Genomic DNA, 115,626 nt, shown 5'->3' with positions numbered 1-115,626 from the left:
TTAGAGCCCTGCTCTTCCTTGGGAGCCATTCCCTTTTGTCTGGATGCTGTTTTTCCGTGGAGAGGGAGGATCCAGAGCTGGCTGCTGGTCTTACATCCCGAGATTCCCGCTGGGCGCTCCGTGCCGGGAGTGGAACAAATGTTTTTAGGAAGAGCTGCTGCTTCTCCAGCCTCTGGCAGCGTCTCCAGAAGGAACTGTCAGGAAAGCAGCACACCAAGGGCTGAGGGGGATTAAACTGGAGCTCAGGCCAAGGGCTGAGTCTAGTTAATCTCCTGATTAAAACAGGGAACGTGCCTGAGGGGGGCTTAATGGAATTTGTCGCCATGGAAGAGGGCCCAGAAAGCCAGATTTAGGAGGAGTGGAAATTCATGGATTTGCAGGAGTTGTTGGAGTTAAGGCTTGTCAGCAGAAAATCTGGTGGTTATTAATTATCCCATTCCTAATTAAAATCCTTGGATTTTCACTGATGCTGCAGGAGCTCAGCATTCCTGGGAACAGGGGTGTCTTTCTTCCCTGGTTCCACAGCTCGTGGGGAGAACATGGAGGATCCTGACTCTGCCTGGAGCCTCAGGACAGGGAAAACAAAACAAAATAAAAAGGACAATTATTCCACTGAAAAATTATATTTTCCTGCTGGGAAGAACCAACTGTGGGGGGAATGGATGGGCTGAGGTGGAAGAGCTGTCCTGGAGCTGGGATATCAATCCATGGATGTTGGAGCCCTGGTTACTGAGAATTTCAGATTTCTGTGCTGCCAGGCACTGACCCCCAAGAGAACACTGCACTGACCTGAGGCCCTGGAGAAGCTTCCAAAATGGAATGACAGAACTGGGATTGTGGGGGTGGAGTTTGGATAGAAGTGTGTGATATCACAGGGTGGGAAACTCAGAGTTTAGGGGTTTAGAATACAGGAATGGATATAAAGCAAGATGGAGGTTTTGGGGTGGGGGCTGCTCCTTCTTCTCCTTCTCCTTCTCCTTCTCCTTCTCCTTCTCCTTCTCCTTCTCCTTCTCCTTCTCCTTCTCCTTCTCCTTCTCCTTCTCCTTCTCCTTCTCCTTCTCCTTCTCCTTCTCCTTCTCCTTCTCCTTCTCCTTCTCCTTCTCCTTCTCCTTCTCCTCCATGGGTTTGGGTGGTTTTGTGTAATTGGATAAAAAGTCCCCTTTGTGGCCATGGGTGGTTGATTATTGGGTTAAATGTAAAAGTAATTTCGGTGTCACTTCTTAATTGGACAGTTGATCCTTCAAAGGCCTTGCAGAGACAGAGATGGGCTCCATTTTTAGTTTGTTGGAGTGAAGCGCTGCAGAACTCAGGGTTTGTGAGAGTGTGACAGAGATAAGAACTGATAAACATCTGAGTCCCAACAAGAAATTCCATCTCACACATTTAATCCTAACCCTGGCAAAAAAGAAGAAAAAAAATCGACACATGGATATCAACCCATGGATATCAATCTACGGATATCAACCCATAGATATCAATCCATGGATATCAATGCAGGGATATTGATTCAGGGATATCAACCCACAGATATCAATCCATGGATATCAATGCAGGGATATTGATCCAGAGAATCAATCCATAGATATCAACCCATGGATATCAACCCAGGGATATCAATCCATGGATATTAATCCAGGGATACGGGTATGACACGCTCAGGGAGAGCATGGAGAGGGATGGAGATCCCAGATATACCTGGGACCCTCTGGCTCTAGGGAAGGTAGAACTTCCTCCTTCCTGGATCTGTCTGAAGGGAAAATTCAAACACAGGACGAATCCCAGGATTCATCCCAGTGGGATACAGACCACCCTGGAGAAACATCCCCTTTTTCCTCTGTTTCCCAATGAAGGAATGGTGTCAGGCAAGGTGAAGTCAGGGACACGTCCCTGGGGTCTCTCCTCCTGCAGAGTAATGAAAAATTCAGGAGCTTCGGACAAAGGAAAGGGAATCTCTTCACATCCCCACTCCCTGGCTTCTCCTGGAATATTATCCCTGGAGCTCAGCAGGGTTTGCTTAGCGATACAAGCAAATTACCATTAATTGGCTTTTAATTGGCTTGGAATATTTTTCTTTTTCATTTTTTTGACAGCTCCCCAGCTGTGCAGAGCCCTGGAATTCCTTCTCTTTGTTTTGGCCAGGAAATATTTTAGAATGGAATGGGAACTAGAATTTTCCCTCTTTTGGGACAAATCAGAGTGTTATTCCTGGCTGGGATCAGCTGGGATGTTGATGAGCTTCCTGCAGGAGTGCTGAACCTGCTCTGCTCTTCCAGAGCTTTTCCATGGGCTGGTTGTGGAGAGTTTTGCTGAGAAAATCAGAAACTTTGGATTAAAAGAGTAGTCATGCTCTGAATATTGCAACATCCAGAATATGAAGGGAATATCTCAACATCCCAGAGTAATTTGGGTTGGAAAGGTTCATAAGGATCATTCCATGAGCAGGGACACCACCCACTGTCCCAAGGTGATCCAACCTGGCCTTGGGCACTGCCAGGGATCCAGGGGCAGCCACAGCTGCTCTGGGAACTCCATCCCAGCCAGGAATTCCCAATTCCCAATCTCCCATCCATGCCTGCCCTCTGGCACTGGGAGCCATTCCCTGGCTCCTGTCCCTCCATCCCTTGTCCCCAGTCCCTCTCCAGCTCTCCTGGAGCCCCTCCAGGCCCTGCCAGGGGCTCTGAGCTCTCCCTGGAGCCTCCTCCTCTCCAGGGGAACATTCCCAGCTTTCCCAGCCTGGCTCCAGAGCAGCTCCCACCCTTGGAGCAGCTCTGTGCCCTCCTCTGGTCCTGCTCCAACAGATCCATGTCTTTCCCATTCTGGAGATGTGGTGATTCCCATCCTTCTGCTGTGGCCAGGTTCACTCCTGGTCTCTCAGCTGGAGTTCTTCCTTTGGTGGTGGCACCTGGAATTTCCCAGATTTTCAGGGAACAAAGGATTTTTAACCTCTAATTCCCGCTAATTCAAGGGAATTTTCCATGTTTCCAGAATTTTCAAGGGATTCCTGACTGGGAAGAGAGAACAAAATAAGCATGGATTGGGTTAAATTCATCTGTTAAAGGTATCCAGGTGGATATTCCCATAAGAGCAGTTGGTGCTCCCATAAATACCCTGGGAAGTTGGTGTGATGAGGAGAAAGGGAATTTGGAAAATGCCATCAGTGACGTTTTCCAGGGAAAATTCAGGAGTCCAAAGCATCAATTTCTATAGGACTTTATATGGATTTAGGCCTTTAATCTCTTCTGGGCTCTTGGGAATCTCCCCTGTGGATTTGGCTGGATAAAGACATGGCAAGGACAGGGGAAAGCACAAAGGGAAATGTTTGGAGCTGGCTGGAATTTTTTGGGTGTCCAAAGCCCTGAGAATGAGGACAAAACCTCCTCATTCTGGTGCAGAGAGAGATTTCATGGAATCTCCTGATTCTGGGGGATGGAAAAGCTTCTCCTGCCCCGTACTGGGCCAATGAAGCTGGAGATGTATTAAATATATGGAATTTACTAGGGAAAAGGACTTTATTGAGGAAATGAATAATTTCAGACAGCATAAACTAATCAGAGATGTTTGGAAACGGGAGCTGCCCATGGAATTGGATTTGATCCAGGAGATAATCCAATCAAAGGATAAAAATAAGGTTGTTTATTACCTGTTGTAAAAGAGTTGTCTGGGCAGAGAATAAAAACCAGTTTTGTCTCTGTGATAAAATTCTCCGAACAGCCTCTTGTGGATTTGTGGGATTTAAAAGAAATGGGATAATTTAATTCCCAAATTTCACCTCAGTGACATCACTGTCCCTTCAGTGTCCCCCCCATGCCTTGGGTTCGGGGACAATAAGAGAATCCAGTCTGGTTAAAATTTGGGAGTCAGTTCCAGAGCTGACATTCCCAGAATTTCAGTCATTTAGAGGCATGGAGACCTTGATGTCAAACTTAAAGGAATAACAACAACAACAACAACAACAACAACAACAACAACAATAGTAATGATAATGATAATGATAATGATAATGATAATAATAATAATAATAATAATAATAATAATATCCTGATTTTTATAGCGTTCCCTGAAATTATTGGAAACAAACCTTTATTAGGAATCATCCTGGATTTTCAGCACGTTCCAGTTTTGACTGCAAAAATCCCAAGTCCTTTTCTTGAACCAATCATTTTTTGCAATTTTTCCATCTCATAAAACCCCCTCGTGTTTCGGGACCCTCCCCGGGGCTCCCATTTCTCAAGATCTTGGAAGCACATGGAGATTTATGGTAGTTTCTTTACCCCAGTCCCACACCAAGATCAGGAAAGGACAAGGCAGGGAAGAGACAAATCCAAGAGAAGTCAAAACCTCCAAACATCACTGGGATTAACAGTGGGACTGGGGGAAAGAGGGATTTTCAGCATTCCCTTGGCAGCATTCCTAGCTCTTTAACATTGGAATATTTTTGCCTGAAACTCAAGACTCCGTTTCCCACATCCCCCAGCTGTTTTTGTCAAGGAAAATTATTCAGAATGCACCAAAGTTGTTTTTCCTTTGGATCCTGCTGGCAGATCGGAGCTGACAAAGGGAATGTGCACAATAACAAACAACAAGAATTGTTTTGGATTGGATGGATCCCTCGGGATTGGTCTCGTGTCTTCTTTCCCTTCGGCTTTTCCTCGCCAGTCACTCCCTCAAGTAACTCTTGCTGCCCTTCAGGCCCTGCTGGTTCCTCTGAACTTACTGCAGCTTTTCCATGAGAATTTTGGAAAATTCAGGACTCTGCTTTTGGAGTCCTGTGGTTGCTCCCAAAGAGGGTGGATTTCCTTCAAAATCCAATTTCCAGCCCTCAAGGGGCAGCTGCAGCTTCTCTGGGAACCTGTGCCTGTAGGGCTTCCCCACGTTCCCAGGGAAGGATTCCTTCCCAAGATCCCATCTAAAGCTACTCCCTTTCAGTCCGAAGCCATTCCCTGTGTCCTGTCCTTCCATCCCTTGGAAATTGTCTCTCTCCATCTTTCTGGCAGCTCCTTCAGGTCCTGGAAGGGCACAATGAGGTCACCCCAAAGCTTTTCCTCTCCAGGCTGAACATTCCCAACTCTCCCAGCCTTTCCTCATAGAAAAGGTTCTCTAAACCTCTGATATCCTTCCCAAACTCTCAGGAACTGCATCCACTGGGAATGAGCAGCCTTTCAAAAGAGAGCTCCAGGTCAAACAGAGCCTCTCAAAGTCAGAATTCCAGGTTCCTCCTTTACCATGGTGATTTTGCTGCTTTGCCATCTCCCATACAGGATCAAATACATCCACGGAATATTGCATGAGCTGTTTGGGTGCTGGAACTCAGGGACAGACCCCGGATGGACTCATGGAATGGCCTGGTCGGCTGCATCCACGGCCTCGATTTACCCCTGGCTGAAGCCCCTCACCCCTGCCACCCAAACCAGCTCAGAACATGCCTTGTGATCCACCTGCTGCTCCAGGGAAAGCATTCCCCATCCCTGCATCCCGCAGGATTCCTGCAGAAAGCCCGAGCAGTGCTGCGTGTGGAACCCAGCTGTTTGTCAGCGCTTTGGCACACCTCGACCCTTCCCCTCTCCAAGGGCTCTTGATTCCAAACAGGCTTTGTTTGGATTGAATTTCGTTTTCTTGCTCCAAGTTTGGCTGCTTGGATGTTCCCTCTTTTCCAGGGCCTGCCTGGATGTTCCCTCTTTTCCAGGAGCAGATGAAGGCCCTTCAGCAGAGCTGATATTACTTGTTAATCCTTGTGGCATTCCCTGGAGCCAAGAGAGATGGAAAATGTTTTCCAAAGGTTTTGTTCTTCGAGAGAGAGCTGCAGAGATTTGGAGCTGATGAAAATCTGTTTGAAACCCTTGTTTCAAACTGAAATTCCTGTTTCTCAGGGGGAAAATTATCCATGGTTTATGTCCAGCCTGGCCTTGGACACTACCTGGGATCCAAGGGCAGCCACAGCTTCTCTGGGAATTCCATCCCAGCCCTTCCCCACCTTCACCTTAAAATTATCTTCCTTTTATCCAGTCTGAATCTTCCCTTATTTAGTTAAAAACCCTTTTATCCAGTCTGAATCTTCCCTTATTTAGTTAAAAACCCTTCTCCCAGCCCTGGCTGTATCGGATCACAGCGGGATCACTCCAGAGCCACTTCCATGAACCAACCCTGGGGAAAACAATTTCTTGGAAGGCTCAGTTCAGTAAATCTGAGCCTTTCCTTCACCTCACGTTAAGACTGAGCCTTTCCCACATAATTTTCCTTAAGTTTCCTTGGATAAAAGTCTGCACAGCATCTGCCTGAGCATGGCCCTAAATCCCAGCTGGAGAATCCAGGAGAAATGGAGGAATAAAACAGAAAACAGTGGGAAAAGCTGAACTGGCCAAATGTCCCACAGCACAGAGCCCTGCATTTTGAAGGAAGCTCCCAGATATCCTCTGGGATTGGGGGCACCTCGTGGATCCCCTGGAGCTGTGCCCTGCATGGGGAGGAGGCTGGAACAGGGCACGAGCAGAGGCTGCTCCTCTGTACATGTGAAATACAATCCCAGGGAAACTGAGGCAGTGCTTCATGGAATGTCGTTCCCACTGCTTTGGCTGCTCAGGACCATCAAGCCCTCCCTGGAATTCACTGCTCCTGCAGCCCTTCCCTCCTGGATTTGTCATCCCAAGACAAAGTGGCTCCAGAATCCACAACTTCGCCGGGCCTGGTTTGGTGGTGAATTTTATTTCAGTGAGATTGGGGCCCTTCTATATCCAGGCTGGACAGGGCTGGGAGCAGCCTGGGGTAGAGGGAGGTGTCCCTGTCCATGGCAGGGGTGGCACTGGATCATCCCTTCCAACCCAAACCATTCTGGGATTCTCTGATGGAAGGAACCAAACCAGGCATAAGGATAAGGATGTCAGCAGTGGAATTACATCTCCAGAACCCCTGGAAAAACAGATGGGAGCTGACCAGGGTTGTTCCCAGTGCCCCTGAAAATCACAAGCCCGAGGAGGTTTTGAAGCCACCCAGAGTGAGATTTTTCTGAAGGATTCCCAGAGAAACCGGTTCCAATCTTTCTGTGTCCTTAAGGAACTGGAGGATCCCATGGAGCTCCTTCCTCAGAGGAGTAATTAACCCACGCCCATCCAAGTGTTCCCGACAGGATTTTTGAGGTTCTGAGTCCAAGAGACAGGAAAAGACACGGCAGAAAGATTCCATGAGAATCAATAAAGGTTTCTTTTTTTATTGGAATTCCCTTTTACATACACCTGTGGTTTGCCTTTTCCCGCTCGTTACTTTGGTCCATGCAGAAAGCAGAAGTGGAGGAATGTGAACCAAATTCCTGCCTGGAGACACACACACGGCAAAGCCCCTGGAATCACACTTTTATCCTGTAGTTTTCTGGGGTCTGTCCCTCTTCTGGAGGGGAACAAGGTCCTGAAACCCACTGCAGTGTTGCAGAGGGACAAACACCCCCCTGCTCCTCTCCCTCCTGCTCCGAGTGGAAAAAGGAGCCACTATCCTGGAAAAACCCCATTTCCCAAAGCCCAGGCCCTGTGATTTGTGGTGACCACCAGGGCTGGGTCACCCTGAAGCTGCAAAGGCGTTCAGCAGCAGGTTTGTCTCCTCATGGATCCCAACGGGAAGAGCTTGGCCAAGGATTTGGAATGGATTTGGGATGGGTTTGGTGCTCAGCTGTGCCTGTCCTTCCTCTCCTCCCACCACTTCTGTCCCACCAGCTCCATCTCACCCAACCTGGCCTGCCAAAGATCCCACCTTTAACAACAAATGGCTTCTTGTCCTAGGCCTTGTGGGGCAGGGCTTGGAGAACCTGGGACAGTTCCATAGAACTGGAATTGGGTGGTTTTAAAGCTCCTTTCCAACCTAAACCCATCCTGGGACTCTCTGATTGCTCCTCTCCTGCGGCTCTCAAGGAAGAAGGATTTGTTTAGATAGAGGATGAGGTAAAAGTTTGGCCTGGCAAGAAAAGCTCAGCTCTGTCTTTAGGCTGGCTCAAGTCTCATAAAGCTCTGTTTTAAATCGATGCTGCTTCTCATGGTTTTGTCTCCTCTTCAGGCACCTGAGCCTGCCTGCTTGGGCCACTCTTCAGTTAAGCTGGGCTTAAGCTGCCTTTCCAGTGGATTTTGTATCCCTATTTCAGAGGATGCAACCCTGGGCATTTTGGAAACCAGGCACACATTGATCCCTCCATCCCAAACATTTTAATTCCAAGTATTTCCAGCCAAGTGTCTCCCACATCCTGAATCTCCACATGGGGAAGCTGATACCAAGAGAAAATGAAGAATTTTAGGAGAGGAAGTTTCCCCTCAGACCTTCTCCTACCTCTGGATGTCAGGGATCCTGCTGGATTGTGAATCTAAAGGATAAAGACACCCTGAAATCCCAGTGCCAATCAAGGTTTTGGGAACAGGGAATTTATTTGATTGAATAATTTCCTTTTCCTCTTCAGAATTTATGGGTGAAGGCCACTCCATGGAAATCAACAGACACCTCGGTGCTGATTTTCCTGGGATCAGGATTTCATCCCAAACTGTGCCAGCACCTCTGGTTTTGCTCACCCCATCAATTAATCCCCAGAATCATTAACCCCCAGTCAGAGGAAATAATTAAATTCCATCGAATTCCTTTGTTAATGTGCCAGGAAAACCATTGCTACAGTCAAAGAGAAAAGTTTCTCTGTGGGACCCAGGAGAAATGGGTCAAAATTCCGTGTTCTCAAGCTGAGTTTGTTCTAATTTATCTATTTTTTCCAGTGAAAAAATAGAAGGAAAAGTGGCAGTGAGGATAAAGAGGAAGAGGAAGTTGTACTGGACTTTGTCACACCCCACCTTCCCCCTTTTGCTTTCTTATTATTCCTCCAATCAGGAGAAATCCTAATTAGGCACTAATTTACCCCTGTCAGATCTGTCTGAATGGAAAGAAGTCAGATTTATTGAAGTAGCTCCTGATTAACTGGGTGAATTTTCCAGAACGTTTCCATTCATTCCTGGCCTTGCCAATCCCTCAGCTGATTTCCAGCCCTGGAAATGCCTCTCTGGGGGCAGATTTTGGGATGTGAGAAGATGAGAAGGTGAAACTCAAATTAAATATGAATATTTAATATTGGATCAGCTCTCATCCCAAACCCCTGGGCATGCTGGAAAGATTCTTGGGAACTCTGGAACACTGAGATCCTTGAGGAAAACAGGAGTTCACTTGGAGGGGGAAGTGCTGGGCTGGAAACCCTTCCCTGCTCTGTGGGAAAGATTCCAGAGGAACCTGAGTTAATGTTTCTTTTAATGCTCCCCCAGGATCATCTTTCCTCCACTTGACTCTCAAATCCTGGCAAAATGTTGATATTATTGGGAACTTCGAGTGCTCTGGGGCTACTGAGAACCTGGAAAACTTGGAGGATCTGAGTCGACATGAAAAGGTGGGAAGGAGAAGAGGAAGGAAAGGAAAGGAAAAGGAAAAGGAAAGGAAAGGAAAGGAAAGAAAGGAAAGGAAAGGAAAGGAAAGGAAAGGAAAGGAAAGGAAAGGAAAGGAAAGGAAAGGAAAGGAAAGGAAAGGAAAGGAAAGGAAAGGAAAGGAAAGGAGAGGAGAGGAGAGGAGATGAGAGGAGAGGGAGAGGAGAGGAGAGGAGAGGAGAGGGAGAGAGGAGGAAAGGAAAGGAAAGGAAAGGAAAGGAAAGAAAGGAAAGTGAAAGGAAAGGAAAGGAAAGGAAAGGAAAGGAAAGGAAAGGAAAGAAAGGAAAGGAAAGGAAAGGAAAGGAAAGGAAGGAAAGGAAAGGAAAGGAACAGATCAAATGGGATTCGTTTTATGTCCAGCTGATCACTGGGTGTCCTTGGATTTAATCCCAACTCCGAGCCTGGTCTGTAATTCTCAGCAGAGCATTTCTGGAGCTGCAGTTGGAAACCGGCTTTGAAATCCATTCTGCAAACTGGACACGAGTCCTGAGCTGTTCTGTCTTTTCCCTGCTCTGAGTTATCCCAATTCCCTTCAGCAGCTCCTGCCTCATGCCAAGGAATCTCAAATCCACCTTGGAGCTGCTTCCAGCTGTCCTGCCCTGGAGTCCAGCTCAGAACATCTCTGCCCACTCATGGGGAGGTTTCATCCAGCACAGAGAACTGGGAGAAGCCAGAATTCCAGACACTGTCCAGAGCCCCGCAGAGCTCTCAGCAGGACCCCAGAAAATAAACAAAAATAGCTTAAGATTTCTATTTTGTTGTTTGAAATCCTCCTGGAGTGGGGCACAAACACAATGGATGTTTTCCCTGCTCTCTGTGCCCTGTTCCATAAATCCACCAAGATTTGGGACTATTTGGGAGTCATCTCCCACCTGGGGATACCTGAACTCTGCCCCAGGTGTGATGAGTACAGTGAGTGATCCAAGGTGATCCAAGGAAATCCCATTCCCATCCCAAAGCCCTGGACTGGTTTGGGAACTGCCAGCTGAGATTGGCTTTGAACCAAAAACCCTTTCCTCCAGCCAAATCTGCACCCAGTTAAAAGAGGACATTAAATGCTGAATTAAGTTATTTAAATAAGGTTTTGGGGTTGTTTTGGAGGGACAGTTTAGAAAAAAAGAATTGAAGTGTGGGAAATGACTCCCAGAAGAAAATCCCGGCTCCAAACCTCCTACAGAGCAAAAAGCAGCCAGTGAGGATTCTGTCAGCACCGAGGGAAGGAAAACCAGGATTAGGAGATTCATCAAGGGCCATTAAAAGCCTTGACTGCAAATTTGTTTGGAGTTAATCACTAAATGAAGCTCAACTGAAAGATTTGTGTCTCAGCAAAGCTTGTTTGGTGTCTCTGAGCTTTAAATGGCCAAGGAGGAACTGGGAACACCAAGGAAGACCTTGAAACACCAAGGAGGACATGAAAATACCAAGGAGGACATGAAAATACCAAGGAGGACCTGGAATAACCGAGGAGGACATGAAAATACCAAGGAGGACCTGGAATCACCAAGGAAGAACTGGGAACACTGAGGAGGACCTGGGAACACCAAGGAGGACATGGAAACATCAAGGAGGACACAAAAACCTCAAGGAGGACATGGAATCACCAAGAAGGACATGGAATCACCAAGGAGGACATGTGAGAAAAAGAACCCAACCTATAAATGAGGTTTCTTCAATTTTTGAAACATCTGAATGTGAAATTAAAAACCCTTTTGGCCACCGAGTTTGTCAAGACAACCAAGAGGAATAAAAACTTTGGAGATCTTCCCTCTCTGTGGATTTTCATGGTTTATAAAGTGGAAAATTCTTCCCAGCACTGTGGATGTTCCCTGACCTCCAGTTGATTGCCCATAAACAGATAAACAAAGCCAATCCCTGGCTGAAAAAATTCGATTTTGGGAGATCTTTGTGAACTTTTTTGGCTCCAGAACAAGACAAGGAGCAGAGCTGAGGAATGATGAGGGGTAGGACAAGACATGATCTCATCTGAACCCAGACCAAGGGGAATGGAGGAGGCAGAAAAACAATTGTCTGCCCTTATCCAGGAGAAGCAGGAATGGTGAAACCGCTGCCAAAAGTCATCCCAAAGAAATAAAAGGGAGATTAAACAGCTGTCAAATCCCGGGAAAGAGCGGGATCAAGGAGCAAGGAATCCCGAGGAGAACTCTGCTGCTGTGGATGGGAATAGAAGAGGAACGATAGAGGAACCTGCCAGGGGTGAGGTTCCCTGTCCAAGCCCAACGTGTGGCTCTGGGGAAGAGGATGATGATCCAAGAGATTCCAGGGAGATTCCATGTGAGCCAGTCAGCCAGGATACTGCAATGCACAGCTTGGCTTGGGCAAGTGAGAGGCTCCATGGAAATACTCCATGGAGTATTGCCAGATGTTTTCTAGGATGAGAGGAAAACGGGCACAGATCTGACACAAAGGAGGAGGGAAAACCAGGGAAAACCAGGGAAAACCAGGGAAAACCAGGGAACAGCTCTTTTGGATCTTTTCCTCCTCCTTGAAGTGAACTTGGGAAAGTTTCTTCCCCTGTTTTCCGGGTTGGACAGGGCTTGGAGCAACCTGGGATAGTGGAAGGTGTCCCTGCCCATGGAATGAGATGGGCTTTGAGGTCCTTTCCAACCCAGCTCATTCTGGGATGATTCCATGACAAAGATTCCACGACAATGATTCCATGCCGCGTTTGCTACACCCTGTCACATTCATATTTTCTGGAAAAATCCCTTTGCCCAGGATTCTTCTCCTGGGAAGCTGAGAAGCCTCAGGAAAAAAAAAAAAAAAAAAAAAAAAAAAGAAAACAATAATTACCTGATTTGCTTCTCCAGTGTTTTGCTGCTTTGGAATGCATTGGGGCATTGTTTACCCACAGGTGCTTGTTTGATTGGTTTCATGTGAATTGTTTTGACTCATTGGCCAATCAGGGCCAAGGCGTGTTGGACTCAGGAAAGAATCACGAGTTTCATTATTATCTTTTAGCCTTCTGTCTGTATCCTTTCTGTATTCTTTAGTATAGTTTAGTTCAGTATTCTTTAATGCAATATAGATAATAAAATAATAAATTAGCCTTCTGAGAGCGTGGAGTCAGATCCATCATTCCTCCCTGCCACGGGGCACCCCACAAATGCAATAACACCCCAGCTCCACTCTGCTCCCTCTGCTCCACTCTCCCCTGTTGGATCTCAACTGGGATGGGCACAAGCCCTGTCGTTCCTGCAGGATTTGAACCTGCAGGATTTGAATCCCGAACCAATGAATCCTCCCCTCCAAGGTTTCTGTTTCCCGTGGCCTTTGGGGCTGTGTTTCCGCAGAAAAATCCCACAGGGGAGGAACTGTCATCCCAGGGGGACGCAGACCTTTGGATGAGGACAAACTCCTTGGGAAATGTCCTCAGCTCCTGGAGATGGAGGAAGGGAAGAGGAACCTCCTCTGGATCCAAAGGCTCCGGCTAAGCTCCAACAGGATCATTCCATTTGTCCTTCCAGGGCAAATCCCAACCCAAAACTGGGGCTCCTTCTCTCTTTCCAGGCATCCCAGCTCTGGTTCTTCCTCACTAAAATCCAGGAGGGATGATCCTGGATCTCCAGATAACCCTGCTCCATACACTCAATCAAGAGTTTGGGATCAGCCCAGGAATGATGGGAACACACTGTGACAAACAGATCCTGCTGGGCCTCAGGGGCAGTTTTCCCTCTGTTTTGGTCTCAGCATTATCCCCGTTTTTACATGGATGCTGCTCACGCACAGAAACATCCAGGAAAGAAAAATCTATCTATGATTTGCAATTCAAAGGATTTTTAAAAATATTTCTTCCCCCTGCACAACCCTAGTGCCTGTAATTTTCATCTACATTTAAAAAGAGGTTTGATTTATGTTAATCCTAAATAATCCAGTGTTGAATTCATTTCCGTGAGAGTTGCATTTTAGGAGGGGGGGTTATGTTTGTTTATAAATAAATTTATGGCTTTTGCTGATTCCTTGAATTTCTGAGGGATTGTCAAATGTTCTCAATCTTGAGTAATAAACACAAGCAAAGAGTGAGTCACTGCTTGGGGTTTTTTGGTGTTTTTGTTTTGTTCCAGCAGTGAAATTATAACTTAGAAATATCTTTGAGCCAGAAAATCAGGAGGGGTAGAAGAAGTGAGCAGGAAAATGATTTGATTTTTGAAAAGTTGTTATTTTGATAACTCTTATTTGGTGGGAAATGGTTATGATGAGGTCTGACTTCTTTTGATGAGGTGAAACAAGAAAAGAACATCACAAATAAATATTGGCTGTCAAGGATTTCTGTTCAGGACAAGAGGGAACAGCCTCAGGCTGGGCCAGGGCAGGCTCAGGGTGGACACCAGCAGGAATTTCCCCATGGAAAGGGCGGTCAGGCCTCAGAAGGAGCTGCCCAGGGAGGTTTGGAGCCCCCACCCCTGGAAGTGTCCAAGGAATTCCTGGATGTGGCACTCAGAGCTGTGGTGGGGATTGGGCACAACTTGGACTTGATGACCTTGGAGGGCTTTTCCAGCCTCAGGGATTCTGGGATTCTGTGAAGATGGAGAGGAGCTCCAGCTCCTGTCAGAACCTCACAGCCACCACATCCTCCCCCAGGTCTGAATCCAAACCTTGGGCATGTCAGAGGGAGGAGACTTTTCCCTGTATTCCACCGGGTTTTGGTCAGGCCCTACTCTGAGAGGTTGATAAAAGTTTGGGACACCAATTCAGGATCCCACCTGCCCTTCCTGACTCCCTTCAGATTCTGGGAAATGAATCCTTAATTAGCCCTCAGAAGAACCGCTGGTGGAGTCTTTTTCCTCATTAGGGTTTGGATTAATTGTCCAGAGAAACTGTGGATTCTCCATTCCTGGAAGAGTCCAAGGCCAGACTGGGAAGGAATTGGAGCAACCTGGGATAGTGGGAGGTGTCCCTGCCATGGCAGGGCGTGGAACAAGGTGACCTTTAAGGTCCCATCCAACCCAAACCATTCCAGAATTCCACGACCCTGTGGAACAGGACATTCAGAGGGCAGAGCGAGGAACATTCCCGAGTTTTAAGAGAGGATGGAAGCTGCTTTCCAGGAGCATCCGCAAAAAGGCAGGGCCGAGATATCCACCCTGGGAGCTGATTTTAGCCACAATCACCCCTCTGGGACGTGCAAATTCCGTGCCCTTGGCGGTTCCCTCTCCACCTGCCCCTCTGGAAGAGCAGGAATGCCGCACCTGCCGATAACCACATCCAACCCTAAAACTGTACCCGCTCCTGCCTTGCCCCCAGAACCCGGGGAAAGGAGAGGACAATCCCCGCCTGCCTCCATGAGCTGTTAACCCTCCCCACCCCAGAGGAGCATTTTGCCAGGGAGTGAGAATTCCCAAGGGAAGAAGAACAGGGGGCTGGTTATACCCAACACAACCTTTGACCGACGGGTGGCGGGGCCTTTCCCACCGCTGTGTGTGTCGCCAGGCAGATCCACAGGCAGAGAACAAGCCAAGCCCACGCCAGTGCCCCCCAGGGTGGCTTGTCCCCTCCCAGGACGATGGCCCTGCACCCTCCCTGCGCGCCTCCTGCTTTCCTGGGGGACGCTCCCGTCCTCCTCGGCCGCCCACGCTCCCCGAGGGGTCCAAGGACCACGCAGGGCTTTGCAGCCCTCCCTGGCGAGCTCCCGGGATCTCCGGTGTCCAGCAGGTCTGGAGGGCTCTGTTATCACCAGGAGAGCGTGGATCACGGAATTCATGGATGGCATCACCCACTGGCCACGCTGGTGGCTCACTTTTTGGTGTGGTTTTTTTTTTTTTTTTTTGTTTCCCCAAATAACTTAATCTCTCATTCCACAGAACAGAGGAGCTGCATGGAAACCCTCGGAATCCGCTGCATGGCCTGATGGTCTTTTCCCACTAAATGCTCTCCAGGAACCTTTTTTTTTTTCATCCTTTGGCTGAATTTTTCCTTTCCTCCTCCTGTCTTTACATCACTGTCTCTCTCTCCTCTTCCACCAGGACCGTGGGTCTGTCTCCATCGTAGAGCCCGGAGCCGTTCAGGTATTCCTCATCTTTGTTGTACTGCTCCGGGCCGGAGGAAGGCATGGAATTCTCTGAAATGGAGCCATTTTTCACATAACCTGGCAAATTCCTGTGGCCATTGAGGGTCCCTGGAATAAGTCTCGTGTTGAGGTGGAGGGCAAGTGCCCCTCTCGTGGCTACATTTGTGATGCTGGTGTGGGAAACCATTGGTCCATAACTGTAGGTTGTGCTCCCACTCCGGGCTTTCCTTTTAAAGTCAAGTGCTAAAGTCCACCTGCTCCATGACTTCTTTATTTCTGCTTGGACCTGAGGGGTAAAAAAGGAGGAAAAAACCCAACATGACTGGGAGAAGAAAAATGCCAGAAAAATGCCAGAAAAATGTGGTGTCCACGGATGGAATGGGTGGGAAACTCTGTGGGGACTTGGAATTTCATGGTCCTTATGGGTCCCTTCCAACTCAGGAGATTCTGTGATTCCATGAAATTGGAATAAATGCACATTAAATAAATAATAAATTCACATTAAATAAATAATAAATTCACATTTAAAAAAAAAGGAGGGGAAAAAAAAACCCCACGAGTGGAAGAAGAAAAATGCCAGAAAAATGTGGCGTCCATAGATGGAATGGGTGGGAAACTCTGTGGGGACTTGGAATTCCATTGTCTTTATGGGTCCCTTCCAGATCAGGAGATTCTGTGATTCCATGAAATTGGAATAAATGCACATTAAATAAATAATAAATTTGCATTAAATAAATAAACTCACATTTCCAAATGAAATATTGGACACTGGGAATCTGGAATGGCCGAAAACATCTGGCCAGAAAGGCAGAATAGCTCTGCCCAAGGGTTGAGGGATGGAGAGCAGCACATCCAGGAGGGAATTGTCTCAATGTCCCATAAAAATCAAGTGTCAGTGGGAAAAACACCTTGAGAGGCACCTGAATACTGAGAAATTTCCCTGGAATGGGAATTTTAGACTGGGTCTAAAGTAGGTTGCTAAATTTAGGATGAGATCAATTCCCCTTACATTTTATCCTCATTTTATCTGCAGAACACAAACAATGATTTTTTAAGTTTTATTTCCCCTTAAAATACATGAATTTAAGTTATACATTCCCCTTAAAATACATAAATTTAGGTCATAAATTCCATTTAAAATCCATCAATTTCATTTTATCCCAGTCCGTGGAAGTTCTTCCCTGGGGTGCAGTCGCTGACCGTCCACTTTCTTAATTAGCAGCAATAGAGGGAATTAATGGAAATGAGGAAAATAAAGTATATCATTCTGGAAACAGATAAAAAAGTAAAAAGAGCCTGGAAAAATACAGATTTTTTTTTTAAATCAGTGACTCTATCAATCTGTTTTTCTTCCTAATTTGAAATAAAGCTGCACTAAGCAGCACTTGTGCTAGGAAATTAAAAATTCCACATTTTTTCTCCATTAGCTGCTTCCAGTAGCTCATTTATTGGTGCCATGCTGACCTGGGGGTTTTCCACCAGGAAAAAAAAAGGACATTTGAATTTTTTATGGGGACTGAGAGACCTTGGACTGCAAAATAAAGTTGTTTGTTGCAGAAAAATGAGGATGTGCTGATGTGCATCCACCTGGGTGAGGAATTAACCCAAGAAGGGAGGGAATGAAGATGCTCATGACTCACCTCTCCATTGCAAAAACAGTATATGATGGCAACAAAAAATCCCTGGAGGGATGAAGAAACAACAAATTAATGGGAATTTAGGGAAATTTGGGTCTCTTTTCTGCCCAGCACCCCCAGGCTTTTCTGGGATTGGGGACATTCAAAACCTGCGGTGTGTGAGAAATGTGGGATTGTTCAGTGGGGCAGGAGAGGGAAACAGAGGAAATTCCCTGTGGATGGAGCTCCTGATGGACCAGGAGCCAGCAGGGTGTCCTGGGGGACAAGAGGCCAACGGGATCCTGGGGTGCATTGGCAAGAATTGGGAACAACATTTTTTGCTGGACAAATTTCCCATTTTCTTGTTGCATTTTGCAAGAAGAAAACAGATTTGAGGCTCAAATATTTTTCAAATCCCCTCATGAATTAATTCTAGCGTACTGTAAACCCAGCCCTGCTTCTAAAGGCAGCCTTGCACCCACATTTCCCTCCTCTCCCCGCTGAAATTCCCGTTTTTCCCAGAGTTCCAGTACCTGGAAAGAGTTGAACAGCATTTCATAGTGCATTTGAACTTGCCAAAGAATCCCTGACACGTCTGTGTATGGCATAGCCATGAAAACAATATAGTGAACGCCAAACAGAGGCATAAGGACGAGGGTAGATTTCAGCAGCTTCCTGCAGGGAAAAAAAAAGGGGGGGAAAGGAGGAAAGAAAAGGGGGAAGGAAAAGGGGGGGAAGGAAAAGGGGGGGAAGGAAAAAAGGGAAAAAGGGGGGAAAAAGGGGGGGAAATAAAAGGGGAAAAAAGGAATTAGTGCATGGATAAGCCTCCCCAGCATCACCAGCCCAGCCAGGCTTGTCACTGGGCATGAGCTGCTCGTGGTTTTCTCCTTGTCGCCTTGGATACGGGATGTCTACACAGGTGCTGTGGAATTCCACCTGGAATTCCAAGCTCTTGGTTCAACCTCCAGCGTGGGCCAGTCCAACCCTGGATATGGCCCTGAGTGATGCTGGAGGTGACAACACTGAGGGGACTTTTCCAGCCTCAGACCAACTCCAGGCTTGGGTCAGGATCATGGGGAGAAGGTGGAAAGGAAGGAAAGGAATTTGTGCTGCAACTCCAGCCCTCAGGCTCCAACTAAAATCCACCAAATCCCCTTATCCCGAATGGTTCTCCATCTTCCTGTGGTCCTACATGACCTGCAGTGGCTGCCACTGCTTGGGCAGGAGGTGGAGAATTCACTTCCAGAGCTCTTTTCCAACCTTAAACACTCCATTGAGGCCAGACAGGAAAATCCACCCTGGCTCAGTGGCTCCAGTGCAGAGCAGATCTCTGTCACTGACATATTTTATGAAAAATCCTTTTGTTAGGATCTTTTCTCCTGAGAAGTTTCAGCTTCTCCACGTTTTGCTGCTTTGGAATGTGATTTGGAGAATTGTTTGCCCAGCATGTGAAATTGTTTTTACTTGATGACCAATGACAGCTGCCTGTGCTGAGGCTGTGAGCAGTCACAAGATTTCCTTTCCTTTCCTTTCCTTTCCTTTCCTTTCCTTTCCTTTCCTTTCCTTTCCTTTCCTTTCCTTTCCTTTCCTTTCCTTTCCTTTCCTTTCCTTTCCTTTCCTTTCCTTTCCTTTCCTTTCCTTTCCTTTCCTTTCCTTTCCTTTCCTTTCCTTTCCTTTCCTTTCCTTTCCTTTCCTTTCCTTTCCTTTCCTTATCCTTTCCTTTCCTTATCCTTTCCTAATCCTTTCCTTTCCTTATCCTTTCCTTTCCTTATCCTTTCCTTATCCTTTCCTTTCCTAATCCTTTCCTTTCCTTATCCTTTCCTAATCCTTTCCTTATCCTTTCTTCTATTCTTTTAGTATTTTCTTTTAATATAATATATATCACAAAATAATAAATTAGCCTTCTGAAACATGGAGTCAGGATTCTCATCTCTTCCCTTGTCGGGGTTGCCTGCAAATTCAACATTTCTGGAGCAGAGGGAGGTGAGTTAGGAGTGGAATTACTCCAGACATCCAGGGGAGGAGGACAGAGCGGGGTGAACACTCCTAGGAGGTGCCCTGGGCTTCAGCATCACTTGGAAAAGCTCCTTTTTCCAGGGAGCAGCTCCACCTCAGCACAGGATCAGTGCTGGGGACTCCACGGAGGCACCACAACTCCACAGCCCTGAGAATTTGGCTGGGCTGGCTCCGGAGGGAATCAGCTTTGCCTGGAAGTGCCATTAATTGAGGGATTAGACCTCGTGCCAAGAGTTCCAGCAAGTGCCCGAGTGCAGCAGGGATGGGGAAGGGCAGGAATGGCTCCCAGAAAGGGCCGGCACCGCCTCTGTCCTGCAAACCACCCGGGGAATTTAACACTTTAAAAGGAGCAGGCCCCATCCAAACCATAATTAATGGCAAAGCTTCGGCCAGGGAGAAGTAAATAAATGGATAAATCAGAGCCCTGACAGGGCAGCGAGGAGAACTGGGAGGTGTTTTCCTGCCAAATCCCCCTCCTGCCTCAAATGTGTGTTTGGAGAGGGGGGTGGGAGCGATGAGCTCATGGTTTACATCCCAAACCGTTCCGCTCTCCCCCCTTCCCAAGCGTCCTCTTGGGCAGCCCAGGAGATCCCGAGGAGCCCTGGGAGCTCTCAAGCAGCCGTGGTGTCCCAGCAATCTGATTTTCCCGTCCAGTTTTTGACCATGCTACAAATAACCCGAATTATCAAGGGAGACGAGCTTGGCAGGACAAAGGAAAACCAAACAAAAAACGAAACGAAATTGGAATCTTTTTTTCAGTTCAGCCAAGGCACTGAAAACACCCTCTCAAGGGCAGGTTTAACCAATAGGCCAAGCTTAACAAAGCACAGGACGGAAATAAAAATAAACAAATAAACTGATACAAGTTTTACGGCCTTCAACAGCACAAACAACGTTTTATTTTTGCACTTTGGGTTCAGAAACTGGTTGAGGAGCTGGAATTCCTCCCTAACCTCCCGCAGCAGGCTGCATTTGAAAGGTTTAGGAGAGTTTTAAATTGCTCTGGTTCATTCTGCATTACCACACTTGGAAGACAGCAAACTTTTTGAGTTATTTTAGGCGGCACCAGTGTCACCCTGGGCTTTCTCCACCAGCCAGGGGGGTGAAGCAAGGACTCTGTCCCACCCCAGAAAGGGGACAGGGCAGGTGACACTCACCTGTACTGTTGTCTCGAGTCACACCTCCCTGCATTCGTCTCTCGGAGCTTGGTTGCGAGGACTCTGATAATATTGATAAAGAGAATAAAATTTACCTGCAGGGGAAAGAAAACAAACAACAAAGAAACGAGAGCTGTTAAAAAAAAAATCAATGAAAACGGTGGAGTTGTTTGGTTGGTGTTTCCCCCAGGTGAGGCAGGGGCTGGGATTGGGGAGGAAGCTCCTCCTGTGGAAGGGATGAGTGTTCCAGGAATGATCCCAAGGTTTTTAACCTTCAGGGAGAATATGGAATGGCCCAGCAGGCACCTGGAGGAGGAGGCCAAAATGAGGATTTATTTGTCTTTACAGCCCAGCTGGGATTAAGATCCCCTCGGATACCAGGGGCACTTGTAGGATGTCTTCCCACATCTCCATGTGCAAAAGGAAAGAGGAACAAGCCCAAGGCACCACGGTGAGGACAGAGTGAAGCTAACTGGGGATGGCAGCTCAAGAATGAAGAAAGGCAATGAAACTGTTGGATTTCTCCCATATTTCTACTGCCGAGATTCCTCTGGGAAGCGTTTAGGATGGAGCAGGCGAGGAGAGTCAGGGAATATTACCTACTGCCTTTCAGGGAGACACATCTGTGAACCCAACTCGTGGCCAGCTGCTCAAGATAATTCCAGTGGTGCCTTGGAACAGGCTGCCCCAGGAAGTGGTGGAATCCCCATGCCAGGAAATGGTGGAATCCCCATCCCGGGAAGTGGTGGAATCCCCATCCCGGGAAGTGGTGGAATCCTATGTGGATGTGGCACTTGGGGACAAGGGTTGGTGGTGACCATGGTGGTGCTGGGAGAACGGTTGGACTTGACCTGGGAGAACATTTCCAACCCTCATAACTCCGTAATTCCGATTCTGTCCTACAGGAACACTCTGGGGAGAATTTAATGGCCACACCTGACGGAGAGGAAAGATGGGGTGGCACTGGGGAGATTCCCATCTCTGTAGAGCCCTTCAGAGCTTGCTTTCCCTGGATTCCACCAGCTGCTGGCCCAGCCGAACCCTTCCATGGGATTATGGAGAGGGTAGAGGCAGGACCATCCCATAACCTCGATGAGCAGATCCATGCTGTTGGATAATGCCTCCGGATTGCCCTGGAGCCTCCAGCATTTTGAGACACAGAATTACCACACCACACACCGGCTCAGAGTTTCAGGGAGGGAACCATTGTGAACCTCAGACTGGATTATCCAGGACACCTCCTTGGATTCATTTTGGCTGGAGCCAGGGCAGATCCATGTTCTAGCATTTCCATGACAGAGATCCCACCACAACCACTGGAGAGTTGCTCCCATGGTCAGTTATCCCCCCTGGTAAAACCAGGAATTCCCTGAGCTGCTGAGCCAGCAGGGGCTGATCTGCCATGGCTTTGTCTCCTGTGGTTGGATTCCGCCTCCTTTGAGGAGGTGCAAGCTCGTTTGGAACTGCTCTCCATAGAAAAAGCAGGGAAGGTTGTGCCATGCCCTTTCCCTCACTGGGATATGAGTGAAAATTCTCTCCCACGTCCATTTCCCTGATTTCATGAGGTTTGTGGAAATTTTACATCCCTGCAACCCCATTCCCTGAGCTCCATTTGGCTGAAATTTCCTGACTGGCACAGGAATTATAAGGGAAGAACGGACAGACCAACAGGCAGGGAAGGACAGAGCCTGGGGGCATTTAATTCCTTGGAAACCATCAGAAAGGGAAAAACTAAGCAGGTTTATGTCTCTAGAGGAGCTTTTCCAGCTCTAAAGACTCCAAAGTGGGATTTTGTACTGCATTTGTCGGCAAAATTAAAGATGCCCAACATTATCACACCCAGGAGGGAAACTCCTCTGATTTCCCCAAATGTGCTGCATTTGAAAAGAAATCCAGACAAAAGAATTACGTCCAAATTAGCAGAAAGTGGAGAGATTTTAAACCCCTCAGCCTCCAAAATCTCATCCAGAAAATGCAGGACTTAGTCCAGCAACGTGGGAATGGCAGAAGCAGCCAAGAGAACAATACGAACCCACAGAAATTAAACTGACACAACCCATGGAATATTTTTGCATAGTAAACAGCTGGATTCCCAAATTGCCAGGGCACAGGAAGAGGCTCCTGGAGAAAACTTATTTTTCCAAGGATGAGCCTCGATTGGGCTCTTTCTCCTCTGCTAATTGGCCTTCAAATGAAATGCGATGGGGTCGCTGGAGTTAATTTAATTGAACCATCTGAACTTCCTTCTCCAGCCTCTGCTGCTCCATTTCCAAAGGTGTGGTCCCGGTGATGCGTTTCTTCTGAGGAATTGCGGGAGCCAGGTGGAGAATTTCCACCAAAAGGATGAAATCCAGCCCCACGCCAAACCCCAAAAATCTCACCTAACGGCACAGATCAGCACATCCACCTCAGAAAATTTCTGGCTCTTTGTGCGTCTGGTGCTCTTCTCACCCACACTGAGCATCTTCCACGGCCTCCTGATTTGGGAGGCAGGGGGAAGAGCCTGGAAGATTCCAAACCCTCTGGACCGTGGAGAGATTCCTATTGGCTCCACTCGTGCGTGAGTGGAAGGGGAGACGGGATCTGGGGGAGTGCATGAGCTCTTTGGCAGGATTCCACCAGGAGAATGAGCAATGGAGAACCCCAAATAAAGGGGGGGGGGTGAGGGGGGAAGAGGGTAATTAATGGGTTCTTTAATTAGGACATAATTGAATTCACCTGGTGCAGACAATTAACTCTTATGGTGCCCTCTCCAGCTCTGGAGAGCTCCTCCTGTGTTGGGATAATGTCACTTGGATCCTTCCTTTCCCCTCTGGCTCCTGGGTGGGGGTTGGAGTAATCCACCCTCAGTGATTAAAGATCCAATCAAAGCTGGGATGGTTTCATTTCCCTTCCCACCTCGGGCTTCCCAAGCTTTTACCAGCTCAGAAATGATGGGATGACCCTGAAACATTCCTGGGAAAAGCTTTGGTCCGGCTACAGGTCCCAGATTCCATCTCTTGCCACTGGAGATGCCTGGTAAAGACGTGTTAGGACCCCTGAGAGCTTCCAGCATCGTTTGGGTTGGAAATATTGCCTTGAATGTTGGTTTCCTTGATGATTTTAGGGTCTTAGCCCTGAAAATGTGGGGTTTTTCTCTCCTTGGAGTCACTCACAAACCCTTCTGCCATATTCAGCTGCCAAAATTCCAGGCAGGACAAACATGAACCCCTCAAAGTGGACACATAGGGACTATTGTAGGGCAGAAATTTTGGTAACAGAGTGATTAGAGTAGGAAATCCTGGATCAGCTCTTCCCAAGGACCCAAAGGCCTCCCAGCCCCTCACCCATCCCATACTCACCACGATAGCTGCCAGGATGGGCACCTGAATAATCCACTTTAAATTGCCAGCACTCAGGTCCCAACACCTGAGGAGAGATGGACATCCTGTCAGGAAAGCACTGGAAGAGCAACCGACTCCAGAAAAATCTGTTGGAAAAAAATCCCCCTGGAAGGATGAGCTCCTCCAAAGCCTGTGGAGGGACCTTGCTCTAACCCTGCCTGCGCTCAGTGAGACTTGGGAATAACCCTTTTTCCCTTTTCCTGCTGTAATGCTACTAAAAAATGAGAATATTCCCCATGGTTGGGATGGTTCTGCTCTCCAGAGGGTGAAGCTCTTTCCAGTTCTTTCCACATCCATCCCGATTTGTCCCTTCCAGTCAGGAACAGATCCTTTTCCACTTCTTCACTTCCTCACCAGAAAAAAAAAAAATCCCTCCATTAAAAGTAATCCAGGTTTCATGAAGGCAGGAGAGGCTGAACTGATGTGGGATCACAGAATCCTGGAATGGGTTGGGTTGGAAGGGACCTTGAAGATGATTTAATTCCAGATCCCTGCCATGGGAGAGAGGTTGCTCCAAGCCCTGTCCAACCTGGCCTTGGGCATTTCCAAGGACGAGGCAGCCACAGCTCCTCTGGGTGACCTGTGCCAGGGCTTCCCCACCCTCACAGGGAAGAATTTTTCCCAATATCCCATTTACCCTTGACCTTGGCAGTGGGAAGCCATTCCCTGTGTCCTGTCCCTCCCGTTCCTGGTGAACAATCCCTTCAGCTTCCCTGTAGGCCTCTTCAGTCCTGGCTATGTCCCTGCTCATGGCAGGGGGTTGGATTAGGTGACCTTTAAAGGGGTTTTCCAACCCAACCATTCCATGATTCCCCCTCGGAATAAACCTGCACAATGGGGACAGGCGGTGATGGGGACAATGTTGGGGTTCCACACTCTCTTCCTGGCAGTTTCCTTCAACCAAAATCCCCCAAAATCTTTTATCTCCATCCACCTTCAGTCCTTATCCCAGTGAGGACTGGGAGGGCCAGTTGGTGACACGGATGTTGGGATGTTGGGATGTTGGGATGTTGGGATGCAATCCTCCATCTGCCAAGAAGGGATGGGCTCTGTTTGCTCCCAGGAGTTTCCAGCAGCCCCTGGAAAAGCTGACTCAGTGTTAATTATTCTGCTGGAATTCTCTCCAGCTCTGGAGGCAGGAATGCCACAGCTTTTCCTTATCTGATCCAGGTCACCCCCACATGGCTTTGGCAGTTTTCCCAGGCCAGCTCCTCAGGGAAGGTGAGGCTGGAAAGCCACCAGTGCTCCCTGGAACCTCTGTGAGGATGAGCCGGTGTCACGGATGTGCCACCCTCCAGCAGCCCACCCAAGCCTGGAGCTGAAATCCCCTTTGGAAAGCAGTGTCTTCCCAGGCAGAGCCATTTGGGAATGCCCAGGGACCCTCAGATGGAGGATCCTGGGGACATGGAAGCGCCTGTGTGGTCAAGCCTGTGAGTTTTGGGGGAAAGGCCAGGTTGGACAGGGCTTGGAGCAACCTGGGATAGTGGAAGGAGTGGAATGGGATGAGCTTTCAAGTCCCTTCCAACCCAAACCATCCTGGGATTTTAAAATCCGTGGAGGAGTTACAGTTCTAGCACCCCACCACCAAATTCTCTGACTGTACTGCAGCTGCTGTGTCCCAAATTCATTCCTGCTCATTCAGGATTTTAAGGATCCCTGTCTCGTCCCTGCCCAGCCGTGACACAGTCCCTTTATCCCCAGGGATAACAATTGCAGGCATTCCCATTATTGGATCCTGCAGAAAAAAAAAGGAAAAATTATCCTTCCCTTCCATCCACCATCCTCCTCCAAAAATTAATGATGCCAGAGAAGAATTCCAGCTCTGCTTGGTTATTTTTCCTTTTGCATTCACCCATAAATCCCCCAAAACTCTGCACATAAGAGGGAGAGAAGGAAACCCAGTGGGACTTACTCCGTGTCGGCCAGAGTGGCTCTGACGCTGGCCCACACTGTGACAAACACAGCAGGGAGTCCTGCAAAAGAACACAGGGGACACGAGGTCAGTGGGGACCGAGTGCTCCGGCACCAAAATTCCAGGCGGAGTGGGTCAGGGGAAGGTGGAAGGAGCAGCTTTCAATTATTCAGGCGTAATTGAGGCTGAGCTTTCACATCTGAGAGCTGAACTGGTTCAGTTTGGGGGGCTCACAGCAAAGACATTCAGGGGCTGGAGGGTGTCCAGGGAAGGAAAAGGGGTTGGGAAGGAGCTGGGAAGGGGCTCAGCCTGGAGCAAAGGGGGCTCAGGGGGGCCCTTGTGGCTCTGCACAGCTCCTGACAGGAGGGGACAGTCAGGGGGAACAGGGACAGGAGGAGAGGGAACGGCCTCAGGCTGGGCCAGGGCAGGTTTGGGTTGGAAACTGGGAAAATTCCTCTCCCAAAAGGGGCTGTTACACATTGGGAGTGCCCAGGGAAGGGGGGAGTCCCCATCCCTGGAGGGATTTAAATCCCTGTGGATGTGGCACTTGGGGACATGGTCAGGGTGGCCTTGGCAGTGCTGGGGATGGTTGGACTCGGTGATCTCTGAGGTCTGAGAGTGCTGGGACCTGAGAGGCTGAAACTGTCTCTGGCCAACTCATCCCATGGGTGATCCCATGGCTCTGCTCTGGAGCTGGGAGAGCTGGGAATGTTCCCCTGGAGAGGAGAAGGCTCCAGGGAGAGCTCAGAGCCCCTGGCAGGGCCTGGAGGGGCTCCAGGAGAGCTGCAGAGGGACTGGGGACAAGGCATGGAGGGACAGGAGCCAGGGAATGGCTCCCAGTGCCAGAGGGCAGGGATGGATGGGAGATTGGGAATTGGGAATTCCTGGCTGGGATGGAATTGCCAGAGCAGCTGGGGCTGCCCCTGGATCCCTGGCAGTGCCCCAGGCCAGGCTGGAGCAGCCTGGGACAGTGGGAGGTGTCCCTGCCATGGCAGAAGGTGGAATGGGATGATCCTCATGACCCCATCCAACCCAAACTATTCCATGATTCCATGATTCCAATGGTTTTATGCAGCACACCTTCTCCAAGATATTTCCTCCCTTCCTTCACATCAAGGGAAGGTAGAGCAGGAGTCAGGCTCCGACAGTTTCTCCCAGAAAATCCCTGGGTGGATTGGAAGCTCTGTTAAATACGAGAGAGCTGCTGCACAAAGCAGAGAAATGCTAAAATTTAGGATTATGCTTCCAAAATATCCAGCCAAAGGTTCATTCCCAAAGGAACCATCCTGATTTCAGCACAGCTACCCCAGGCCATCATCTTTTCCCTATGAAACGTGGAAAAAAAAAAAATTCCCCAATATCCAAATGCAACCTTGTATTTATTTTTCTTTAGGGTCCAGTTATTTGTACAACCGAGTCCCCTACTGGCTTCCCTTAAAAAGCAGGATCCAATCCACAGTAGCTTCCAGAAATTTGGGAAGAATGACCCCTTTCAGGTGGAAAAAAAAATTATTAAAAAATAAATAAAGGCGACATTTATCAGCGGGGACTGTGAAGAGGCTGTTCCCAGTCTAAGCTCACTGGGGCTCGGGGATAAGCCCAGGCTTAACTTTCAGCATGCACTTAAGTCTCATTAGGGTGCTTAAAGGTTTTCCTGACCACGGGGTGTGGAGCAGGGACGGCTGTGTCCCAAACCCAGGGACAACGGGGCCCTTATCCAGGCTGGGGAGCTGGGAATGCCGAGGTAATATAAGAAAGCATAAATAATTAAACACAGAGCCTCACTCAGGCCCAGCGCTCCTACAAAGCCACATTTATAAGGAATTCATCCCGCTCCACAATTCCCTGTGCTGCTGGCACTGGGAGGAAAATCCTTGACCCGTCGCACTGGGAACTTGGAGAGAGGGAAGTGAGGGCTCAGGGAAGGTGACAGGCACCAGCTCTTTCCTCCTCCCTGCCATCCACCCATTCCAGTCTCTGGAAAATCATCCGAAGTTTAAATGGATTGAATTTTTTTGTGCTCCTTCAGTTTATATCCACTGAGGAGCTGCCATGTCGAAAGGCCGTCCATGGAATATTGGATATTCCCACTACAGCGAAGTTCTAAGTGCAAAGGATGGATTTTTTGGGAGATTTGGATATACTTGACGGGAATCTGTTCCTCTCTTGCCTGTCCTGAGCTTCAGAAGAGACACAATTCCCATTCTTAATAATCCTGTGCTGACTTCCAGCTCCCAAGCAATGATAAAATACCCGTGGGAAAAGAGTTATCCCTAAAAATCCCAACATGTGCATGGAGGGATGGATGGACGGATGGATGATGGATGGATGATGGATGGATGGATGATGGATGATGGATGGGTGGATTGATGATGGATGGATGATGGATGGATGGATGGATGGATGGATGGGGGATGGATGGATGGATGGATGGATGGATGATGGATGGATGGATGGATGGATGGATGGATGGATGATGGATGGATGATGGATGGATGGATGGATGGATGGATGATGGATGGATGGATGGATGGATGGATGGATGGATGATGGATGGATGGATGGATGGATGGATGGATGGATGGATGGATGGGTGATGGATGGATGATGGATGGATGGATGATGGATGATGGATGGATGATGGATGGGTGGATGGATGGATGGATGGATGGATGATGGATGGATGGATGGATGGATGATGGATGGATGGATGGATGATGGATGGATGATGGATGGATGGATGGATGGATTGATGATGGATGGATGGATGATGGATGGATGGATGGATGGATGCACAGATACATGGATGGATGGATGGATGGGTGGATGCATGCATGGATACATGGATACACGGATGGATGTGCTCCCTGACTCCAGCCCAGCCCCGCCGTGCCGTGAGTGACTTGTACAGAATCCACATTGTATGCGCTGTGCATTTCCAGCCACACACACAGTGTGTACAATGCAGGTGCTATAAAGTCAGGAATCTCCCCAGCAGCCGGAAAATGGGAAAGATGTGCTGGCCACCCCAGCCCCTCGAGGACTTTTCCTGTGTCTGTGTCTCCCAGCAGCTGGAAAAATGCGTTTCATGCGCGTGGAGTGAGGGAGCGACTGCTGGAAGGGACTTTAGGAATAAAGACCTTGTGTAGGTCTGGGAATTCTGCTCTCAATTCCCTGGGACTTAAAAGCTTCTCTGAGGAACAATGCCTGTGTTTTATGAGTCCCTCTGTGTCCCTTTTTCCTGATGTTTAATGGGAATAACAATAATACTTTTAAGTCCTCTGGTCCTGCTTGGTACATATTTCTCAGGGCAGGATTATTCCTGCTTGGATAAACATGCAGGCCTCATCATCGTCATCACGGATTTTCAGAGCACCTCCCACCATCCTTTTATCTTTCCCAGGTGTCCCTGCAATCCCCACTTTGCTGAAATCCAGGGCGGCCCAGCCATGTGTGTGGGAATTAACGTGGTGTGAAGGGAAAACGCCAATGGAATCAGCTCGGGTTTCCTGGCTATTGGTCATGGCTCCTAAACTTCCTTCAAAAAACAGCTGCAGGGAGCTGGGAGTCTCCCAAGGGATTTATTGTTGCCCATAATGCCATTATTTATTTATTTTGGGTGGGTGCTGGCATGGAATGAGTTCCTTTCCATCAGTAGGGTCTCCCTTGGAAGAAGGGAGTTGAGGACTTTGATGGAGCTTGTGCCAGTGAGGATGTGGATTGAAAATACTGGACAGAAATCCACGGAGATGACATCAAAGAATTGCTCTTTGTCCTGCTTTTCCCAGGAATAAGATGTTTCGGGGTGATTTTTGCTCCCTGTTTCCACCTTGGAGATTTCCAGGCAGGACAAATTCAATGCTGATTATTGCCAGAATATTTCAGTTTTGGGGGCAAATCTGTCTTTTCTGTGGAATAACTATTTATCCCTGATTCCCTGTCACTCATTGCTGCGGTGTGGGCAGGATCTGGTGCCCGCTGCAGGGAACTGGAATTTTTCCACTGTCTCCAGTGGCTCCTGGATTGGTCTGCCCTTTCCAGTGCCCAAAAATTATCCAAACAATCCGCCTGAGCGGGTGCCTGTGTGGACATTATCATCCCAATCCAAACAAAGCAATCCCAACTGCCCCCGGAGGGATCGTGTGTTCTCATTCCAGAGGAATTTCCACAGGGCAGCCTCAGGCTCCTGGAAGCCCAGGGATGCTGGCTGTTGTGACAGGTGTGACTCCAGCCCTGTGGTCGCTCCGATAAAATGATTATTCCCTGGCAGAGCTTGGGAGAGCTGACGAGAGCAATCCCTGCCTGTCCCAACTTTTTCCCCTTTGGTTTTGCTTGTTAAACACATGGCATTATTTTCCAGCTGCTTCCCTCTCCTCCCGAATTCCCTCTGGGGAATTGCTTCTTTAAGTCTGCTCTTTGCAGTTTAATGTTGTTTTTTGAGGGGGAATTTTTACAGGGCCTGAAGGTTTGGAGGAAGATGAGTTTATTTCTCTTTTCTAATTTAATTTAGTTGGGGTTTTGTTCATTTGCTTTAGCAAGGAGGTGCCATCCAAAGCCCTCTCCGGCCCTCAGCAGCTGAGATAAGAAATGCCAAATGCCCAAAATAGAATCCCAGAATGATCTGGGTGCCGAGGGACCCTAAATCCCATCTCACTCCATCCCCTGCCAAGGGCAGGGAAAACTTCCATTGTCCCAGGTTGCTCCAAACCCCATCAAATATCTCCTAATTTGTTGGTTTTCCCAAAATTTTTCCAGCTGTCCAGGACCAGGCTTTTCCTGAGAGATGGATTCCCACTTTGGAATATTTCTCTACTTACAGTTCCCCTCGTTATCATCTGTCAGCACCAGCAGTTTCTGACCTATGGGGCAGCTGAACGGGAGGTTTGGAAGCAGCTTCTTCCCCATTTGGGGAAGGAGAAAGGCTGGAGAGAGCCCTGCCCTGGAGCATTGAATCCTGAAAATCTGCAATCCTTCATGGACTCAGTTCTGGGTTCCCTGCCTTGCTCTGAGTTCCACCATTGGAGACAGCCACCAACTTTTTTTCCATAAAAATCTTGTTCTGAAATGGGGGTGGGGTGGTGCACACCTCAACCTTGTCCTAAAAATGCAGTCAGGATGTGGCCAGGTGGATTTGGGATCTGAGATTTGGGAAGTGAGGCTGTGCCAGGTAACCACAGCCCCCCCGGACCTCTGAACAGGTTTTCCTGCTAATTCCTGTTTAAACCCACACCCCATTATCCTTCCTTACATCCTCAAGGATCATCGGAAACACTCCCTGCTCTCCTCCCAACCTCCAGACTCCGAGACAACTGTGGGCAGTTGTTTTATTGTCCCAGCACCTCGTAACTCCTGGGAAGCCAAAATTAAAGCCAGGAGTGAACAGAAATCCCATTCTCCTCTGAAATGTGTGTGCCCAAAACGTCTTCTCCTAATGAGCCCCTTCCCTGCACCCACATCCCGCCCCTTTCTCGTTACTCAGGGAAAAGATGCCCAAGTTGAAAGAAAAGGAAAATAAAAAACTCTTCCCCACAAATTGCAGGTTTCCAGTGGTCTTCCAAGGCCCAGGAGACCTCAAGGATTTGAACCAGCTGAGGTTTGAGGGAGGAAATCAGAGCTTGGGGCTCTCATTGGGAGCAGATGCTCAAAACCTCCCACAGATTCCTGCCCCTCCAGCTCAGCACTGGTTTCTCAGCAGGAGATCCTGGGAAGAGGTGGGGATAAACCCCTGAAGTTGGCTGTCTCATCCCAAATTTAGCCCTCACATTCCCTGCCCAGGAAGGGTGGCAAAATGTTGGGGGTGGTGAGGCACCACCAGAGATTTGTGGTTGTCCCAGGATCCCTGGACGTGTCCCAGGCCAGGTTGGATGGGGCTTGGAGCACCTTGGGACAGTGGGAGGTGTCCCTGCCCATGGCAGGGGTGGCACTGGATGGGATTTGAGGTCCCTCCCAACCCCAACCCATCCTGGGATTCCCTGTGTCTTTGTGCTGCCTCTCCAAGCCTGGGCTGATCCTTCTGGAGAGCCTGGGAGGAGCCACAGTGAGAACACCCCAGTTTCAGAATGGTAACACCCCAATTCCAGAATGGTAACACCACAATTCCAGAATGGTAACACCCCAACACCCCAATTCCAGAATGGTAACACCACAATTCCAGAATGGTAACACCACAGTTCCGGAATGGTAACACCACAGTTCCAGAATGGCAACACCCCAATTCCAGAATGATAACACCAGAATTCCAGAATGATAACACCTCAATTCCAGAACGGTAACACCACAATTCCAGAATGATAACACCCCAATTCCAGAATGGTAACACCACAGTTCCAGAATGGTAACACCACAGTTCCAGAATGACAAAGGCTTCCCAGTGTTGGAATTTAAAATATAAGGAATTCTTAGAATTTTGAATTTGTAAGTCAAAGTTTGACATGGGATTTGATTTAAGACTTTAGAAAAGCTTTTAAATTTAGGTATTAAAAATAAAAATGTAGATTTATAGTTTAAAGTAAAGATATGTAAAACTAAGTAAAATGAAGTTTAGAATTTTAGAGTTTAAGATATAGAAAAAATTAAAGTAGTTATAGAAGTAAACAAAAATATCAGAATATAGTATTATAAGTTTGTGTATTATAATATAATTAACTAAGAAAGTTTATACTGTAATGTAAGTAACAATATTTAAAGATTAGGTTAAAAATGGAAATGTTTATATTAATAGTGTTTTATTAATCAATAACTCCTTAAAAAGTCTTATAATTAAAGACCTTATGATTTTTTAAAAAGTAAAGTCCTATTTTTTAAAACTCAAAAGTCCCATCTCTAACTTATTCAAAACTCCCCACAAAAAAAATAGATCAATCCCAGGATGGAAAGCCTGTCCTTGCAAGAACTGCTCATCCTGCCTTTATCCCCTCTCCCATGTTTCTGTGCATCCACAGTTTCCTTCAGGAACCACCCCCAAGAGGCTCTTCCAGGAGCAGCCAAATAATGTGACTTACCCCAGCCAAATAATGTGAATCCCCAGAGATATTTCTTCTCTGAGAAAAATGCCATGAAGATGAGGCTGTGGAGATAGAGCCCTTCCACCAGGATCCAGTAGTAATTGGTAGCCAGGAAGTAGAGGAAGAAGGTGACAGCTACTTTACAGCCCACCTGCAGCGACCACAGGACAGAGAAGGAACACAGGGTGAAATTCTTGTGCTGCGCAAACACATTGAGGTGGGGTGGGGAACAAGGTGGAGAAAGGAAATGAAATCAGAAAATTCTGTCTCGGGGGTTTTTGTGAGGGGGGAAAACCTGTGGAAGAGCAGGAAAGATGAACTGTTGGGAAAAAAATCCTGAGCCAAAGACGGTTTTTCCTACAGCAGGTGAGTAGAGTAAAAGAGATGATGGCCTGGCCCTGCTCTCTCCCAACCTGGTGGTGAGGGGCTCACACACTTCCTAGAGCAGTTGGGGCTCATCTTTCCCTGTGTTTCATCTTTTCCCCGTGTTTCATCTTTTCCCTGTGCTCCTTTGCCCATGTTGGAGGCCAAGGGGCCTTGACCAAGTTGTCCTGGTCTGAGTGTCCTGCTGAAGTCACAGCACTTGGAATTACAGCTCCTTCCTCAGCTCATGGAGAGACCAAGGTGGGATGGAGTCACCCATCCTGTCATGGATGTCCGTGCCAGGGTCCTCCAGGGCTGTTTGTCTGTCCCCAACAATTGGGAACTCTTGGGAAGGCTCCTGCTGCTTTTGGAGCAAGAGGTGTTCCAAGAGGGGACCTGGAGGATTTTCCCTGGATATCCCAAGGTGTCCCACCTGAACTGCAAGATGGGAGATCTGGGAGAGACTTCCAGGACATCGTGGAGTTAAGGCTGAGCTCTCACTCCATGCTGAGCTGAAATACTTTAATTTTTTGGGAGCAAAACCCCGACTGTGACCCAACACTCCCTTGGGACAGAGTGGGATGAAGCCACCTTTCTTCCCAATTTCTCGGCCCCGGTAGAGACAGGCTGCAGAATATTGGTGCCACTTTGGAATGAATCAGTACAAAGCCAGCTCTTGTCAAGGTGGATATCCTTGGAGTCTGGGAAGTTGGATTTCCCAGGAATTCTGTGGCTGCTACATCCCTTTGTCCATCTTTGTGCTGTCCCTTCCTTTAAGAGGAATGCAAAGGACTGACAGAAAATGCCAATAATAATATCTTGGAAATAAAAAGAGAATTTTTTTAAATCCTGGCACAGTTCTTATGCTAATTTTTGTCCATCAATATATACATCTATACATATATTTGCATATTGATAAGATATGCTCGCATTACATTCATTGCTTTCATAGACAGAGGGAGTTAAAATAGATTAATTAAACCCCCCTCCAAATTAATTAATATTTTTTATATTTATAAAAAATCCCCATCTAGTTTTGATGATATTTTCGATGTTTATTTTTTATATTTATTGCCTCATGCAGGGAATGTGAGGCACTAATTGCAAAGTTCCCACTTCGTTTGGAAACAAAAGAAATCCATTAATTGTCGCCTTCATTGCTTGTTTGCCATGCAATTCCAAAGAGCGAGAAATGCCATTAAATGCTAATATCCAAAGAATGCCATATATTATCCTAATTATTCCTCATAATGAGCCCAGCAAGAAGAGAAACACCAAACAATGCAGTGAAACATTTTGTGTTCTTTCCAAAAAAATGAGAGTTTTGGAGCGTGTTGAGTGAGAATCGGTAAATTAATGACATGGATGTCCGGGGTGGGAAAGGAGCACAATGACAAAGTTCCATTGGGACACTTGGATGCACACTGGGACATTCCCAAACCCTCTGATTTTTCACAGGGTGTTTGTTGCTGGTCCCTGGTTGTAGCACAAGCTGGGAAAGACTTGAGAAGCCAAGGAAATCCACAGTTGATCCCAGAATCAACTTCCTGAGGTTGGAAAAGGCCTCCATGACCATCGAGTCCAATCTGTGCCTGATCCCCACCAGAGCGCCAAGTGCCACATCCAGGAATTCCTTGGACAGCTCCAGGGGTGGGGACTCCAAACCTCCCTGGGCAGTTCCAAGGCCTGAGCTCCCTTTCCATGGGGAAATTTCTGCTGTGCCCACCCTGAGCCCGCCCTGGCCCAGCCTGAGGCCGTTCCCTCTGCTCCTGTCCCTGTGCCCTGGAGCAGAGCCCGAACCCCCTGGCTGTGCCCTCCTGTCAGGAGCTGTGGGAAGTGAGAAGGTGAGAAGGATCTGGGCAGCACACAGAGTCCAGATCCTTTGGGAATCCCATCTTTTTGGCAGCTTGGGAAGCGAGGTTTGTGTTCCCTCAGGTGGGAAGGTGGGATTTTCCCAAGGGATTCATGATGGAGTGGGGTCGATCCCATGCCTGGGAGTTTCACGACATTTTCATCCCAAGGGAACCTGAAGCGCTTTACAAACTCCTGGCCCAGTTCAGGGATCACTTGGGAATTTTCACCAGGACAGAATGCCTGCTGAGCTGGAAATTTGGCAAGGGATTAACTATGGAGTGGGGTTAATCCCATGCCTGGGAATTTCACAGTGTTTTCATCCCAAAGGATATCCTTGGAGTCCCTTTACAAACTCCTGGGTTTCCATGGGAAATCTGGTAGGGAACCCATGACAAGGAGAGCCAAGACCTTCAGGATGTGGGAAATTGAGGATGGGCTTCATCCCCCCGTGCACATGGGCAATGCAGATGTTGCCATCAGAGATTTCTATACGGTGAAATCCCCATGGAATTTCGGAGAAGAGTCCAACTGATGTCTCTTCCATTTTTATTGTGGGATGTTGACTCGTCTGCAGTCTGGGTTGACTGCATTGACTCAAGCCACCATGAGTGGAGCCTGAGGTTCAGGTTGGACACCAGCAGGAATTTCCCCATGGAAAGGGTGCTCAGGCCTTGGAAGAGGCTGCCAGGGAGGTTTGGAGTTGCCATCACTGGAAGTGTCCAAGGAATTCCTGGAGGTGGAACTCTGGACTGGGGACAAGGCTGAGATTGGGGACCCACCAGCAATTCCAAGGTTGGATGACCTTGGAATTCTTTTCCAACTCAATGATTCTGTCTGAGGTCCCTCTCATAGACACCACCTCCTCTTTGTAGATGAGCCCCACCCTTTCCTGTGACCATCCTCCCCCATTTTCCCTTCCAAAATGTCTTTTTTTCCATATGGGAGGGAGAAAAGTCGTGCATTCCCCATCTGTGGAAGTGCTGTGAGCCAGGCTGGATGTGCCTTGTGCTGGGATGGTCAGGAATACTTCCACAGCCATAAATTCCAGGGGGTATCAGGGGAATGTAGATGGGAATCAAACCATCAACCTTGACTGCCATGGGAGCAGCTTTTCCTTAGCTCAGGAATTGGGAATCCCTCTGAACCAATGGACTGAGAATGGGAAAGGACAGGAAGAGGCTGTGAAAGATGAGTAGGGTGGGAAAACTCCCCAAAAGAGGGTAAGTGTTGAACAGAGAGGACAAAGACACGAATCCTGGAAAACCACTGCTCTGGGAATACTCACAAACTGCGATTTATCCGCTGGAGGTGCTTCCGTGATGGATTTCAAGTCCTCCTCGGAGATGCGCTCCATCTCCTCCAGGGCTGACCCGGAGTACAGGACCGCGTCCTTCACGAAGATGCTGACGGCCCTCAGCATGAAGGACACAAACAGGTGCATGTGGATGTAGTTCCTAGTGCAGTGCAAACGTCTGGAAGAGGAGAAGAAGGATTGGCAAGTTCAGTCCAGCTGTTGGATGGAGCCGGGGCCACCTCTGGCCCTGCAGAGCCCCAGCTCCTCCCACCGGCACCGTGTCCCCATGGGGAGGGAGCAGAGTGAGGGTCACGGCTCCCTGCTCTCCCATGGGGCTGGGAAGTGGATAAGCACCTTCTCCAGGGGCTTCAGGGAATCATGGAATGGTTTGGGATGGATGGGACTTCAAGCCCATCCAATCCCACCCCCTGCCATGGCAGGGACACCTCCCACTGTCCCAGGGTGCTCCAAGCCCTGTCCAGCCTGGCCTGGGGCACTGCCAGGGATCCAGGGGCAGCCACAGCTGCTCTGGGCACCTGTGCCAGGGCCTCCCAACCCAACCTCCCAGCCAGGAATTCCTTCCTAAAATCTGCTCTAACCCTGCCCTGTGGGAGTGGAAAGCCATTCCTGCTCTCCTATCCACTCCTGCCCTTGGATTCCAGAAGCTCCAGAACCTGGGGCCACTGGAAACCTCGCAGAACTTCCTGTAAACCATTAAATTTTTTGTCCAGCTCAATTTAGGAGCAACTCCAGCAGTAACTCGGGTGTGCTGGGCAGTTGTTCCTGTTTTCCTGGTGTAAATGTCATCCTTTGGAGCAGTCTGTGGGCTCCACCCCAGCACTGGCAGCAGTGACCCCACAAATCCCAGTTGTAAAGCGCTTTAAGGTCCTTTTTGGGGGAAAAGCTTTTTCAGGGATGGTGAGAGGTGAATGGGTCAGAACCAGGAGGAAGAGGTGTATTTTGGAACCAGGAATCAGGATTTTGGGAAGAAGGGACTGACTTCTTTGGGTCCCCTTTGTCCTCTGGAGCTCTGGTGCCATGCCTGGATTTATGAATGGATTTATATTCCTCTTAAATCCCAATAATCTGCACTAATTAAAGGCTGTGTTTTTATCCCTTTTGCAGGTTGTTATGATAACAACACCAGCTGTTCTCTGCACTTTTATAATCCAAATTACTCCAAGTGGAACTGATGAGGTTTAAACGAGGATTGGCTTTGTTCCCTGCATTTGAAAGGGAGTCAATGAATCTCTGGATTATTGAGGATAAAACCTGGCTTGATTCCTGCTGCTGCTCTGATCCTTGGGATAAAGATGCTCCTGCACAGTTGCCCAGGTGGTCTGGGCTGGAAATGAAGTGGGATAAAGATATGGATAAAGAAAAAACAGGAATTCTGTTGCACACGTGGACATGGAATATTTTGACAACCTTGCCAGTGTCCAGTGGGAAATGGAGGGAAAAGGTTGGGAGAACAGGAGTGTGGTGGAGGGCTGGGGTCTGCAGTGCCCTTTGGATTGGGTCTGTCATGGATTTGGGATTTTCTGTCTAAGCAAACCCCCCTGACACCTTTTGCTGTCTGCTGAGAGCTCTGAGCACTTTCAGAGCCCAAAGCCACACATTTCATTCCCAGTGTTCCGTGTCCTTGGGGCTTGGCTCAAGCTTCCCAAATCCCTCTGCAGACACCACGTGGCTGTTTTGGCCCCCACCTGCTCTTGTCCAAGTCCTGCTGGTTTTTTAGGAGAAGACACGAGCAGAAATTGAAGGGAAGCAAATCAGGGGCTCAGGGTTTGGGGCCACCCTGCTCTATGGGGTCACCAGCTAGAACATTCCCAAAGGACAAATCCCTGGATGTGGGTGACACATTTCATCCCTCCCATCCCATGCTGTCTGTGCCAGCAAGAATCCCAGAATCCCAGGATGATTTGGGCTGGAAGGGACCTTAAATATCATCCCATTCCAACCCCGGCACCTTCCACCATCCCAGGCTGCTCCAAGCCCTGTCCAACCTGGCCTTGGACACTTTCAGGGATGGAAGCTGCAACAGTGGATGGAGGAATGGATAACGAGGGTTCAAAGTGGCATTTAGGGGTCTAAATCCCTTCAAAGGGCTGGTGGGAAGGGAGGGGACACAATGGAGTCAGGAGGGTCAGTTTTGGATCCCTGGGAAGAGCAGCAGTGTGGGGAGATTGGAGGAATCAGCCTGGGAGTTTTCCATCCCTTTCAACTGGGTTATCCTTCACGAACATTCGGACTTAGAGTGGGATTTCCCTCAGAGAATCTTATTTCTCTGCAAATCAGCCATCTAAAGCTAAGCCAGTCACCTTCAGGGACAACAGGGACAGAAAATCCTGGACAGTATTCCAAGGGATTCCTGGAGATGCTCCTCTTCCCATTTGCTACGAAGAGGGCCTGGAAAACTCCACCTGAGGGAAGTGGAAGGAGTTCCAAAATCCCACCCGCCATCCCCCAGGAAGTTTGCCCTGGGATACCCTAAAGCAGCCCAAATCACCGATGCCACCACCACTGGTGGCTTCCTGAACTGCGCCACCCCAGTTTTCATCCTTCCGGAAAAACCCGCGGCTTCTCCGGTGTCGCTTAGGTAAAAACAGAGCCGCCTACCTGAAGTATCCCAGGATAAGGACAGCAACTGTGAGGGATCCCAGGGAGATGGAGTATCCAACAGTATAAATCAAATAGAGGCGATCAAAGACCTCCTGCAGCAGAAACGATGGAGAAAACAGCGTCACATGGGGAACGCGGCCCTCCTGCGCCACACAACCCTGGCAGCACACAGAGCCCAGATCCTTCAGGAATCCCGTCTTTTTTGGCAGCTTGGGAAGTGGGGTTTGTGTTCCCTGAGGTGGGGAGGTGGGATTTTCCCAAGGGATTAATGATGGAGTGGGGTTGATCCCATGCCTGGGAGTTTCGTGGTGTTTTCATCCCAAAGGAACCCAAAGTGGTTCCAACAAACCAAGAAACTCCTGGCCCAACTCAGGGATCACTTGGGAATTTTCACCAGGACAGAATGCCTACTCAGCTGGGAATTCTGCAAGGGATTAACTATGGAGTGGGGTTAATTCCATACCTGGGAGTTGTGCGGCATTTTCATCCCAAGGGAACCTGAAGCGCTTTACAAACTCCTGGCCCAATTCAGGGATCACTTGGGAATTTTCACCTGGACAAAATGCCTGCTGAACTGGGAATTTGGCAAGGGAATAATGATGGAATGGGGTTAATCCCATCCCTGGAATTTAGCGGCATTTTCATCCCAAAGGAGCCCAAAGTGGTTCCAACAAACCAACAAACTCCTGGCCCAACTCAGGGATCACTTGGGAATTCTCACCTGGACAAAAACTCTTCTCAGCTGGGAATTTTGCAAGGGATTAACGGTGGAGTGGGGTCGATCCCATGCCTGGGAATTTCGCAGTGTTTTCATCCCAAAGGAACCCAAAGCGCTTTACAAACCCTCGGCCCAGTCCAGGGATCACTTGGGAATTTTCACCTGGACAAAATGCCTGCTGAGCTGGGAATTTTGCTGGAATTGCACAATTTAGCCATTGCTGGATGACTGATGTGCAGCCTGGGGGAGCGTAACCCACACCAGAAAACTGGGGAAGGAAATACTTTGGCTATGGGATATGAGGGAAAAAATCACCTGCGTTTATTTTTCCCTCTTTTAAATCCCAAGCAGCCTCTGCCCGTGGTTATCCAATCCAGACACAACCTGAGCTTGCCAAAATCCCATTGGAAAAGGCTCTGTCACAGAACAGTGCTTAATAATTAATCATTTAGGAAGTTTTAGGCTGTTATTTTCCAAAGCTGCCCTTGAAACCCTGAGGTTTCCATTAAATATCAGGACATTTTCCTTGATCCTGCAGCTGAACTCAGGGATTCCTGGGAAGGGTTAAAATGCCTGCCCCCCCATCCCAGCCTGCCCTGCCTTTCCCAGACTGATTTTAGCAAAAAATCCCAAAAAACCCAACCAATTCAGCATCTTTCTCCTCATTCCCTCCTCTCCCTCGCCCTGCCCACGGGGCTGCAGTAATGTCAGGAATGCTGGGCTCTGAATGACAGCTCTGATTGGGATTTGAGGCTTGGAACGCTGTCCTGGAATGCCAAACCTCAGCCCTATTACATCAGAATCCGCAGATTTGGGAATGTTTCTCTGCGGTTTGCGCTGGAGGAGCGAAGCCCTTGCCAATATTAATTTACTGAGTGTGTCTGTGCGTATTTATGGGATATTTTTATAGATTTTTATAGATCTGTCTGTGCAGGCAGCGGGCCCTGAAAAGCCAAGAAGAAGAGATTTCAAAGCTTTCAGGGAAAAATATCCTGGTGTGTGATTTTCCTGCTGCCAAGCTGGAATCCTCTTGGAGCTGGAAAACCTTTGCCTCCATAGTAAAAAATGAAAGGATAATAATTAATAATAAGAGTAATAATAATCTCACTCCAAGGTTGGAATTTTTCAGTGAAACAAAAGTTGTGAGGCCTTAACAAAACATCCCTGAGCCCCATTCAGAAATTTCACCGGGAAGATCCACGTTCCTATGGCCGGGAATGTCCTTGGGAAGAGCCTCTGGATTGGCAGGAGGTTTTGGAAAGTTGAGTGCCCTGACTGCCCACAGGGCCTCTCTTTGGAAGGAGGTTGAGCACCAAGAGCCAAGACACAGAAAGCTTCTCCTGGAGCTCTCCTTGGAGGAGGAGATGCCCCAAATCCCACCTGGAGTCACTCTGGAAAGCCCCTGGGAAATGAGATTTCTTGGAGGGGGTGCTCAGATCCTTGGGGAAACCCTTTGGAACAAAAAATTGAGGTTCTCCACTTCCACTTCTCCCTCACTTGGAGTTCCCAGGAGCTTTTCCTCCCTGGATTTACCCATGAGGGGACAAAATCTCCACAGGAGTTCCATGTGTCCCAAAGGAGGTCCCAGCTCCATGAAAACCACAATGAACAACCAGGAAAGATCCTCCAGGTAGGAAAATATTGAATGATCTGCCAGCTGCAATGATGATTTCCATGGTCTGAGGAGTGTCCCTGGGGAGCTGAGATGGATGGGAAGTCAAATAATTCCCAGAAAACCACAAAGGCCACGATGGCCAAGCCATGGACACAACCTGGAGATCCACCCACTCCAGGAAGTTCCCTGGAAGTCTCCTGGAAGTCCACCCTGAGGAGAGACTGACCATCCCTGGTCATCCCTTGCTGGAAGAGGCCAAACCTGGCCTTGCCACAATAGCCTGGTCTATAAAGTGTGATAACTAAACCAACGTGTTTCGATTTAATTATAATTTAATCAGAATATTCAGGGCTTTGAGCAACCTGGGCTGGTGGAGGTGCCCCTGCCCATGACACAGAGCTGGAACTGGCTGGACTTCAAGGTCTCTTCCAACTCCAATCAATTCAGGATTCCAGGATTCCATGAATTAGATTCCTGCAGGAACCCTCCACTCTTTCAACTCTTGCCATGTGTGCAAAAGGAAAAGGAAAACCAGACGGAGCAGGAATTTTCTGGTGGCAAATCCTACCCTGAGTTTCACGGAGCTGTGCCCTGTATCCAAATTTTTCCTTTCATCCATTTTATTCCCCTTTAGCAAGACACCAGCAGCACTCGGGCTGTGAAGCTGGGAGGGATCCGGTGTTTTTTGAGGAATGGGAAGGCTGCGAAAGGTGGGATCAGCAGCACAGGAAAGCATAAATAAGGATTTCCCAGATGGAATTTCTGCAGTTTCTCTGAGCTGCTGATTCAGGTGTCGTTAAGGACTCGTTTGGAATGGGGGGTTTGCTGCTTTGAGTGACAAACAAAGCCAGAAAATCTCTGTCCTTGCTTTTCTTGTCTTTTTTTTTTTTTTTTTACAGGAAAATGAGACTGAATAAAAAGCTAAATGGGATATTCACAAAATGGGATATTCACAAAATGGGATACACACAGAAGGCACAGAACAGGCACTGATTTCCAAAGCCCCAGGGAAAACTTTGAGTATTGATGACCCCGTTCCTGCAGGACTCTGTTCCCCTCATCCACAGATTTCCAGGCTCTGAAATCCTCCCAGTCTGGGAATCAGCTCCCACAAAAGACCCCCAATTTAGCCTCAGACACTCCAGTGTACTCTCAGACACCCCAATTTAGACACACATGTCCATAAAAATCATCTTTAAGTTCCTTTCCAACCCAAACCATTCCAGGATTCTTGGATTCTATTTCCAGGAACGCACCAGACCAAATCCATAGGCATGGAATGAGGATGGCACCTCGGGGTTAATTGAAATTACGAACAAAACATCTCCCAGATAATTATTTTTTATTCCTCCACAGACTTTAAAACCTCTGCCCATGTCCTGCTGCAAACGCCTGACACTTCGCTGACATTCCTTTGTGGAAATTGGGGATAAAACAACCCAAACCCGTTCCTGTGCCGTCACTTTGAGGCTCCACAAAGTTGTTTGCTTTTCCCAGGACCCCAGAGAGCTCCAGGACTGCTGCTTGGAACAATGGGGTTTAGATAAAGCAGCCCTGCAACACGCTGGGCCCTTCCCATTGTGTTTGGAAGGGGGCGGATTCTCCAGGCCCCTCCGAGTTCCCGGGAAGCCGTCAAACCCTCGCGCTACAGACAAGCAGGAGCAGATGAAGACAGGATTGGGGCTGGATCTGAGCATGGCCCATCCTGCTGGTGGTGGTTCCCAAGCTGAGCCAACCTCCCAAGTTGCTGGCTCTGACTCCCCTTCCCCGGGATTTTGGGAGCTGGAGATCCCATTCACCCTTCAGCTCACCCTTGGATAGAGGATAGGTTGGACCTGCTTTAAAACCAGCTGTGTTTGGCATCTCTCTTCTTTTGGGAGAGATGGGAATCAGGGGAATCCCTGGGTTTTGACCCAAACATGCCATTGCTGCTGCCACTGATGGAAAAAGTGACGTGAAAAATGATCCTGCTTCTATTGGCTGGATGTGTGGAAGGTAAGGGAGCCACAGTCTGTGGCTGTATGGAATTTGGGGAGAAATGGGCTAAAAACCTGCCTGAGGTCCACCACTCATCATTTGTGCTGCATTTTAGCCAAATATTCAGGAGCTCCAGGAATACAGGTCACCCTCCCTCCTGGTTTTAAGGGAATTCAGGGAACAAAGGAGAAGGGCCAGGCCCGAGGTCCTTTTAACTCTGCTCCCCGTCTCCTTCATGGCCAGGAAGGGATGCTTAGGGAAACATGTGGGAACAGAACAAATCCATAATAAATATGAGCTGCTGAAGCAAATCCAGAGGAGGTCACAGAGCTGTTCCAGGGCTGGAGCCCCTCTGCTTTGGAGCCAGGCTGGGAGAGCTGGGAATGTTCCCCTGGAGAGGAGAAGGCTCCAGGGAGAGCTCAGAGCCCCTGGCAGGGCCTGGAGGGGCTCCAGGAGAGCTGGAGAGGGACTGGGGACAAGGCATGGAGGGACAGGATGAGGGGATTGGGTTCAGATTGAAAGAGAGTTGATTTAGATGGGATATTGGGAAGGAATTCCTGGCTGGGAGGGTGGGGAGGCATGGAAATGAAATTCCCAGAGAAGCTGCGGCTGCCCCTGGATCCCTGGAAGTGTCCAAGGCCGCTGCATGGGACACTGGGGCTTGGAGCAGCTTGGGACAGTGGGAGGTGTCCCTGCCATGGCAGGGGTGGGATGGGATGGTCTTGTCCCTCATGGAAGGGACACTTTTCACTGTCCCAGGCTGCTTCAAGCCCCATCCCACCTGGCCTTGGACACTTCCAGCTGATCGTTCCCTCCCTCTTTAACATTATCTGGAAGGAATTTGAGGAAACACTTCCCTGGATTGCTTCATGCTACCTGACTAAAGGAGGACTCGGCCTCCAGGGCTGTCAGTTCCCATCCTGCAGTGGCAATTTTCCCTGAGGAAGCAGCCCAGGAGCAGTTGCTCCCCGGGCAGTTACGAGCTGTTAATTCTGCAGGCTCTGATGGCTTTAACACACTTTGCTCTTTGCAGAGAGCGGTTTCCGAGCTGCTCTGTGTGAAACAATCCCCATTTATTCGGGGCAGGACACCAGCTTGCTCTGGGGCCCTCTGTTTGCTGCTTTGGCCAATCTTAAAATTATCCCAGCATGGCTAAAATGGGAAAACTCCCCACCTAAACAAACATCCCTGGCTGGAGATGTGTGCACGCACGTGGTGTTTATTTAGGTGTGGATATCTCCAGCTATCTATAGGTTCAGGCATATTTCCAGAGATAGCCAGCAAATCCATATATTTATAGCCACAGACAGTTGGTTTTCTTTTTTTTTTTCCTAAAAGCCCAGTTTCTTAAAATTCCCTCTGGTTGCATCTGCTCGGAGTCAGCCACAATCTCCTGGCAAAACCTTGGGTAAATGCAGCTGTTGGTGGTGACGCAAAGATGCTGCTCCCCAGGGAGGGAAATAATAATAGAAAACCATCTCTCGCTCAAGACAACGGCTCAATGTGGCCAAATTCCCCTGTTCTGACATCTCTGGACATATTTACTCCATGAAAAAGAGATATCAAAGGAAGGTTTATTAATCCCAGGGCTGCAGTGCCACATTTAAGTGTGACAAGAGGCCTTGTGTGCTCTCTGTGAGTAAAGGCATCAGAGCACTGAGGGAAGAAGTGCATTTTTTCCCCTCTCTTTTATTTCCAGAGTGGTTTTCATAGCCCAAGGCCCAAGAGACCTGCAGAGGATGCACAGATAGTGCTAAATTTGTCACCAGAATTCAGCCACCTCTGTGATAAATTCAAGGAATTTCATGACAAGGCACAGAATCGCTATGAGGGCAGGGCAGGACTGTGGGAAAGACCTCTTGCAAATACAAGGCTAATAATAATAATAATAATAATAATATTAAAATTAATAAAGAGATGTTGAAAATCTACTCCATGAAAAAAAGAGATATCCAAGGACTGCAGAGCCACATTTAAGTGTGACAAGAGGCCTTGTGTGCTCTCTGTGAGTAAAGGCATCAGCACACTGAGGGAAAAAGAACATTTTTTTCCTCCTCTTTTATTTCCAGAATAGTTTTCCTACCCTAAGGCCCAAGAGACCTGCAGAAGATGCACAGATAGTGCTTCATTTGTCACCAGAATTCAGCCACCTCTGATAAAATCAGGGAATTTCATGACAAGGCACAGAATCGCTGAGGGCAAGACCTCTTGCAAATACAAGGCTAATAATAATAATAATAATAATAATAATAATAATAATAATAATAATAATAAAGAGATGATGTTGAAAATCTACCCCATGAAAAAGAAATATCAAAGGAAGGTTTATTAATCTCAGGGCTGCAGTGCCACATTTAAGTGTGACAAGAGGCCTTGTGTGCTCTCCATGACTAAAGGCATCAGAACACTGAGGGGTAAAGAACATTTTCTTCCTCCTCTTTTATTTCCAGAGTAGTTTTCATAGCCCAAGGCCCAAGAGACCTGCAGTGGATGTCACAATAATTCACAATAATTGGATTGTCACAAAAATTCAGCCACCTCTGTGATAAAATAAGGGAACTCTGTGACAAGGCACAGAATCGCTGAGGTGAGGAAGAAACCTCTTGCAAATATAAAATTAATAATTAGAATAAGAATAAAAATTGATAAATAGATGTCATTAAAAAGCATTTTTTTTGGATCAAGATATGATTTCAAAGCTGGCAGAAACATCAATTTTTTCCGTGTTCTCTTTGCCCTAGGTAAGCACCACTTCAAGTAAGACCAACCTGGTCATTTAATCTGAACAGTGATGATGGTTTAATTTGTCTAAATATTAAATATTATTCCATTCACCTTTGTAGCTATGACAGAAAGTTCCTGGCAAAAGATGCCTCAGCTTTGGCTACAGGATAATGAGGACTGAGATTTTGGGATGGGTTAGTAAAACTACTCCTTAAGGGAGAGCTCATGAGGAGCAGTAATTTTCCAAGAGGTTGAGAATAAAAACGAGGTGACACCTCCTGTAAATGTCCCTGCTGCGAAGCACAGCTCGAGTCCCCCATGCTGTGACACCCCTGTTGTTGGAACACTGGAAACTGAGAATTTGGGAGTTTCTGTGCTGCCAGGCACTGACCCCCAAGAGAACACTGCACTGACCTGAGGCCCTGGAGAAGCTTCCAAAATGGAATGACAGAACTGGGATTGTGGGGGTGGAGTTTGGATAGAAGTGTGTGAGATCACAGGGTGGGAAACTCAGAGTTTAAGGGTTTAGAATACAGGAATGGATATAAAGCAAGATGGAGGTTTTGGGGTGGGGGCTGCTCCTTCTCCTTCTCCTTCTCCTTCTCCTTCTCCTTCTCCTTCTCCTTCTCCTTCTCCTTCTCCTTCTCCTTCTCCTTCTCCTTCTCCTTCTCCTTCTCCTTCTCCTTCTCCTTCTCCTCCATGGGTTTGGGTGTTTTTGTGTAATTGGATAAAAAGTCCCCATTGCAGCCATGGGTGGTTGGTTATTGGGTTAAAAGTGAAAATAATTTCGGTGTCATTTCTTAATTGGGCAGTTGATCCTTCAAAGGCCTTGCAGAGAGAGAGAGAGATGGGCTCCATTTTTAGTTTGTTGGAGTTGAGTGCTGCAGAACTCAGGGTTTGTGAGAGTGTGACAGAGATAAGAACTGATAAACATCTGAGTCCCAACAAGAAATTCCATCTCACACATTTAATCCCGACCCTGGCAAAAAGAAGCAAAGACTCCTCACCCTGTGACCACTCAGGGGACACAGACAAAGTCAGGCACATCAAACCCACCACAGGAGATTTTGCTTTCAGCCATTTAAACCACCCTGGAGGTGGAAAGTCTCCATTTCTTCCTTGTGGTGAAAAAAATAAATAAAAACGGGCAACTCCCTGTTGTTCTTTGTGCTCTTCCTTTAGCAAGTCACCCTGACAAGTCCTGCCAGTGGGAGGTGAAAAAGGAAGGATGTCCTTTCCCTGGGGGATAGCTTGGAAACCAGCTGGACAATTCCCACCCCAGGGTGTGGGATGGGAGAGATGATTTCAGAGAAGTCAAAGGTTTGTGCATTGATCAAGATGCTCCATGACCTTCCCAGAAAACTCCGGGGCCAAAAGAGTTCCTTCCACTATGAACTGGGAAAATCCCACCAGACTGCTTCTGGAAGGGAGCGTCATCCAGGCCTTTGCTGGAGTGGCTGGAGCAGCACCCAGTGCACCAACCTTCTGCTCCTTGTCCACACGAGAGAAAACACTCAGCAGCTCCAAGAACTCATTTCCTCCTTTCCCTCATTTCCTTATTTTCCTAAACCATTTCATTCATGAGTTGCTTCACTCTTAAGAAGAAAAAAGCAATAACAACAACAACAAATAAAAAAACCCCAAAAACAACAAACCAAACAAAAAAACCCAAGCAAAAAAAAAACCCAAAAAAACAACCAACCAAACCAACAACAACAACAAAAAACCTAAACAAAAACAACCCCAACTCCAAAAAACCCTACTCTGTGGTTAAATTTAAAATTAGGAACATTGTCCCAAAGGGCCCCTGGATCATCCTCAAGGAAGCTGTGGTTAGATCCTTATCTCCAGCTGTCTGGGATAATCCTCCCTGCAGCTGATCAGTCCCTGATGCCATGCCACATACCCAAGGGGACTCTTCCAAGAACCACTGAAAAACTAGAGGGTTTGGGCAAATTCTTTGGGAATTACAGGTGCGTGTGGGTGGGAACATCATTCTCTGTGGGACAAGGAGGCCACATCCTCCCAAGAGACACCAGGGACAGCTTTGCTGTCACCTTAGCATGGAATTCCTTCCAGACTTCCAGAATTACAGAGCCCCAGGCTGGCTCACGGGGAAGAAGGAAATTTCTGGCAGCTGCTATTTTGTCCTTATCTGAATTTTTGTAAATTTATGGCTCACAGATTTATTAATTTTTTTTTCCAGGAGCACACCAGACCCTCTCCATATTTTGAACCCTTTTATAACTTTGAGCTGTGTCACTGTTTCCAAATTGTGACTACATCAGAATTAATTCAAGATCATGGAATACCAGTTAGGTTTGGGTGGGAAGGGATCTTCAGGATCATCCCATTCCCACTCCCTGCCATGGCCAGGGACACCTCCCACTGTCCCAGGCTGCTCCAACCTGGCCTTGGACACTCCCAGGGATCCAGGGACAGCCACAGCTTCTCTGGGCACCCTGTGTCAGGGCCTCTCCATCCCCTCAGCCAGGAATTCTTTCCCAATGTCCCATCTAATTCTACTTCCTTCAGCTCAAAGCCATTCCCTGGGTCCTGTCCCTCCATCCCTTGTTCCCAGTCCCTCTCCAGCTCTCCTGGAGCCTCTTCAGGCCCTGCCAGGGGCTCTGAGCTCTGCCTGGAGCCTTCTCCTCTCCTGGACACTCCCAGCTCTCCCAGCCAGTTGCTCCGGGTTTGATTCCACATGTGTTTGGACATCCCCTCCCAGAGACAGCCACATAAACATTGGAATTTTTGATAACAACCTGGCAGCAAAAGGATTTCCTGCTGTGGCAGAGGGAGTCTCAATGCCATGGAACAACCTCCAACCACTTCTGAGCGTTCCCGAGACCGCTCCAATTTTCCCCAAGATCCCTTCAGGAATGGGATCATGGCAGCTGCAGGAAACTTTTCTGCCTTTGAGGACAATTTTCCAATCAAATCGTTGCCCATCAAAGCACGATGTGGCTTTGGCAAGCTCAGGATGGGTTTCCAAGAGGAGGAAGATGAGCTGGAGCTCATCCGGGGTTTTAAATGAGACAGAGGTCCGCGGGCTGGCCCGGCACGAGGCCAGGAATTCCTGCTGTGTGCAAGAATGGGAATGCCTACCCTTTCCCTCGTCTCGTTGGTGAGGAACTTGGCGCACTCGCTGTAGTTGGCCCAGGTGCGGTTGTTGCCCGGGACCAGCTCCCAGCTCCCGTTCAGGTCACACCGGCGATAAGCGTGGCCTGCCAAGAGACAGGAGACATGGAGTCAGCGGGAAAACTCCAGGCAGGAAATTCATCCCAAATTCACCCCAAATTCACCCCAAATTCATCCCAAATTCACCCAAATTCATCCCTGCCCTGAGAGAGAGGAGACATGGAATCAGAGGGGGAATGGCAGGGAATTCATCCCAAATTCATCCCAAATTCATCCCAAATTCACCCAAATTCATCCCTGCCCTGAGAGAGAGGAGACATGGAATCAGAGGGGGAATGGCAGGGAATTCATCCCAAATTCATCCCAAATTCATCCCAAATTCACCCAAATTCATCCCTGCCCTGAGAGAGAGGAGACATGGAATCAGAGGGGGAATGGCAGGGAATTCATCCCAAATTCATCCCAAATTCATCCCAAATTCACCCAAATTCATCCCAAATTCATCCCTGCCCAGAGAGAGAGGAGACATGGAATCAGAGAGGGAATGGCAGGAAATTCATCCCAAATTCATCCCAAATTCATCCCTGCTGAGAGAGAGAGAGGAGTTGTGGAATCGGAGGGAAAATGGCAGGAAATTCATCCCCAGGTGGAGCCTGTTATAGGCTCCGTATATTATAATATTGGCTTTTCACAAATACTGAAATGGATTTTACATGTGTGGTGTTAAAGGAACTTTGTTATAAGAATAAAACTTTTATTTCTGTTGTTAATTATGCTCAGTGAAATAGCTGATATCAGCGTGCTTGTGACAAAATGCCTGCTGGGGTGGGATAACACCCAATGCACAGTGGGAGGGGAGTTTGGAATTTCCTGGCTGTCGGGAATTCCCTGGGCTGGAGGCTGCTCCACACCCACCTTTGTGGTTGAAGTCGTAGATGTACTCGGGGCAGGGCATGGCCACCACCTTGCCGGGCACGCCCTCGGGCCAGCACACGATGCCGTCCCACTCCGGAAGGCAGAAGCCATCTGTGGGAGAGAGCGGGGACAAAGAGGAGTCACTGCACCTGCCGAGGTGACACCGGGGCCCCCCGGCTTGGGGGGGCTCTCCGTGAACAACCAGCATTCCGTTGGGAAACCTGTCCGAGGAATATTGTCAGTTCCTTCTCAAAGTGTGGCTCTGTGTCGCAGACATCTTTTCATGAAAGAGCCTTTCCTTAGGATTTTCCCTCCTGAGAAGCTGAGAGGCCTCAGGAACAAAATGTAACCAATGGTTATCTGCTGCTGTGGAATGCAACAGGTGCATCTGTGGTGGGGCTCATGTGGTTGTTTCTAATTAATGGCCAATCACAGCCCAGCCAGTTTAGACACAGAGCCTGAGCCACAAACCTTTGTTATCATTCTTTGCTATTGTATTCTTAGCCAGCCTTCTGATGAAATCCTTTCTTCTATTCTTTTAGTATAGTTTTAATGTAATATACATCAGTCAGATAATTATTGTTTTCATTTTTCTCTGAGGCTTCTCAGCTTCCCAGGAGCAAAGTCCCGGGCAAAGGGATTTTTCAGAAAATCTGATGGTGACAACCACCTGCTCTTATCTGCCAAAAACTCCTTGTGGAACTTGCAAAAAAATTCCAAAGTTGTGGAAATCCAAACAGGGCCAAGATCTCAGCACGGTCCGTGGATATCAAAGCTTCCCACCAGGGAGGAATTCATCCTTCCTCACCAACGTGACTCCCCAAGATTAAAGGAAAACCAGGATTGCTTCAAAGCCCTTTGGCTGCTCCAGGCTCAGAGCCGACACGGATTAATTCAGTTTGGTGGGGTTTAGGATGGGAAAAACACTGAAAATCTCCTTGTTTAGCAGCTGATTTCTTATCTCTAATTTAGTGTGGATGAAAAGGACCAGAAAAATCGCAGCCTTTCTTCTAAAGCATCAACTGGGAGTGTGGGTCAGGAGCAAAAATTCCTCAACATCCACGTGATAAAAAAAAGAGGGAAATAATTTATCGCACTTTCTCTGCTTCTTAGGAGAAGAAAAATACATTTCCTATTCATGAAAACTAGGAAAACCCTTCCCTCTGGCTCATTATTTGCAGGATAATTTACACTGGGAAAAAAAGAGTTTATTTATTCCTCAGTTCTCTGGAAGGTACAAAAGGCAAAGGAAAAAACCAAAAAACAACACAGGGCCCCACAAAATTTGGCTCAGGACAAAATGCTGATGTCCTTGACGTCTTTTCTGCAGACAAGAAAGTAAATAAAGATTTAATGGAGCCCTCAAAGTGCTCTTGCCTAAAATAAAGTCAGTTCTTATGACAAAATAAATCAATTTTCAGTAAACATTAAAAGAAACACACTGGAGAAACAACTAAGAGAAAAACAGTCCTCCAAATGTGCTCTGAGAGGGAAAATCTCCCACTTTTCCAAAATCTTCACAATTTGCAAAGGGCAGTTTCACTTTTAAGAGGTTTCATTTCTCATTCCACCGAAATAGGCGGCCAGAAAAGAAGAAAGTGCTAAATATTGTGGTGGGTGCATCCTCCTTGTGCTGGAAAAACCGATAACAAACCACACAATCATTGATTTTTGGGTACTTTGAGCCCCCCAAATCCTCCCCAAAAGCTGAAGGGATCGGCGGTGGGGCACCTCTGGACTGCTGCTCCTTGGGGGGACAGTTTGGGGAGCCAAGAGCTGCCCTAGAAATGGTTAAAAAGATGATGGTTGCATTTAAAATTTTGACCTCTGCATGGAAATGATTCCTTAAATGATTTAATCCTGAGTCATCAAAGAATTTTCCTGAGTCATCCTGAGTATTAAGTCCTGATAAGAATCCAGTGGGACTCAAAAATTCGGGAAGTGTCTGAGCTTCCCAACAGAGGGATCTGTTGCTGTTACCAAGACCTGAACCCCCCAGAGAAATCTCTTCCCCCTCCTCTCCATCGTCTCTGGCCTCTCTTCCCCCATTCCTCGCTTGGAAAAGCCATTCCAGGAAAATGTGGAGGAGGGATAAAACATCTCAGTGACGGTTTCCTTTCTGGAATTCCCCAGTGATGGACGATGAGTTCAGGGAAGGGTGGATGGATATTTGGGAGCTGCCACCTGCACACCTCCCTAAAATTCAGGATAACACAGCTGCTTCCTGAAAATCCTGGGAGCCACGGGGGAAGGAGAGAGGCTTTGGGTTGGGAACAGGGATTGCAGGTAGGGGAACCTGGTGAGGAGCATCCACAGGTCAAGCCAGGAGCCTCTGGAGCTCCTGGAATGATGTGAGGAGCTCCTACAGTGACTGAAACTCTTGGAAAACCTTTTTCAAATGGAAATATGGACTGATATCAGGAGCAGCCACACTCTGGGATTGTTGGATCCACATTCCTGGGGTTTAACACAGCCAGAAGCTGTTTGTCCCCTCTGTGTCCTGGAGAGGAGCCTCACCATCCTCCTCTCCTATCCCAAATCCCTCCAGTCCTCCCGTCTAAGGAGAGCTCCTGGGAGCACAAGGGGGAATGGCTTTAAACCACAGGAGGGTTCATTCCCACTAATTACAAGGAAGACGTTTTTATAATGGCAATTTCAATTTTAATAATGAATTTTAATAATGAATTTTAATTATAAAAATTGGAATTTTTAATAATTTTTTTATATAATGGTGGAACATTGGAACAGCCTTTCCAGAGAATTTGTGGCTGCCCCTGGATCCCTGGAAGTGTCCAAGGCTGGGTCGGACAGGGCTTGGATCACCCTGGGATAGTGGGAGCTGTCCCTGCCCATGGGGTGGAATGGGATAATTTTTAAGGCCCCTCCCAAACCCAAATCACTCCATGAACCTCTGATGAAACAGGAAGGGAAAATCCTGTATTTCCCATTGTGCTGGAATCCAAACAAGCCATTCCTTTCTGTCTGTTAGCCCAAAAAGCTCCTCCAAACATTTTTTTTTCACGAATTTATAAAAACATTCACAGTATCAACAACTTGGCTTCTCCCTTTGTTTTCCTTTTCTCCCGGTCCTTTCTCCAAGGAGATCCAGGCTGAATTCCAAGAAGAAAGCAGAAAATTGTGGAAGCTTGGCCTGTTGATGATAAATCAGTCCCTCCTGAGACACTGGTAACAATATTCCAAAGCACAGAGAATTCCAAAGGATCCAGTTGGAAAAGCTTATTGAAAACCTCTTGGAATTTTGGTGAAATTGAGTTCGAGGCTTCCACCGTGATGTTTGGATCGATCCACGTAGTTCAGGACGTTGGACTGGAAAAGTCAAACATTTCTTTCCTTGGAAGGAACAGTAGGATTATGGAAGTCCAAAGGAATTCATAAACTGTTAAGAAAACAAGGAAATCTCACACATATCCCACATCCCAGAGTGTTTTGGGTGTGTATCCATCATCCAGGCAATGCTGAAGGGGCAATCCTGTTTATCCCTCAGGGATTTGCCTCCTCTTCCAAATCCAGAGCTGCATTTCTCATGGATATGGACACAGAAGGTGGGAATGGCACTGGAATTCCTTGTGATTTGAGGACATCACCAACCACTTCAGTGCTGGAGAAATGAGTCCTGAAGGGAAACAAGGGATCCCTCCAGGATCCCATTGGCTCTTGCCCACCAGGATGTCTCTTGGATCAATCCTTCCCCCTTGAAGCACACGGAAGTTGCAGTGATTCCAAGATGGGAACAAACAAAAACTCTCATGGATGTCATTCCTGAAGAAATGAGATCTGAAGGGAAACAAGGGATCCCTCCAGGATCCCATTGGCTCTTGTCCACCAGGACATCTCTTGGATCAATCCTTTCCCGTTAAAGGTTGGAATCTCAGGGCTTGGAAGCTGAAGTCATTCCAAGATGGGAACAAGCAAAAAAGCAAAAACACTCTTGGATGTCATTCCTGAAGAAATGAGACCTGAAGGGAAGCATGGGATCCCTCCAGATCCCACTGGTTCTTGTTCACCAGGACATCTCTTGGATCAATCCTTTCCCATTAAAGGTTGGAATCTCAGGGTGTGGAAGCTGAAGTCATTCCAAGATGGGAACAAGCAAAAAACACTCTTGGATGTCCTTGCTGCAGGATTTCCCTCTGGGAGGCAGGAAGGCCAATTCCAGGACACTTTGGGAAGGGGCTGTCCCAAATGAGTCCCTCGTTTCGCTCCCTGACTTCGCTCCCCCACCTGAGCCAAGCCAGAATCCCAGAATCCCAGAGGTTGCTTTGGTAGGAGAGACAAAAGCAGGAGCAGATTTGGGCCATCCCTGCTCAGGGTCCATGGACAGTTATTCCCTCCTTCCTGCTCCTATCCCATCCCCCTTTTCCCTTCCCTTTCCCCCAGCCTCAATCCCTGTTCCAGCAGGAACGGGACACTTTGCATGTGGAGAAGGCATCCAAGCCATCTGCGAGGCTCCTTGGCAGCTGCGCAAACACAAACACGGGCCGGAGGTGTTTATCCAGGGGCACGGAATATCAATCAGCCCGGCTCATTCCGGCCCCCGGGAGACCACAGCTGGAATAGGCTGTGCGACTGTGGTCACTCCAGTACGGGAAGGGCACTTGGAGCACTGCAAGGAGGCCTGGAGCAGCCACCGAAACAAATGAGGCAGCGTTTAGGGATGGGAAGGGGAGGAAATAATTTTGGGATTGGAAAGGGGAGGAATTGTTTTAGGATAGGAAGGGGAAAAATAATTTTGGGATTGGAAGGGGAAGGAACTGTTTTGGGAGAGGGAGGGGGAAAAATCATTTGGGGATAGGAAGGGGAAGGAATTGTTTTGGGACAGGAAGACAGAGAAATCATTTGGGGATAGGAAAGGGGAGAATTTTTTTGGGATAGGAAGGGGGAAGAAATAATTTGGGGATAGGAAGGGGAAGGAATCATTTTGGTATAGGAAGGGGGGAGGAATTGTTTTGGGATAGGAAGGGGAAGGAATTGTTTTGGGATAGGAAGGAGGAGAATTGTTTTGGGATAGGAAGGGGAAAAATCATTTGGGGATAGAAAGGGGAAGGAATAATTTTGGGATAGGAAGAGGGGAGGAATTGTTCTGGAATAGGAAGCGGGGAGGAATTGTTTTGGGATAGGAAGGGGGAAAATAATTTGGGGATTGGAGGGGGAAGGAATTGTTTTGGGATAGGAACGGGGGAGAAATCATTTTTTGATGGGAAGGGAGAGAAATCATTTGGGGATAGGAAGGGAGAGAATTGTTTTTGGATAGGAACAGGGGAAAATAATTTGGGGATAGGAAAGGGGGAAAATAATTTTGGGACAGGAAGGGGGAAAATAATTTGGAGATAGGATAGGGGGAGAATTGTTTTGGCATAGGAAGAGGGGAGGAATTGTTTTGGCATAGGAACGGGGAGAAATCATTTTGGGATTGGAAGGGGAAGGAATTGTTTTGGGATAGGAATGGGGGAGGAATTGTTCTGGTATAGGAAGAGGGGAGGAATCGTTTTGGGATTGGAACAGGAGAGAAATCATTTTGGGAGAGGAAAAGGGAGGAATGGGGACTTGGAGGGGTACGAATTAAGTCTGGGGGTTTGCAGGTGGATTTCAAACCCGGCTGTGAGGGCAGGGGGGATGAGGGGCTGCTTTTGGGGCTGTCTTGGTCTACAGGGGGTGTGGCTGGAGGAAGAGGGGCTGTGACCCGGCTGTGTGTGGATCCCGTTGCTTGGACAGAACGGAAGGATGTGAGGAGTGGGATCCTCACTGATCCAACAGAGTCAGGCTGGAGGGGACCACAGTGGATCAGCTGCTCCAGCAGGGAGCACAGGGCTCAGGATTACATCCCGGCAGGTCTGGAATATCCCCGGTGAGGGAGACCCCACAGCCTCTCTGGTCTCTGCTCAGGGCTGGGCACTGCTCAGGGCAGAAGTTCTGTCTCCTGTGCCGGGAGAATTCCTGGGATCAGTCCCTGCCCGTGGCTCTGGTGCCATTGCTGGGCCCCCCACAGCAGAGCCTGGCCCTGCTCTGACCCTCCCTGCACCCAGGGACACCCAGGGACACCCAGGGCTGAGGGCCCCTCTCAGCTGGGGCTCCTCTCCAGGCTGAGCAGCCCCAGCTCCCTCAGCCTTTCCTGGGCACCGAGATGCTCCAGGCCCTTGCTCAGCTCCGTTGGACCCACTCCAGAAGTTCCATGGCCATGGGTGGATGCAGCTTCTGTCTGTCACTGCTCAAAGAATTTTTCTGCTCTTTACCCAGTGTCTCACGGACAGAGCATCCTGTCCATGCTCAGCCCTGGAGGAAACGGACATTGGAAGGGGATGGACACAGGGGCCAGGTCACAACATGTCTTGGCTCATTCCATTCCAGACAATTCCACGACCCAGCTCTGGAGACACCTTCCTGACCTCACCAGCCACCATTCCTTCCCCTTCCTATCCCAAAACAATTCCTTCCCCTCCCAATCCCCAAATGATTTCTCCCCCATTCCTATCCCAAAACAATTCCTTCCCCTTCCTATCCCAAAACAATTCTTCTGGACCCTGCCCATCCACCCCCCAGCTTCCCAACCCAGGAGCAGAAACTCAACCTCCAACATCCCATTAGGAACTCCTGACCTGCCACTGCTGGCACATCCCATTCTTTCCTCATTCCAGCACATCTAGTCCTTCCAAACCCCTCCAGCCTCCCTCTGAGAGGGAAAAATACCATCCAAAATACCATCTCAATCATTAGAACAAGGCTGATAATTAGAATTAGAGTTCAGCCACCCTTTGGAATGTTTTCCACCCTTTTCTCGTGTTCCTTTACAAATCTAAAGCACAGACCACTGGTGTCTCTCGTAATTCCCAAGGTCTGTCCCTCCCATGTGCTCCAAACCCTGTTTAGCTGCGCTGTGGACGTTCCTCAGCAGCACTGGGAGCTCCAGGCCCATAAAACTCTGCAGGAAGAGGCCGCATCCCAGGTTCAGCTCCTTCAAGTCCATCATGCTTCATATCCATGACGCTGAACTCCCTCACGCTCCAGGAGAACAGTCTGGTCTGTGATTCCATCCTCAAAGGTTTCCCGGTCCATAATTCCATCCTAGAAGCTCTCCCAATCCATAATTCCAACCTAGATGCTCTCCTGGTCCATAATTCCAACCTAGACACTCTTCTGGTCCATAATTCCATCCTAGAAGCTCTCCTGGTCCACAATTCCATCCTAGATACTCTCCCAATCCATAATTCCATCCTAGACACTCTCCCGGTCCATAATTCCATCCTAGACACTCTCCCAGTCCATAATTCCATCCTAGAAGCTCTCCTGGTCCATAATTCCATCCTAGAAGCTCTCCTGGACCATGCTGACCCCCCAGCTGGTGTCCACTGGGGCAGTGACGGCTTTTCCAAGCCAAAACTGTGCTGGGAATATGATCACAAAGGATGGTTTGGGTTTTTTTGGTGGAATTTGGGCCACATCTGCAAGGCCTGAGAACAGGAGCTGGGAGAAGATGCAAATAGCTGGAGAAATTATGGATTTATGGAGGGCTGGGGTGTTTAGGGCTTAAGCTGCCTCTGTCTCCCTTAATTTCTGAGGTGCCTGAGGCTTCTCCCAACCTCTGGGAGCTGCTGGCATCAGGGAATGGTGCTGGACACTCTGGAGAGGAAACCAGGAGCAGATTTTGGGGTTCCTCAAGGCCAGCGAGAGCCTGGAATCAGCTCTAGGTCCTTTAGGGACAGTGAAACCAAACTGGGATGCACAACCCAGGTAAATAGACCCAGATCCCCAACTAAAAATAACGCCTTTCCTGGGAAAATAGGTTTATTTATTAAAAAAACAACCCAGTTTGGAGCTGCAACACCTCAGGCTCAGAGAAAGGGTTGGCCATGGCCTTTGCTAATGACAGGGTTGTGCAAAACTCCCTCTTCTTTCCCCACAAAATGTCCCATCTCCTTTTCCAAACCAGGGAAAGACAAGCTTTTAATTCATGGATTAAAAAAAAAAAAAAAAGAAGTCAGGTCTGATGGCTCAGGGCTGGGAATTTCACTTCATCCCCTTCCAGGTTTAACGTTGGGGTGGCATCGGCTGCCCACCAGGGCTGGGATGGAATATTTGTGTCGGGAGAAGAGAAATTTTCGGGTTTCCTGTTCTTTCCCAAACCAAAGGCTTTCATCTGGAGACTAAATTTAAGGGAAAAAGGGGGGGAGAAAAAAAAAGAGAAAAGGAGGAAACCAAATGCTTGTGGGGAAAGGGTTTTGGGGTTTTTTTTTTTTGGTTTCATATTTTGGGTCTCCAGCCCTCGGTGCCTCAGCCAAAGGTGGAGATGACGCACGAGTCCTGCTGGGGCTCTTTGGAAGCTCCTGCAGCAGCTCAGCCTCGGCTCCCCATGGCACAGATCCACGTGGGAGCCACAGGGATCGGGAGCCAGGGCTCAGAGACACCTGGGAGGTGGCCAGGGGCCAGAGGATCCCTGTGAGCCCTCCAGGAGGAGAGGAGGGACCTCACCCTCCCATAGAACAGAATTTTAACCTTTTTAGGGGGTGAAAAAAAAAGGGGATTTGGAGTTTTTACACATTAACAGTGGCTGAAGAAAGTCTGAAATTTTAGAGGGTTTAAATCTTTTTGTTCCCTAAGATTTTTCTTTGGAATATCAACCCTGCCAGCCAGGACATGCTCCTGCTTTCTGGAATGGGGTCAAAGAGTCTTTTCCTATGACCCCTGTGGTGAGGATCTTCCCAGGAGAGATCCCCCTCAAGTTGGGTCAGGAATTTTAAGTGGAAACTTTCTCCTTTCCCAAACATCCGACACCGCTGGGCTGTCAGCAGGGTTGGCCCTCGATTGGAGCTGCTCCAGGATGATCCCAGAGGGATTCTGGCTCTCCAGGGAGATCCCTTCCAGCAGAGCTGAACGTGGATCTTATCCCTGACCACAAAACACTCCCTAAGAAAGGCTGGAGAAATCCCATCCTTGGATAACTGTGGGATGTGTTTTCCTGAGGATCTCCCCAAAACTGCTGCCTCTTTATTGGCCTGTCCTTTTCCCTTTGGAATGACAAACCCAGCATGGATATGACCATAGATCAACTAGAAACCACATCCGGGATTTATTTTGCTCCAAGCCAACCCTACTTTTCCTCAGAAATTTTTCCTTGTAAATCCTTTCTGTGAATAGGAGCTGGAGCATCATAATGGTGAAGATTGCTGCCCTTCCCAGATTTTTCTTTGGGATCTGCAGTGAGGGAAGAGGTAACAGGATGAGATCCTCCCTCTGGATGAGGAGGGCGCAGGTCTGGATGTCCCAAAACAGACACCACATCCCAAACCCCGGATCATCCAAGGAGGAAAGCACTGGACCCAGCTGCTTTCCCTCTGTCCAAGGGCATCTGAAATCCCAAAATCTGTGGATGGCAGCTCCTCTGAAAAGTGGGAAGAACTTTTCCAAATTGGAAAGCTCTTTGTTGGGACCACAAACTCCTTAAACCATCTTGGGGGCAGTCTGGCAAATCCCTGCCTTGTTTGGGAACTCCCAAAGGGAATTTCTGGCGTGCTAAATCCTAAAAAAACATTCCTTGCAAAAGGTTGAGCGGGAATTAATTCTGCCTTTGGAATAGTGCAGATTAATTGGATCTAATTCTCCTCTGCTAATGAGTGAAGCCTCCAAAGCCTTGAAATCCAGGTGATTCCTCCTCTTGGACCATTTGGGACTGGATTTACTGTGGAGGATGGAGCAGGGGGTCTGAGGAGCTCATGACAGCTTTTTCCAGGGGCAGGGTTTGGTCCATGGGATTAAACCACAGGATATTGGAAGTTTTCTGTCCCAGTCCCAGACCCAGGTCTCAAACCAGAACCAAAACCACGGGACCTCCAAATCCCTGGGTACAGAATTTTGCAGGGAACCTCTGACCAGGGGTGAGAATGATGAGGAGAACTCCACTGAGGAGGACTCCACTGATATCAGAAGGCTAATTAATTACTTTATTATACTATATTATTCTGTACTATATTACACTGTGTTACATTACATCCAAACTGAATCTGCTAAGCACCCAACCCTGCACACACTGCCCAGAATCCCGTGGTTGTCACCCTCAGTCCTGACACAAACTCACACCTGGCCCTGACAGGCCAAGGAACCAAAACACCCAAATCACTGTGGGTGAACAATCTCCACATTGCAGTATGCTTTTGCAAAACACAGGCACAGAAAATGAGACAAGAATATTCTTGGGAAGAATTGTGCCTTGCTTTTCCTGTGAAGAGAAATGTGGGGCCCTGACAGGCCAAGGAAGCCAACCACCATCGCTGCGGGTGAACAGTCTCCACATTGCATTCTGCTGTGGCACAAACGCAGGCACAGCAAATGAGATTAATGTTGTTTTTCCTTTCTCTGAGGTTCAGGGGATGTGAAACCCAGAAATATTCTTGGGAAGAACTGTGCCTTGCTTTTCTCTGCACCTGGGATCTGCTCCCTTTGCTCTGCCGTTTGGGAAAGAGCCCAAAATCCAGCTGTCAATCCCATTCCCATCCCGGCCCACAGGGAAGGGGGATCGATCCCAAATGCTGCCTCAGAAAAGCTGGAAAAGCAGCGCGGGAGCAGGACCAGGTGGGCAGAGACACCAGCAGGAAATGCCTTCGCACATGTGCTCATTAACGAGGTGTTAATTGGGCACGGGGTGAGGGGACAAAGGAGCAGCAGAGGATGTGGCTTGAGGTTTCCCGATGGAAAACAGGAGGCTGGGAATCAAAGGAAAGCTGGGATTTTATGGCCCTTGCTGGCATTTCCAAAGGCACCGGGAGGGCAGGTGGTGAAGCTGGATTTGGGGACCTTTCCCACAGCATTCCCCGAGGGAAGGGAGAGCTGAGGTGCAGGGATATTGTGGCTTGTGCCATTTTCCCGGGAAAGGGAGGGAAGTGGGACAGGACGCCCACCCCTGGGACTGAAGGGTCCCTCAGGAATTAACACTTGGGAATGTGAGGGAAGGAGCCGGCAGGGAGTGAGGGCTTCGCTCCCCACATCAGAGAGTTCTCTCCTTCCTCCTCCCCCTCAATCCCACAGCTGGGAGCGATTTTCCAGCCCAAAATAGAAAGGAAGTGGAAGGAAGAGGCTCAGCTGAGCTCGGGCCTTTCCGAGGAGAGAGAGAGTGGGGAAGGAGAAAGGTCTTGGAGCGATGTTTTGTTTTCCCTATCACTGGTTGCAAGGGATTTTTGGGATTTGGAATAATGGCTTTGCTCTGGAACAAGTCCAGAGGAGCCCCTGGAGCTGCTGCAGGGCTGGAGCCAGGCTGGGAGAGCTGGGAATGTTCCCTTGGAGAGGAGAAGGCTCCAGGGAGAGCTCAGAGCCCCTGGCAGGGCCTGGAGGGGCTCCAGGAGAGCTGGAGAGGGACTGGGGACAAGGCATGGAGGGACAGGAGCCAGGGAATGGCTCCCAGTGCCAGAGGGCAGGGATGGGTGGGAGATTGGGAATTGGGAATTCCTGGCTGGGATGGAATTGCCAGAGCAGCTGTGGCTGCCCCTGGGTCCCTGGCAGTGCCCAAGGCCAGGCTGGAGCTTTGGACAGTGGATGCCCTGATGTCTAACCCTGGGACAGTGGGAGGTGTCCCTGCCCATTCCAGAGGGGTGGAATGGCATCTTTAAGGTTCCTCCCAACCCATTCTGGAGTTCTGTGATCTCGGGAGCCCTGGTGGTTGGTGCTCTCTCCTGTGCACTGGGTATAACAACCAGGGCTATAATTCCACCAATTCTGCCTCCTCCTGGACCCTCGGCCTTTGGAATTGTAGAGCAGAACAAGTCTGGGACAGCTTTGCTTTCCAAACCTCCTCCCCATGGACTATCCTGAAAAACCGATTTGCTGGGATGCTCCGAGTGCCTCCTTCCCTCCCTGCTCCCAGCACGTGGGGCTGAGGGCAAGGGCTGGGAGGAGCAGGGGTGGCTCCAGCCCTGGAATTTGGGAGCACTCACCGTGCACCTTGGGCACCTTGGCTTTCAGGTGGCGCTCGCACTTGGCCTTGGCCTTCAGCAGGAGGAAGATCTGCTCCTCCTTGGTGATGACATCGTCGGCATCCACCTGCAGGGAGGGCACAGAGAGGTCAAACTCCGGTTCCAAACCCTCCTCTGCATCCATCATTTCCTCAGCCTGGCCCTGAGAATCCCAGTTTGCCCTGCAGCTGTGTCCCGGGGAGCAGCTCCTCCACGGGATTACCATCCCTGGAGGCGGCAGAGGAAGCACAGGCTGGGGCTGATCCCATCGTGCACATTCGCACGTGGAAGCAGCAATTTTGGGATGGAGCATCCCGGACTGCAGGGATCCCAGGCTGCTCTCCAGGAGGAAAACATTCCTACTAAATAATTTCATGCCAAGGACCCCTCTCCTCTTAGGAATTACAACCTCCCGTGCTGCGTCCTCCTCTGCATGGAGATTTCCTCCACAGGTATCAGGCTCCATAAAATCCTGCCTGAATCCCAGAATGTGTGGAGGGATCTGTCCCAGGGAGAGCTGGGAGCTGACAGCATCTCCCCTCCCTGTGGTCCAGGAGACCTTGGAGCCCCTTCCAGGGCCTGGAGGGGCTCCAGGAAAGCTGGAGAGGGACTGGGGACAAGGCATGGAGGGACAGGACACAGGGAATGGCTGAAAGAAGAAAGGTTTAGGTGGGAGATTGGGAAGGGATTCCTGGCTGGGAGGGTGGGGAGGGGCTGGGATGGAATTCCCAGAGCAGCTGTGGCTGCCCCTGGATCCCTGGCAGTGTCCAAGGCCAGTTTGGAGCACACTGGGACAATGGGAGGTGTCCCTACCCATGGAATGGGATGGGATTGGGATAATCCTTAAAATCCCTCCCAACCAACCCATTCCATGATTCCCTGCACTCCCCAAACCATCCCCATCATAAATCCAGGTTTTTCCCTCCTTTCCAGTCCATTCCCTTTGCCAAGCCAGTAACAGGAACCAGCTGAGGGCCAATTAACTCCCGACACAAACTCCCTCCAAACGACATAACGAGGGTTAATGAATCCCAGCTCCCAAATAAACCAGGATTCCATTTCCCAGCGGGCTCCCAGGGGGAGGAACGGGGGCAGCGGACACGCAGCTGTGGAGTTAAATCTGATAAGGGGCCGGGAGTAAAACAGGAGTTGGGTTTTGGTGTCCTTGGAACAAATCCAGCCTGAAAACCCTTCCCAAGCGGGAGCCGCTTCCAAACCGCGTCCACGTTAATGGGAACGATTCCAGCCCTTCCCAGATGTTTGGCCTGTCCACATTTGAGGCACCATCCCTCATTTCAGCTTGGATTGGGAACAGAAAAGCTCGGGGTCAGCTCCCGCTGGCGCTCGGGGCTGTACAAAGCCGGAGCGATTCCGCCAGAGCTGGAGGAGTTAGGCTGGATTTAGAGGGATGGGACCTCAGGAATTCCAAGGGATCCATCCCAAGCACGCTCAGCCCTCGGCTGCTCTGGCTGTGCTTGGAGGGATGCACAGAAAACACATTTTTATTCCCAGAAATAAAAGGGGAAAGTCTCCCAGGGCTGGGCCTGGAGCTGGGCAGAGACAGAGCTCCGAGCTCAGCTCGGGTTTAATTTCCTAAACCTCCCCTATCCTTAAAAAAAAATCCACCAAAACCAACCCCACATTCCCTCCTCTCCTCCCAGAAAATGGTTTAAATGATAAAAAAAAAAAAAAATCTATTTACAACCTGACTTTGTGGGTTTCCCCTTGGTCAGAGGGGTGGAAATGTGAAGGTAAATAAATTTATGGATTAAACCAGAGATTTTCACTGAATCTGGTGTTTGAAGACATCAGTTCTCAAAAGCATTTGGGAAAACTGTGGGATGGTGCTGGATAATTCCCACTAAACATCCAGGGAAAACCAGGCTGGGAGCTGGGAGTTTGGAACTTGGCATTCCGTCTGTCCCAACCCCTGGTGGGGACATTTCAGTGCCTCCATGGGGCTGAAAGATCCCCAGGGATTGGGGATTATCCAACGCTGGAATCCTCAGATTTGGGGTCAGTGGGCAGCAGGTGGGACAGCACAAACACCCAGAGCTCAAAAACCTGGAGAACCTTCGGATCTTCCAGCTGCTGGAGGAATTTCACCTCCCAAACTGCACATTCTCCTCATTTTCCTTGGATTTTCCTGCGCTGGATCTCCTGATTTTAAGGCAAAATTAAATCCCAGCTGTCCAAGGTGAAAGGAATCCACGGGAATATTTTCCTTGTGATAAATTCCTGATCCAAGGCACGTTTGGCTCTGGCTGGGCAGAGCTTTCCCTTGGAAAAACAATCCCAACACCTGATCCAAAAAAATGCTGGGGGATGGCCTTGCTTAAACCATTTGTGCCAATTTTTGGGAATCTGGAGATTCCCAGGCAGAAAAAGAAGTGGCTTCACTTCCAGGAGTGCCCAGGATTTGGGAATGGGTGGGAAGTGCTGGGAATGAAGCAGCCACTGCTTTGGAGAGGGTTTGGATCCCTCTGGATGGGAGAAAAACACGGATGGAGGTTCCCAGGATGAGATGCCCGTAGGATCTGGAGAGAGGAGGGAAATGAATCCCTGTTTTGCAGGATTTGAAATTCAGATGAAGAGAGCAAGGACTGAGAAATCCCAACAAATCCCAGCCAGGATCAGACAAACGAGCAAAGCCCAAATCCAGCAGGAGCTGGGAAAATCCGGAGCCTGGATGGAAACTCTGGGGGCTGGAATGTCCTAAAGCGCCCCAAAGCTGGGAGGTGACAGCCCCTCGAGTGTCCCCTCTGTTCCTAAACTGCCACCTCCTGGCATTGGGCTAGCATGGAAAATTGGCCAAAAAAAGGGATGTTTTCATCAATATCCACGGATTTCCTCTCTTTTTAAGGCCACCTGTGCTATGCTGAGAATCCCAAAATCCACATTAATATCCAGAATTTGCTCCGTTTATTCCACGAACTCCCTGCACATTCTGCACAGGACGATGAAAAAGGAGATAAAAGGCACTGGGAATTTTTCATCCCAGTGAATTCCAGAGCCAAAACCTCCTCAAGATTCCCATATTCAAAAATTCCCTCCTCTTTTATCAAATTCCCTCATGCCTTCACCTTTTTATCCCCCCAGAAAAATCTCTCATCCTGGTAAAAACCTTTATCCAACAGAAAGGAATAAATACAGGATATATTTCTCCCAATAATCCCTACCCTGATGAAAAACTGGGAATATCTAGGATGGGATTTACCAACCTGAGCTATTCCCTCAGAACTCCTCCTATGGTATATTCCTGCCCAGAGCAGCTGGAATTTATTCCATCCTCAAACCAGCACCTGAAATAAATTGGATCAGCCTTTTTTGGGATTTCTTTTTCCCCCCCACCCCATTTTTTTCCCATTAATTTGCCACTCAGGAGCACTGAGAAGATTTTTGAGGAGGGATTTTTGCTGATGGGAACTCGAGGAGCATCCAGGGGCAGGCAGAAATTGTCCCAGACGGGTCCAGCTCCCAAATCCAGCTGTTTTGGAGGAGGAGGTCGAGGTTATCCTGTCCCTGCAGACTTAATCCCTTTAAAAGCTGCCAGTAAATCCCTTTAAATCAGCTTTCCCTAAATTTCCCCAGCAGAAATTCCTGCACTGAGTTCCTTGGCATTCAGTTTATCCAGGGAATAGTTTTATCCTGAGAGATGATTTTCCCTTCGTTCCCAAAATCCCAGGAGCACCTGGAAGGGGTGGAGGCCCCTCCCTGGGCTTCCTGATTTTCCAATCAAATCCCACCTGCTCCTCTTGCTCGGCCATCCCCTTCTCTCTTCCCAGGGCTGGGTTTTGCTGGAAAATGAAAGTTCCTCGTGGGGAAAAGGTCTGGGAATGTTGATTTTCCCTCCTTGTCCGGAGAAAGCAGAAATGCCAAAGGGAAGAGGGACACAACAACTTTATCCCGAGGCTGTAAAATCCATTTGGATCCTTTTTCCCCCCCTCTCCTTGCCCCTCTGGAGCCTGTGGGGCAGGATGAGGATGTCCTCTGGAATTTCCATTCCCTGGCTGATGTCCCAGCCATGAAAGCAAACCCCAAATGTCCCTGGGGGGGTCCTGATCATCCTCATTTATGGGGCTCATTTTGGGGAATAACGGGGTCCTTTCTGTGCCACCTGCCTGGCTGCAGCTCAAAAAGCAGCTCCAGGCAAAGAGATTTGTTGGGATTGAGGGCAGGGAATGCTGGGATCTGCTGGGAGAGCACCAGGGAATTGCTGGGAAGGGGAAAGGTAGGGCAGGAGAAAGAAGGGAAAAGGGAAACCATTGCAGTTCTGGAATGGTTTGGGTTGGAATGTGTTGGAATTCAGGACATCCCTCTGGCTGCCCTGGACTGCCAGGACCCCTGCCAGGGGGCTCAGAGACCCTGGCACAGAGCCCAGGACGCCTGGGACTTTGATTATGACCCATGGAAAAAACAATTGCCAACCTTATACGAAGATTTACAGCCCATGAAAGTCTAAGTAAAATAATAGTTTGTCATGGGGTGGAAAAATAGATTTTTAGGGTTTTTAGAATGGGGGCTCAGGGGGCAAGATGGAGGGATCTGGGCATGTCCAGCCTTTCTCCTTCTCCTTCTTGGCATCCATCTTCTGCTGTGATGGTGGCACTTTTGGGTTGGTTTAGAGTAGAAGCTCAGTGTCTAACACAGGTGATGGGTATTGGGAAGGAATTGTAAACATTGCACAGGTAATTTTTAGTATAAAAAGATAACACAGCCCTGGGCAGGCAGAGTGCCTCTGTCTGTGCTGCTGAGCGGAGCTGGGCTGGACAGGAGAAAGAATTTTATAGATAAGGAACAATAAACAACAATGAGACCGAGAAATGCAGAGCTCTGACTCCTTCTCTGGGCACTGGGCTGGGAAAAGAGACTTTGTGACACATCTTGGGGTCACTGTGAGCAGCCAGAGCCCCGAGAGCAAGGGACCTTAAGGATCACCCCATTGCCTGGGCAGGGACATTTCCCACATCCCAGGGTGCTCCAAGCCCCACTGTCCAACCTGGCCTTGGGCACTTCCAGGGATTGGGAATCTCCGATTTGCAGTCAGCGTGTGCCACTTATCCAGGAGAACTGAGATCTGTGGTGCCTTTCCAGGAACAGGAATTTAGGGACAACATTTGTCAGTCCCAAAGGATTTCCTGCTTTCCACCCCTGGAGCAAAAGAGGTGGGACCTGAGAGGCTGAGCTATGGAAAAATCAACTTCCAAGCAAGGAGAAAATTCCCATAATTTCCTCTCAGGCTGCCTGAGCAGAGATGTCCTTCCCAGAGATCGGAGCATGGAGCTGATGCAGAGGGATCAGCAGGAGTTGGAATTCTATTCCTGGATCATCAACAACACCCATGGCATTCTGTGCTTCAGGAATGATTGATCCCAACCAAAATGTCTCAGATATTCCCAGGAATCCCGTCCTGGTCATCCTGGAGAAGTCCTCGTCCTCCTCAAGCCCAACTTTTCAAGCCAAAAGGGACCTGTGGAGGTGACTCCAAGGCTCCTGAAGAAGCAGAGCCAGGGTCTGGGATCACCTGTGGCCCCTCCATGGTCCTGAACCTCCCTGCTCCAGGTAAAAACCTGGAATGTGCCTCAAGAGGCAAAACATCCTCAGGATTCACCCGGGAGTTCTGAGTGATCTTGTCTTACTGAACTCCAGACATTCGGATCCTGCACGCCTTGGTGACCCCAAGCTCCCTAAGGAATTCCATCTGGGAATGTGAAAAGCAGATCCTGCCTCAGTTTCCCCAGCAAAGCTTCTCCCCTTTCCCTGCCTTATCCCTTTGGACTATCCCAAAGTTTTTGGTCCTGTGCCTCAGGAGGAGGGGAGGAAAAGATGGATTTGGGAGGAATGAGCTGGAAACGCAGGAATTTATCTTCCCCTGGGATTGGGGGAGCTCTGCCTGCACCAGGAATGGGAAAAGAGCTCCTGCTCCCAAATTCCAGCCCTCCCTTGGGTGAATTATCCCAAGGTTTGACTGAAATCCCAATGCAGCTGCTCCAGCCCATGCTGGGATTGATTCCTTTTTTCCCCTTTTTTTCCCCCCCATTTCCCTGGTTTTTCCTCCTTCCAAAACACCAACCCCTCACCTTCCAGCAGCCTTGACTGGGAATCAACACAGGATCTCTCCGTGGCCTCGGGCAGCCCAGGGATTTTGGGAGAGAGGCAAAACCTTGGCATGACTTCCCTGCTGCAGCTTGCAAACCTGGGACAGCACAAATCCTTCGGGTCAGGATAACCTGCTCCTTTCCCTGGAGCATTTGTTCAGACATCCAGCTGCACCCTAATCCCAGCAATTCCCTTTTCCAGAGGCACAGACCTGCAGCAGCCCTCCCTTCTTCCCTTCCAATCGGGAGAAGTTGAGCTGGAAGCAAAACTCTCCCTTTGCCATCCTCGATGTCCCTCAGGGGGCTTGGGGGATGATCCCAAGATATTCCTGCTGGAATGGTCAACCCCACATCCCTCCCTGCTGCCCCAGCAGGGATTTGGGATTGACTCCTGCCAGGTCACGTCCGCGGGGAGAGGTGGGATCTGTGCCCTGGGAATGCTGTGCCAAGGCCATGGGGCAGCTCCGGGCCACGTTCCCGCTGCTCTGCTCGTGCCAGGAGCCACAGCCGGGAGCAGGGAAACCTCAGAGAGCTCCCGGTGCCAGCAGCCGCTCCCTCGGGATCATCATCAGCGTGGGCAGCACCGCCAGGAACGAGGGCACGTCCCAGGGGACGCTTGGGACAGCAGGGACGCGTTCCAGCGTGGATTGGGCGGGGAATTGTCCCTCGGGATGGGAGCTGCCACGGTGGCGTGGGGCTGTGCCCGTCCATTTCCACCACTGAGCTCCTTATCCCGGAGATCCGGAGGTCAGGGCAGGAAAAGGAGGATTTCCAGAGAGGGAGGGGGCCCCTCCTGGCCTGGATGCCACCCCAGCAAGGCTGGTGACACAGAGGCTGCTCCCTCTCCCTGGCTGGGGCCGGAGCATCGCTGCAGCCACGGGAAGGATTCCGGGTCTGGATCTTATCCAGGGCAGGAATCCTGGGAATCACATTTGGGAGAGGGGCTGTGGGTTTGCATCGGGGAACCCAAACATCCAGCAGCAGCATGGGATGGTTTGGGTTGGAAGGGACCTCAAGGATCATCCAGTGCCACCCCATTCCCATGGGCAGGGACAATTCCCACTGTCCCAATGTCCCCAGTGTCCAACCTGACCTCGGACACTTCCTTTCTCTTCAGATTCCCCCTCTGACTCCAGCTCCTGGTTTCCATCCCTCTCTTGGAATAACAAATTCCCCAGTCTGGTCAATCCCTGAAGGTTTCTTATTTTTGCCTCCCTGTTGGATTTGCATGGAAAATCCCCCGGATGTGTCCCTGTGAGACGCGAGGCTGCAGGTGGTGGTGGCTTTGCTCTGTGACTCAGCAATCCCCTGATCCATCAGTGACCCAAATTCCGGGGGACACTGCTGGCCCAGACTGTCCATAAACACAGGGAAAACCAGGCTCAGACACATCTCCATGAAAAACATGGAATAAACGAGTGGGGTGAGGGAGATTATCAAAGGAAATAACATATCCTACTGCTTAATCATGGAATCAGGGAATGGTTTGGGTTGGAAAAGACCTTCGGGATGATCCCAGCCCACTCCTGTCATGGGCACCTTCCACTACCCCAGGCTGCACCAAGCCCCAGTGTCCAACCTTGGACACTCCCAGGGATCCAGGAGCAGCCACCGCTTCTCTGAGAATTCCATCCCAGCTCCTCACCACCCTCCCACCAGGAATTCCTTCCCAATATCCCATCTAATCCTTCCTCTATCCCCTCCACACTTGCCATCCCATTTGCAACTGTGTTTGGAACCCTATAAAACAGACAAGTCCACATGGCCCAAAGCCTTTTAAAAATCCCATTTTGGGAGGATCTGGCTGATCCTTGCAGATCCCACTGGAACCGGGCACCTGAGCTGTGTCCATCCCAGCCCCGATGTGCTCAAAATATCTGGGATTTATATTCCTGAGTTACGGCTGGGGAACCCCTCTGGCTGTGGAGCAGCACCCAGCCCCATGGGCTGCCCCATTCCTCCATCCCCTCCACATTTGCCTTCCCAGTTGCAACTCCGTTTGTAACCATATAAAACAGACAAGTCCACGTGGCCCAAAGCCTTTTTAAAAATCCCATTTTGGGAGGATCTGGTTGATCCATGCAGATCCCACTGGAACCGGGCACCTGGGGCTGTGTCCGTGCCAGCCCCGATGTGCTCACAATATCTGGGATTTATATTCCTGAGTTACGGCTGGGGAACCCCTCTGGCTGTGCAGCAGCACCCAGCCCCGTGGGCTGCCCCATTCCTTCATCCCAGATTATCCCTGGGCATGGCATGAACGCCATCCCTGCTCTCTGCTGGGCCGGGGCCACGCGCCGCCGGAGGCCGGAGCAGTTTGATCCCGAGCGAAATCCCGAGCGGATCCAGGCGGTGTTTGGTTTGCTGGAGCCCGGCGGTGCCTGCAGTGCCAGGAGTGATTTATCTCCTCCTAACGCAGACACGTAAACAGGGCCATGAATCATTCCTTAAATCATTCCCTAAAAGTGCCTCTTTTCCCTGGGAGGCCTTAAAGGGAGCCTGGGATGAGCTCACAGGGAGCGGCTCCGCCACCCAAAGGGGCTCGAGCCTTCCTCCCGCTCTCCTGCACCCTCCTCTCCACGGGCCCTTCCCAGCGCTGCTGCTCCCCATGCTAATCCCTGGCTTTGCCCTGTTAACTCGGGCTTTATAAAGTCAACAGCCCGGCTTAGGCAGGGACAGATGTTCCTGATAAGCCACAGCCTCCTTAAAAGTGTTGCAACCGAGTTTTCCTTCCAAGTGCTCCCTGCCGGAGCCAGAGCTTTGTGGTGGGGAATCATGGATCACCTGGCTGGGGCTGGGATTTATTTCCTGCTGCTGCTGCTTTCCCTAAAAAAGCCACTTATTAATCACCAGCTTCTCCTGCAAATGGTGGGGACCCCCCACTTGAGATTCCGTCACCTTTTCCAGGATGAAGGATGTGCTGATCCCTCCAGCACAGCCAAAATTCCCGGCTACCCGTGACCTTTTCAGCACGGACAGAGGCAGATCCTCATGATTTATGGGAAGGAAAAAAAACCCCAACAACCCCACACTAAAAATATCTCCCTGTGTTTCGCCGTCCCAGCTGGAAGCTTTTCCAGAAATTCCCCTTGGATTCCAAAACAAGGCCAGTGCCCATCCACAAGCCCGTAAAACAAGTAATGAGTTTTTGTCTGGATGAAAACAGACTTTTTTTGGGATGAGGTTGGTGCAGGGATTCCAACAAACAGTGCTCACATCCTGCTTTGGAGGCTCCACCTGGCTGTCAACAAGAACCAGAGGGGGAAAAAATTCCATTGGAATCACGGGGATGTCGGGGAGCTGTGAGAAGGTGAGACTGGAGCAGGACTCAAGGGATGCCCCATCCCTGGAAGTGTCCAAGGATGAGGCTTGGATCAGCTTGGGATGGTGGAAGGTTCCCTGCCCATGGGGTTGGAGATAGTGTTCAAGGTCCCTCCCGACTCAAACCAGTCTGGAATTCTGTGACTCTGGGACCAGGATCACATGGAAATACTGGGAAAGGAAACCTGAGCCAGGCAGGTGCCTCCTGCACTTTTCCACTGCAGGTAAACTGGGATTTTCCATCAGAAAACAAGAGAAGGAAAACTCTGGAAATCAGAGGCGAAAGGAATGAGTTTTTATGGCTCTGGAAATCTCCCAGTTCTGCCATCAGGGAATATTCTTAATTGTGACTATTCCTGATTGGGATTTTTGGACACAGCTGTAAAGATGCTGCCAGGAGCTCTGGGTGTGTGCTGGAAAAGGCTATTCCCTATTTTTTTTTTCCTGGAACACAAGATGCATTTAAGCTGTCCCCACCAGCATAAAACCTTGCTCTCCCTGGGTCTGGCTTAAGTTCTGATTCCCTGAGCTGAGCCTTCCCAGCCAGCCCCAGGTGCCCACCCCACAATTTTGGGGTCACCTTGTTCCCCTCCTTGCACTGCCCATCCGCAACATCCTGTGATCCCAGCTTTCCACCTCTGTCCGAGTTGTTTGGACTTTAGGCCGGGCTGTCCCAGCTCTGGCGCCAAAGCTGAGGCCACCTGGTCCTGCTGGGCTTTCCTGGTCACTGCTGAGCTTGGTTCATCCCGCTTTTCTCAGACATCAGGGACACCCTGACAATGGGAATTCTCCCCAGGGTCGTCCCATCACTGGGGGGAGAATCTTTCCGGCCACTTCCCACTGCAGATCTGGGGATGTCCCTCAATCCATTGGTCATTCCCAAAAAATGGGTCATTCCCAAAAAGCTGAGCCTGATTTAGGCACTTCAGGCCTGGCTGAATTTGGTCTGGCTGTCCCACATCAAGGAATCAATCAGGGAATGGTTTGGGACGGAAGAGAACTTAAGGATCACCCATTCCCATCCCATTCCATGGGCAAGGACACCTTCCACTATCCCAGGGTGCTCCAAGCCTTGTCCAACCTGGCCTTGGACACTTCCAGGGATCCAGGGGCAGCCACAGCTTCTCTGGGAATTCCATCCCACCTCCCCCCCACCCTCCCAGCCAGGAATTCCTTCCCAAACCCAATCTCAGTGCACCCTCCTTCACCTTAAAACCAAGGAAAAAGGATATTTAAGCCTCACATTCCCAGGTCTGGTTTGGAGTCATCCAAACCCAAGCAAGCCTGGGGCTCGTAAAAACCCCACATCCATTGGCATCTTCCCTTTGTGCTCCTCATCCCAGAGCTGGGACCATGCAGGGCTGCGTTTTTTTTCCCAGCCCTCGGTGCTATTTTCCAATCCCTCTCACAGCGGGAATGGCGCAAATCCTCCCAGCATTCATCCCCAGCCCCTCCGAGACACGGCAAAAAGACCTGGAATTTCGGCCGGTGGAAATCGAGCCGCCCCGCTGACGTCAGCTGGGGAAGGATCCCTTACTGAGACCCCAGCCCTGAATCCCGCAGCCACAATCCGGGGTTTGTGTCCAGGAATATCCCGACGGGGCCGGCCCTCGGCACGTGCGGATATCGCGTTACTGGTGCCGCGGTTAGAAACGCTCGGAGCACCACCGGGAATTTCGGGGCACGCCCAGGCCTGTGACTTTGGGGTGATGAATTTACTCCTGTCTGGGCCTTAAATTTAGCACAGACTCCTCTCCATCTGAAAAAAAAAAAAAAAAAGATTGGATGCCTCCCGAAAAAGAGACGGGGAGCTCATCCGTGAGAAATGGGCTTTGTTCTGGAATAACGGCGGGAATTCCGTCTGGAGTTTTGTATCTAGGAATAGTTCACACCAGCAAATCTGTGAGTAAACAATGGATGCAGGGAATCCCAGTTTATCCCAGCCTGGACTCTGGATGCCTCGCTGGATAATAAAACCCAGGGCAGGTTTGAACTTTAGGCTCTCAAGGTCACCGACGGTTCCATTTCTCTGCCCTCACTCCTGGGGCATTTTCCAGACTCTGACCAGCTCCAAGAGCTCAGCTAAAAATCAGATTGATTCCAAGTTTTCCAATATATTCCAAGCTTTCGGAAAGTTAGAGTTGCAAGGGAAGATCATGGCGTGGTCAGGGTTGGAAGGGACCCTGCAGATGATCCACGTCCAACCCCAGATGTGCGCAAACACGAAATGAAATAAATCAAATTTCTCTAGAGGGTTTAATTTAAAAAACTCCAAATTTAGATTGATTAAATCTCCTCAGGATTCTGGTTTTTATTCAGGAGTCAGAGGCTGGAAAATAAACACGGATGGAGGAGAGGGAGGGATGTTACACCACACATTTTTATGGTGGAATTTCTTCCATATCTCCTAAAATGAGGAGTTTGGCCCCTTTGGAGGCAGGAACGGGGTTGGAAAAGCCCAGCTGGGTCCAGCTGAGCCTGGGCCTGCTTTCCTTGGGAGAATTCCCACTGCTGTCCCCTGTCACCACCACGGGACACTGGGCCCTGCAGCGGCGGCCTCCCGACTCCCACAGCAGCTGTTCCCACGGGTGACGAATCCCGACTGGAAGCAACGAGCACGGAAAGAGGGATTGGGAGGGAGAAGGGGAAATGTGGCCTCTGGCACCTGGGGCTGGTGACCCCGACACAAGGAGCTGCAAGGGGAAACCACCTCTGTTAGCACAGCCCCAGACAGCATCCAAAGGGCTTTAGTCCTGAGCCTGCCTCTAAGCCAGGCTTAGGGAAGCAGATGGAGGAGGGATGAAAGGAAGAGGCGGGAGGGGAGGGAGCTCAGGTTTCCTGGGACACAGGGGCTGGATCAGGGTCTTGGTGGGTTCACAGCAGACCCGAGGGAAGCCCCTCCACCCCTTCACCCATCTGGGCACAAACGGGATTCCTTCCAATGGGAATTCAGATGGAAATTCCAATGGATGAATTCCAATTCAGATGGAATTCCAATGGGAATTCTGGTGGAAAATGGATTGCAGCATTCCCTCTAGGCAGGGATCAAAGAGCACTTTGCTTCCCCACGCCAAATGTGATGGGATTCAATCCATGCTGATGGATTTGGGCTTCTCTTGGAGGTTCACAGCCAGGAGATCCCGGCTCCACATGGCTTCAGCCCATCTTGGGGGAATTCCCGTGGCCAAGGAGCAGCTCCCTGTGCCGGGAGAAATCCTGAGGCACTTGGGAAGAGTTTCTGGGCGTTTGGAAATGGCAGAAAAGTGATTCTGGGGTTCTGGGGGTGTGGGGGGAATTTTGGATCATGGCGTGCAGCCCATCCACAGGAGGTGGAGACGTGTGCTGCAACGCCTTGAGGAACCAGGCGGGATTTCCTGGTTGGGAACACAATATTCTGGAGTAAATTGGGATTTGGGCTTTAATCCCAAGCCATGGAGATCCAGGGGTTTGGTTTCCTTTCCAAAACACCACGGCCACAGCTCCGGCTGCTCTGATCTCCCCTCACCTCCCACGGCACGGAATCGGGAGCTGAGTTTGCGGCAGCCCCTGCTCACCACGAAGGGCAGGGATGGGCTCTGTGGGATGAGTCAGCCCAGCCCAAGCCACGGCTCCTCTTGGAGAAGCCCACACTGGCTGCTGGGAAAAGCTGGATTTGAGCTGGACTTGAGAAGCTGTGGCTGTCTCATCCCTGGGGTTGATCAAAGCCAGGCTGGACGGGGTTTGGAGCAGCCTGGGATGGTGGGAGGTGTCCCTGCCCTTGGAATGAGGTGGAATTCCTGAATAAAAACCAGAATCCAGTCCAAAATTGGCATTTTTAAACTTAATTCCCTAAAGAAATTTGATTTATTTCATTAAGGTCCCTTCCAACCCAAATAATTCTGGGATTCTACAAATCCTGATGGATTTCTCCCTAAGGGCAGGTGCGAACTTTCCTCTTCATCTTTCTGCTGGAATCTGGGGTCAAAATCCAGAATTTCTAGAAAAACATTGACAAAATCATTGCTGGCCAGTTCAGCCTGGAATTCCTGCCTGGATTAGGGAGGAATCCTCAGGGACACTCTGGAGACATCCACACATTTTGGGTTTGGCTTTTCTCATGACAGGAATAAACCAAAACAACTTCCCTGCCTCCTTCATGTCCCAAATAAATCTGACTGCTCCCTCTTCACCTCTGCCAGGCCCAGATCCTGCTTTTCCACACCTTTTCCAGAAGTTTCTGAAGGAGAGGATTCCCAGTGCCATCCCCATGTGCCGTTGGGAATGCCAGCCCTTCCCTTTCCCCCCATGGTGTCCCCTGGGGAGCTCCAAAGGTTCTGAGAACTTGGAATGTTGGACCTGGCAGGGATTTGGAGCTTGGAACAAGAGGATTGAGCTGCCCTGGTGGGATTTTATTCCAAAGGCTGCCTTTGGTTCCCCTGTGCCAGGACACAACAGTGAGGGTCTTGCTGGATTCTGGGAATATTTCCTGTGGAGCCAGAGGAATTCCAGCCCGGAGCTGATCCCTGAGCTTTGAAGGGCAAGATCTCCTGGGGCTGCAGAGCCTCAGAGCTTTGCCCAAGGCTTGGGCAGCACAGGGGGCTCAGAGCTACCCTGGAGCAAAAATCCCAGGCTGAGACAATCCCTGAGTGGTTTTCTTGGGAAAGAGGGGGAACCGACGTTTGGGAGCCACAATTCCATCCCCAGACAGGGATCCCAGAGGCGACCATCCCAGAATTCCCACAATTCCCAGAATGCCCAGGTTGGAAGAGACCTTCAAGGTCATTGAGTCCAGCCCAGCCCCAACAGCTCAACCAAACCCTGGCCCCCAGTGCCACATCCAGGCTTTGTTAAACACACCCAGGCATGGGGACTCCACCACCTCCCTGGGCAGCCATTCCAGAACTTTCTCACTCTTTCTGTGAAAAACTTTTCCCTGCTATCCAGCCTGTATTTCCCCTGGTGCAGCTGGAGGCTGTGTGCTCTGGTTGTGTCAGTGCTGCTGCAGAAAGAGCCCAGGGCCAGCTGAGCACAGGCACCTTTCAGGAGCTGCAGAGAGTGATGGGGGCAGCCCTGAGTCTCCTTTGCTCCAGGCTGAGCACCCCCAGCTCCCTCAGGGCTTCCTCACAGGGTTTGTGTTCCCAGCCCCTCTGCAGCCTCCTTGTCCCCTCTGGATGTGCTCAGTGTCCCCAGGTCCTTCCCAAGCTGAGGGCCCAGAGCTGGGCACAGCACTCCAGGTGTGACCCCAGCAGTGCCCAGGGCAGGGCCAGAGTGACCTCCCTGCTCCCATCCCATCCCAGAGCAGCCCCAGGCAGTGGAAGGGATTCTCCAGTCCCTGAGACACGGGAACGTCTCCATGGCTGGAGACAGGAAATAAGGTGGGAACAAAAATTTTGGTGGGAGAGGAGAGCAGGGATGAAGAAAACTGGGAGAAGGGAGCAGAGCCATAAAGCTGAGAAAGGGGTGAGTTCAAAGTTCAGTGGGTCCTTTGCAGCTCAGGAGAAAATTTAGGAACGTTTAGGAACCAGAATCTCTCCTCTGACACTGATTCATGGGATGAACGTAAGCACTTTCCAACTGCAAACTGCCTGGAATAAAACCAGCCCTGTGGCTGGAATGGACGAGATTTGGGAGTCCAAATCAGGACAAAACATGGAACAAGGAAAGAGGTAAATAAAGGAAGGGAGCAGCCAAATAAGCAAGGAATGTTCAGGACTGGGTTTGACCCCACGCCCTGACTCTGGAGCATCCCAGTGTCCCAGGAAGGCAAAGGATCCCAACCCTGCACTTTTCCCAATTGGAAACAAATGGACGCTGTCCCTTTTCCATCCCCTGGTTTTACAACAGTTTGGAATTAGGCTGATGAGGAGTTTCCTTGCCAGCTCTGTCTATCTTGGGCTAATTACAGAGAGAAAATTATGGGAAAATTAAGCTAATTGTGGGATAAAACCTATGGAACCACAGCATTCCTGCTCTGGGCTAATTACAGAGACCCTGCTAATTGTGGGACAAAACCTATGGAACCACAGCATTCCCACTCTGGAATTCCAGAGGGAATTGTATGGGGTAATCCAGACTCCTGCTCATCCCATCTCTCCCTTCCCTGGGTGGTTCTGCTCCTGAGAGGAAAATGAAAGGAGAAGGGACCAGGCAGGAATCAGCATTCCAGGCTCTGGAGAAGAGCCAGGGGCTGAGCCTGGCTAAGGGAATGCACAGCAAAGAGCTGGAGGGGGGGACTCCAGGGATTTGGGAAAGCCAAGGCAAAGCGAGGAGCAGCAGGGCGGGCTCTCCTCGGTGGGGAAGGGATCGGGAAGGGGTCGGATTCCCTGCTTGGATGGGGCTTGGAGCAGCCTGGGATGGTGGGAGCTGTCCCTGCCCGTGGCACGGGATGGGTTTTAAAGTGCTTCCATCCCAAACCATTCCAGGATTCCATGGAACTTGGAACATGGGTCGACTCTGGAAACAGGATCCAGGGAGCTCCTGGTAAATGATCCCAGAACAGAGGGATGGCTGGGAAACACCGGGAGCCTTCCCAAAATCCCTGGAGACGGGGCCCTGAAATGACAGCAGGGACAGGGGAAGGGTCACTCCCAACAATTCTCTTATTCCTCTTTTCAAGCACTTGGGAATATCCCCTGTGGAATTAGGGCCTCGGGCTGGGCAGGCTTTTCATGGAATCAGAGACTGCTTTGGGTTGGAAGAGACCCTAAAGCTCATCTTGTTCCAGCAACACTTCCACTGTCCCAGGGTGATCCATCCCCAGTGTCCAGCCTGGCCTTGGGCACTTCCAGGGATCCAGGGGCAGCCACAGCTGCTCTGGGAATTCCATCCCAGCCCCTCCCCACATTCCCAGCCAGGAATTCCTTCCCAATATCCCACATAAATCTCCCAGCCTGAAGCTGCTGCTCCTCGTCCTGTCCCTGCAGGGCGATCCCTCCTGGATCAGCTCCAGGACCATTCCCAAGGATCTCCCCAGGCTTGGCTCCCTCCATATCCCCCAGTCCATCCCAGTATCCAGGAGCTGAGGGGCCTGGAGGTGCCGCCGGTGGTGCCAGAGCTGCTCCGGGGATCCCGGGATGGGAGCGGCCGTGATCCCTCTCCCTTTGGAGAAGAGACCATTCCCGCACAGCAGGGGGATGCGGGGATTTTCTGGGATGCGGGGATTTTCTGGGATGCGGGGATTTTCCCGGCTGCGGCCAGCTCAGCGGAAAGCTCCGAGACATTTGCTGCCATCTACGGCCAATCCCAAATAGTGCAAAAGCCGGGAGAGACCTGGCTCTGGCTCCAGGCTGGCTTTTCCTGGGCACTGGGACGCTTGGAGAAAGCTGGGAACGGGGAATGGGGGAGCGGGGAGGAGCTGTCGGCAAAGGAATTCCTAGAAATCCTTTTCCATGGAAAACTTCCATCCCAGGATCCACAGAGCCCGTCAGGAACGGGTAGAAAGTGCAGGGAATGGAGAGAGATTTCCCAGGATAATCTGGGGTCGGGAATGGCGCTGCTCCAGAGGGGACACAGCTGAAAGGCTTTGGAAAACATTCCTGCCCTTTTCCTTCCTTCTCGTTCCCTTTTTCCCTGTTTCTCCTGAGCGGATGCCTGGAAAACTTCCAGTCCTGACGGTGTTTCACCAGCATTTCCCCGGGAATTGGCATGCCCCCATCCTGACCCAAATTCTGGGAGCAAGGGCTGCGTTAGCACCGGGATCTGGGATGAAAGCACCGGGGATTTGGGATGAAAGCACGGGGGATTTGGAATGGGAGCACCGGGATCTGGGATTTGAGCACCGGGGATTTGGGATGAGAGCACTGGGATTTGGGATGGGAGCGCGGGGATTTGGGATCGGCGCAGGGAGCGGGCGGCGCTTCCCTTCCTGCCCCCGTCCCTCCCCTCCTCCCGGCGAGGCAGGAGCGCATTCCCGGTGTGGAATTCCCGGGAATCCCGAGCGCCGCTGTTTGTCCTGGCAGGATCCCGAGCCCGCGGAGCCGCTTCCCTGCCAGGCTCCGCTTCCCGAGCTCGGGATCCGGGATCCCCCTCCGGATGCTCCGGAGCCGCCTCCACCGGGAGCTCCTTTCCAGGGAATCCTGAACCTTTCCAGGAGAAGGGCAGGGAAAGGGATTTGGGATCCTGGGAAAGCCCAGCAGGGCTGGGACACCCTTTGGGGACAGCAAAGGACCCCGGGCCGGTCCCTTTCCCTGTCCAAATCCAGGTCTGATACCTGGGAGAATCCTGCGGGAAACTCCAGCTCTGGCTGGGACACTCTGGGGTGGGATTGCTCTGTTGGATCCCAAAAATCCGGGAAAGGAGAATGGGATTGGGTGGCAGGGTGAGCTCCGAGCTCCAGGGAAATGTCCCATCCCTCCAGCTTCCCTGGAAAAGGCTGGATCAGGGATCAGCTCTAGGGAGACACCGGCTCCTCCACAGCTGATCCCTGAGCCCTCTTCCCACGGAAAATTCCTGTGGAAAATTCCCATAGGAAATCCCATAGAAAATTCCCACAGAAAATTCCCACAGAAAATTCCCGCCTATTCCCGCTCCTGCTGTGGCGATCTTGGCATGTCCAGCCCCAAACCGTCCCTGGGATGTTTCCCTTTGTACAAATCCTAAAGGAACCAAAGGAAGGTTTGTGGATTCCCTGCTCCAGAGTTATCCCGAGGTATCCAGGTTTTTTAACTCAGCTCAGCTCTTTATTCCGAGGGAAAAAAAAAAAAAAAAGGATGTTGAGTCTGGGAAGTGAAAGGAGCTCAGGCACAGCAGGGAAAAACCAGAGCTCCAAAGGATCATCCCTGATCCACCAGGACGTGTCCTGATCCCACATGGAATTCTGGACACAACAATTCCTTTGGGAAAAGGAATTGGGGTGCCCGGGGCTCCCCTGGGAAATCCAGGAATCAGCTGCCTCCAGCCTCATCTCACCAGCCCGCCCGGGCAATTCCAGCTCTGCAGGAATTCTGGGAAAGCTGGAAAAACTTCTGGGTGTAAAAACCCTGTGGATGCTAAAATTTGATGGGAACAGATTCAGGAACAAACCACCAAAAATCCCACTCGGGATCCTGAATTCCGTGGGAAAATAAAGCCTTGGTCAGGAAATCCCCGAACTTTGGCTTGGATTTGGAAAGGAAGTTTTCCATTATCCTTGACCCAGGATTTGTTTCCAAAGCTCTTGGCCACCTACAGAGAGGAGCAGAAATATTTGGAATATTTCATGGAGCAGGGCTGGGAATTGTGGCATTTTCTGGGTGTTTTGGGGGCTGCTGCTGTGAAAACTGTGGGATTTCCTTCTTCCCCGAGAGAGCAAAGCCTTGGAAAAGCTGCCCAGGGAAATGATGGAATGACTGTCCCTGGAAGTGTTCAATAAAGCTGGATATTCATGGAATCATGGTTGGGGTGGGAAGGGAGCTTAAGGATCATTTAATTCCAGCATTAATTAAATGATTAAATAATAATTTAATTCCTTCCCCTATCCCAGGGTGCTCCAGTCTTTCCTAGGATGCTTCCAGGGATTTGGCCAATGGATTTGTGGGATAAGATTGCTGTGGGAAGGTTTCTGTTCAAGGAGGACTTTTCCTGGAGGATTGGGATGGGATTTCAGCAGGGAACTGGAGCAGCCTCCTGGAATTCTGGCATTCCCTCCACTTCCCTCTGCTCCCTGTCCTTCCTGCCCTTGGAATACCCACGGGGCCAATCAATGCTCCTTATAAATGTCCCACAGATTCCCTAAAAATGAATATCTCCTAAATTTCCTAAAAATAAATACCTCATCATTCCCTAAAAATAACTATCTCCTAAATTCCCTTAAAAGAAATATTTCCTAATTTCCATAAAAAGAAATGTCTCACAAATTCCCCAAAAATAAATATCTTATGATTCCATAAAATGAAATATCTCACAAATTCCCCCAAAAATAAATGTCTCCTAAATTCCCTAAAAACAACTATCCCATCAGCTCCCTAAAAATGCACCAGGGACACTCCAAGCCACAGAATCCTGGTGCCGATGGGATCAGAAAATGCTGCTGGGATATCCCAGATTCCCAAACACAGCCGCCAGGACTTGGCATTCCCATGGGAGTGACTCTGTGTCTCTGGAGAGGGGACTGCTGGACAAAGGGATGCTTCGGAGGAGGTTTTTCCCTTGGGATATTTATCCCAGATTTTTTCTGTGGATAGGGGATAGCAGGAGAGCTCATGGAGAGGGAATTCCAGCCGTGCCTGCCATGTGTCCCCATCCCTTCTCCCTCTCTCCATCCCTTCTCCAGCTGCTGCCTTTGGAAATCCTGGGCTTGCCCTGCCTGGAGGGAGCAGATGGAGAAGGAAGGTGTGGGGTCTTCATCTCCCAGCCCTGGGTCAGGGTCGGGATTGAAGCTCTCAGGACAGAATTTCTTGTTGGGACTCAGATGTTTATCAGTTCTTATCTCTGTCACACTCTCACAAACCCTGAGTTCTGCAGCACTTCACTCCAACAAACTAAAAATGGAGCCCATCTCTCTCTCTGCAAGGCCTTTGAAGGATCAACTGCCCAATTCAGAAATGACACCGAAATTATTTTCACTTTTAACCCAATAACCAACCACCCATGGCTGCAATGGGGACTTTTTATCCAATTACACAAAACCACCCCAACCCATGGAGGAGAAAGAGAAGGAGAAGGAGAAGGAGAAGGAGAAGGAGAAGGAGAAGGTGGTGAAGGAGAAGAAGAAGAAGAAGAAGAAGAAGAAGAAGAAGAAGAAGAAGGTGGTGAAGAAGAAGGATCAGCCCCCACCCCAAAACCTCCATCTTGCTTTATATCCATTCCTGTATTCTAAACCCTTAAACTCTGAGTTTCCCACCCTGTGATCTCACACACTTCTATCCAAACTCCACACCCACAATCCCAGTTCTGTCATTCCATTCTGGAAGCTTCTCCAGGGCCTCAGGTCAGTGCAGTGTTCTCTTGGGGGTCAGTGCCTGGCAGCACAGAAATCTGAAATTCTCAGCAGCCAGGGCTCCAACAGGCAGGAGCGGATTTTGGGATGGGAAGGATCCTGTTTATCCAGGGATATCCCACTCAAGGTTCTGCATCCACGGCCCGAACATTCCCTGTCCTTGCTCTGTTCCCATCCCGTGTGGGAGAGGGAGGGATCCTTCCCACCTGGAATCCCATCACCACTGATGGAATTCCTTCTGTTCCTGATCCATTGGAGCCAGAGCAGATCTCACACCGGGATAAACACTGGATTTTCCAGCAGTTCCAGACTTCAGTTCCAAGAGCCTCCCTCAGCCTCCATTCCAGCCTTTGCACAGGCTCAGGAGAGCCATTCCCTGCCTTTGGAGCAAGCCTTGGGATGAGGAGGAGGAATCTCATCCGACCGAGCCCGGCACGGAGCGTTTGGATCCTGGGGCTGCTGGAGCTCTGCGGGAGCTTCAGACTGGAATGTTCTGTGTTTGTGAGGGATTGAATTCCCTGCTCCCTCTGGAATTCCAGCTTCACCCCTGAGGAGCTGGCCTGGATCTGGGTTTTAAGAGGTGCAGCACAAAAAATTTCCCTTTTCCGAGGCCCATCCAATTTCCCAACCTTTTACAGGGAAAGAATCCTTTTCCCCCAAAAAATTTAACAGGAATCTACAGCTAAGACTTCCTTTATTCTTAAAATTCTGGGAGTTAAAATTCCCACCTGCCCCTTTCCAGCCTTTTGCCTCTTTTAGGTGCTTTGCACTATGAGAGAAACCTGCTGGAGAAGGGAAGGGAATGGAATTAAAAATGGATCAGCTCTGTCTCCTGGGAATTCCAGGAAAAGCAGCATCCCAACATTTCCTGGATAGAATGGCAGGAAGGAGAAATAATGTCCATAAAAAAGAGGGAAAGAGGAGTGGGAGCCTGAATTGGGTTGGAAAAATCCCTTGGTTTCACTTTGGACAGATGGAGCACAGGATCATCCTGATCCATAACTGGGGATATTCCCAAAAAATGCTGCTGACTGAGGGAGCAGAACTGGCACCAGTTTAGGTTCTCCCTGTGAAGATTCCCATTTGGGAGATTCCAGATTTATTCCAGTGGAAATGGCCCAGAGTTGTCAGGAAATCCTGGCTTTTGGGGCTCTGGAATTGCAGCACCTTCAGAGGGCCTGCACTTCCATGGAGATGTCTGGAAAATACGGATCAACCGCCTGGAAATCAGGTCCAGAGCCAGAGGACACAGAATTTCTCATGGAATTTCCAGACTTCCTAATGGAATTTCCAGAATTCATCTTGGAATTTCCAGAATTCCTCATGGAAAATGAGCAGAACCAGAGGCTGAGCCAGGTCCCAGCTCTGTCCGTGCTCCCAATTCCCACATTCCTGGGAATGCTTTGCTGGGACATTGTGGAATCGAGTCTGCACATCCATGTGGATGCCTGGAAAATACGGATCCACCACCTGGAAATCAGCCCTAGACTCGGAGAACACAGATTTCCTCATGGAATTCCCGGATTTCCTCATGGAGAATGATCACCAACAGAGGCGGAGCCAGGTCCCTGCTCCCACATTCCCACATTCCCACATTCCCATTCTCTCTGTCACACTATGAAATCCCAGGATAATTTCTGTTGGATGATCCCGTAGGATCATGGAGTCCAGCACTGCCAAGGGCACCATCCCGCGTCCCCAAATCCCACATCCGCACTTTTAAATCCTGCTGGGATCAGTATTCCTCCACTCCCATGGACAGCCTGTGCCAGGCCTGGATATTCCTTTTAGGAAAACTTTTCCCTGTTATCCAACCTCCCCCTGTCCTGGCACAACTCGGGGATATTCCCTATTATCCTGCCCCCATTCCTTGGGAACAGAGCCTGAATGTTCCTACCAGGAAAACCAGAAGGTGAAGCAGATCTAAACGTCCTTGAAATCCCAAAAATATGGAAAACCCCGGGAATATTCCAGGGAAAGCTTTGCCTGGCCTGCATTAAGTGCCTTGCAGGGCTCTGGTGATGGAAAGCAGCTGGAGCTCGGTCATTCCCATGAAAAACCATCTGGGATGAGCCAAGCCTCACACGTGGGGCTGGGAATATCGGGAATGTGCTCCAGGGATTGCAGCCTCCTCGGGTCACTGAGGGGTGTCCTCTGCATCCTTGGAATGCCCTGGCAGCTCCGGGCTGGCAGTTTGCAATCCCATGCTCCGGAGAGTGCAATTCCATGGTTAAAACTCCGGGAGTTACAAAACAAAGGAAAAGCAGCCGGGCTGCAGGGGAAGCGCTTTTGTTCCGCTTGGGAAAGGGAGGATTTGTTGACAGCCCCGGGATCTCCTTCCAGCCAGGAACACTCAGAGAATCCCACAAAACCTCTCATTCCAGGAGATCCTTTCCCCAGTGCTTCCCCGTGCTTGAGGGTTGTCCCTCTGGGATGGAGACATCAGCTCATCCCACTCCCATCATCCCCAGCCTCCGGAGAACATCCCGTGGTTTATCCAGGGTTGTGCCCTGCTCTCCTTCCTTGGAGCAGAGGGAATTGTTTGGGAGGTCCCGCTTGCTTTTCCTTCCAATCCCAGAATTACTGAGGTGGGAAAAGCCCCTGGATCAAGCCCAGCTCTGCCAAGGCCACCCCAGGTGCCGCATCCACAGAGCTTTTAAATCCCTGCAGGAATGGGGGCTCCAGCACCGCCCTGGGCGGCTGGGCCAGGGCTGGACAGCCAATTCCAGGAAGGAATTTTCCCAATATCCCACCTGAACCTTTCCCTGAGGCCGTTCCCTCTCCTCCTGTCCCTGTTCCCTGGGAGCAGATCCCGGGACCCCCCGGATGTCCCCTCCTGTCAGGAGCTGAGGAGACCCAGAAGGTCCTTCCCAAGCTCCTTTTCTCCAGGAACATCCTTCATCCTCCTTTTCTGGGAAGTTTCCTTTGGGCAGGAGGTGAAACTGGGCCGGGGGAATTTTGGGATAATCCTGGCACTGCTGAGCTGTTGGAAACAGGGATCTGTGGGAAGCACCGAGCCCGTTTTCCTAATTAAACCCAGGATCAGCTCTGCTTTAATTACTTTGATGAGGTTCTGGAGCTGAGACCCCCCCCCCCCCCCCTCCGTGAGAACCAATCCCTCCCTTCCCAATATTCCAGCCCCAATGTCCTCCCAGGAATCTCCTGACTTTTCTCCCAGTTTCCTTCCCAGCAATCTGAGGCCATCCCAGCCAGTCCCTGAGGGATTGAGGAAGGGTTTTTCCCTCTCCTTTCATGTGTTGGGAATTGGGATCATGTGTCCCCTTGATCTCCTCCAGCCCCGACGTCTCCCTGTCTCCTCTCTCCCGGATCATGGATCACGAGATCCCGGGGCTCCAGGGGCCACCTCAGGACACAGCTAGGTGACCTTGGACACAGGGAATGATGGCAGCCAAAAATCCCGGGATTCTCCAAGTCTGCACCAACAGTAAAAATTTTCCTGGTGCTCCGAATGGAAGGAAAGGAGCAAGGTCTCGCCTTGGAATCCAGGTGGAAAACCCAAAGGATCTGGGATTTTTTTGGATGCCTCCATGTTCTCAGGGAGGTTTAAAGGTCTGGAGGGGTTTCTCCAACAATTCTTCCCTACCTCTGGTCATGAGGGGATTTATGGGAAAGAAATCCAGGGATGGAATGTTCAGCCATGGCCTGAGGTGGGGGGGGATGTTGGATCCAAAGGGAACTGGGAGCTGCCTCTCCTAAATATTCCCCAGGTTCACGGGTTTTCCATGGGAAATAAGGAGAACCAGGAGAGAATCTGGGATAAAACAAAACCCAAACCCGGCTTTCCCTGCTCAGTGTGAAACAATGTCCAAGAGCTCTCTGGTGCGGGAGGAGAGGGAAAATGGGGATTTTGGGGAGGGATATTCCATCCAAAGGCTGCTGGAGGGAGGGATGTTGGATCCAAAAGGAACTGGGACCTGGCCCTCCTGAATATTCCACAGGTTTTCCATGGGAAACAAGGAGAACCAAGAGAGAAACAACTCCAAACCCAGCTTTTCCTGCTCAGCCTGAAACAGTATCCAGGAGCACTCTGGTGCGGGGGGAAAGGGAAAATGGGAATTTTCGAGTGGCTGCGGAAGCCACGGCGCTGCCGGTCCCGGTTCCTGTCCTAATGATCCCTCAAATCCATTAGCTGGGATTCCTTTCTCCCCCTCCTTCCCATCTTGGCTCATTTGCAGGGAGCAGAAAGCTTCCCTGGCCAGGCTCCATCCAGCCCAGGGACACGGAGTTCTCCCCAGGGAATTCCAGCCCTATCCTTGTTTTTCCCTCAGATTCCCGCTGTGCCTCTGCTGCTGGCAAAGCCTTTGGACCAGGATTGGCATTCCCAGGTCCACATCCATGTGGGTGTTAAATATAATAGTCCATGGATATAATATTCCATGAGGAATATTCCCAATGTCCAACCTGGCACATCTGGAGGCTTTTCCTCTCCTTCCACCACTGATTTTTTTGGAAGAAAGGACCAAGCCCCACCTGATCACAGCTGATTTCAGGGAATTGTAGGAAGTGAGGAGGATTTGGCAGCTGGATCTCAGAGTGCCCCTGAATTCCACACCTCTGGATCCACAGAGGATCCTTCCTCACTGGAAATCATTCCTGCCTTGCCCTGAGCCTCCAAATTCCCACAAATCCACAGGAAACATCTCTGCTCTGGGATGAACTCCTGGCTCAGGGGCCAGCAATTGGCTGGGAAGTTGTTTTGGGGAGAATTCCCTCAGATCTCAGGGAAAACCTGGATGCTTCCAAAGCCAAGAGGGAGGGAAGGAAAGGAAGGAAAGGGAAGGGAAGGGAAGGGAAGGGAAGGGAAGGGAAGGGAAGGGAAGGGAAGGGAAGGGAAGGGAAGGGAAGGGAAGGGAAGGGAAGGGAAGGGAAGGGAAGGGAAGGGAAGGGAAGGGAAGGGAAGGGAAGGGAAGGGAAGGGAAGGGAAGGGAAGGGAAGGGAAGGGAAGGGAAGGGAAGGGAAGGGAAGGGAAGGGAAGGGAGGAAGGAAGGAAGGAAGGAAGGAAGGAAGGAAGGAAGGAAGGAAGGAAGGAAGGAAGGAAGGAAGGAAGGAAGGAAGGAAGGAAGGGAGGAAGGAAGGGAGGGAGGGAGGGAGGGAGGGAGGGAGGAAGGGAGGAAGGAAGGAAGGAAGGAAGGAAGGAAGGAAGGAAGGAAGGAAGGAAGGAAGGAAGGAAGGAAGGAAGGAAGGAAGGAAGGAAGGAAGGAAGGAAGGATCCAAAATAAAAAAGGGAAGGAGCTTCTCAAAGTCACCCCAGGGCCTGAAATGAAGATCAGGGTTGGAGCCATCCAAAGGCTGAACCCATGGATCCCAGGGTGTTCCCATGGATCTCAGAGAAAAGCAGGAATGAGCAGCAGGACACACAAAATCCCATGGGATGAGAACTCTGGAACACCATAGGAAAAACCTCCGTGATTTATAAAAGTTGGATCAACTGAGATGGAATATTCTCATCCCTGTTCTCCTGTAGGTCACGTCCTGCTGCTCCCAGGCCATGATCCACAACTGATCCCAAATTTCCCTCCAGAACCCGAGTAGCCACTGGGATTTGGAGCTAAAGGTCGGAGGTTTCAGATCCCAGGGGTCTGAAGGGAATATTGAGGATTAACTGTGGACAGAGTGGAGGCTTTCAGCCTTTATCCATCATTTTTTTGGGAGATGTGGACCTTGTCTCATAGCCTGTGTCTATTAATGATGGATCTGGGAATTTTTATCCATCTTTCTCCAATCTCCCCACGGCCAATGGAGCTGAGCTCAAACCCAGGGAGGCAGCAGATTTTATTTGTGCTTCCAGATGTTTCTGAGAATATTCCTGAAGTTCAGTCTCTGGGATTGGCCCAACCATTCTCCAGCATTCCATGAAAATGCATGGAGATGACAGGGATGTGCCATGATTTTCCTGCTCGACTGAGTGTTTTCCTTCTGCTCTTTGAATTTTGTTTACAACCAGACAAATCCCTGGATTCTGGATGCTTTTTCCCCCCCACCAAAAGCATTTTGGACATTTGATCTCATGGAATCACCAAGGTTGGAAAAGACACCGTTAAATCTGAAGCCAAATATTCAGGAGAGAAAGGAAGGATGAAATTCCCACCCTTGCTGCAGTTTCAGAGGGATTTCTCTATTGGGATAAAGACGGAATTACTGCACACTTGGAGCAGGAATTGGAAACCTTGGAGCGAAATTCCACCAAATCCGGAGCCGTCCCGCTGGGGCAGGCCCAGCTCAGCCAACAGAGAGGGACAGGCCCTGCTTGTGAGGGCGCTGCTCCCTCTCCAGGGGCTGCCCTGCTCCCGACCACAGCCGGGAAAATCCCGGCTCCTGCTTTTCCAGAGGCTGCTGGGAGCGAGGTGCCGAGTGCTGCCTGATGCCCCACGGGCTCCTGCTGGTGCCCAGCCAGCTCTGCCTTCCCTGGGAAGGGTTTTTTGGACACCCTGGGTGCCTCTGGGAAGGCCAAGGGATGAATGGAGCCTTCAGTGCCCCCGTGGAAGGAGCTGGATCCCTCCCCAGGAGCTCCGTGGACAAATTCCCACCACAGCGCCCGGGAGACACCCGGACATCCCAGGGAATCTCCTTCCCACGAGGTGAACCAGGAGCAGGGAATGAGGGAGTCTCTGCCTGGAAAAAATTCCAGCCAAGAGGAACCAGGAGCACCTGGAGGAGAAAGCAGCCTCCTAATTATCCTAATTGCACTGATTATCCTAATTGCCCTAACTGTCCTGCCGGGAGATGCTCACACAGCTCCATGGAATGTCTGGGCTCACTCAGACCGGGATGGTCTCTGCAATCCCTAAAAGGCTCTGAGGGACAACAAGGTGAGGTGGGATTTGGGAATTGGGAATTCCTGGCTGGGATGGAATTCCCAGAGCAGCTGTGGCTGCCCCTGGATCCCTGGCAGTGCCCAAGGCCAGGCTGGATCACCCTGGGACAGTGGGAGATGTCCCTGCCATGGCAGGGGTGGCCCTGGATGGGCTTTAGGATCTTTTCCAACCCAAACCATTCCAGGATTCCTTGGCAATTCCGTCCTTTAAAGTGCCTCCCTGGGCCACATTCCCAAACCAGGAAGGAGAAGCTCTGAAATTCCAGAGTTCCATGGGAATCTCTGCAAGACAAAAGGTGAACCAAAGCCTGGGGAGCTGCTGAGGCTTTTCTGGGAAGATTCTCCCAGTTTGTCATATCCAAACAAGGAATTCCTGGCTGGGAGGGTGGGGAGGGGCTGGGATTGAATTCCCAGAGAAGCTGTGGCTGCCCCTGGATCCGTGGGCCAGGTTGGACACTGGGGCTTGGAGCAGCCTGGGATAGTGGGAGGTGTCCCTGCCTTTGGGAATGGGATGAGCTTCGAGGTCCTTCCATCCCAAACCATTCCAGGATTTTCTGATTCCTTTCAGCTCTAAAGTTCTGGCTGGGACCATCCCCTTCATTCCCTTCAGGACCCATTTTTGGGAATATTTTGAAATTTAATTCACACCCAGACTGCAGCTCTTGCTCTTTCCAAAGGTGCATTTCCAAAATCCGAAGGGATTTGGGAAAACTCCCACAAAAACTCCCACGAAAACTCTGACATCCAAATCTTCCCACCCTCATCGCCACAAATGCACCAAAAACCCAAACCATGCCCAAAACACCGAACAAATCCAACTCATTCCAGGAGGATCCCAGCTCCTGTACACGCAAATCCCCACAGGAATGAAAATGTGGATTTTTTTGCATCTCCCTAATTTGCCCTGGCACTTCCCTCCACCCCACAGCGACCAAAGGGATAAGGTGAAAGAAATTGAAACAACAGCAGCAAGAGAGCTTTTAATTCCAGGAATTCCCCCCCGGATCTTTGGATGTCTCCCTTGTGAGCTGCCTTCAGAGGGGGAATTGCTGAAGGATGCACGCGAAGGAGATGATGGCGTTTCCTTACTCCTTTTCCCCTTCAAGGACACGGGGAATGTCAGGATTGTGGGCTCCCATTCCTTTCTCTGCCAGTGCTTTAGGAGTGGTTTTCCTCCAACCTCGACTTCCAGAGTTATTTATGGAGAGATGCAAAATTCCCAATTAAAATTTACCTGCCCCGGCAACAGGAAGAAGCTGGAGATGAATTCCAGAGGACCAGAATAAAAGGACAAAAGGGAAAAGAAATCAAGGAAAAGGCTCAACAAGCAGGTTAAAAACCAGGGAGTCCTCCCAGAATCCTGGAGAAGAGCTGGGAAATCCATGGAAAAATTCCTTTTTCCTTGTCCCTTTTCCCTTTCCTTTTTTCTTTCCTTTTTTCTTTCCTTTTTCCTTTCCCCTTTTTTCTTTCCTTTTTTCTTTCCTTTTTTCTTTCCTTTTTTCTTTCCTTTTTTCTTTCTTTTTTCCTTTCCTTTTTTCTTTCCTTTTTTCTTTCCTTTTTTCTTTCCTTTTTTCTTTCCTTTTTCCTTTCCTTTTTCCTTTTCTTTTTCCTTTCCTTTATTTTTCCTTTTCTTTTTCCTTTCCTTTATTTTTCCTTTTCTTTTTCCTTTCCTTTCCCCTTTCCCCTTTTTCCTTTCCCCTTTTTCCTTTCCCCTTTCCCTTTTCCTTTCCCCTCTCACTTTGTTTTTCCCCCACTTTAACCCTTTCCCAGCTGGATTCCAGCCACAGCCCCCACTCCAGGAGCAGAGTTTGGTGCTCTGGCTCCAGCAACGCCTCAAACCACAGGTATCCAACCCCATCCCGATCCCTGGAATGCTGCTTCGTGTCCCGATTCACAACCCCCCTGCTCTCCCTCTGCTCCCTGCAGACCCCTCTCGCTCCCTTTGCTTGGGTAGGGCCCTTCTGTTCCCAAAAAAACCGGGCGGGAGCGGCCAGCAGTGCCCAGGAGCGGAGCAGGAATGGGATTGGGATGTTCAGGACAACAAGGGCGGCTCTGTGCGGGGCGCCGGGGCCGCAGGGAATGCTCCACGTGCTGCTGCTGCTCCAGAGGCACACCCGGGACACCCCTCACATCCCAGCTCCAGGACACCCCTCACATCCCAGCTCCAGGGGCACATCCAGGACATCCCTCATATCCCAGCTCCAGACAATCAGCTCCAGAATCTCCCTCTTCTCCTGAATCCAGCCAGGCAGCTCCAGCATCCCCTCATCTCCCAAATCCAGCTGATCAGCTCTGGGATCCCTGTATTTCCCAAATCCAGCTGATCAGCTCTGGGATCCCCACATTTCCCAAATCCAGCTGATCAGCTCTGGGATCCCTGTATTTCCCAAATCCAGCTGATCAGCTCTGGGATCCCCACATTTCCCAAATCCAGCTGATCAGCTCCCACATTTCCTCATCCTCTCACTCCAGCTGCTCAATTCCAGTATTCCCTCATCTCCTCCTCCACCCAGGCAGCTCCAGCATTCCCTCCTCTCCTCCTTTTTCTGGGAAAGCAGTGGAGATGCTGCTCCTGGAGCTGAGGGAAGCTCCGGGATAAGGCAGGAGAGGAGAAAAGCTGGATTGCTTTTTCCACAGGAGATTATGGGATGGAGAAGGAAAATCCCTGGAGAGAGAAAACCTGGCTGTGACCCCTTGGAAGAAACCAAATCCAGGGAAGGGAAGGGAAGGGAAGGGAAGGGAAGGGAAGGGAAAGGGGAAAAGGGGAAGGGGAAAAGGCAAAATCCAGGCTCAAAGGGAGTTCCCAGATCCAGCAATCCCAGCCTTTCCAGGAAGAGCTGAGGAATATCCTGCTCCAGGTCGGCTCCCAGCCCCATTCCCAGGTTTCCTGCAGGGGATGGGCCCAGGGATCTCCAATCCTGGGAGTCCTCACAGCCAGGAGGATAAATCCAGGCAATGAAGTGATTAAATCATGGAATTGTGGAATAATCTGGGTTGGAAGGGACATTTAAAGGCCACTTTATCCATCCCCTCTGGAATGAGCAGGAAAATCACCTAAAAGTGGCGAAGATTCCCAAAATCCCGCAAAGGGCAGTTCATGGATCATTTGTCCTCCTCCAGGTGAGAATTCCCAGTATCTGCTGGAGTGACAGGAGGGGTGGGAGAATGGGGAGTTCACCTCCGCGGGAGCAGGAACAGGAAAACTGGGAAGCAGAAGGACACGGGAATGTCCCTGCTGCGGCCTCTCCTCCGCCCATCCAGGGGGTGACAGACGGGGTCACCCTGGGGCTTTGCTGTCCTTATCAGAGCCTTATCAGAGCCCTCATCGCCCTGGGGGTGCTGACTCAGGGGAGCCTGCATTATCCCACATGGAGATTCTCCCTGCGGTCCCATTCCCTGGCACGGCCCCAGCTCCTTCCCTGCATCCCAAACTCTGCTGCTTTTCCAGCACCTGAGCTCTGGCCCCTCCCCTTTTCCCGCAGCCTGAGGCTCCTCTGGATGGTGGCACAGAAAACTGGGAATGCACAGCACAGGGCGCTGATTTCCTGCATCCAAACATCCAAAATCCATGGAAAGGCGATTAGAATTCAATTTATTGATCACAGGGACTTTGCTGATGATACTGAGACAAAATTAGGAAAAAAATCTGGGGAGCAGAGAAGAAAAAAGTAATTTCCTGACCAATCTGCTTTAAATACTGAAACTCAATTTGCCCGAATTTCCAGGATGATTTGGCAGCCCTTAAAAACAGCTCCATGTCCAGAACAGGATCCAGCCCTGTCCTGTGGTTTGGAAAATCCATGGTTCCAGTGTGTCCATTCTCCTTCCTGGGGTCAGGAGGGACATTCCTGCCTTGCTGAGCCCCCGCACGGCTCTGCTTGGAGTCATTCCAGGAAGGTTTTACTGCTCAGGGCAGGGAGGAGCCACAGGAGCTGCTGGAGACCACCAGGGCTTGGAGATGCAGCTGGAAAACTGGGATCTCTCCATCGGGAGAATCCTCTCCCTTCCCATCCAACTGGGATCTCTCCATTGGGACAATCCTCTCCCTTCCCACCACCCTCTTTCCATTGGGAGAGTCCTCTCCTTTTCCATCCAGCTTGGATCTCTCCATCCTGAGAATCCTCTCCCATCCCATCCAACTGGGATCTCTCCCTCTGGAGAATCTTTTCCCTTCCTATCCAACTTCGGTCTCTCCATCTGGAGAATCCTTTCCCTCCCCATCACCCTCTCTCTATTTGGAGAATTCCAACTGGGATTTTTTAATTTGGAGAATCTTCTCCCCACCACCCCCTCTCCTTTGGGAGAATCCCCTCTCTTCCCATCCAACTGGGATCTCTCCACTGGGAGGATCCTCTCAATTCCCATCCAAATGGGATCTCTTCATTTGGAGAATCCTCTCTCTTCCCATCAGCCTCTCCTTTTCCATCCAGCTTGGATCTCTCCATCAGGAGAATCTTTTCACTTCCCATCCAGCTGGGATCTCTCCATCGGGAGAATCCCCTCCCTTCCCATCCAACTGGGATCTCTCCATTGGGAGAATCCTCTCTTTTCCCATCCAGCTGGGATCTCTCCATCTGGAGAATCCTCTCCCTCCCCACCACCCTCTCTCTATTTGCAGAACTCCAAGTTGGATCTCTTAATTTGGAGAATCCTATCCTCACCACCCTCTTTCCTTTGGGAGAATCCTCTCTTTTCCCATCCAACTGGGATCTCTCCATTGGGACGATCCTCTCCCTTCCCACCACCCTCTTTCCATTGGGAGAATCCTCTCCTTTTCCATCCAGCTTGGATCTCTCCATCTGGAGCATCCTTTCCCTTCCCATCCAACTGGGATCTGCAGAATCCTTTCCCTTCCCACCACCCTCTCTCTATCTCTCTATCTCATTTTCCATCCCACTCTCTCCATTTGGAGGATTCTTTCCCTTCCCATCCAACTGGGATCTCTCCATTTGCAGAATTCCTTTCCTTCCCATCCCGAGCCCTGCAGGGACACCCTTGCACTCTCTTGGATACACAAACACATCCCAGTTTTGTACCAAATTCCCTGGGTTTGTACAGCCAAGGAAAAAAACACCCCGAGGAAAACCCAGTCCTGGCCCTATCCCAATCCAGGGGCTATCCTGGATAAACAGTCCCGGGGAATCAGCACACAGGAAAATCAGCCTGGAATGGTTTGGGCTGGAAGGGACCCTAAAATTGGAATAATTTTATGGGATCATCCCATTCCACCCCTGCCATGGGCAGGGACACCTCCCACTGTCCCAGGCTGCTCCCAGCTCCATCCAGCCTGGCCTTGGGCACTGCCAGGGATCCAGGGGCAGCCACAGCTGCTCTGGGAATTCCATCCCAGCCCCTCCCCACCCTCCCAGCCAGGAATTCCCAATTCCCAATCTCCCATCTCTCCCTCACCTTTCCCAGTTCAAAGCCATTACAGATCCATGTATCATCACCCTATCAGCTCCCTCCCACTTTTATTTTAGGGATCATTTTCCTGCATTTTTATTGAGCGGAGTCAAGTTGCAGCCCACAAAATAAAAGCTGCTGGTAATGGATATTGATCCGAGTCTCGGAATAAACCCGGGACAAGGAGCTCGTGTCCTTGCTCAAAGTCCCAGAGCCACCTGGATTCCTCCCTGTCCAAGAGGAAATATGGATTGGGATCAGAGAAGGAAGTCAAGGTGACTTCAGGCAATTAAAGACCATGGAATTCAGTCCAGAGTTTTCAGGGAATTTTGGAATTTGATTTGTGGCTTTGAAAAAGAAAAGACACCTGAATAGTGGGGTGAAGATGAACTTTAAGGTCCCTTCCAAGCCACTCCGTCATGGAAATCTGGGATTCTGTGCGAGCAAATTAGCCCTCAGCTCTTTTAAGGTGCTTTAATTCAGAAGATCAATTAATAAATTAATTAATGATGCCATTGTTTCCTGCAGCTGAGCATTCCCCGGAGCCCCAGGTCCCTCTGTATCCCTAAACTGTGTTCCAGACCATTCCCAGGTTTTGGGGTTATGGAAAATGAAGTAATGGGGCTGGGCGTGGGTGAAGCTGAGGATGAGCCAGGGACAGCTTTTCCTGGGGGAAATTCCGTGTCCCCCATGGATCAGGCAGGATTCAGCTCCGAGGCCCTTCCAGGGCAGAAACATCGATTCTTTGTCCCCAGAATTGTGACAAAAGGGCCAAAGCCAGGGACAGAAATGCTGGAGCAGGGTCTGATCCCGACGGGAGATGGAGCACGGGAATGGTGAAGGGAATGGGACAAATCCAGGCTCAAAGGGAGTTCCCGGATCCAGCAATCCCAGCCTTTCCAGGAGGAGCTGAGGAATATCCTGCTCCAGGTCAGCTCCCAGCCCCATTCCCAGGTTTCCTGCAGGGGATGGGCCCAGGGTCTCCTGGGATGCTGCGATCCTCACAGCCAGGAGGATAAATCCAGGCAATGAAGTGATTAAATCATGGAATTGTGGAATGATCTGGGTTGGAAGGGACATTTAAAGGCCACATTATCCATCCCCTCTGGAATGAGCAGGAAAATCACCTAAAAGTGGCGGAGATTCCCAAAATCCCACAAGTGGCAGTTCATGGATCATTTGTCCTCTTCTGGGTGAGAATTCACCACAAAGTGCTCATCCCCAAATCCATGAAAAGTTCGAGCTGAATTTTGGGCCTTTTGTTAAAACACGCAAAAAAATTAAATTTAAAAAACCCCCCAAAGCCCCAAAGCCCAAAATCCCATGTCAGTCCCCAGCCAAAATTCAGGGAAGGGAAGAGAAGGTTTCCTAAGGACACTCAAACATCCAATCCTGCCCTTCCAGATCCAACTGGGGCTGGAGAAACCCCTGGGAATTCTCGGAGAGAGGGGGAGGGAGCCGAGATAACATCGGGAGCCCGGATCAGCACCGGAGCAGCCGAGTGGAAAACCAGATAAGGAGCCTGAGCTGCTGAGTCAGCACTTCCTGACCCCTTCCCTGCCCCAGACACGGATCCTGGGATCGTTTCCCAGAGGCCAGGATTCCTTTGGATGAGTTTTTCTGGGAGAAGTTTGAATCCTTGGGATTGTTACGGCGGAAAGGCCCCAAAAACCTTGGGATTTGGGGGATGGTTTGCACTTGGAGAGGGTCAGGGGGGTGGGATTGGGTGGGATCCATGGGATGGGATGAGAATGGGGATCGGAATGGGGATGGGATGAGACCCATGGGATGCAATCGGATGCAATGGGATGCAGTGGGATGGGATGGGATGGGATGGGATCTATGGGATGGGATGGGATGGGATCCATGGAATGGGATCCATGGGATCCATGGGATGGGATGGGGTCCATGGAATGGGATCCATGGGATCCATGAGATGGGATGGGATGGGATCTATGGGATGGGATCCATGGAATGGGATCCATGGGATGGGATGGGATGTCAATGCCAGGACAGTTTTCCCCCTCACCCCACAGCCATAAGAGGAGCCAATAAACCCCCATACCATAAACAATCCATAAATCCATACAAAACCCAATAAAACCCCATAAAAGCCGGGAATTCAGGGTGACCAAAGTGCCCTTTGTGTCCCAAATCCCTCTGCAAACAGGGCTTGATTCCAGCTGGGATGGACGGAGGGAATTCTCGGAAGGATGGGAATCCTGCCGAGGGACAATCCCTCAGCCCGGGCAGAGCTCTGGGATGTCCCTGCCAGGGAGGGACAGGGCGTGGCTCCAGCTGTCCCTGCCCGGGGCATCCCTGCAGGCACAGCCACGCTCCCGCCAGGATAACCCCGCCGATCCCAAAAAACCGCTCCGGGCTATTCTGGGACAACATAAACCAAACAACAACTGCTGGCACCCCGGGCCACCCTGGGCTCTCAGCTCGGCTCCTGCTTCTCCTCCTCCCAGGGCCAGCAGCTCCCAGAAATCCAGCGAGGATTTGCCGGAATTTCCTTGGCTGGTGAGGGCCGAGCTGCCAGGCCAGGCTTTAACCCCACCAGGGGTTTGTTGGTTTTGCCTTTGCTGCTGGAGAGTTCAGATCCAGGGATAGCAGAGCTTCAGAGCCAGGGATATCAGGGGTTCAGATCCAGGGATATCAGGGGTTCAGAGCCAGGGATATCAGGGGTTCAGAGCCAGGGATATCAGAGCTTCAGAGCCAGGGATATCAGGGGTTCAGATCCAGGGATATCAGGGGTTCAGAGCCAGGGATATCAGGGGTTCAGAGCCAGGGATATCAGAGCTTCAGATCCAGGGATATCAGGGGTTCAGATCCATGGATCTCAGGGGTTCAGATCCAGGGATATCAGGGGTTCAGATCCAGGGATATCAGGGTTCAGATCCAGGGATATCAGGGGTTCAGATCCATGGATCTCAGGGGTTCAGAGACAGGGATAGCAGGGGTTCAGATCCAGGGATATCAGGGGTTCAGATCCAGGGATATCAGGGGTTCAGAGCCAGGGATATCAGGGGTTCAGATCCAGGGATATCAGAGGTTCAGATCCAGGGATATCAGAGGTTCAGATCCAGGGATATCAGGGGTTCAGAGCCAGGGATATCAGGGGTTCAGAGCCAGGGATATCAGGGGTTCAGAGCCAGGGATATCAGGGGTTCGGATCCAGGGGTTTTGGCTGATCCTGAGTAACAGCGGGAGAATCCCTTGGAAATCTGGGAGCAGGGATGGGATCCTTCCGGGGAATGTGCTTGGGAAAACGGCATTTCCCATTGTTTGGGGCCTATCTTGGCTGGGATTTGTGGGATTTTTATGCAGAACTACTTATTATTTTAATTTTTATTATTTAATTATTTTATCATCTATATAGTTTATATTATTTTAATTTATATTATTTTAATTTAAATTTTATTTTTATTCCTTTTCTTATTTTTATTTTTATTCTTGTTATTTATTTAACCCTAACCCTATATTATATTTATATTTATATTTATATTTATATTTATATTTATATTTATATTTATATATTTATGTATATTATATGTTTATATGTTTATATATAAGTATATAATTGATTATATACTTTAATAATAGTTTAATATATTTTAATATATAAATATAGTTTAATAATTTATAATAATTTTAATAATAAATATGTTTTAATATATAAATATAGTTTAATTATTTTAAATTTTTATTTTAATTTTTATTGTTATTTTAATTGTTATTTTAGTTTTAGTTTTTACATTTTTAACATGGGTTGAATTCTGAGGATGAGCATTATCATTCCTTCCTTCTACCCAGCTTCAAACCATTCCCTTTTCCTGATTTCTGGAGATCTGTGGGATTGATCCGAGCAACAGGGAATGAGTCCAAGGGGAAAACCCCATCCAGCACGTCCTTAATCCAAACCTCCCTCAACAGCACAGAATTCCAGAGCTCTTTTCCTTGGAAAGGACCCCAAGGATGATCCCATTCCAACCCCGACACCTTCCCCCATCCCAGGCTGCTCCAGCCCCATCCAACCTTTCTGAGGACCCTTCCAGGGATCAGGGGTGCACATGGAACGGGGAATTCTCTCCAGCTGTGCCAGAAAAGATTCCCAATCCCCCAAAGATCGGGATTAGGATTTTTGGGATCATCCCAAAAGCAGAGGGAAGTTCAGCACCACCCAAACAGCCTGAGCAGGCCAGGGCTGGGACTGCAACCAAGAAAAAGTGGGAATGGTCCCTTTTCCCACATGGATCTGCTTCCCTGAGCTCAGCCCGCTGCAGCCTGGCAGCTGCTTCCCAAAAAAATGGGATATTCTGGTCCCAAGCCCTGCAGGAGGCTGCTGGATTATAATGATTGATAATTAATCCATGGATTGATTAATCAGAATATCTGCTCCAGTGATCCAGGGATGGATGTGGAACGGGGAATTCTCTCCAGCTGTGCCAGAAAAGATTCCCAATGCCCCAGAGATCGGGATTGGAATTTTTGGGATCGTCCCAAAAGCAGAGGGAAGTTCAGGAATCACCCAAACACCCTGAGCAGGCCAGGGCAGCCAAGAAAAAAAATGGGAATGGTTCCTTTTCCCACCCTTCTCCCACATGGATCTGCTTCCCTGAGCTCAGCCCGCTGCAGCCTGGCAGCTGCTTCCCAAAAAAATGGGATATTCTGGTCCCAAGCCCTGCAGGAGGCTGCTGGATTGTAATTATTGATAATTAATCCTTGGATTGATTAATCAGGATATCTGCTGCAGTGACAGCAGGGCTGGGATCTCCCAGGCTGAGCAAAAGGGGGAAACAAGGGGAAAATAAAAAGGGTTGGAAGAACAAAACCTTGGAGGTTTTGGCTCTGTGAATCGCAGGATTAGGTTGGAAAGATCTTTCAGATCCTAAAATCCAACCTTTTAGGACATGGGGAGATTTTCCCTCTGCCAGCACCTCCCAAATTAAAACCATTCGCACATTTTCCCCTTCTCCCAAACTCTGCCGGTGTCAGACCTGACTTTCAAAGCTCCTTTTGCCACAAACCTTCCCCAAACCCGCCCTGCAGAGCTCTCCGCCTTAGGCCAGGCTTAATTCCTTAATCCTGGGGCTAAAGAGCAGAATTATCCCAGATTCCCACCCTCACCCCGCTGGATTTCAGGCCCTCCATCCAGGTGGAATTCCACCCGTCGCCAGGCAGGTGTTACTGGGCCATTCCAGGGAAATGTTGGGAAGGTTTCTCTGGATTGTCTGGAGAGCCGGAACAAAGCCGAGCCTTGCCCAAGTCTGGCCCTAAACTCCCAGGTTTGGGAAGTTGATCCCACAGGGATTTGAGCCTCAGGGAAGAAGGCCCTGACTTCCCAGACTTTTCTCTCCTTCCCAGAGATTTTTCCTGCTGCTGGATTTCCCTCCCTGCTTGGAATGCAGGGGCAGCCAAGGCTGCTGCAGAGGGATCCAGCTCCAGCTCCCAATTCTGGGATATTCCAGACATATCCCAACTCCCAATCCTGGGATATTCCAGGGATCAGATCCAGATGCCAGTTCTGGGATATCCCAGACATATCCCAGCTCCCAGTCCTGGGATATTCCAGGGATCAGATCCAACTCCCAGTCCTGAGATATCCCAGACATATCCCAGATCCCAGTCCTGGGATATTCCAGGGATCAGATCCAGATCCCAGTTCTGGGATATTCCAGGGCTCAAATCCCAATCCTGGGATATTCCAGGGACCAGATCCAGCTCCCTGTCCTGGGATATCCCAAGGATCCGGATCCAGCTCCCAATCCTGGGATATCCCATGGACCTAGATCCCAGTCCTGGGATATCACAGGGATTCAGCTCTCAATCCTGGGATATTCCAGGGCTCAGATCCCAATCCTGGGATATCCCAGGGGTCCAGATCCCAATCCTGGGATATCCCATGGACCCAGATCCCAATCCTGGGATATTCCAGGGATCCAGATCCAGCTCCCAATCCTGGGATATCCCAGGGACCAGATCCCAATCCTGGGATATCCCAGGGATCCAGATCCCAGTCCTGGGATATCCCAGAGCTCAGCTCCCAATCCTGGGATATCCCAAGGATCAGACCCATATCCCAGTGCTGGGATATCCCAGAAATGATTTCCCAGCCCCGCTCCAGCACAATTCCCTCAAAAAGCGCCTTGGGCACGATTCCTGCCGGCTCCAAGGGGAATTCCGGGAATGCCAGCGCCGGCTTTGGGACACTCCTGGCTCTGCCCGACCCGGGCATCCCGGAGCTGCAGAGATCCCGGCGATCCCGGCCCGCATTCCCAAGGCTCAGCCGGGAATTGTGCCCTGGAGCCGCCTCTGGCTGCGGGAATCTCCCGATCCAAGCCCGCGGCTGAGCCCGGCTCTGCTGTGCCCGCGGGAAAAGCTCGGGAGCGCTTTAAGCTCAGCCCAGAGCCTGGATTAAACCCCTGCATCCCCATCCATCCTTGGGTTTTTCCTCGCTGCTCCTAGGAAAGGGAAAATTTACGGCGGCAGCAGCTCCCTCAGAGCCGAGTATCAAACATATTTATGGCCCTCCCATAAACAACAACAGCAACAACAATGCACTTTGTAATAAATAACAACAACATTTATAATAAATATTAATAACGCTTTTTATAACAATAAATAATAATAACCAATTTTAGGACAAATCCGTAAAATCTCTCCCTGCTGTCCACCCTGGATCCCAACCCCTCTTTCCAAAGTCCCTTTAAAATTCCATTTAGCTGGAAAAAGAAGCGACGAGTCCAGCAAAACCCAGGCTTTAGGGGATTCCTGGACAGGGCTGACATTGTCCTGCCTGGGGGGGACACTCGGGATCTCTGCAGCTCCCGGACTGTCAGGATGGATTCAGGAACCCTCTGGGAATTCCTTTTGCTGTCAAGAGCAGTTAGGAAAGCAAGGGAAGGGTCTAAAACAGGGATTTAAGCCTGGCCTAACTAAACCAAGCAGGGTTTGGAGCGGCAGGACCTGAAAGCAGCAAAACTCCGAGTTGGGAAGGATCCATGGGATCGGCAAATCCAGGTCCAGGAGGGGCTTTAGGGAATCTCTTGTGCTTTCCCAGCAAATCCCATGGATTTCTCAGCACTCTGGGATTTGGGAAGAGCTCATTCCCAATTTTTGCCAGGTCCAGCTCGCCCTGAGCTGGTGCCGGGGACATGGGGGCACCTCCCAGCTCCTCCCTTGGGATGGAACGGATCTCTTGGGATGGGGGATCCCAAAGAAATCCCACCGTGAATTCCTGATACTGGGAGATACTGGGAGAGGGGAGTGAGCCGGGAATGGGAATAATGGGAATAATGGGAATGGGAATAATGGGAATAGGAATGGGAACAGGAATGGGAATAATGGGAATAGGAACAGGAATGGGAAGAGGAATGGGAATGGGAATAATGGGAGTAATGGGAATAATGGGAATAATGGGAATGGGAACAGGAACGGGAATGGGAATAATGGGAGTGGGAATAGTGGGAATGGGAACAGGAACGGGAATAATGGGAATGGGAATGAGAACAGGAATGAGAATAATGGGAATAATGGGAATAATGGAACTGGGAGATGCAGCCTTGCCCAGGGTTTTTTTGCATCCTGAAATTTCCCCAGCTCCAGCCTGGCTGGTTCCCAATCCTGATTTTCCCAGTCCCAGAGCAGCAGGAATTGCAGGAATCCTGGAGCAGGGGGCAGCAGGTGCTGCAGGACCTGGACACGGCCCCAGAGTCAGGAGATGCTGATCCAGCCCTGGAGTTTGGGAAAAGCCTCATCCATCCCTGGAATCCCAACAAATCTCCAAGCGGTTCTCCTGATTTCCCCAATTTTCTTGGGATTTTGGGAGGTTTCACCAGACATCGAGCAGGGATGGGCTCACACAGGGATGGTTTTCCAAGGGGCTGTTCCATCTCATTTAGTGAGGAGAAATTTCCCCTCTGGAAAAGCTGGAAACCCCCCCCAGCTCTGCACAAGATTCCAAACTACCAAATCCAGGGATAAGGCCCAGGCTGGTGGATCCTGGAGGGTCAGGAAGGACCTGACTGGAGACAGAGCGATCCTGATCCCAAATCCCAATCCCAAATCCCATTTCCATCCCTCCTGGAGGGCAGATCCCACTTCCCATGGGTGTCCTGGCTCCCTCCTGGAAAACGCTGGGAAATGGGAGCAGCAGGGAGGATCCCAGGGATGGGGAAAGCCAGGAGAGCTCCTGTCACAGGGAATCCCAGCACTGGCTCCACATCCAGGGGCTGATTCCTGAGGAAATGTCCCTTCCCTGCTTCCTGGAGCTTTTGGAGCTGCAGGTCTCACACCATTTCCCAGTTTGGATGGATTTATCCCAGTTTTCCAGCCCTGGAAATCCTGGTGTGTGCAGGAAGGGGTGGAAAGTGCCAAGGAGCAAAGGGTTCCTACAAGTTCTCTGTTTTTCCCAAATTCAATTCCGAAGGAGAGGCTCAGTTTCATTGGGATTTGCAGGGAAAGGAGAATTGGGAATGAAATTGGCTTGGAGGGGGTGGAGAGGGAGGGAAGGGAAAGGGAGGAGGAAGAGGGAGAAGAGGAAGGGAAAGGGAAAGGAAGAAGGAAAAGAGGAAGGGAAGCAAAAGGGAAAGGTGGAGGAGAGGGGAAAAGGGAAGGGAAAGAGGAAGGGAAAGGGAAGGGAAAGAGGAAGGGAAAGGGAAGGGAAAAAGTGAAGGGAAAGGAAAAGGAAGAAATGAAAAGGAAAAAAATGAAAGGAAAAGGAATAGGGAAAAATAAGAGAAGAAAAAGAGAAAAAATGAAAGAGAAATTAAAAAAAAATAAAAGCAGAATAAAAATTAAAAAAGAAAAAAAAAAAAAGAAATAAAAATATGAAAAAGGAAGCCAAGTTGTCCTTTCTCCACAGGCAGATCCCGAATCCTGCCCCAGACGCTGTCCCAGATCCCTGTCAAAGCTCGCACGTCCTGCCCGCAGCTTCCCAGGCGATCCCAACTCCCGGGAAGCAGCACAGACATTTTCACTGCGGCGCCAGCGGATCCCAACACCCCCAAAACAGCTTTTTAATCCTTCACCCCCTCGTTTATCCCTCCTGGCGGCAGGATCCGAGCGGATCCTCCGGGAAAAAACCACGGGGAAAAGAAAAAGACGGAAAAATAAAGGAAAAAAGCGGGACTCACCAGCGCGTAGACGGAGCTGAGCACGGAGCAGCAGAGGATCAAACCCAGGCTGGGATACACCAGATATGATCCCATATCCAAGGGGCTGCTTCCAGCATCCAGCCCCGCGCAGGGAAGCGGGAGGAGGAGGCGAGCTCGGAATTCCAGCGGCGCGGGTTTCTCCTCGCCCTCCCGGATCCGCGAAAGGGATTTTGTTCCTCCGGCTCCCCAGCTTTTCAGCCCGAGAGGCACATGACGAGAGATCCCGGGGCTTTTCCTCGTTTTCTCATGGCTGGAGTGGCGGGCAGCTCCCGAAATCCCGCGGCGGAGCCCATGGATGGGGAGAGGCGGCGGGGGCGCTCAGCGCCGCGGCTCCCGGTGCCGCGGGATCATCTGGGACAGGGCTGGGGAATCGCATCCATACGGGCCCGGCTGCGCCTCGCGATCCCGGCTCGCCGCGGCTCCGGGAAGTTCAAATCATTTCTTTGTCAAACGCAAACACGGAGAGGGCAGCGGGAGAGGGAGGGAAGGAGGGAAGGAGGGAGGGAAGGAGGGAGGGAGCAGGGAGAGGGCTGGAAGGGGTGGGAGATGCCAGAGGGAGGGGGAACCTTTAACCACCGCTTTATTTTTAGCCGCAGTAATTTTATCTTTTCGCTCGCCGAGGGGACAAAAAACCCCAAACTCTCCCCCTCACGCTCTCCGTCTCTTTTATTTTTGGGGGGGGTTTTGCGCTTTTTTTGTCCTTTTTTTTTCTTTTTTTTTCTTTTTTTTTTTTTGCCTCTCCTTGTCTCTGCCGCACGCAAACAAATCCCAAATTTCCCCAAAGCCCCAAAAGTTGGGAATGTTTTCCCTGCGCAGTTGCCTTTGGGGCAGCGGCGGCGCTGGGGGGGTTTTGCTTGGCTGTCCCGCAAAGCTGATTCTGCCAGACACGGAATTCGGGAAAAAAATCGGGAATTTTGGGCTTCTCTCTCCCTCTCTCTGCCTCCAAGGAGCTGCAGTTTGGAAAAGCCGATTGCAAACGTGGGGCTGAAAATTCCCGTGCCCTCCTTCCACCCCTTTCCCGTCCTTTATTTTAGGGGTTTTGGAGGTTTTTTAAAAAAATTATCCCCCCCGGAGCAAAAGCGCTTTGCCCTCACTCCGAAATTCCCTGAAATCCTCGGGATTTGGGGTTATTTTTATTTTGGGAATGATTTTTTTTTTTTCCACCCACATGGGCGCAGAGTTCTCCGGGAGATCCCAGGATCCCTGAAAACCGGGAAAAGGCTTTGGAGCTGCCGGGATTGGCCCAAGCTGAGCCTCCCCCGATCCCATCCCGCTGCTCCCCCCTTCTCCCAGCCTGGATTTCTCCAGCATTCCCAACTTCCAGGGCTGGGATATCACTCCCAGCTCAGCCGGGAGCTTTCATTCATAAAACTCCGCTGCGGGAAAAAAAAAAATTAAAAAAAAAATTAAGAAATTCCAACCCACCCGCTCTTCCCCCAGAGCGAGCTGTGGAATGGGGCGGGGGGGAAATTATTTGGGAATTGCGGCGGGATCCAGCGTTCCCGGCTCGTTTTTCCCCGCTGGGAGGAGGAGAAGCGAGGCTGGGAAAGGGTTACAGACCCTGCCAGGGATGCACCACGCGGGCAAGCACAGAGAGGCGCCGGGCTCGGGGCTGACTCACTCCGCTTCAAAAATCAAACTCGGAGGGATCTTTTTTGTTGTCGTGTTTTGTTTTGTTTTGTTTTTTTTTTCCCCCTTTTCCTCCCCTTTATTTCCCGCTTTTTCTCGCCGATATTTAGGAGCTGAGGAGCGAAAAATTCCGATCTCTCCTCTCTCGGGGAGCAGACGGTAAAAACATCAAAATTTCGCTGCGAGCATTTTCTGGGTTATTTTTTTTTTTTTTTTTTTGGAGAGCCGAAAAAAAAAAAAAAAAGAAAAGAAAAGCGACAGAGAGCGAAAAAAAAAAAAAATTAAAAAAAAAATAAAAAGAAACCCCAAACTCTCTGCTTGCTCGGGTTGGGGTTTTTTTTTTAATTCCCGTTTTTTTTTTTTTTTCCCCCAGCTCCATGGCCGTGAATGGGAGCCTTGAGCTGGGTTTATGAAAGGCTCTTTCCAAGCGAAGGTAGAGTTGGGCTTCCTGTGAGAGGGAGCGAGGGGAAGGGATAAAAAAAGGGCCGCTCTTGGTGCGATCCCTGCCTCCTCCTCTTCCTCCGCCTCCTGCTCCGCCTTCCCCTGGCCCGGAATCCCAAAGGATCTCCCGGGCTGCGGGGGGATCGCACCGGGGTGAAGCCCCCAATTCCCGATGGGGATTGCAGAGGATCCAGGGCACAGGGGCTGGGAATGAAGGGGGGAGGGGCTCTGAATTCACCCTATCGCATCCCATGGCATCCCATGGATCCCATGGATCCCATCCCACTGCATCCCATTGCATCCCATGGATCCCATCCCATTGCATCCCATCCCACTGCATCCCATTGCATCCCATCCCATTCCATTTCATCCGATTGCATCCCATCCCATGGATCCCATCCCATTGCATCCCATGGATCCCATGGATCCCATGCCACTGCATCCCACTGCATCCCACTGTATTCCATTGCATCTCATCCCATGGATCCCATCCCATTGCACCCCATCTCATTGCAGTCCATCCCATTGCATCCCATCCCATCCCATCCTATCCCATCCCATCCCATCCCATCCTATCCCACTGCATCCCATTGCATCCCATGGATCCCATCCCACCCCATCCTATCCCATGGATCCCATTGCATCCCATTGCATCTCATGCCATCCCATGCCATCCCATGGACCCCATCCCATTGCATCCCATTGCATCCCATCCCATCCCATTGCATCCCATCCCATTGCACCCCATCGCATCCCATCCCATCCCATCCCATCCCATCCCATCCCATCCCATCCCATCCCATCCCATCCCATCCCATGGATCCCATCCCATCCCATTTCAGAGGGATTTCAGAGCAGTGCCCCCATACTCCTCCCACCCCATTCCCATTCCAGCCGGATCCCAAACCTGCTTTTCCAGCAGTGATCCCAACATTATTCATTAGGGAGAGCAGGGGAGGTTGAGGGGAATTTGGGAATTTCTGGGCCGCTATTCCCACCTCAGCTGGAGATTTTGTGGGATCTGGCTGCTTTTCCCACTGAGGGAGACCTGGGATGGGGGAAATCCTTGCCAGGGATTCCCAGGATCTCGTGGGTTTAGGGACACAGGGATCCACGGGCCTTGGGAAAAGGAGGGGAAATCTCGCCTGCAGCATTCCAGGGGCTCTGTGGTCGGTGTTTCCTTGGAGAGGGGAAAGCAGGGAAAATCTCATTTCCAGGTTTACAGATATTAAAAATGAGGATTTTACGGGGGCCTTGTCCAGAGATTCCAGTGCCAGGAGAGGATGGGAATTAAGTGGGATCTGGGATGGTTTGGGAATGGCCACATCCAGGTTTGAGGTGTTCTGTCCGTGTCCAGTTCCTGGTGTCCAGGGCTTGATCCAGGAATGCCTCTGATCCTGTTTGGTTTTCTACATATTTTCTAATTTAGAGAAAATTTATTTTTTAGAGACACTTTATTATTAATTTATTGATTTATTTGTTTGTTTATTTGCTTACTTGCCATTTATTTTTATTATTTATTTATGCTTTATCTGTTTCAAATTTATTCCTTTACAAGTTATTTCTTTCGAATTTATTTATTTAACTTTCCTTTATTATTTCCACATTTACATTTCTTTTATTGCCACCCCATATTCAAGGGATTAAAGGGAGATAACCCCGAACTGCTGGAGCTGCACAAGGAAATGGTTCCCAGCTTAACCCTTCCGCAAGAAGGGAATTTTCCCCAGTTTAACCCTGGCATAAAACTGGGAATTTTCCCAGTTTAACCCTGGCATAAAACTGGGAATTTTCCCAGTTTAACCCTGGCATAAAACTGGGAATTTTTCCTGTTTAACCCCTGGCATAAGGAGGGAATTTTCCCCCAGCTTAACCCTCGCACAAGAAGGGAATTTTTCCCAGTTTAACCCTGGTGAAAATGGGAAATTTTCCCAGTTTAATCCTGGCATGAAACTGGGAATTTTCCCAATGTAACCCTGGCAAAAAAAGAGAATTTTTCCCAGTTTAAACCTGGCAAAAAACTGGGAAATTTTCCCAGTTTAACCCTGGCATAAAACTGGATATTTTCCCAGTTTAACCCTTGCACAAGAAGGGAATTTCCCCAGTTTAACCTTGGCAAAAAAGGGAATTTTTCCCATTTTAATGCTGGCACCAGAAGCTCTCCTGGGATATCTGCCCCTGACTCCAAGACTGAGAAATTCCAGATCCCTTTTATCCACAAAAATCCAAACTCACTCCTCAGGCTCCTTAGATCCAAAGTCCCCTCCTGCCAGATCCAACAGCAGGGAATGATTAATTCCCCCATTTCCTCCTGGAAAAATGGGAATTGCAGGGCCTGGAGCGGGATGAGCTTCAAATCCAGTCCCGCCAAATGGATTCTTGCAGGGAATCCTTTTCCCAAACACCAAGAGTGAGGGAGGGTGGACAATTCCCACTGTTCTCTTGGATCCTTGGGAATTAGGGTTTGATTCCCAGATCTGCATCATTCCTGTGGATTTCTGTCACTGCTGGGGATGAGCTCAGATCCAGAGGAAGGATCCACCCTGCTCATCCCATTCCCTGTGCTTTGGGAAGAGCGGGAATGCAGGCCCAGGCCTGGGGAGGGGCTGAGAGCTTCCCTATAATCCCAGGGAATCCCATCCCAGCTCCAGAGGGGCCTTGTGAGCGTCTCCACATCCACATGATCCCAAAGAGCCTCTCCGGCTTTTCCCCACATCAAAGGATCACGAGGGGCAGAAATTCCGGCCCTGCACCCAGAAACTTTCCCTTGGAAACTCAGATTTATTCCAGGAGCAGCCCCAGCCCCCACTGCTGGAATTTGGGATGCTCCAAGGATTCTGGCTCCTCCCATCATCCCAAAGCTGCTTCCAAGACGGATTTTTCCTTCTCTGCAGCCTTTGGAGGGCAAAGGGAATTCTTCGGTGCATCCCGGTTTTGTTTGGGATGATGCAGCCAAGTGTGGGAGGTCTTTCCTTGGAATTCTTCCCTCTGGAGAGCTCCATTCCCTGTCCGAGCCTTGCATCCCTCTCAGAGGGAGTTCAGACCCTTTTGTTTTGCTTCCCTTTCTGATTGTATCCATGAGCAGGGATCTAAGGGAGTGGGCAGGAATGTGGGATAAAAGGAGCGTTTGTAACGCTGTTGTTTTATGGAGCCCCTTGGGAATGGCAGGGCTTGGAATGTTTCTCCAACAGCTTCAAATGAACCTTTCCAAATGTTTGGATGCTTCCACTGTTGGAAACCAGTATCCTGAGAAAAAAAGGAAAAAGGGGATGATCCCTTTAAACTGCTGGAATTTGGGCCAGGAATGGTCACTTTTAGGAATCAGCTCCGTACTGGGCAGAATTTTTATGCAGTTTAAGGATAAAATTCTCCTTTCCATGGATTTTTAAATTGTTTTCCAGCTGGGGGAACATTTCCCTCCTGTGGGAGTTAAAATTCCCATTCTGGATAAAAACATCTTCTGTCCTCTCTCTCCTGGTCACCAAAGTGACAAAGGGCAGGGAGAGAGGGGATATTGGGAAGGAATTCCCAAATAATTTATTACTTAGAGACAGACTCCAGCTGGGAGGCTGGAGAAGGACTGGGATGGAATTCCCAGAGAAGCTGTGGCTGCCCCTGGATCCCTGGGAGTATCCAAGGAAAGGCTGGATCTTGTCCAAGGGCTTGGAGCACCCTGGGATTGTGGAAGATGCTCATGGCAGGGGTGGATTAGGGTCATCCTTAAGTTCCCTTCCATCCCAAACTTTCCGGAATTCCATGGCAAACAGAACTTCCTCATCTTGGAGGAGAAGAGATCCAAGGATGAAAAATTCCATCCCTGCTCCCCTTCCCTTGTCTCACAGCTCCAACCATTGGGAAATCACCCAAAATATGGGAAAACTTCCCCTTTTCTGGTTCCGTTGTCATTTCCTTGCTGGTCCTCACTCTGACTTTCTCCAACAGCATTCCTGACTCTGGGAACAGGAATTCCCTGCAAAAATGGGACAGGATGAAGGAAATTCCCGTGTGTTTCTCATCCAGCCTGGGAGAACTTCCAGTGAATCCTCCTGGAGACTTCCCTGGAGTGGGAATTCAAACTCCTAAAACTCTTCCCAGAGTTTTTTTTCCCTTTGCTTTCCAGCATTTTTGTTGTCTGGACTGGGAGAAGAGAAACCTGAGGAATGTGGGGTTGAGGAGGGTTTGAGGTCATGGATCATCTTCTGGAATCATGGAATGGTTTGGGTGGGAATGGGCCTTAAGGATGATCCCATTCCATGGGCAGGGACACCTCCCATTATCCCAGGTTGCTCTGAGCCCTGTCCAGCCTGGCCTTGGCCACTTCCAGTGGATCATTCCTTCCTTCCTGCTTCCTTCCTTCTTTGATTTTCCGTCTCCGTCTTCCAAAACAGTTGGAATTCATCCATTTCATTGGAATAATTTATCCAATTTCTCGGGAATTTGCAGCACCGTGAGCTGCGAGGTTTTACCCTTCCCCATTGTTGCTGTCCCTACTGCTTATCCCAGTTTCTCCATTCCAGGAATTTCTCCACAACCTAATAAGAAAAGGAGTGCCTGGAGCCTCCACATTTTTCTCCAGATTGGAAAAGTCTTTTATTCCCTCTTTTTAAAATTATTTTCCCTTTCCCCCTCCCCTGCCTCGATGTCCCTGTCCTCACTCAAATTATTCTTCTTTCCCTTTTCCCTAACTCTGGCCAGGATCCACAGAAAAACTCCAGAGGTGAGCAGGAAAACCCCTTGGGAATTGTCAGGAACCGAAACAATTTGGGAAAACTCCTCAGGAGCCGAGTGCCAGCCTGGGATGAAGGAATGGGAGCGTTTTTCCAGTGGGAGAAGCTCTGATTAGGGGATTATCCCTGGAGCGAGGTTGGTCCCAGCCAAGGAGCCCTTTCCTGCCTGCCCGGGAATCAGGCTTGGAAAAAAGTGGGATAGAGCCTCAGCAGGATCATCCTGGAGCTCAAACAGCTGGAGAAGCCTGGAGAGAGCCGGGGATCTGACTCCAGACTTCTCTGGGAATCTGGGAATGGGGATTCTCTGGGATGGGCCGGGTTTTCCCATTCCAACAGCACCAAACGCAGCCTTGGGAGCTGCCGGGACACTTTGGCTGTGTCCAGTTGCTCCTTTGCGAGAAATCCCCATTTTTTCATGGGCAATCCCAATTTTCTGATGAGCAATCCCAATTTTTTGATGATCAATCCCAATTTTTCAATGAGGCATCCCAATTTTTTTGATGAGCAATCCCTATGTTTTGACGAGCAATCCCAATTTTTTGACGAGCAGTCCCAATTTTCTGATGAGCAATCCCAATTTTCTGATCAGCAATCCCAATTTTTTGATGACTAATCCAAATCTTTTGACCATCAATCCCAATTTTCTGATGAGCAATCCCAATTTTTTGATCAACAATCCCAATTTTTTTGATGACTAATCCAAATCTTTTGACCATCAATCCAAATTTTTCGACAAGCAATCCAGATTTTTAATGAGCAATCCCAGTTTTTTGACAAGCAATCCCAATTTTTTTATGAGCGATCCCCATTTTTCGACGACAAATCCCAATTTTTTGATGACGGATCCTGATTTTATTTCAATCCCAGACACAAGGATGAGCTCCCAGGGGCTGGGAATGCCCCGATCCAGGAGGAAAAAGCAGGATGGAAGCAGCTGGAATCACCCCCGCCCCAACCGCTGACTCCGATCAGGGGACGTCGAGGGATGGGATTTATTCTTCACCATTTGAGCTCGGAACCTGTTCCCTGGGATCATAAACCGGGATTTACTGCCTGGCCCTCATAAAGCTGTGCTTATCCGTTGGGCTGAGCCTGCGGGGAGCACGTGAGGCGCGTCCCGAGCCGCTTCCAGGGCAGTTTTCCCGGGAGTTCAGAGTCCGCCAGAGCTCCGATAAGCATTCCAAGGGGATGGCCCCAAACCTGCCGGGGCTACCGGGACCAACGAGGGCCCTTAATGGGGCTGGAGCGTGGGATGGCACCTTCATCCCATTCCCAAACATTCCACGAAGATCCACAACCTCTGTCCTGGCGGATCTGCTTCTCCAACCCTGGAAAAATCAGTCCTGGAGAAGGCATGGCCAGCCCCGGGTGGTTTTGGGTTGTCGGGTTCCGTCCTGGTTTGGGGAAAGCTTTTCAGGCTGGAAAAGGACCTGTGAAAATCGTGGAAAAATGATTTTCGTGGAAAACGCCACAGGGAAATGGGGATTTGGGACTTTTCCTGATAAAGGGTTGGAAACCCAGCACACTGAAAATTCCAAGAGTGGGAAGCACAAGGAGGAGGCGGCTCCTCCCAGGTGGGTGCTGGAGCCGAGGAGCTCCTTGCGCAGGATTTTGTTTGTGTGGATTCCAACTGGGATTAGTTAGGGAGAAAAACATTCCAGGCTTTTAAAACCTGGTGAAATGTCTGTGCCCTGGGAGGTCCCTGAGTTTGGAGTTGTTGGGGAGGCTGGGGAATTTCATGGAAAACCATCGGATGTTCCCACTGTTCTCATGGTCATGAGGAATTCTACTCCCAGGCGTTACCAGCCCGTTGTTCCCTTGTTATCCATCACCAGTGCTGCTGGAGACAGGAGATTCCAGAGGGTGGAATTTCCATCTGAGATGGATCAGCAGTTCTGGGGTAAAACAAAAAAAAACAAAAAAAAAACAAAAAAAAAAAAAAAAAAAAAAAAAAAAAAAACAAAACAAAAAAAAAAAAACAAAAAAAAAATCAGGAAAAAAGGGATTTTCTGGGTAGAAAACTCCCCCCTGGCCAAGCTCAGTCCTCTATGAAATTCCAGAACTGTGAGCAGGGAATGCTCCTGATTTTCCAAGCCCATGGAGCATCCACAGTCCCTGTGGGTCCCACTGGCTGCTTTCCTGGGAATTCAGGGCTCCCAGAGGTGGAATATCCTGGAAATATTAAAATACCAGGGCTCATCCCTCTGTTTTCTCTCCCAGTAGTTTGGCGGGATCAGTCTGAACCTGGCTCTGGAAATCTCAGCATTAAATTCTCCACAAATCCTTGGGATGGTTTTTCCAGGTGTTCTGGGATTCATGGAGCTGGGTTAGGTTGCTGGAGGATCTCCTGATTATCCCAGATTTCCCTCTTGGAGTGGGACAGAACAATTTGAAGCTCATCCCATCCAACCCCTCTGGAACGGGCAGGGACACCTCCCACTATTCCAAATTTCTCCAAGTCTGTCCAGCCTGGCCTTGGACACTTCCAGGGATCCAGGGGCAGCCACAGCTTCTCTGGGAATTCCATCCCAGCCAGGAATTCCTAATTCCCAAGATCCCATCCATCCCTCTGGCAGTGGGAGCCATTCCCTGTGTCCTTCAGGCCATTCTGCTCCCCTTTTCCCAGATCCATGGAAGTTTAGATGCCCAAATGAGACAGTGGGAATATCTGGCTGTGCGTCCATGGCCGTGAATCTCATTTTCCATATACAGAGCCAAGGATGAGCTGGGAAAAATCAAGGAAAACTCCAAACCCCAAAGAGGGCTACGGCTTCAATCCGTGATTTTTCCTTCAGCAGAGGTTTGAGCCTGAGCATCCCACAATTCATTTTATCAGGGATAAAATCCATGATTCCAGTTTAAATGCCCTCTCCGTCCATCTTCCAGTTCCTCCAAACTGATTTATTTGAGCAGGTTCCTCCCATTTATAGCTTAAAAGTCCATTTTTAACAAAGAAACTCCACAGATTTTTCTAGGAAAGCTCCAAACCAACTCCTATCAAGGATTTGTAGAAATTTAGGAGCCTCAAGAGGTTCCAAGTATCCATCACTTTCCAACTTTTCGAAGTCAAGAGTTGGGGGAGAAAAGATTTATTTTATTATATCCTGTTAAAATGGAATTAAATTATTCAGCATTCCCTGCTGCTCTTATATTCCTATTTTTACATTTTCCACTCTTTTGAGGATTTGTATGAAAAAGAAGCTGCAATTTCTAATTTTTTTTTTTTGGGTGAAAACAGGCTTTAATAGAAAATAATGAATTTTTCCTTCTTTTTACAGGAATGGAAATATTTTTAAATAATTTTAAATCATTCTGATATTTCCTTTTAATATATATTTTTATATTCCCATTTTTTCTGCCCATGGCAACTGGGAATTGGGATTTTTCTTAAACTCCAGATGGAATTTAGAGGGATCCCTGCACTTCCACACTTCCATGAACTGTGGAAAGGCCATCTATAAAATACTCTGGGATCTGGGATGGTTTCACTCCATAAAATTTTTTGCTGCCTAAGGAAAAGCTGGAAGTTGGCTCCTGCACGTTCCAACAACTCAGCCAAGCAAAAGGATAAAGGAGCAGAATGGGAATAAAAAAAAATGGAGAAAGGAAGAAAAAAAATCCACCCCAGCCTTTGGAACATTTGCTTTTTGCCAGGATTTCAGGAATTTTCACTGCAGGAATGTTTTCCAACTTGTCCAGTAAAATCCTTAGTTTTAAACGGTGCTGCTTTAGCGGGAATGGGTGGCAAAGGAAATTTGGGATGATAATAAAGTTCCCAGCTCAGGAATTTTTATTTCAGCATCCAGGTAGTCAGAAACAAGGTCTTATCTAGGGAAAAAATTTGGATCTTTGCATCCAAAATGTCTTTGCAGGGATGACTTTGGATGCTTTGGGATTCCTCTCCATGTGTAGGACTGGGAAAAGAATAAATCCATGGATTAAAGTGGATGGATCAATTTCCATGTTGAGGGTTAGGAGAGATGCAGGTGGGGCTGGAATTACGGAATTCCAGGATCACTGAGGCTGGGAAAGATCTCTGGGATCATCGAGTCCAAGCTGTGCCTGATCCCACCAGAGCCTCCAGTGCCACATCCAGGAATTCCTGGGACACCTCCAGGGGTGGGGACTCCAAACCTCCCTGGGCAGCCCCTGCCAAGGCCTGAGCCCCCTTTCCATGGGGAAATTCCTGCTGGTGTCCAACCTGAGCCTCCCTCAGATGTACTGGAACTGGGAGTGGATTGCTTCCCAAAAATCCTGAGGGGTTTGGGATTAAACCCCAGGCAAATCCTCTCCTGGAGTTCCTCAATTCTCCTGGAGAGTTTTGGCAGGGCTGAGGGAGGGCCTGGAGGGTGTGGAGCAGGAATGGAGCTGGGAGAATCAGCTTTTGCATCCAGAGAATCCTAAAATCACTGGGGCTGGGAAAGATCTCTGGGATCATCGAGTCCAAGCTGTGCCTGATCCCACCAGAGCCTCCAGTGCCACATCCAGGAATTCCTGGGACACCTCCAGGGGTGGGGAATCCAAACCTCCCTGGGCAGTTTCAATGCCTCACCAGGCTTTCCATGGGGAAATGATCCCAAATATCCAATCCAACCCTTCCCTGGAACAACCTCAGGCCATTCCCTCTCCTCCTGTCCCTGTTCCCTGGGAGCAGATCCCAATTCCCTCTGGCTGCCCCCTCCTGTCCCAGAAGGTCCCTCTGGAGCTCCTTTTCTCCAGGATGAACATTCCCAGCTCCCTCATCAAAACCATCAAGTTCATCCCGGTTATTTTTAATATGAAATTGAATTATTTTATTCCATGTGTTTTATCCCTGGGGTTTCCAGGCCTCCCAGTCCCTGCCCCAGGAACTTTCGACCCCATTGCTCAATTTTAAATAAATTTCCCAGAAGGATGAAAGTCCCGTAAATATTTTGTGTAAATTCTGTCAAAATCAATTGTGAGAGTGGAGGGAAAATTCCAGGGGAAAAATAAAACTCCTAAACGAGAGGCTGCAGTGGAAAATCAGTCACCAAAATTATGGGATGGAAATGCAAGGGATAAAGAGGGAAAGGGAAAGGGAAAGGGAAAGGGAAAGGGAAAGGGAAAGGGAAAGGGAAAGGGAAAGGAAGGAGAAAAAGAAAAGAGGAAGAAGAGAGGGTGAGGATGAGGATGAGATGGAAAAGGACGAGGAGGAGGAGAAGGAGAAGGAGAAGGAGAATTCCCAAAGGGTAGAGAAAATCCCAGGAAAGCTGAGCAGGAATCCCAGCACTCCTCAGCCAGGACAATGTGTTTGGCTCAGGGCTGCATTTATGGGAAGATTTATGGCTCCTACTCCAAGAATTTCATGGATGAGTCAAGGAAAACTGTCTCGTTCCCAGATGGTGAACAGAGTCACCCAAGAATGGAGTGATGGCATGGGATCA

The 115,626-nt window shown here is 49.7% G+C and overlaps 1 protein-coding gene across 1 annotated transcript; it reads right to left on the bottom strand.

The window, feature by feature from the left end:
- Positions 1 to 9,915: 9,915 nt before the first annotated feature.
- On the bottom strand, positions 9,916 to 103,654 carry PTH1R (parathyroid hormone 1 receptor). The gene is made up of 13 exons (XM_071456350.1): positions 103,404 to 103,654; positions 61,698 to 61,803; positions 49,762 to 49,872; positions 48,814 to 48,932; positions 38,669 to 38,763; positions 36,041 to 36,227; positions 32,536 to 32,689; positions 25,535 to 25,595; positions 23,581 to 23,647; positions 20,240 to 20,334; positions 17,600 to 17,741; positions 17,091 to 17,132; positions 9,916 to 15,736 (listed from the first exon to the last, which is right to left on the bottom strand). The coding sequence occupies exons 1-13, from the start codon at positions 103,476 to 103,478 to the stop codon at positions 15,374 to 15,376; spliced, it is 1,617 nt and encodes a 538-aa protein (XP_071312451.1). The 5' UTR covers positions 103,479 to 103,654; the 3' UTR covers positions 9,916 to 15,373.
- Between the last annotated feature and the right edge of the window lie 11,972 nt (positions 103,655 to 115,626).

This window comes from Agelaius tricolor, unplaced genomic scaffold, assembly GCF_023055355.1.
Source record: "Agelaius tricolor isolate 1412-34295 unplaced genomic scaffold, bAgeTri1.0.p SCAF_58, whole genome shotgun sequence".
In the NCBI taxonomy this organism is placed as follows: Eukaryota; Metazoa; Chordata; class Aves; order Passeriformes; family Icteridae; genus Agelaius; species Agelaius tricolor.
This window is presented reverse-complemented; position numbering and strand designations above follow the sequence as displayed.

Bases quoted from the DNA above. Each gene is read 5' to 3' on its own strand.
- PTH1R (XM_071456350.1), bottom strand. From the start codon at position 103,478: ATGGGATCATATCTGGTGTATCCCAGCCTGGGTTTGATCCTCTGCTGC. The intron at 48,933-49,761 runs GTGGGTGTGGAG...GTCTCTTGGCAG, and splicing joins CTACGACTTCAACCACAAAG to GCCACGCTTATCGCCGGTGT. The intron at 32,690-36,040 runs GTGAGTATTCCC...TGGTCGCTGCAG, and splicing joins CAGCGGATAAATCGCAGTTT to GTGGGCTGTAAAGTAGCTGT.